The 127,142-nt window shown below is 41.5% G+C and overlaps 1 protein-coding gene and 1 long non-coding RNA gene across 4 annotated transcripts in view; one reads left to right on the top strand and one right to left on the bottom strand.

The window, feature by feature from the left end:
• Nucleotides 1-5,716: 5,716 nt before the first annotated feature.
• Larp4b (La ribonucleoprotein 4B) lies at nt 5,717-78,990 on the bottom strand. 3 transcript variants are annotated; one of them, XM_040755576.1, is made up of 18 exons: nt 78,874-78,990; nt 52,393-52,511; nt 51,086-51,145; nt 40,729-40,876; nt 40,183-40,329; nt 32,383-32,461; nt 30,701-30,837; nt 28,807-28,910; nt 25,976-26,086; nt 25,054-25,107; nt 24,758-24,967; nt 19,946-20,052; nt 19,474-19,725; nt 14,917-14,962; nt 14,182-14,346; nt 11,828-11,952; nt 11,621-11,732; nt 5,717-9,433 (listed from the first exon to the last, which is right to left on the bottom strand). In XM_040755576.1, the coding sequence occupies exons 2-18, from the start codon at nt 52,471-52,473 to the stop codon at nt 9,146-9,148; spliced, it is 2,226 nt and encodes a 741-aa protein (XP_040611510.1). In that variant the 5' UTR covers nt 52,474-52,511; nt 78,874-78,990; the 3' UTR covers nt 5,717-9,145. The 3 variants fall into 3 exon arrangements, with proteins under 3 accessions (XP_040611510.1, XP_040611512.1, XP_040611511.1); XM_040755578.1 differs by lacking the exon at nt 19,474-19,725; XM_040755577.1 differs by lacking the exons at nt 51,086-51,145; nt 52,393-52,511; nt 78,874-78,990 and adding an exon at nt 40,987-41,177.
• A 40,337-nt stretch (nt 78,991-119,327) lies between these two features.
• The window catches only part of LOC121143457, an 11,544-nt gene continuing 3,729 nt past the window's right edge, over nt 119,328-127,142 (top strand). Inside the window, exon 1 of the long non-coding RNA XR_005880639.1 lies at nt 119,328-119,428. This is a non-coding gene — a long non-coding RNA (uncharacterized LOC121143457). The remainder of the gene's footprint in view (nt 119,429-127,142) is intronic.

The following is a 127,142-nucleotide window of genomic DNA, read 5'->3' as shown; positions in this document are numbered from 1 at the left end:
ATAAAGGGCTGGGCCCTCCCCCATCAATCACTAATTAAGAAAGTGCCCTACAGAATTGCATACAGCTTGATCTTATGGAAGTATTTTCTCAATAGAGGTTCCCTTTCAGATAATTCTAGTTTGTGTGTCAAGTTGACAACACCAGCCAGCACAGTTCTTTTTTAATGGGTCTGATTATGTTCAAAATGGTCCGAAAGTCCATTTTCCTTGACAGCAGGGATCAGTCCTGACTCTGACTGATGAACAAGATGTACAGTTTGCTGGAAACTCTTCCTTAGTTCAAAAAAAATTGTAAAAAGCTGTTCTCCCTCTAGTGTGTACCCAGCATACCTCAAGCTGCTGCAGGTCTTTGCTGACCTGATGTGGAAGGGCAGGGTTATGGAGAGAGCATGGGTCCTCGAGGCATCACTGGCTTCGGCAGTTAGAAGACACAGTGTATTGCTGCCCACACAGGTGCAGGCTGAGATTTTTCAGGGTGGGGCATCCATGATTGTGGAATTATAAGGCCTATGATTAAGTGTAATCACTAGGAAGATTACCCAGTAAGACAGTGCAGACAGAGGGCTAGATTTGGGGGATGGGGAGGACCCAGCAGTAGATCCTGGAGGAAGGGAGGTGAATGTTAAGCTGAGAAAGTCTGATGACTGGAGGCACCAAGATGTTTCCAACCTTGGTCCTTGGGTGTGACCCACAATCCTTACCGTGTTTACCTGCTCTATGGAAAACTTGGGAGAGTAGGACGTTACAAACCAGTCTCCATCAAACAGGTGCTGAGTGAGAACAGTTTCAGTAAGAAAATCCCTTGGGAGTGCCGTACAGAGGCAGACAAGTAAAATGCATTCAGCCTCTGGCTGTAGACAGTCTCAGGGGACCTGTTAACATGTATACACGAAGACCCTAAAGACAGTTAATGTCTTCTGCACCTGCTTGGCTCGAGGATTTGTGACCTCAGAGTCAGTCCTCTTCTGTGGTTCTTCAAGTTCTGGTAAATACTATGCCTGTCTTCAAGATGGCTGTTTGTAGTCTCTGGCAGTCTAGCCTTAAACTTACAGTAGGAGACAGATCCTTCACAAGCTCCTGCACACCTTGTTACCTCACTGGCATGTGGTTACAGACTCATCCTAAAGCAACCAGAGGAGCCAGGGGAATGCGGTGTGTGCCTGTGATGTGATCAAGCGCGCTGAATAGGTAGGGTGAACAGACAGTTCCTCAAACAACCTGAGTGCTGATGCCTGGGGTGGGAGGTAAGGAACTGGTTGTTGGGGGGGAGGGACATCTAAATGCTTACCATGACTTCTGAACAGCCCGAGGTAAGCAGTGAAAGTCTTGTTTTAAAAAATAATGTAGCTGGTGTAGAGGAATCACACTGACGAATCAGAGACAACCCTGGTAAAGGTAGTTTAATGAGCACAGAGCTGGTGTATTCTTGAATTTAGAATTGGTAAATTATAACATCCAGGAATGCAAGAAAAAACAAACAAAAAATGGACTTGGCCTGGGGAGATGCCCTGATGCCAAGTTCAGTCTCTGAGACTCAATTGATGGAAAGAGAGACTTGACTCCTAAAAGTTGTCCTCTACCTTCTGTGTCCTCTTCCCAAATAAATAAATGTATAATAATAATAATAATAATAAATGAAAAAACCCAAACCGACAACAGAAAGCCAATGTGAGACAAAAAATGACCACCACTGTAATTACAAATGTGCTGTGTACAGTAGGTGAAAGGCAGAAAGTGGCAAAATGAAATGAACACAATCCAACTGTATCCTATCCACAAGCAACTTGCTTCAAACATGATGGTACAGAGGGTTGACAATAAAGCAGGCAATAGTTATCATATGAACTGAGAAAAAAAGAAATTGGTGCATTAGCATCAAATAAAGCAAGTTCAGAGCAAAGGAAATTAGTTCAAGAGGGAGTATCAAAACACAGGAACAGGCATATCGGTTATAGAGCTGTTATTCCACCTACAGTGAGACAGAACTAGAAAAGCTCATAAAGGACAAAGAACCAGCAACCCCCTTATCCCAGGGGACACAATCTTTACCAGGGTAACCATACACAGAACAGCACTCACACAATTTCAAGAAGCCTGGAAGCATAGTGTGCTCTGGCCACAATGGAATCACTTTAACAACCTGAAACAGGAAGACAACAGGACATTCCCTGGCTAGTTGGAAGTTGAATAACACACCTCTAAGTAATCCACAGTATGAAGAGGACACTGAAGGAAACCAAACACATGCAGAAAGAACTAGAGTAACACTGGAAGGAAGTTACAGCTTACATTAGAAAACAAGCTCTTGAGCCAATAGCCCAAACCTTAAGCTAGGAAAAGGAGCAAGATGAGCCCAAGGCAAACAAGAGGAAATGAAGGCTAGCTTCCTCATTGCAGGGGTTTCCATGGGGCTGCTTGCTTCTTTCCTGGAGATTCCATGGCCAAAGCCATATCTTCTAGACTCATTTTTTGTTTTTGTTTTATTCAAGATAGGGTTTCTTTGTAGCTTTGGAACCTGTCCTGGAACTCACTTTGTAGACCATGCTGGCCTTGAACTCAAAAGAGATCTGCTTGTCTCTACCTTCCCAGTGCTGGGATTCAAGGCTTGCGCCACCACCGCCAGCTCTTGTTAACTCTTAAGAGCTGCCTGTGTGCTGGGTGAGCATGCCAACAGCACCTCGTCTCACGTTTATGGCAGGCCAGCAGGCTATGTCCTTTAATGTTGCAAATTCAGCTCTGGTATTTCTCTGCACGTGGACTCCAGTGGTCCTGGGAGCACTGGCCACAGAGCTCGTTCGTGCAGGAGGGTACTGAATTCTGCACTGTTTTCCAGTTCTATCACCAAGAAAAAGTCTGTCCCTCTTCTGTCCCCATAGTCATTGATAAGTTGGGCAGGCCTAGAGAGAGAGAGCTGACAACTAAATAGAAGCCCTCCTTGCACACCTTGGGACAGTGACTTCAAGGAAACTAGGTCTTCCCACCAGTGTAGGCCTCAACAGACAATCTCAAACAGCCCAAAATCTGTTTGGAAGGAACAAGTGTGGGGCGAGTTGAAGGTTATGTTTAGAATGGAAGGTAACCCCAGAGCTGGCTTTCCCTGCTTCTGTTACGTTCCCTCTGCTGCCTATTGGTTTTTCTCAAGACTTCACAGCTCAACCCTTAGAATCAGATGTGTGAACCTAACGCTTCTGTGTCAGGACACACTAGAGGTCTGAAGAACTACAAATGGGTCAAACACCAAATACCAACTCACAGTATAAGACCTGGAGTGCTCCAGAACACATATATCTACTGTAGTCCTTCATCCCTCAGGCCACCATCCAAACTGGTCCAATCATAGCAGGTCACAAGATTACTAGGCCTCTTCAGTGAGCCTGGGAGGGAGCCAAAACACAGATTTTGCCAGCTTTCTTCCAGTGGCCATGCTGAGGACACACTTAAAAAGTATGACTGAGTACTCTGAACTCAAGAAAGCCAGTAACAGAGAGGGAGGACTGATGATCAAAGGGATTAAGACTGGGCTGGTTTAACCCCCAGAAACAGCTGACCAGACAAAGGTTAACTCTTGAATCCCAGGCATTAGCCTGGGAAGCCAGCATGGGACTGATCAAGACCCCCTGAATCTGGGTGTCAGCGAAGAGGCCTAGGGAATCTACTGAGCCTTGGGCAGCAGATCAGTACCCATCCCAAGTATACACACGGACTTTGGACTCCCATAGAACAATGTGAGGTGCACTCTCACCCTGAACTCTTGGGGAAGGGTCTAGGCCCTGCCCTATATGAAATGACACATTATGTACACCCCCATGGAGGGCCTCACCCTCCCTGGAGAAATGAGGGAATAACGGGGGGGGGGAGGGCACAGGAGGAAGGGAGGGAACGGGAGAGGGACCTGGAACTGACTTGTGAAGCAACCTTGTTTCTTATCTAAATTTAAACTGGAAAATAAAATTAAAAAAAAAAAGTATGACTGAACTGGCAGGAGGCAAGTGGATCTTTGTGAGTTCAAGGCCAGCCTGGTCTACAGAGCAAGTTCTAGGACAGCCAGTGATACAAAGAGAAGCCCTGTGGCCTGAGGACAAGTAACCACCATAGTCACATTTTACTTGTAATGCTCCCACTGGATTTTTTTTTTTTTGCTCAGTGCCATCTGATAGTGCTTCCTGTACTGAACACAGAATACTGTATTTATACAGCACACACAGCACTCGACATAGTTTTCAGTTACTCAACAGAAACCTGGCTCTGGAGAACCTGGGGGCCGCTGTCCTGCCACCTCCACCACAAACATGCCAAGGGGACACTTACTTGGGAGGCTGCAACTCCCCCTGGAGGATATGCTTCCTTAGCTTGGGATACACTCTCCAGCCATCATGCCCTTGATCAAGCTGACCAGTCTGCGCATGCATTGTTGTTCAGCTCCAATAGGACTACCCCAGAACCCCAATTGTAACAGCCTTCCACCACCACCCGTGACCTGACCACCTACAGCGCCATGAAGGTAGGGCTCATCTTTTTTGGCCAAGTAACCTAGGCACGTGCTGTCTCACATTCATTCCTGAGAACCCCATAGGGGACTTTTCTTCTGAGTTCCCTTCCTACAGTCCCCAGTGAAGCAGAAAAAGCCCAGTTCATAGCTTACCTGGCTCAGGAACTGCTTGGATCCAGTTGGCCGTCTACGTGCCATGTTATCAGCTGTTTTCTCCAGTGATTTGGGAAAGGCTCTTAAAGTTAAGATATGGAGAAAGCAAGGACAAGCTAATAAATTTCAAGCTTCTATGTGTATGTATGCTAAACAAGGTTAGGTCCTTGCCTATCGCCTTGAGCCATGAAGAAAGTATCTTGCTCTCCAGTTGGCATAACCAGCAGATCACCAGAAACACCTAGCCAAGCCTAGCAGACAATCCACAGGGCTGTGATTACCACTGCAAATTACTGACCTTTGTTGAGGGTAAAGCTTTGTTACAAGGCACAGCAAACCAAGTCAGTCTCTTCCTAAATTTGAGGCCAGTGCTGTGCATGGAGAACATATAATCAGCAAATACTACCGTGAGTACTCTCCTACTATGCTACCCTCAGCATACAGAGAATAGAAGTAGGAAGAAATTCTCATGGACAGAAACCCTGCTGTGGGGGGGGGGGCGCATAACTACCTGAACCTGGGATGAGTTGCACAAGAGAAACTCTTAGGAATAATGGAAGACAGGTCAATTAAAGGGAATGGTGTCATAGAAAAAGAAAGCCTAGATAGACCTAGGTATATGTAGGTGGTTAGCATGGGATAATGGGGGCATCACAAGTCTGGGGAAAAAATTCACTACTGGGAACCCCTGGAAGCTGTGTGGTAGGGCACACTGAATCCCAGTACTCTGAAGGAAGATCTGAGTCCCAGACCAACCTGATCTTCACAGGTAGTTTCAGGCCAGTCTTAAAACAAACAAAAAGATATACTGAGGGGCTAGAGAGATGGCTCAGTGGTTACGAGCACTTTTGCTCTTCCAGAGGACCTGGGTTCTATTCCTTGAACCAATAGCCTGTGTATTTCAATCTTACGCTGTGGGTGGCCAATTTATATAAGGGGGCTAGAAAACTTTAAAGCGTGAACTATTTGGGCCCCTATTTATCATCCTCACACAGAGTGATGGGAATAGAGTGAAACCATAAAAAAAATGTGTTTTTGAAGAAAATTTTAATTTAAAAGAATCAAAAGAAAAACTGAACAGTGCCTAAATCTTTTATTTTCATAACCTACATTTTTTTCAAATTAGACAGTTTTACACTGAATGACACAAAAGGAAACTTAAATTACCAATAGTTTACATGTAAGCTTGATTCCAGTCTTAATGAAAAGTAGAACAGAAACAGAAACCCTCAGGCAAGCTTCCACGTTACACTCCCGTTCTGTGACTCCAGCTGTTAGCGCTCCTGGAATCTTCGATTGTCTGTTGCTTTCCGTATAACAGGCTACAAAGCACACAACCCCACAACCACAGCTCACTGAAGGGGACACAAAGACAGGTATGCACCATCAGTCGCCTGCTGTGACAACACTGGACCAGTTTTTCAATATCAACTGCAGAAACCCTAATACAGCAATGTAAGACTTTTTTTTCCTCTTTTTTTAATTTTTTTAATTTTTTATTTTGCCACCCACCAGTGGCAACCAGTGATGCAATGACAAGAAGGATTCACAGAGACATCATGACACTGACTACTGAGAGAGGAATCACTTGAAATTCATGTCTGGTGAAATGGGGCCAGATTCCTATTCCATATTTCCATATGATAATTAAGCATCATCACACAATTTTACAAGTTAAAAAATGTCATTTGTGACTGTGGTATCTCTGATTCTATACCTTGAGATACTGAAAGGAATGAGTAAACTTAAAAGTAGATTATGAAAACCACATATCATACTTGCTGTACGTGACATAGCAAGAGTCTGCATGCACCCTCAACAGCTTCCTACTGTGATAACTCCACTGTTTGCTGAGTGGAAAACCTCGGCGATCAGGAATTCTCTGTTTTGACATTACACAGCTATTTGGCATATCACCTTTGCTTCCTGAAAAAGAGTGCTATTAAAAAAAATCACATCTGAGCAAGGCTTTAGTTTCTGGTGCCAGGCTGTCACTGGCTAAGCAGTGATTACAGTGTCCCAACCTAGTGCACGTGCCTACCTGCCCTTGCTTGTGGCCACTGAGCCTTACACTTCCAGCCAGCAGACAGCAAGCACCTACAGCTGTCTCTGCCACACACGCTTCGTGCTGCAATGCTCAGGTTTGGGGAAAGGACTTCTCATTAAAAATCAAGGATCCTCTTCGAAAGTGCCCTTGGATAAGGGATGCTGGCCATAATCCGGCCCCTCTTCCAGAAAAGATGTGATGTGAAGGGTCTGAGGCCTCAGGCTCACCTTTCCAGATAGACAGTATCTGCTAGTGTGGGTTCAAGAGGCTGGTTGTTTCTTCTTCTTTATTTTTTGTCAATGATCTGACATCTACGAAGAAAGTCATCCTATGTTCCTTTCACAGGCATTGAAACAGCACTGCGTATACTCCTATGTAACTGAATGACAGGTGCTCTGAAGGAAATGGTCACAGGCATCAGGCATCTTTGCCTCTGGCAGGATAAATCACTTAGCAAAGTATGATTTTAATTAGTATATTTCTGTTTTTTACTTTCATTGGAAGATCCTGCCAGTCTCTGCTCTCTATAATCTCCTCCTTCAAAACCCTTAAACATCAGATATGATTAGCATGTACTTACATACTTTAAGAGCATGAAAACATCCAAAGGCTTTTAATAAGACTTTCCATTTCCCTTTTGCAGCAAAGAGGCAAAATCAGTTCAACACACCAGAATAAGGGGGAAAAGAAAACCTTAACAAATTAAAATAATACTCAAACCACAACATTTAGTTTATCTACATCCAGCTCAACAGTAACATTTATAATATATCAATAATTTTTTATCAGATTCTTCTCTGTAGGGTACCTTTCTCATATGTTCTGATTATTTACACTGTACAGGCAGAGCACACTCCCAAGTGCACAGATTTAACACAGTAGCGACTATTTGCATTTACAGGATTTTTCAACAATCTGAAAAAAGATCAACTGTTGAAGATCTGTAAGGTATGTCACAAACACCACTGGAGTTCTTGTACAATAGTAAGCGTACTCAGCAAACCACCACCAGGAGATCCGCACGGTGACTGAGTAACCAATCCACTCCCACCAACCCAGGGGCCGGTCTCCGTGAGCTCTAAGCTGTCTTATACAAAAGTTAAGGCAAAGTCATTTTCAAGTTTAAATAAAATTCAAGTCTTTAAATATTGGATGGAAATAATTTTTCTCCTTAAAAAAAAAAAACAACCAAAACAACCTTCAGTCTTATTAAATAGCATTTTGTGGAATAAGCTCTATGGTTACACTTAGCAGGAAATATTTTTAAAGTCTGCTGCTCAGAATACTTAAAGAAAAATTTTAGGCATTTTAAAACAAAATAATTTATCTGTAACTTTATTATAAACTTGCTAACTTGACTGCACCCTTGTTCTTCAGAAGTGCAGCACTTCTTAGACAGAATCAATGAGACCCTCGTCTTGGAGGTAAAAAAAGCAAGGATTTTGTCCTCCACCAACCAGAGGGGGGACCACAAACACCACTCTCTCACGGCTAGGTACTTCTAAATCCATGTGCCGATGCAGAGGTACAGGAAGACATCCACACAGAGCTGGTTAAGACATGACTCTCCAGCGAGGATGTGTGGGGGACAAGGACAGAGCAAGCACTCCAGGCTGGGAGCCAGGTAGCTTGCTCACAGGGACCAAAACATCATGGTACAACTTCATGGTATGATGTCAGTGGGCAACAGAGTTCCTATTTTCATCTAGGTTCTATTCACAATGTGCTTTGAATTTATTTTACATAATAGCCACTTGGAACTGGAGTGAGAAGCTGGTTACTTGCTCGCAGGACATCAAAACGCAAAGTTTCAGGTCTTTCTAGGGTGCTCTTTGCAGGTTCATTCTGCCCACTAGGTCAAAAAGAACTGTATATATACATATGTATCTTTTTAAAGCTAGAATTTCCTGTTAACTAACGGTGTAGATGAAAACACAGCTCCTGTGCCAGTATGCCAGTGCCCTGACATTGCCAGTCCCTTGCTCTGTGAGGCCAAGGCTGCCACTGCTTGCACCATCAGCCCTCATCCATCTGTTGGGGACACCCTATCCATATGCACTTGCAGACCAGTTGTTTAAAAAAAAAAGAAGTAGCATAGTTCCCTTAATTTAGAAAAAACTCATATAGCTTGCATTCAGAGCCACGTGGAGGCTTAATAAAAAATATCCATTTGTTAGGATAAATACATTTTCTATCCTGAAAAACAGACTTCTGCATCACCTCCAGTTAAGCACCAACCTAAAATAAGGTTTATATTATATAATTAAATCCTGAAAAATAGATTTTTTTTTCCAAGAGGGGGAAAATCCGACTCACAGAAGGAAAATAACTTGCAGGCATCCCATGGGCCTCACAGACACTGCAAGCTCCTAACCAGCGGCTCATTCTGTACTGAGTGGGAGAGCTTCGTTTGTGGTGAATACAGCTCTTCCAGACCCCTCCCAGGCATCCGGCTTTCACTGAGGAGACTTGGGAGGAGTGTTCTGTTCCCTGTTCAGACGCTTCCCGGCAGCAGGAGGTGAGGGTCGGCGCCCAGGCTGCCTCCTCTGATCTTTGGGGACCCCAGGAGTGGACTTGAGGGCAGCGGGCTCTCTGTATCTCTCCACAGGTTCAGCAAGCTTCTTCTCCTCCTTCCCACAGGCGACAATGTTTGTCTTTTGTTCTTTTGGGGGTTGCAATGGGGAGGAAGGAGGCTCTCTACTCGTTCTCTGACAAATCTCTGCATAACTGGGCTTTCGTAATTCCTAGAAACACAAAATGTGAAGTTATGAGTACAAAATGGCAGGGATGGTAGTTCCTTCAAGGATGAAGTTACATAAGATAAAGTTTTAATTGTATGCAAAATTCCATCTTCATGGGTATTTTTACTTTTAAAAAGGTCACAAAATCCAATAGCAACTTCTGGCATGTCCATGGCAGCTAAAGTGACCATCATCAAAGCTCCTACCATGAGAGCTATGGACAAGTGAATCAAGAATGATCACTATGATAAAGCAATGTATAGTAGTTTGAATGTAATTGGCCCCATAGGCTCATAGGGAGTGGCATTATCAGGAGGTGTGGCCTTGTGGGAGGAGGTGTGGCCTTGTTGGAGAAAGTGTGTTACTGTGAGGACCGGTTCTGAGGTCTCCTATGTTCAAGCTTCACCTAGATCAGTGCACTTCCTGTTACCTCTCAGCTCCTTCTCCAGCACCATGTCTGCCTGCACACTGCCCTGTCCCACCATAATGATAACAGATAATTGCAAGACATCCAATTAAATGTTTTCTTTATAAGAGTTGCTATTGTCATGGTGTCTCTTCACAGCAATAGAAACCCTAACTAGGACACAAACTGTCAGTACATTTCTAGGATTTGATGACTTTGTTGGAATATGTCACAGGGTTTGAAATTACATCAGAAGGAAGAAGGATTACTAAATAGGAATAATATAACAATGCTGGTTCCTGAAGGAGGAGCCTGAAACATTAATAGATTTATTTGACTATAAAGCTAAGCTTTTGGTAAAAGAAAATACTTTGAAAATATACATTCACTTTTCTAAGCTAATCATATTTTTTTGGAAGAGTTTGTTTTTTGTAAGATTATAAAAATATGTATGTAGTTAGGTGGTGGTGGCACACACTTTTAATTCCTGCACTCAGGTGGCAGAGGCAGGCTCTGTTAGTTTGAGACCAGCCTGGTCTACAAGAGCTAGTTCTGGGACAGCCTCCAAAGCTACACAGAAAAATCCTGTCTCAAAAAACTTAAAAGATGTTTTTGGTTAAAACACAACAAACACACTCTCTTTACTTGCAGTACACTTTTCCCCCCAAGATACTATAGAGCTATTCCTCTAAAAATGGCTAACAACCATAAAGGCACAGTGATAAAATGGTGACCAAACTCTGTCCAGCATGAAGCCTTTAAGCATTCTTGAGAAACATGAAAGCCTAAGAGGCTCAAAGGAAAGGCACAAACTCTGCTTACACAGGGAATGAGCTATGATGGTGTGACACAGTGGTCCTGTGAGTCTTATTCTTTCATTCATTTGTTTACATACTGAGATAGTACCTTATGTGGTGTAGGCTAGCCTCAGTGTGTGAGATGGGTTTCAACTCCTGATCCTCCTGCTTCCATTTCCTGAGTCTGAGATGGAGTCTTCTTTTTTTTTTTTTTTAACATTTATTTATTTATTATGTATAGTGTTCTGCTGCATGTATGCCTGCAGGTCAGAAGAGGGCACCAGATCTCATTATAGATGGTTGTGAGCCACCATGTAGTTGCTGGGAATTGAATTCAGGACTTCTGGAAGAGCAGCCAGTGTTCTTGACCTCTAAACCATCTCTCCAGATGGAGTCTTAGTGTGTAGTCTTGGCTGCTCTGACACATGGAACTTGTGGAAATTCGATCTTCCTGCCTCTGCCTCCCAAGTCTTGGGATTACAGGTGCTTGTCTCCATATCTAATGTAATTCTAACTTACACCAAGCCGAGGAAGATGAAAATCCCTAAGAGATGTTAGATCATCAGGGACAGAAACTACTAGACCTGAGGACTCACTGCCTCACTATGTATTCCTGGCTGGCTACGACTTGCTATGTAAACCAGGGGGCCTCACACTTGCAGTCATTATCCTGCTCTGTCTCCTAATTGCTGAAACTAAAGGCCTGAGCCACCACACCTGGCAGAAACACTTGGAATTTAAACAAGACAAAAGGACACTATCTTGTTCTTTTTAGTCATTCTGCTTAATTCTTTTTCATATATATGATCTACATAGTTAAGTAAATGTAGAAATGATCAAACTCCATATAGGACAGAGTTGGGACCTTGTTACTATCTGAGTGTGGTACAGACAAATGAAGGCACACACAAATGAAAACCAATCAAGTTGGAGTGACTAAAAGTAGGCTGAGACAGGCCATACATAGATGCCTGACAAAGCACTTACTGTTGCTGCTCCTCCATTCACCTGCACTGATTTACATGCAGTTGTAGTAGGGATAGAAGGGAGTCTGTCCACACTGTGGGTTTCTCTCTGCTTTTCTGCCACCTTGAGATCCCTGTGAAAATGCCATCTGGTTTAGGAATCACATGTAACATTACAGGTCATCCCCACTTGTACACAGTAGAGGGCTGGTAGAGTACTGATACTTACTCGGGTAAATGGGCTGGGGAAGGGGAACGTTCAAACGCTGCTGACACAGCACAAGGCGCTGGCATGGAAGGCTCTCTGGGGACCACTACAGGAACAGTGTTTGTGCTTGCATCTGTATTAAGGTTCTGAAAATCATTAAAGTAGCAATTTAAGAGTTGTCAGATATTTGGCCAATCTAACCCATCTGTAGAGCCTGTTTCCTGACCCTCTGCCTAATTTATGCTGAATGGTCCTCCAAGCCAACAGAACCAGTGGTATCCTACCAACAAACTGCCAAGTCCTAGCACAGAGACAGGAGAAGAAGCCTCTAACAAACCCAACCATTACACTTTGAGTTTGTTTTCTGCTGCATAGCACTCAGTCTTCTTGCTCTCAGCAAATGCACTGTAATTACCTGTAAGCTAGTCTGCGTAAGTGAATAGCTTCCATACACACCTTACTTATCTGACATGTCAGGGCTCCCAGAGCAGGGACGGAATTACTAAGACAGTACACCATGATTCACTCTTCTCACTAATACAAAACAAAGACTGGCATATCCACACCTACATAAATTTGAGTGCCTGGGGCAGGTGGGAGATACTCACAGGAGCTCTCACCTGAATCCACAAACCACCCGTGGAAGCAGGTGTACAAACCTGCTTTACCCAATTTAACCGCAAGGTCACTAAACTAAGACCTGAGTGAATGAGAAATCACTCCATCAACAACTTCCTCAGGGCAGTTGTAATTCATGCAAGTATACTCATGGTATGTAATTAACCCAGTATATGATTTTAAGCAAGTAAATAATTGGCTATAAACTTAAATATAAAAGGGCAAAATTTCCTAACTGCCTTTCTTTTCAAACAGGTAAAAGTTCAAAAGTAAAATAAAGTAGCTGGAAGTGAAGCTTCAGGAGAATGGCACAATTTACACTCTGGGGGTTAGGTGAGAGCTAGCCAGAGCCTCAGGTTCTGCTGCTTTGAGAACCAGAGTTTCTTATGACTGCTAAGTTAAATGAACCTAGCTTGCTCAAACACAGGGTAACACAAATAGCAAATTCCTATTTGTAGAAGCGGCTCAGATTCAACATATGTTCAACTCAGACTCTGTTTAAACACAGCCACATATGCACTTTGCAAAGAGTCACAAATTCAATGTCAAGCAGGGAGGGGTTATACAGCCTAATGTCCCAAGTCCTCTGTAGTTCTTGCAGACGGATCATCCCTGGCAGCAGTGCAGGCTGTAACTTGGCCACAGAATCAGGCCCAGCCTTTCAGAAAACAGTAATTCTTTCTTCAAGACAGGCTTTGCACAGAAACTCAAGGGTATTCAAAGCAGCAAATGTCTGTGAAGCTGGAGAGGCCTGCCAATATTCTTTCCCCTATCACTCAAGGGAGACCTTAACTTGAAAACAAGACTTCATAACCACTGAAATGCACAATTCTCTATTTACCGTTTTATAAAGCAGTTGGAAATTATTAATGTGGATGTTAAGATGTATAATTTCTAAGACATCCCAATTCTAACATGTGACTTTTACGAGATAATATAGAATCTTGGAAAGCACAGTTTCCAAGGCTAAAAACAGCAGCAATTACCACCTTTAACATGAAAATAACTAAAATTTTATCTTGACCTTAGTCTTAAGACACTGTATGTAGCAAAGTCATCCATTCTAACTATTGCAGCCACCACTGTGGCTCTAAACCTGGCTGTGGAATGGTGCCTCCATCTCCCAAAACAGATGTATCATCTGATGTACAGCCACAGATGACAGCTGGAACCAGGACTACTTCTATAAGCCTGCCTCCACCCTAGCACTTAGCCATACTTTAGTAGCTGGGCAGAAAGTTCTCTGCATGTCCTATAGCCTTTAGACACTGGTGCTGACAGGAGGACAAATCTCACTTTTAACCTGTTAGCTAACTGTATTGCAGGAACCCTGTCTTTGGACTTAGGTAGCGTAGCTGAGATTAGCAGTGATGACCACTGCAGTCAAGGACCTTGTGGCAGCCTAGAGTTTGTCTGAAATCACCAGACTACAACAAAGTAACTCTAAGCTTCTGTTACTTTCACTATGTAGATTACCAAAAACTGTCTTATTTCTGGTGTAATTCAGATTCTTGTGTCTCATTCTGTGTTTTGTGAAACAAAAGAGCTTGAAACAAAAATTAATCTAAACATCAGTACAGCACAGGTTCCAAAGGAACCTCAGCAGACAGAGAGAAGGGCGGCCTGACCCTGGTCCCAACACCAAAGGACCAATGAAAATCACCCAAATCTCAAACCTCTCTCAATTTATTTTCTCCTGCACAAAACCAGTGCTTAGAAAACATCAAAAGACATCACAGCTGTAATACATAGCTTACTCTTTCTTTTGAAGATCCTATGATCAAGCTAGAAAGCCTGTTTTCAAATAAGTCCTCTGCCTTCAAGTTGCCTGCAGCTCCAGGTAAGGGGGGGAAGTTGGACAGCCCCAGTTCGAAGCTCGGTGATGGAGGTTTTGGTGGTGTTGGAGACTGAGTCTGACTGCTCTGAAACACAATGACACCCCAGAAGGTCACACAAGTGTGGAGAGACAAGGGTAGCACAAAAGCAAGACAAAGAATCTTCCAGCTTTCACATCTGTCTGAAAAAGTCTACAAATGTTGCATGAGTAATTTCTAGGGTTCACCTAACTTCAAATTTAGCCCGAGTCCAAGGGGGAAAAAAAGCCAGAGCTCAGTCAAATGCAAGTAGCGGGCATGGAAGAGGATTCAGCGGGTAAAGACGCCTGTGCCAGGTCTGAGGACCTAAGTTGGTTTAATGCCCTGGGACCCACGTGGTAGAAAGAAAAATCCCACTCCCTCAAGTTGTCCTCTGACCTTCATATATGTGCCACGCATGTGAACTCTGCTCCCCCCATGTTAGAAAATTCAAATGTAACCAGGTTAAAGGATGAATTTTATCTAGATAACAAATTCAGGCTATCCTAGAAATCTTTTTTTTAGTTGGAGACTCATGAGACACTTGAAGTCTCCTTCTGACTCTTATGTATCCAAGTGCAGGGTTCCCATGAGTGCATACACGCACACACATACACATGTACCACTTTATGTACTCACTGTAAACTTCTCTTCTCGTTTCTTCCGATAGCCAAAGGAATTTTTTCTAGGAGTAGAAAGCAAAAGGACCATTATTTTTCCCCTTACTGGGAAAAATTGCCAAGCTTATATTTGCTCACATATGCAAAGCAGTACACATCATCCACTCAGTCTTTAATATTCTTAATCTTGCATGAATATACTGATTCTAAAGGGCAACTTTAAAAGGACAATCAAAACCCAGGCACTGTAGCACATGCCTGTACTTCTAGCATTGGAGCGGTTTTGCTGGGTGTTGGTGGCGCACACCTTTAATCCCAGCACTCGGGAAGCAGAGGCAGGCGGATCTCTGTGAGTTCAAGACCAGCCTGGCCTACAGAGTGAGTTCCAGGACAGCTTCCAAAACAATACAGAGAAACCCTGTCTTGAAAAACAAACAAACAAAAGAATAAGAGGTTTGAGGGAGGCTTTAAAGGCTGTCTCTGGATAGCCTCTAGGCTACAAACCTTCTTGGTTTTGGAGTAGGGCCTGGCTGTCTCTAGTAGAAAACTGACTCCAGAAGGAAATCGAGCCTGGCTTTCTGCTGATCTAACCTAGTAGGGGCCAAAGCCCTGAGCACAGATGAGGTATTATACCATAAAGGTGGATATGAACAGCAACTTTCAACTTGTTGGAAAAGCTCCCTCAGTCCCATAAAGATTAGGCCTCTGGGCATGTGGATGAGAGAGGTGACAAGTTCTGGTATGGCATGGGTACTGTGAGCATTTGTACTACAGTTGTTGCCTTAAGACGCCATGTAGGCTCCACAGTGAGCTGGCTTCACTACAGATACCTGTGCACCAACACCATCTGACAACAGGGTCTCCCTGTCAGCGTAGCCCACAGAACACACGTTTGCCCTTAGAGCACCTCAGCTGCCTACTAGGAACCTACAGGTGCAGCAATGCTAGGTAGTGATGGGCCATCCTGGGACATGCTATCAGTGCCCATCTCTTGAAAAGTAACTGCAGAATGAAGACATAGGCAAAAGCATGGTCCCAGCACCATGCCGTTTGCACTTGGGATACTGGGAGCTCACATGTTTTGGACCCCACATGAGGATGCTTCTGCTCTGTGATCTAAGATAGTTCCACTGACACAAAGTTAAGATCACCACCTGGCATCTGGGATTTTCACTATACTGATCTTGATACACAGATGCAAAATGGAAGCCCTGAAGATTCTATAGCGACCTCTTAGTGCTTGAGACCAGCAGAAAGTTAATGGGAAACAAACCCTCAAGGAAAAGCAGTGGAAGAGGAAATATGACCTTTGTGGAAGATGAGGTCCTTCAGAAAGGAGGAACTAGTCACCCCTCCTGTTTCTCAACAGGTGCTCTGGACACAGGGCACATGCTCCAAAGAGAGGAAGCTACACCTAATGTTGGTTTCATTAGTCTGTGTTCAGAAAAAAGGACTGAAAGCTTGACATGCTGCTGTGTGTTACTACGCAAGGTGCTTCAAGTCCTTACTTAGGTTATAGATTAAGTGGAACCATGACTCCTTTGTTGAGAAGACAGTGAGAGTCTCCATTAAGACAAAGCCTGGTCTCTTTGGTAAGGGCATAAACCTGTGCCAGTGAATTCTTTGAAACTCAAATACTGCTTGCTGGGGGACTGACAGTGACTGTGTCACCAAAGTGGTAGAGTATACTGGTTATCAAGACACTATCTAGTCTCAGCCTTACTTTTTATTTCACTTTTTAAGGTGGCTGGGATTCTGCAAACACTGCTTTTGCGGTGACAGAAAGTTTTGTTAAGTTTTTATTAACAAGGGCCGGAAGGACACAGGAATTTACCCTTCAGCTTACACTCTGTTTACACTGTGCCTGTTGAACCCAGGAGGTCTGTGGTCCAGGCTCCCTTCTCTTAAGATATAGCCTCTTAGGTTTGTAGTTGACATCTGATGTCACTGTTATTCAATGTTCCCCCTTTGAGCTCTCAGGCTCTAATAACTGATTTGTTATAAAAATGGCTGGTGTAGCTTTTGTCCTCGACTCCCAGGCCGGTGTTAGCTCTACTAAGCCATGGTGCCTGTGGCCTATCTCACAACCTACCACAACTCCACAGATGTTGGCGTCTGTGGCCTGTCTCACAACATACTACAGCTCTGCAGATACTGATATCATCACTGAAAACAGGAAATGCAGCTTCCAAATTCTTCAGATTAAACTCTAACTGCACTAAAAGCAAAGAGATACTTTCCCTCCTCTTTCACTGTTGTCCTTCATGGTTACTAGCTTTTACAAGTGGCAGCCCCAGGCAAGCAAACACTTCTACAATACTGAAACGGCTTACAAATATTTACATGAAAAGAAAATCTTTCTCTTTAAGATCTAGACATGATTAAGCTGGTGGAGAAATCATATCACAGCATACAGAACACCTGTCACACCATCGGGGAGTGAATACGTGAATGACAAGAGAGTCAGGTGACCTTCCTGCTGGTAGAGAGGACATTCCAAGTGACCCACACAGAAGACCAAACCAGGCACAACATTCCCAGAGACTGAGTCAAATGGAAAGCAGGTTCCCTCTTTTTAATCCTGTAAGGGTTAGAGAGGCAAGGAAGCTGTAGATGTTGGCACTCGACATGCGGGAATGACGTATTCTCTTACAACAAAGCACGAATGAAGTAGCAGGCACTGAGGCTGCCTCAGTGAGGTAAACAGAAGACCCAGCTACCATTACTTAGGAGAATGATTTACCTAAATCAAACAGTTTCCCATTGAAAGAAGACACAGTCTAGGACTTAACAGCTGCAGAGAAGTCAATGCCTAGCACTGAAGCTTTAATGGACTGGCTGACTCTACCAGGGACTACTATAGCTGGTAACTACTACAACATGGCTACTGAATGGTTTAACAATGTATTGAAAATGTGTTGATCCAAAGTTGATAAATGTGATACATGTAGCCTGTTTATCCCACAAAAGAAAACTACATTTCATGGACAACATCGATCCTTCTGAAAGGCAAAGCCAAATGAGGTCTTCTGGAAAGGGTCCACCATTTCAGGCACTGATAAAACACCTGTGGTCAAGGGGAAGAGGTCAAGACAGCAACATTTACAGAAGTTTGGGCTTCAATGAGCCTCAAGAGCTTGCTGACTGGTGAAGGAGCTGTTTCATACAGACAGTGAAAAAATGGTTTCTTGAGATAGATCTACTGATGACCCAGGTCTTATCAGTGGTGTGGATGGACGGACAACAAAAGGCTGAGACTATAATTGGGTGATCAGGCCGCAGCAGGGGGTGAGAGTTCTGGCTCCCAATATGCAGATTCTGAGTAAAATAGACAGCAGCATATACTTTGTAAAACAAAGAAAAAGATACTAGTGTCTTACTCTTGGGCATTATACACTCATCCCAACCTTTAGCATCCCAAGTCACTCAGCACACTGAAACAAAAACCTGTTTTATAGTGTGACACCAGCTTTATGGTGGTGGTCTAGACCCAAACCTGCTGTAGCCTTTGTTTTGTATGTACCAAGAAAGAGGAATCAGTATTTTAAGTTTCAATTAGTCATTAATCATACTGTATACTTATGCATGTAAAATTTATGACCCCCCAATTTAAACTTTTCAAAGTAGGTTAAAAGAAGAAACTGAGATAGGCTGAGGTTCTTGCTCAGCATTTGTCAGAGGAAAATCCTGGCAGGCACCTTCATCACACAGCAACTGGCCTAGTTGCTAGTCAACACTGGGAAGGGCACAAACTCAGAGACCATCCTGTATGATTTCTAATCTCACCACTTTAGAGGAATTATGCATGGCAGAAGACAAGACAGCAAGCATGAAAGAAACTGCATTAGAGGTCCCAGGGAGAAGGAAATGGAACTATAGTAGTTTACATTCACAATGTATGGAAAGAACCCTAGGCAATGACAAGAAACACCAAGACTCTAAGAACTATCTGCTCAAGAATGGAAATAATATGGCCAAAGGCACTGCTTCACAACAGCAGCTTATAGTTTATAAATAAAATTTAAATGCCAGTTTGCCTAGTTACCAAACTCTTGTATCTGCCGACTATATCCTGTTGCCAGCTCAATCCCACTTCATTTTATCTTTGTGGTGCACTAGGCATTGAACCAGGACCTTGAGTAACCCAGGCATGCACTCTACAGATGAGCTACACGCTCAGCCTTTCTCACTACCAGCTGTAAAGAGAGCAAGGCTAGGAACCTATGGGACACACCTTGGAGGCCACCTCTGTCAAGGGCAGCCACCTAGAGGGCCAGGGATAACTATGAAGGTGAGCCTGCAGACAGAACGAGCAGAGGTTAGACAGTGTACTGCTCCTACATGGCAGTTGTAGTGTTACAAAAGAAAATGCCATGCTTTAAAGAAAAACAAAAACACTGAAGTCTCTGCTGTAAAACTGAATATCCTGAGGAATTAAGGGAAACCTTTGATGTTTACAGCTTCTATTTGATTTTCCTGAAGTGTATTAGGATGATTATAAGATATCTAAATTAAAATGTTAGTAGTTCACGATAGGTATATAATATCTGCTTGACAAAATATGCAAGTGACTTACCTTCCTCTCCCTAAACCAGGAGAGGATTCAAGACTACTTGGCTCCACACGCCCAGTTCCAATCTCTCTCTTGGCATAAGCTGAAGGGTTTTGTATTCGTGTTCTAGTTTGCCCTGCTTGCCTCGTTTGTGGGCTCCGGACACCATTAATTAATCGATCTGCAGTGAAGTTAAATATTGAAGGACTCTCTAGCAGCCCAGGCCCTCTCTCTGTACTAGGAATCGCATGGCGCAGATGAGACTTACTAGGGTTCCTGCAAATGAGATGTTTGTATATGCTGAGTTATAAAGCAATCACGGAGTATAGTATGAGCATGCTAATATGTATGTCAAGATCTGCTTCCTACTTAATATACACATGGTAAAAGTTACCTCTGATGAACATGACTAGTGGTTACACAGATCTCTTATTACCGATAACCGGGAATAGAGTAAAATACAGCTGTGAGCACTGGAAACACCATTGGAACTTGCCTGCTTCTAGGAGGATATTGTCTGATTGATGTCAGAGGAGACGCTGCAGGTTTGAAGGTCGGAGATGTAAACCCATTTATAAATCCAGTACTTGGAAATGGAGTTACCTGGATTCATTAACAAAAAACAAGTATGTAAAACATGAGACATGAGACACTTTAATTGAATTTACAATTGAATCATCTTGGGTAAACCAGATCAGGTCTTCCTCTTGCCAGGTGTGAATTCCATGTTATACTTAAAAATAACTACACAGTAAAGAAAAACTTCCAAGAGTATCACTAAAGGTAATGTCTACTGAGCATTCAAGCCATGGCTAGTGCTTAGAACTTTCTCCATATCATCTTAGCTAATCCTTATAATAAGCAAAGAGGACACGACCTTATCCAAAATCACATGGCCCAGAGGCAGATAAATCTCTGATTTCAAGGTCAACCTGCTCTACATGTCAAAACAATTCTAAAAAAAAGATGACTAGGGGTAAAGGTACTTGTTGCACAAGTCTAGTGACCAGAGTTCAATCCCTGGAACCCACGTAAATGTAGGAGAGAACCAACTCCACACTCTACAAGATGGAAGGATGAGATCACTAACTTTCTTGCCTCTGTATTCTTCAAGTAAATGATATTACTTCCAAGGCACTTAGTTGACTGGGGCCTACCAGTCCCTACCTTGAACTGTCACTAAAGGGAAAAGACTGGGACAACCAAGGAGTTCTCTTCAGCGCTAACTGGGAAGCAGGAGCTCTAAATTAAAGTGGCATTAGAGCTAGTGCATCACTCCCCCACTACAAAAGTAAAATGACAAAAAGAAAACATTTAACACTTGTCAAGGAAGACCTATTCCTTGACAAACACCACAGTGCATAAAAATTACACTGCTTAAAAATCTTTCCCAGTAAAACAAAAGACGGGATTACTATCTCAAATATTTGAAGAAATCTAAAATTAAACCCCAAATCATACAGCTAATAAATGGGCTAATGAACTGATGGCAAGTAAATAATTAAAAAAAACACCCAGCAGCCTCAGCCACCAGGGAAATGCAAAAACCGAGATTTATTCTTACCCTGGTCAGGACTACCACCAAGATATGAATGAAGACAAATGCTGGTGAGAACAGGAGGAAAGTGGGGCTCTAAACTACTAGAGGGAACACAGATGGAAATCAGTCTGCAGGCCTTCAAAAACTTAAAATAGAAGTATCACATGACCCCTCTGTATCACTCTTGAATATTCTGTTGCTCTATTCATAATAGCCAGGAAATGGAACTATCCTATTAAGTGAAGCAAGACAAACTTAGAAAGATAAAAACTGTTTTCTTTGATACTGGAAACCCAGATTTGGGGGTGGGGTAGTAGGTGGGTGCAGGGAAGAAACCATTAGAAGGGAGCTCACGGAGAGGAGAAAGGACTTTAACAGGGAAAAGGAAACATAACATACCAACACAAAGCAGGTAAGGCAATCTGAGGGAAGGAAGGGAACCAGCCAGACGGAAGAAAGTGGTGGTGGTGGTGGGGAGGGGGTGGAGAAGAGGTATTAAGGAGACCACAATATAATACGCATGCACCAAATCCCATTACACTTTGTTGGTTAACTTAAAAATTAAGGGGGGGAAAATACAACATACCAGAAAAGCCACTTAATTCAGACCAAAGTTTTGGAGACTAACTCTCTAGTACAATCAGCCAGGTGGTGGTTGCCCACACCTTTAATCCCAGCAGAGGCAGGTGGATCTCTGAGTTCAAGACCAGCCTGGTCTACAGAGTGAGTGCCAAGGCCATATCGAGAAACCCTGCCAAAAACAAACAAAAAACCCAATACAAAACAAAACTGGCAAGACCAAAAGATTAGTTTAAATTAGTAATTTTACTTAATACATATCTTGGAAAGGGCTTGGATGGGAGGACCTGAATGTAAAAGCATATAATGGCTGACCAAGGATCCCAAGAGAGGCATCTAGATAGACCAGGAGTATGACAGAGGGTGACAGAGTAACCTAACCCACTGCAGTTCCACGTAGGGAAGAGCACTAACAGCAAGCGGTTATGGACAGAGTTCTTCTCCAGATCCCTTCTGATGTTTCTGGGAAAGGGAACACCAAGGCCAAGGGCACATGTTCATAGAAAGTATACTACTTTTAAAGGCATATTTCTTTCCCATTAGAATTCACTTAAAAGTGACAGGTATATCTTTTCTTTCTTCTATCAGCCTATATATCTGTGCAACAGAAAGGGCTGTGCACTCTCTCATCCATGTATACAATGTACTCAATCATATCCACCCTGCTTCCCTTCACCTTATTTCCCTGCTTCCCACGCTGGCCTCTCCCTTCAAACTACAATTTCTTCTACTTTCATGTCTTTAAAGAAAAAAAAGACCTTTATATCCCACATGTATGAGAGAAAACACATGGTATTTGTCTAGCATTATTTCGCTTAATGTGATAGCCCATCCATTTTCCTGCAAATAATGTGATTTTGTTGTTCTTTATGTCTGAATAATATTCCATTGTGTGTGTGTGAGTGTGTTTACACACACACCCTTTACCTACTCACTCACTGATAGGCACCTAAAGTGATTCCCAAACCCCGTCACTGGATATAGTGCCACAACGGAAGTTAAATGTACAGTTATCTCTTGCCTGTAGATTTTTATTCCACTGGATGTATGCCAGTGATATAAGTAGATTCTATGACAGTTCAACATCTATTTTTTTTTTTTCAGAATCTGCATACTGATTTCTATAGTGGCTAAACTAATTTACATTCCCAGCAACCATGTATAAGAAATCCCTTTTCCCTGCATCCTCACCAGTATGTCAGCATGCCATTCATCTCCTTCATGATACATGGAATCTCAATGTAGTTTTTAATTGCATTCATTTCATGGCTAAGAAAGTTGAGCAATTTTTCATTTATTATATAAATAGGTCATGTGTTGTATTTTTTCTTAAAAATTTTAAATAGTTTACTAGTATGAGAGATATAATCTATACTTGGGAGCATATGTGCCACATCACACAAATAAAGGTCATAGGAAACCATAAAGTCAATTATCTCCTAAATGGCATGCATTTTGAGCCTTAAACTAGTGCTACTCACCTGGCTAGTCCAAGTGCTGAGACATGTCACTGGCCCATTGGCTTTGCTTTTAGAGCTGTCTGACTGACTTGCCATTTACTTATTTGTTCTTCTGGTCTTTAACTGTTGAGTTCTTCATGTATTTGGGAATTAAGCCTTTATTGGATGAATATGATAAAGGTTTTCTCCAAGTACAAGCTGTCTCTATCATGCTAATTGCCTCTTTACTGTGCAGAAGCTTTAAATGTGACAGAATCTTGTTTGCCTACTCTTGCTATTGTGTCCTGAGTCACCAGAGTCCTACTTAGACAGTCTTACCTATGCCCCCATGTATTTGTCTCTGGCCATTTCAAAGTTTTGGAGATAGACATAACTTTTTACTACAGTGGTTCTAGAACTGGGGGGAGAGGAGTTATGGGCCTCATTGAGGACTCCTTTCTAACTCTGCCTATCCTGCAGTGTGCTCTCATTTCTCAAACGTTCTAGATTACTTCCTACAAGATCCAAGCCAAAATCAATGTGTCTCGGGACTCTGACAAGGGCAAGTTTCCAACCCTGTCCCCAGCCATCTGCTCTACTCAGAAACTGAAGTTGATCTGTGACAACCTTGGTGCTTTTGCACACAATCTATCCTCAGAGCTTCCTTTCTTTGTTCCTTCTCATAAGTTCCCATGAAAAACAAAAACCTAATTAAGAGATAACACAGTGGCTCATCAATCCTTGCTGTAAGTTTAATGCTACTTTCTATTTGTATCTATTTTTGGAGTAACAGCTCCTGGCCATACTCATTTTTTCAGATATTATCTTCATAGTTCAGTACCTAACAGGACCTGCATTTTCAAGCCTGAACCTGTCTCAAGTTCCCTCTTTTCCATACCTCCACTGCTTGCCTGCCAGTGAGCAGTATTGTCTCTAGGTGACAGGTGGCTGGCACCAGACACCTGATCCTGAGCACCCACCTTTCCACTTGTTCTCTGACCTGGTCCAGTCACATCCTGGACATGAACGCTTCCAAAGTTAACTTCATTTTCTGCATTCTGACCATTACCTTCTATGCATCCTATTTTTTTTTTACCTTTTATTACATCAAAATCTGTTATACAAACCTATAGATATGAATTCACCCTCCCTTTGTAACCTGGACATCACTTTCAAGGAATTTACCATACAAGGTAAATTGTTGATTTTCTTTTATTCTACTTCACTAAATCATCGATTCCAAACTAGAACCTAAATTTCCCAGCATCTGTAGAGGGAAGCTGGAGAAAAATGGTTGCACTCAATACAAACTTAAGAATTCCAAACACAAACCTTAACAAAGGTCAAAGATTAAGCATGTTACCTAACCCTAAGGTGGGTGTGAGAACAAATACGGTTTTGTGAGACAGACAGCATGCATCCTACTTTCCTAGACTGTTAGGAATCTATTGAAATACCTCTTCCACCATGACAGAACTCCTCATGTCATGGTCATGCTACTCTGTTCATCAGGACACCAGTTAGACTCTAACTGGCAGTCTTTATAGCATTGTGTCTCAGAGAAAGGAAATGCCAGGAGGGAGGAAGGCAAGGATCACAGCATTAAAATTCTGCATTACATAGGACTCTTATCTTTATCGCATAATTTAAATTAACTAAGCAAACTATAGTACTATAATAGTACAATATCTAAAACGTGAATCTCTGTTATATAAATTTAAAAAAGGAAGAAAGAAAGAAAAAGGCTTACCAAGGGTGGATCAAGATAACTATGTGTTGTTGACCATGTCTGGGGGGTGATCAGGCTGTACAGAGGGAACTGCTGCTGGGGACTATACACTGGAGGTAAGTAAAACGATGTAGCATAACGCTGCTGTGTGTAAAGGTTCATGTCCAGAGGTCTAAATCCATTCTTTGGCAAAAATGTGTTTATCGCTATTGCCTTTGCTTTAATTCGTGCCTGTTTGGGGACATTTAAGTTACAATTAGAACATTTAAGAATGCTGATCAGATAATAAAGAAGCTATAAGCAATGGTCTTGCTTACCTTAATTGGCTTTCCTTGAAAAGTTCTGACTTCTTCTCGAAGGTATTTGTAAGCCTAGGAATAAAATCATTCAAAATACCAATTTGTTAACTTTGTAAGTTAACTCTACAGCTCAAAAAGTCATGTATGGTTGACTATAGTTGACAGGATCCAAAAGAATGATTGATTCCTGACCCTCTTCCAGACACAGATCCCTAAAAATACCCTTATTATGGTATCTGCACCCCAAATTATTGTAAAATATTTACATATAATTTTATAAGTACTAATGAATACCACATACACATTCCCAAGCCAAACAAAAAAAGAATATTGCCTTCCTCATGTTAATCCCAACTTGAAACTGGGATTGTGTAGTATAGGAAAGGAAGTGCTTGAAAGGAAAAGATTGAAATATTTGAGCCCCATGTTTATCTACAGATGTAATCTTTATCAGGCCCCCACTTCATTCAGAGGCTCCTCAGTTGCACTTATGCTCACCTATACAATTCACCCATTGGCACGGTGCTTCTTCCCTTCTGGCCTTTCAGGCTTCTATATTCTTTCTCTAACCCTCTGATCACACCACAACATTTCATACTTGTTGGTATGTTTCACCTAAACCAGACTCCTCTCTAAGAGCACAAAACTTCTCAATAACTTTGAAAGCACCTTGCCACACAATGGGTGTCCCTCACAAGTCAGGGATAGATTCAAATTTCCCCACTTTGCAAACAAAATTTGTCTCTTCTCAGATATGAGACCAGATCTGATTTCCTGAGAGTGCTTACTCACAATACACTCAAGAAGCAATGTGACATGCTTTCAGTAGTGCTAGAAGTCAGTTTTCTCTGCACTTAGCCCTTGACCTCGATGTCCTGACCTCTGCCCCACTCTGATGGTAAACTATGTCCTTCATAGGCGGGGAGAGGAAAGCTCTTACCTGCTGTGCATCCGCTTCTGTTTCAAAGGTAATAAACCAGTTGTCGTTATAGGCAAATTCACAGTTTATAAATTTTGGTAAATTATCTCCTTTAAATAGTGCTTCTACTTCCTACAGGAAACAAAGAAGTTAGAAATTAGTCCCCACTTATGCTATTTTTTGTCCTCACAAATTAGGAGGAAAACTTACTTGCATGCTATGATGCAGTTATGATGCACGTCTAACCCTCTTTCAGAAACACTGCAGGGAGCACCTACAGGATCACATGCCAGAGAAAGAAATCACTACTGACAGCTTTCCCTACTGACAAGGAACTGGAATCATGAACAGTGGGGGCTGGGGATGGAACTGGTTTGGAAGCATCTCTTGCCTAGCACACAAAAAGGCTTGGGTCTTCTCTCCAATACCATATCAAGTGAGCACTGTGGTACTTGTCTGTAATATTAGCTCTAAGGTGGAAGCAGAACAGTCAAGTTCGGGATTATCCTCAGCTACATAAAGAGTTCAAGGCCATCTGGGGTACATGAATGCTTGACAGAAAAGGCTAGAAGAGGGGGAGGGAGCGTACAGGGGAAGGGGAAGAAGAAAACTGTTAAATCAGTAAGCTGATAAATATACAATTAAAAAATAGCTTGAAAAACAAAAACATTAGCTGAACTTTTTTTCTGGCCAAGTTGAACTAGATTTACAGTTCCAAGCAACACAAAAAGCAGAAAGATAAAACATGTGCCATCAGCAGGGTAGGTGAGCCTTCCCTGAAAGAACATGAACAGAATAGAATGGGCCAACAGTGCTCAGTCTATGGTTTCTGGGTCATAGAATGGGCAAGTCTCCAGAGCTTTGTGGAGGGTTCTCTCTAGGCCACTGGCCAGAAACAAACCATCTAGAATGGTCAGGTAAAATAACCCTACAGCCAGTTCACTGGGCAGTCAGAATATCAAACTTAAAGAACAGAGGGCAAGTAAGTAAATAAGAGTGTGCCCTATATGAAGGTTGTTCTGAGCCACTTCACAAATGTGCAGAAACCAAACTGACGCCAAGTTATTTCTTGCCTGTGTTTTGGAGTGGGCACCTTGCTATTTGGGTCAGAATAGCCTTGAACTCCTGGGTTTAAATAACCCTTCCTGCCTTAGTCTTGAGTAGCTGGGACTACATGTGCACACCACTAAGGATCTTAAGTGCATCTTAGAATATTTATTAGAATTCAAAACTATTCAGCAACTAGTGAAGTAATAATCACATAGATAAATAGAAAAGGCTGGGCTATAATGAGAAAGATCAATCAGATTAACCTTAAAATAAAACAAATGACAATGTCAGCAGACAAAGACCAGAATAGTTACTGAATGTCCATTTCAAATGCTCAGAAAGGGGAAGCTTGAGAATGACAAATAGAAACACAGAATGATAAAACTTCAAAGCTTGGCCATAGCCAGCCTATAACCAAACTGTTTTAAACCAATGATACAATAGCCCAGAAGCCAGAGAAAAAGACATGTCATATAGAGAGGACAAAGGCAAAAACTGGTCTATTTTTTTTCCCAGCAGAAACAATGCAGATTAGAAGAGAACAATGTGTTTAAAATACAGGAAGAGACAAACTCCAATCCAGAAACTTTAACCAAGTCAAAACAAAACAAAAACCAAAAACCCCTTTTAATGAGCTCCAAATCAGGATTCTCCCAAACACACTAAAACGGAAAAAGTGTTTTTCAGTACAAATGTGTATACTAAAGTATGTATCACAAGAGATCTCACAGGAATAAGGCAAAAGGATAAACAGAACCTGACAGAAAGGCTAGAAGAGACAGACTTGTTCAACCTTTAGACATGGCAACAAAGTGACTTCAACAAAGTTCACAAAACAAACACTAATCCTGTTTTAAGTAAGTTTACAATTTTGTGTTAGATGGCATTCCTAGTTAACCCATGCTGCATGCGGATGGCGGGTTGCAGACCGGACATTACTGACAGCACTAAAAATGGTAAATATTAGGGCCAGTCATGGTGGCACGTACCTATAATGTTAGCATTCAGGAGACTGATCTGAGGCAGGAGGATTATGAGTTAAAGGCCAGCCTGGTCTACATGGTGAGAACTTGTCTCTATAGAACCAACCATCCAACCAAAAAAGTTATACCTAAGGAGACAAAAAACAAACAAACAAACAAAAAAACCCCCAAGCCCCAACAAAGAAGAACAGAAGCAAACAAAACAAACTGTAAAAAGATAGCGCCCCATCATATTCCCTCCCCACTCATTATTCTTATTTCTTAATTAATACATATCTAAACCCATTTCTCTTCGTAATTTGTAACTACTGTAATATACAGACCCTATTATCTTTTTAAATTTAAATATACACAGGAATCCTGAGACCAAAAGACACGACAGTCATTCTTCACACTGTAATTATTATTGTGTACATTCTGTAAAAAGTTGTTTCTGTGAGTATTTCTCCAATAAGCCTATCACAAACATATGAAATACATATATATAAATAGATACTGCTATGATAAAGCGTTAGGGGAATCTTGGTGGATACCATGGCAGGGGAGGATGACCCAGGGGAAGGGACACACATGCCAGGCAGACAGAGCTTAAGTGAGAAGTCATATTAGAAAGGGGAGGGGAGAGGGACGTAAAGAGAAGACAGGAACAGTGAGAAAAAAAGTGGGCAAAGGTCTTTCTTGTAAAGGGGTACTGTCTGAGTGCATTCTGCCAGGTGACAGGGGCAGGCCAACATACTGCCTGAATCCTTACAGATGCCAAAAAAGGAAAAAAAAAACCCTCAGGAAAATGTCAAGTACCACAGTAGAGGAATAACTTACTTCCACAGGGGTAGATTCAGATATTTCACGCAGTATTACTATGCACCGGTTTTGATTTGGCCTTACTTTCTCTCCCTTCTCGTCCACTTGGACTAAAGGTAAAGCTGTGAAGAGAAAAAACCAAACAAATGGTAAAACACACATTATATGATAGTCCAACGGGATGTGGACACGCATTACCAAGCATACTCACATGATGCTCCAACAGAATGTGAGCACTCATTACTAAACACACCAGAAAAACTCGTACACATGGTAAACTATTGACATGTTCAAAGCCAACACAAACTACCAAATCATGTACACCCATCTTGTATGTTAAATTTTCAAAATGAAGGAACATGTAAATCTAAAAGGTCCTGCTAAAAGCACTAGACATAGGGTTAATGGCTTTCTCCTTCCTACAGTAAAATTTGACAGCTTTGGTCAATGACATTGGGGTATGATACCTAAGAATAATCCAACAGACTTGGTGTATTAGAGTATAGATACAGCCAAATTGCTGGTCTTTTAAATAGATCAGATGGAATCAAACCCAGCTACACTCCAAGTCTGTATTCTAAATGGCAATACTGGAAAGTAAAGAATTGCTTCAAGTTCCTACTGATAATTATGCTTACCAGGTCTTTAGTTTTTTGTATAAGGATAGAAAAATGAAAATTTTTAGTTGTAACTAGAAAATCCAATTAAGGTGCTCCACTTTTAAGGTGCTCAAACCCATTGGCCAGCTCATGGAAAATCAATGCAAATGTGGTCCTGACCTCCATGTGGGACATACATGCTGGGGGGTGGGGGATGGCCTCCCAATATATTTTTTAAAATGTCTTTTAAATTCAACTAAGTTCTAAAAGAAGACATTAATCTTTTAATATTACTGTTAAGTCCAATGTACACAAGAAAAGTTTTGAGATGCATAGGGACAGGACAACATAAGACCACACACACACACACACTCACGCTGATTGGTGAGAGAAATAAGACTTTCAGACACAGCAATGTCTAATCGTCCAAACGTTTGTAAGCAATCTGGATGTGCTAGTCTGGCACCCTGTGTACCATGTTCTCTGTGAAGAAGCCACTACAGCTGTACCACATATGGTTCAATTCCAAGGGAGGGAACAGGGAAAAACCACTCACCTGAAATTTGTAGGTTAAGTACAGAAAATGAATTTTTATAATGAAGAAGTCTGATTTAAAAGAAAATCAACACATATAGTACAGAAACCATCACAAGGGCGGAGCAGAACTATTCTTAGCCTTATTGTTGCGATGTTTCACGCATGTACACATGTCAAAACTAACTGGCTACAACCTTTACACCAATCACATCTAGGGTAAAGTAAATTTTTCTCTTTTTAGAAAAGGTGCTTAAGTCCCCAAAATCAAGTGGGATACAATTTTCATACAAAAAATAACACTTTAGAGACCTATACTCCTGAAGTGCCTGTGGGCTTACTATTGACTATTTAAACATTAACATTATGTGTCAAATTTCCAAGAAACAGCTTCATTTACAATAGCTAAGGAAAAAAAAAATCACAACAATCTTCCATCAAAACTTAAGCTACTAGTTGGAAAGAAATCCCTTTAGTAGCTAAACAAATATAGTTTACTTCATAAAAGTCATTATTTATTTTGGCTTTCATTAATTTAGCAGCTGTCTTTAAAATAAAATCTCTAATGAAAAGGTTCCTCTTCTCTTTAAATTAGCCCATAATCTGCTTGAAGTTTCAATCACAGGTTAAGTCAGTGTTCTTGTTACAGAGAGCTGGTCAGAAAAGAAAGGAGGCCAGAAGTATTTAATTTACCCCTAAGGCTTCTAGTGAAAAGGTAGTTCATAAGACAAACAGTGTGAGGACAACAATCTTTTCACCTTAAATCGTCATCTACTTACATCTTAGCACTTCAACAATCAAATCCACATCAGTACTGAGTTTCTTGATATGGTCAAGGTTAGCTACCGTTGTAATTGGCACATACTGATCACTATCCATCTGGGATATAAGATACATGTCACTAGCAAGATTCTCCCTGTTGAAAGAAAACAAACTCTTTTTAACTGATATTTCTTTAGAAGTTTTACCAGAGGCATGAATGTAGTGTGGGACAGTCTAAACAATCTGATATTTGCTCACTTGATGCAATCAAAATTAGCCAATGGATTAATTCTTTTAAAATGCAGGTATAGCCTTCAATCCCAGCACTTGGGAGGCAGATCTTTGTAAGTAAGAGGCCAAAGTGATTGATCTACAGTTTCAGGACAGGCTCCAAAGCTACAGATAAACCTTGTCTCGAAAAACAAAACAACTAAAAAGCAGTTATAGCCAGGCGTGGCCTTTAATCCCAGCACTCAGGAAGTGGGTAAAGGTGGATCTCTCTCTTAGTTGAAGGCTAGCCTGGTCTACAGAGCAAATTTCAGGGCAGCCAGAGCTACAGGGAAATAAACAAACAAAATGAGACACAGTTATAGCTCATTTTTGTTCTGGACAGTATTTGAGTAATTAAAAATGCATTTTTCAACAATAAGGAAATCCAGCTAAATGAATTAAAAAGCTACAAGAAATATAAAAGGTTAGGAGAAAGTCAGCACCCCAAATACACCATAAAATGTGGACACACGTTAGATGCACTGCAGATTGGCTGGGGTATCTAGGCAGTCAGAGCCAACAAGGCAGAAGGTACATCACACCATCAGCAATCAGGACAAATTCTCAAAAAAGACCGTGTGTAATATAACACACAAAGTCTCAAAAACACCACAAAACTAAAATCCAGTAATGGGTTTCACAGGCCCTTTTACATACGGTGTCTCTCAGTGAAGGTCAGTCAAGTCAAGAGTTCAGTCAAAAAGACTAACTCACTGAGAGGAAACTGCTTATCCCTTATCTCACATGCTACAGCAGGTTTTGTGAATGGCAGAGAACTAGGCTTCGCAACCTTGGCCCAAGACCTTTCGTTTTTACACCATACCAACTGCTAAAATTCAGTACTGTGCTAAGATGTGATGAGAGGAAGGAGAAAGGAGGCCTGGGCATTGTTCCATCTTCTTAAATATGCTTTCTTGTCATTTTGGGACCTTCATGAGATATGGTGGTGTCCTCAGAGCTACAAGGGACTTCATTTGCGGCCAGTTACTTCATACTCAACCCCATCCACATGTCTGCTAACTTAAACGTTCATCACTAACTTAAAAGGTTCGACTGTTCGACTAGAGTTTTTAACAACAACAAAATGTCGTCTAAGGGAAAAAAAGCCAAACATGTACCTAAATGTGAGCACTATAGAAGTAAAACGGCTATTTATCTGGCAGACTGATTCATGACATATTGTATATATACAGGAATCCATAGTGAAACAGAAGTCCAGACAATCATCAAAAATAGATCTAAGGGCAAACTCTTTCTTGGGGATTCCTGGCCTAAGGAATCCAGTTCTCTACAGCACTTCTGAAGACTAGACAGGCATGAAATTAGTCATTTATAAACATGAAATACTATGAAAACTCACATTTGTAGCCAATAAACTATGTACAATGCAAGAAATATTAGGCATTAGAAAATTTACTAACAGCCTTACCTAGATAAGCAGAACTCCAACGTTTTTTTAAGTACTTCCCGGGGGTCTTCCTGGCTTTCTGGTTGAGACTCATTTCCTCCTATATAGAAATAATGAACAACTCAGAAAAAAATAGCTTTAAAATTTACCAAGCAAGCAATTCAATACAGCACTCCAATGTTTTTGTCTGCATATAAGCACAATAATATGAAAAGTGCTATTTTACCTGCTAGAAAAAAATTAAACCATGAAAAACAAAACAAACAGTTGAGAAAACAATGATTAAATTTCACTGACAAAGTTTAACAGTTCACAAAAGGGTTTTTCAGGTAACAGACAAGAACACTGACTGACTCTAAGTAACTGTAAAATCTGAAGGAAAGAATCAGAACAAAGAAAGGCTAAAAACAGGCAAAACCAGATGGAAACAAAGAAAAGCAAAGGCTGGAGATGTTGACACACGGGCCATTTGGATGAAGTTCTATGGGAGAACTTTAAATCTGCCTTCCAATTTCCAGCTAAAGGGACAAGTTAGAAACCATCTTATTACAGAGTCCTCATGAGAAGACATTAAATCAGATTCTCAAACACAAAAGCTCTTTTTACATTCAAAGGAAACAGCTCAGGAAAGATGTTTGCTGGCAGTGTAGGTTATTTGTGTGTATGGGGTCACAGACATCAGCAGGAGACACAGTGGCCTCTGGGCTGAAGGGCCCTGCCACCCTTATCACTCAGGACACCTTATGAACTAGCCTTTAATATCACAGAGATGAAAGGCATTGGAGTACTAAAGAGTGTTTCCTACATAAGTCAGCCAAGCAAACACAAAGACACTTGTAGTCTAAAAGTCAAGGTTAAAGACCATGAAAAAGCAATGACAAAAGTAGAATTTAGAATAGACAGTTCACAACAGTGTTATATATACTACTTTCACAAAATCCACCTTAGTAGCAAAAAGAAACTAAACAGCTAAAATAACCAAACAAGTGAAAACCTGGCCTGTTAACTCCTGATCTGGAGACTTGCCCTGGTCATCTCATTTAAACTCACATTCCACCCCCATATTGAAGAGATATTTACTTGTTACAGGAACTGCAAATTCAGTCTAAATGAAGTAAGGCCCCTTCTCTCAAGAGGCCAACATTCCATTGAGAGAGCTAAAGGAGCCACTGCCAGCATTGAAACTGAAGTGACCCAGAGGAAAATAGCATGGGCAAGGGGCCAGAGCAGCTTGTTACGACCCCACATCGAAGGAGCCATCTGAAGCAATGGAGGAAAGAGGAAGTGAAGTTCCAGGCAGAGGCCCTGACAGGCAGAGTCAACAGACAGTAAGGAGGCTGGTAAAACTGAGGAGGCTATTTGAAATTTAATTTGAATGTGACTGGGAACCAATTTGGGGGTGACATTTTGGAAAGACCACCATGGTTCCATGGCACAGACAGTCACAGTAGTATAATTAGGAGGCTAACACACTCACTGAGGGCAGACCACCATTCAGGACTCAAACCACTGAGCACAAGTCAAGTAAGGAAGACAAAAACCCCTGCCACTTAGCCCAGGGGCATTTCAACATTCCACTCTGAAGCAATAGGAAAGCCAGTGGCTGCAGAGATGTATCTGCTGGCCCATAACAACTATTATGGAAATGTGAAGTAGATTGTGGGAGGCGGGGAGGGGGGCAAGAGAAGAAAATTGTTTAGCGGTGTGAAGGAATCACCAACTAAAAATGATACAGGGTACTGGGGAGATAGTTTAGTTGGTATGTGCTTGTTGTGCAGACACAGGAGGACTTGGGTTCAATCTCTTACACCCATGTAACTAAGCTGTGTGTGATGGTATACATTTGTAAACTGAATACTGGCTGGGAATGGGGGTAGGACAGAGACAGGCAGCTCCTTGGAGCTTACTCCAGCCTAATTAGTGAGCCCCAGATCCCACTGAGAGACCTGGTATGCCTCCTGAGGAACTACACCGATGGTTGACTTCTAGCCATATGCATATACATGTGCAAGACATGCACACTCACGTACACATTCATAAATATAGGTATTTAAAAACCAGGGTGAGATATAACTCATAGGTAGGTAGAGTGCTGCCAAGCTGTTAGAGGCCTAAGGTTCAATCATGAGGGGGAAAACAAAAACAAAAACAAAAACAGACCTGTCCAGAATAAGGCTTTTAAAGAGCTGGGTAAATGCAATTATCGAACTGTAAGGACAACTATGAGCCTTGAACAGATTCAGGGGGGACTGATCAGGAGGCTGGGACACTGCTCTGAAAGACCTAGATGAAGGGACATAGGTATGCTGAAGGATAAAAGAAGATACTGTGTAAGTATGAGGGAAACTGATCTAGTAGTTAGTGCAGGACATTCATGACTATTCGGCAGTCAGGCAAGAGACAGAAGTGCTCACATGAGGACAGGTGGGACTGAGTGACAACAGTGAGACTCTGGATGACTTAACACCAGCAAGATGTATCTACAGGACTGAGGCCATTTTCTTTTTAAAAATAACATAAAGAAAAATAAAATAAATGAAACAGTGGTCTCCTAGGCATGTCTAAGCCACTCCTCAACCCTAACTACAGAACTGTTATATCAATGTGACTTCAGGAGGTGATCTAGGTCAGCAACCACAATATTAAGTTTCTTTGTGGCCACGTGTGTACTCTTGTCACATGATGAAAATGCACTTTATGGACTTCTCTCTACTCCATAATATAAACATGGCAATAGTAATTACATCAGAAGACTTTCAAACAGGAGGCTATATCAATCACAGAATACGTGGCTGCACCTCCTCAAAGCTGTTAAGATTACCAAAAACAAAAAAGTCTAAGAACGGTTAAGAGTGAGTGGCCCAAAGTAACATAATGACTAAATGTAATGTGGTGTTGGAGGCAAGATCCTGCACAGGAAAAAAGACATGGGTAGAATGTACCACTATTCATTTAGATTTGTGGTAAACACATCACACAAGATGGGAAGAGAAAAGGTTAGTTGTGGGGTGTGGCTGCTTTTGGGGGCAACTGCTGTCAAGGTGGACAGTGCTGTCACATACTTACAATGGTTATTTCCCACTTCCTTCTGCCAGACGCATAAGAACTGTCTCTAATAGTCACCATTAGGCCCTGTGGAAGCTCTAGGTAGCAGTGCCCACCCTCTGACTGGGCTTCCAGGATTTTCAAACTCTTGTCCTGACCACCCTGAGCTTCTAGAATTTACCAACTATAGTTCAGGTTTCTAACTGAGGCTCTGGCTCCTAAAGACAGAGCGATCTGCTCTGTGCTATGTTTCTATTCACCTCTCTGTTGACCTCTGTAGTTATCCTGAGTTTGCTCTTCTTCCTGGAGCTGAGAACATTTCAGATGTTAGTTCTGGAGCCGTCGGGTGTGAACTGGAAGCTCCAGCAGCCTCATGTACATAGACATCCTCAGTGCTGCTGTGTCTGTTTGCTCAGGTTCTTACTGGATGGTTTCACTGAGTTTTATTGGGTACAAGTCCTTACCATGTGATTACAGACAGATACTACCTCTGTTTGAAATGACAAATTAAAATATTTATAAAATTGGATTTATTATGTTTATCTCTTACTGGTCTTCCTCTAGAGATTGTACACAAGAAATGTTACTATAAGATCAAGCACGTTGTATTTATTTTATTGCTTAAGGTTTTATGTTTTTTGTTTCACCTATGATCAGTTAAAATTAATTTTTTAACGTATGGTATCAAACATGAATGAGGTTGTTTTAGTTTATGGCATATGGCTATGCTACTCTTCCAGCAAAAGTTGTTGAAATGCTATTCTCTCTTCTGTCTCTCCAATTCTGTCAAGGTAATACTGACATAATGACACAGCAATACACAAAAATGTGTGTGGTCAAATGATCTCTAACAAGGATGCTTAGGCTGGTGAAAGAAAGAAGAAAGGTAGTCTCTTCACAGTGCTGGGAAGCTCAGCATCTATGTGCACAAAGAATGAAACGATGTGGAGATGGCTGGAGTGATGACTCAGGTTAAAAGTACATGTAACACTTGCAGAGAACGAACGAACACACACACACACACACACAGAGTTAAGATGGTAAATTTCATGCTGTATGTTTCATCATGCAGGATAAAAGAAAAGAACGAAAGAAATCAATAGGAAAAGTTGGGCATGGTAGTACACTTCTGAAGTCTAGCACTTGGGAGATGAAGTCTGGAAGACTGAGTTCCAGGCCAGCATGACAATACCTTACCTCAAAATAAGAGGTGGACAAAAAAAAGACATGGCATGTTAACAATAACCAAAAGGAAACACAGATAGTTGTATTTGTTTCAGAAGAACAGACTTTAAAGCAGGGAAAGCTGCTTTAATGATAGAGAGTCAAATCTCCATGAAGAATAACAAAGCCTAATATAACATGCCTAAAACAGCATGAGCACCATGCAGACAGGTGGTGGCTTCTTATACACTAAACATACTTTACCATGTAATATAGTAATCATATTCCTTAATGTTTAGCCAAAGGATTCAAAAAATCTCACATCTACACAAAAACCTGCATATTAATATCCATCATCACCTTATTAATTACTGTCAAACCATCTTTCAACAAATGACTGGATAAACTGGGCTGTACTAGAATAAATAATTCAGGCTAAAACAGCAATGTGAGGACATAGAAGGACCACCAATAAATATTACTAAGAAGAAGAGGTCAAACTGAAAAGGCTACTCAGTGAATGATTCCTCTATGGTACCCTGAAAAGGTTACAAAGACAAAGCAAAAACAGTGATTGTCCAGGGCTGGGGAAGAAGGGTTGATATAGAAAACACAGCTGACTGCTTTGGCAGTGGGACTATCCACAATATTACACAGTGACAACAAATGTTATGTGCGTGAGATGTACAATACCAAGAAGTATGCCTAATCTAACCTATAAACCATGGGCTTTGGATGATAATGGTGTTTCTATACAGGCTCATCAGCTGTAAAACAACACTCTGGGGAGTGTTACTGACAGTGGGGGAGGCTACACGGTGTATGGCCAAGCACATATGGAAACTGTACTGGATTTTCTGTTCCACTTTGCTGTGAATTGAAAGCTATTCTTCTAAAAAAGTAATGTCTTTCCTGAAAATCGATTAAAGTGTGACAAGTAAGTGACTATGGAGTGCCTTCTCTAGATGGGACATCTATGTCACCTCTTCCAAGGCTCAGGTAATCTAGGAGACAATGGAGAGTAAGAATATAATCGTTGGAGGCTGGAGAAGAGTACTGCCAGCGTCTTCTGCACATGACATGGCACTATACTGACCTCACTGCACCTATTATCATTTCATTCACTATTAGTGGGGGAGGGAAACTCACAAAGCTACCCCTACTGTTAATGGGTGCTGGGAAAGGGGCTACTTGCTTCAGTGATCCAGGAACCGATAAGCTACCAATGTCCCAGAGACAAGCCTCAACTCATGTTCAGGAAGTGACCATAATTAAACACTACAGAGGACTGGCAGGGAAGAGCTTTGGGGTGGGGGAGGTAATGGAGGAAATGACCCACATTTCAGCATATACGTGGATTAGACTGTCAAAAGAATAATAAAGAATAACTTGTTTTTCCCGGTTTTTCAAGATCGGGTTTCTCTGTGTAACAGCATTGGCTGTCCTGGAACTCACTTTGTAGATCTGTCTGCCTCTGCTGTGATTAAAGGCATGTGTCACCACTGCCAGGCTAAGAATAACATCTTAAAAGAATAAAGATGCTTGAGACCATTAGTCATTATAGAAATTCAAGCTTAATCAGTGGACCCTGCTAGCTACACCTCAGAGAGTGGCTGACTGCTCCTGGGAAATGCTGATCCACTGCAGTGGAGAGCGGCTTCACGGTTCCTCCCTCTTAACTCTTCCCTTCATTTGGTTTCGCTCCACAGTGCTGGGGGTTGAATCTAGTGCCTATGTTAACATTTTACAGACTATCTAGGTTTTGTAGATTAGACCAGAAACAAAAGTGCAGACAAGGAATCACTTTCCTATTACCTATAAATATTTCACATTGGGACAAATCCTGGTTTCTAAAAATTGAAATATTTTTGCTTTTTTCTTCCAAAAATAGCTTTAAACACCCCTTTTACAAAGAACCAACTTTTTGAATTTAGACTTTCCAAGCATATTTTAACACGTTGTTTTTTGATACTATCTATTTTGTATTTTTTGCATAATTTCTGTTCCCAGTTTGAGATTTAGATAGTCTAAACTTTAAACTACTTTTGATCCGTTTGATTTTACTATTAGGAGCCCCACCTGTTACTTTCTTTTTTGAAATGCACTTTAAATGTCCAGCATTCCCTTGTTTTGCAATAAAAAAGTGAACCTCACCATCACTCCAGTTTGTCCCAATGTTTTGTCACTTCGGAGTCATTAACCAGTTAGTGGTGGGTTAACAAGGAGAAGCTGATCAAATCAACTTGCTACATGCTGGTGACCCCTTGGTTTAAATCACTTGAATTTAAGATGGCTAATTCATACTTACCAGAAAGCAATGTGGGTTAAATTTTTAAAAGTTCTTACCATTCTCATTTGACCACAGATTTTTTTCACATTAAAAAATATTTTTATTTTGTTATTATGTTTTAATTGTATAGGAATTTTATATCATGCACCCCAGTCCCACTCATTTCCCAGTCCCTCTGTATCCCTCCCAACTGCAGTGTCCCCCAAAGAAAGCCAAAGAAGAATAAAATAATAGTGATAATAAAAAAAAAAAACCCATTTTACTCTGGCCTTGGCAGACCATCAATATTGGATCCTCACCGACACGCCTCTCAGATATTTTGCTGTTCTGGGAGTAATGGAGATCCTGCGGCTATAGTTCCGCAGGATCAGTCCCTTCACATACTCCAGCATGCCATAGATGGGGTAGAGGTTGGGGTGTGTGCTTGGGTGGCAGCTGAGTTGGCTAGTCCCCGCCCGCTGGGATCACTCCTCTCAGGCGAGGGGCGGAGCCAGCTCTCAAGGTGAGAGGTGGGGCGGAGCTTGTCCAAGGGTGTGCTGGCCAGTTCTCCTTTTAGGGGCGGGGCCAGACTTCCCTGTGCTAGTTGACCACAGATTTAAAGCAGTAGGCTCTACCATAGTAAAAACAGACCTGGTATTTATAAAACACCATTTCCCACTTAAGTAACAATGCTTAATTTTGTCATATCTGAGAGTCTTAACTAAATGTGTTTTCTGTGGATCATGATGTCTCACACAGCAGGGGCCTGGCATCTTCAGGTCTGACAACGCCTGTTGTGTGCACTAACATGATTCCCTATACTTCCAAATGCTGACAGTGAGTAAAATGCAGACTGGGGAAACAGGACTTGATTTAAAACCCCAGGCAATTACACACTGCAACAAAAGAAATGAAAATAAAAAGGGGGAAAATGTATTCAACAGGCTTACTTTCCCAAGTTTCTTACTTTCTTCCTGGTACTCACTGCACTGACAAAGAGTTGAAACCCTCTGGTTTCCAAGACTCTGCAGTGAAGCTTCGATTGCCTCCCTCCACCACTATATTCTCTCTCCAACACTCAGCCCATCCAACCTGTTTCACCCTCAGTCCAACACTAACTCTCCACTTCACCCTGCCAATAACCTTATGCTTCTTCTCATAACTCGATGCCATTTGTCTCAGAAGCTAACTGATAATCTCCAGTTCTCACTTCTGAATCTAGGAACATTAAAAGGAGGCAATGATAAGCACAAAGCAAAGTACAATGGAAAAAAAAAAACACAGCAAGAAACTAAATTTTAAAAACCAAAGCAAGTGAAAACAAATCCATAAAGTAGGCTTACCTGTATCATTACTTTCCGGCAGAGGTTCGTATTCTGAGTGATCCAGAGTCAGAGTGCTCATGTCTGTCTGGTCCGCCTCTTGTAAGTCTGACAGTCCTGCATTCTCATGACTTTTGTCACCATCGCCATTGGCATCCAAACCTATAACTGCAATTGTATCCCAAAATGCTGTGTTAGAATAGCTTTCCCTGAAAATAAAGCTTACGTTGGTGGTTACTCAAATTGGATTGTAAAAGCTCCCAAGGCTCTAAGTCAGTGGATCTCAACCTTTCTAATGCTGGGGCCCTTTCATACAGTTCTTCATGTTGTGCTGACCACCAACCATAAAATTATTTCATTGCTACCTCAAATTATTTCAGAGCTACTGTTATCAATCATAATGTAAATCTCCGTTTTCTGGTGGTCTTAGGCCCACCCCTGTGAAAAGGTTGAGAGCTGCTGCTCTAAATACTATCACAAACCAGAACACAAATGTGAATGGGGAAGACGATTAAAATCTTAAGGAAAGCAAGGTTTAAAAGCAGGCTGCTCCAGGCTCTTACTCACCCTGCTGATCGCAGTCTGCAGGATGGCCAGGAGCCTCCTCCCATGCAGCATTCACACCAACAGCAGCACTACTTGCTTCCAAACGTAACATATGAGTCCCCCATACTTTCGCATTAGGGTTTAGCTCCGAAACCTTAGTTGTTGGGACCTAGAAAAAATTTTCACACACATATATATATATATACTAAGTTCAACCAAATGCTGTTAATGTTAAGAGAATGTAGGCTTAAAAGGCTAAGTCTAGCTATTCACACACACCTTTGGGATGAAATGAGGCTCAAAAGAAGCAGAGCTGATGTAGTCAGAACTCCACCTAAGTCATGCTTAAGTTTCTTCTAACCACAAGGCTGCTAAGCATTGTAAATAACAGATGCCTGCATTTCATCACACAATTGAATAACCAGTGATGTCCTATATGACCTAACACAGATCCCAATTCATAGATCTACAAATTCAATACAATGCAGATGGAAACATTTTAGTTATACAGTTCCAAGCACATAAGCAAGAGATAAAGAAAAAAAAAATCAAAGATCCTCCTAGCAGCCAGGGCTCCTGAAGCACAAGAGAGAGAAAGCCAGGAAAACACCTTACACTCTCAGCAGAGCTATTCGCCCCCATTCCTAAGAGAGCCTCCCTATCACCTCGGCCAGCCACTGCAGAACAACTCCCCTGAGCTACCATAGGGGTTGCAGGTGATGCTGACACTTCTAGACTAAGACGCTCACCTGTGCTAACACCACTGGGGCTTGAATCCAACATCCTACTGACAGCTGTGCAGTTATTTACTCTATAAACATCACCTGGAAAGGACTTTTGCCGGGCTTACTTTTTAAAGTGAGTAGGGATTTGTTCTTTCTTTTTTCTTTTTTGGTTTCTCTCTGTGTTGTCCAGGCTGTCCCAGAACTTGATCTGTGGACCAGGCTGTCTTTGAGTTCACAGAGTTTCCTTCCTCTGTCTCCCAAGTGCTGGGATTAAAGGTGTGCTTCACCATCACTTGGTGGAATTTTTCAATTTTTGGTAATGACAAACTAACAGTATATTTGGTAGTAAAAGTGTAAAATCCAATGTGAGGCTCCACAGATTCAGAATGGCTATTCTTTTTTTTTTTTTTTTTTTTTTTTTTGGTTTTTCGAGACAGGGTTTCTCTGTATTGTTTTGGAGGCTGTCCTAGAACTCACTCTGTAGACCAGGCTGGCCTCGAACTCACAGTCTGCCTCCCGAGTGCTGGGATTAAAGGAGTGCACCACCAACGCCCGGTCCCAGAATGGCTATTCTAACTGTACATAAGCTCACTGAGGTTTAAAGACATAGGTTCTGGTTAAAGGTGCATGATGTTATTTTTTTTTAATTTGCAGGCACTTTAATTTTAAAAGGAAAGAAATGAAAATATTCATAATAAAAAAATAAAGTGATGGCTTAAGGCACGCAGCATGAACCTGGTACTCATTGAGTGCTCATTAAATCATTAGCTCACTGGTTACAATGACCATAGAATCCCATGCTTAGATGCTGGAGACCTCATCCAAAGGTTTCCAGCTCAGAGTATCAGAGCACTACCACTTCCTGGGTCTTGTTCAATTCCAGACACATCAGCTGCTTGCTGTTTCTAACACAACAGCACTTCTGTACCTCAGTTCAGTTTATCTAGATATCCTTTGATTTCTTTCAGGGATTATGGTCTTTGCTCATGCACTTTATAATTTACAAACCTAAATGTTTCCCCAACCCAGTGAAAAATAAAACATCCCAGTGTCAGTTATTACCCAAATACTAACTCCAATTTGCCACTGAACTTCAAAAAACCACTCGCTTTTTCGATTACACTACCAGCCATGGTACAATGAAGTAGAGCCCCCTCAAGAAGGGACAAGAGATCCCAGTCCTGGGTGGTACCTCAAACTTAGCGTTCTATGCTGGGAACAGCCAGGCTGCATTGCTCCTGGGTTTAGCATATAGACACTACTCATTTCTGCACTCCATAACACATGAAGCATCGTAAATGAGCTGTATCAAGGAAGCATGTAGATTTGTAATTACAAACAGGTAGATTAAATCCACAGTCTCAGGTAAGGGAAGCCACCAGAGAAAAGTAGAAGGCTTCCGGGTCAAACAGTATTTATGTTCATCCTCTGGAAGCAACTCTGACCTTCTGCTACCTCCACTCACTGGGAAATAACTGAAACACCACACCACAAAACAGATGCCTAGTTAGCACCCATCTGGACCAGAATTTGATTCCCAGCACCCATGTGGTAGCTCACAACCTGTTACTCCAGTCCCAGGGAGTAACAGCACCAGGTATGCACATGATACACAGATACATGCAGGCAAAACATTCATGCACATAAAATAAATAAATCTTTAAATAAGAAATCTGCTGGGAGACGGTGGTGTTGTCTATAATTCCAGTCCTTGGGAGGCAGAGGCAAGCAAATCTGAGTTCAAGGCCAGCCTTATTTACAGAGAAAGTTCTAGGATGGCCAGGGCAATGCACAGAAACAAAAACAAAGAGAAATTTTAAAAAAATAAAAAAGACACCATTATTCCTTCGTGTAGTTATGTCCAAGCCAGACATGAGGAAGGCTACACAATTCTAAGCAGTTAATTAGGATTCAGTAATATCCTGCACTCCTACTACAATCAGAACAAGTCTAATAGGTAGGTATTACCACCCACCCCCATTTCACAAGAAAACTAAGGTTGAATAATCTGCCAATGATAACAGTGGTAGTGAGAAAATTGCACTCCAGTATTAGCAAACACAAAACATTCAAGAACTGACTTCTCAAAATTCACATGAAAAATAATCTTACTAGAGACAAACCTGCTACTATTTAAACCATGGTTTTCTTGTGGGTGTATGAAACTTGTAAAGGATTTTAAATAAGAACCCTAGTTTCATCTGCCTAGTTCTATGAGCCAGTTTTTCCCCCCTGAAAATCTGTGGGTTGGCAACAAGCTGACCTTAGCTGCCACATTCTGAAGTGACTACATAAAAAGTCAACACTGCTTCTCTTTGAAGGATGAGGCATCCCACTCACAGGTTCTGATCCTCTGTATATTCAAATCATTCTGCTCTATTTAAAAAAGGGGGTACTGACTCAGAAGTTTGTAAGATAGAATGGTCGTGCCAACAAGTTGCTGAATAGGAACTAGAGGCATGTCAGAGAGGGGAAAGTAGATGGGGAAACTAAAATATGGAGATATGAGATAATGGAACAAAGAACAGGACACCTTAGGAAGCCTGTACTCCTGGAGTTGCCCTGACTTCTGAGTCACACCGATGTTGTCTCTGGCCCTTTAACTACAAAGCTGAGATACAACAGCCCAATATAAAGTTAGTTTTAAAATATCTGTAACAAGACTTTGAAAATATTTAAAAATTTTGAAAATATTTCAAAAATTAAGGCAACACGTTAAACAGTAATGCCAGATATCTGTATATTGCTTGGACATAATCTCACAATTTAAGAGCCAATTAAAACGGAAAGGATATATTGCATAAAGTCGTAAGACAAAGACAGCACTCAGTCTGCTCTTTGCATAAACATACCAAGCATAGGTTCTGATGTTCTGTATATTCAAATCATTACTAACTGTGCACACTTAAAAAATTCTTTGTATATTATCTTAAAAGTTCAATTGTTTAGAGGTTTGTCCTCTACAACTATTTAAGGAGAAAAACCAACGAATGTGGGTACAAAAACAATGTGGCATGGAGAAAAGAAGGGCGGCAAGACAAGATCAATGAGCAATCCCTTTAATTATATGACATGTTTATTCTCCTCTTAAAGCCTTCTCCTTAATATTTGAGTGAAATCTATCTCTTTCCTATTACAGAGAGCTTTTCTTAATGATTCCATAAATATCACTACAAATAAACTGGCTGAATAAAGAAAAACATCTTCTATTTTAGGTCAGTCTCATTGGGTTTCATATCCTCAGATTCAACAAGTCACAGAAAACCCCATATTCCCTACTAAATATATACAAATTTTTCTTGCTATTTCCCTAAACAACATAGTGCTACCAATATTTCCACAGCTCCTACATGGTGTTCGATATTTTAAGTATGCAAGAGAATGCATATATATGTAGTGATATATATTTAAGATTTAATAAAACTTGCCTGAGGATTCAGAAAGCAAAGTCAATCAATCACAAACCACAGAAGCCAGGCACACAACTTTATTCCCAGCAGCCAGAAGTTAGGAGGTGCTGGTATATACCTTTAATCCTAGGACTCAAGGCCACCCAGGATTACAAGAGACAAAATAACTATAAAAGAGTAAAAAAGTTCACCCCTTTAATGCCAGCATTATGGAGGTATGTAAGACAGGAGCAAGGTCTCAGTATCAGGCATTCATTCTTCAGTCACATTGAGAATAAGATCACCCCAGCCCTTTTAGAGGTAAGAGCTCTCTGGTAGCTTGGCTGCTTTGCTTCCCTGACTTTCAGGTTGAACCCCAATATCTGTCTCTGGGTCATTTACTTTCATGAGAAAAAAAATATATATATACATACAGATACACACACACACACACACACACACACACACACATACACACACACACACACACAAGTTAGCTACCCAACATCAGCAGCAAACCATTTTCCAAACCACTGAGGTCCGGACACAAGTGATTCTGACTGAAACTGAAGATTTTGGGGTCAGTTTCAAGTAGCAAATTTTTCTGCCTTAGACACAATACAAAACAAAACATACTTGATGTATTTGTGTTCTATAAATGTGACACGTTACCAGTGACTTCCAATAGTTGCTGAAACTCCTCACACTGTCCATGTGACAAGAACCCCTTTCAGAAGGGAAAGGGACACTGAGTACAACAGTATCCATACAGAAAGGTCTGCACAATGCTGCTGGGTAACTAATAGGCATGCTTCAGCACCAACACTTTACATACAAACTCTGGCTTAAATAAACCAATTAATAGTTCACATTTCTCATTTGAAAAAGGTTAAATTGATGCTTCATGCATTCAGTCTTACAAAAGCATCTAGGCTGCCTACAACCTAGAATTAACTAATTTCCATAAACACAATCAAAGGTAAAGTCTATCAGAGCACAACACAACAAAACACTGATACAGTATACTTACTAACAGTCCACCTCTAGTCTGCCATCCCCAAACAACACCATCCTCTGACACTGGCAGCTGATAAGGGGTCTGTTCCAATGAAAACGAAGGACTTCCTAAGTACGGAGGCTTACTGTATAGATTCTCACTAAAAATTTGTGCATCTTCTGTCATGTTTTCTTGATATCTACCACACCCACCTGCCAGTCCTTCTGAAAATTCCTGGCTTGCTAATCCTGCCATTGGGTAATAGGAAAATTTATTTAAACAATGAGCACAGAACTCTTCTGGGATCCTGTGCCAATCCATTTCTGAGCGATTTTCAGATACATTTAAGATGTCCTCTGTGGGTGATGCAACACAGTCACCACTTGGCACTGCACATTCTTTACTGTCTGTTGGGATGGCAGGAATTGCCTGGGGAGCATTACTGGGAATAGCTGCAGGCATATCCACTTGTACAGAGTCAACATCAATAAAAGAGGAACACCCTTCAGCAGTGTCGCTTAATACTATTTTTTTTAAAGTCACCTCACAGTTTCCTGAAAAATGCACCTCTCCATTTAAAGTGGATTCTTTAACTGTGGGCTTCTCATTTCTTCTTTTTGTCCAATGTGGGCCTAAGCAGTCAATGCTGTAATGATCAATACTGTCTTTATCCAAACAAAGATTGTCTTTCTCTTCTTTGCAAGTCAGTTTTTGTTTGCTCAGTTCTGATGCACTGTTACTAAAGGCATTAGAAACTTTTTTAATTGATTCAGAATTAATGAAAGGCAATTCTCGGCTTTTGTCACTATTAACCCATTCCTCTTCACGTGACACTGGACTCTGGTTTAATGGTGGTACAACAGTGAGGTCTGGGTATTCATTCACTCCATCAGTTTTGTACCTGTTTTTAATTTGATTAGTTTCACAATCAGGATCTGCTGCTATGTCAGAACCAATACAAGTTACCGTGTTCTCACTGGGCAGGACTTTACATTTAAGAACATTTGTTTCCCACTGAAAGATTGTTTTAGCATCTGACTTGGCATTTTCTATGTCGTCCTCACCAATGTCCCTATAATTAGCCTCCTGTGGTTCCTTTTCAGCCTTTTCTAGTACATAGGGCCCACTAGATTGGTTGTGTACTGCACCACCTAAGCTCTTCACATGTACTTTATCTCCTGTGTTACCATGTAGGACTGCTTCCCTTGCTTCAGTATCAGCACAGGTGAAAATAAATGCAGGAGGTGTTTCTGGGTCCTGAAGAGATCTGGAGTGATCATGAGACTTGTCACTTGGCATTCTTTGTGAAAGTCCAAGCTTTAGCAGATCTATCTTCTGGACTACCCCTTCTGTATCTGGTTTATTTTCCACTTGAGTTAAATCACAAGTCTCTGTCTGAGCCTTGTCTGTCCTACTACCTACACAGAGGTTTGCTTGATACCAATATTTCAACTCCCTCTTGTCATGGCTCTCCATCTCTACAATGCTCGTTCTATCTTCATCTTGATAAGTAAAACAATTTTCAGAATACAAGAACATCTCACTTCTCTTTGCCATATGAATACTTTCAGTTTTCAGACTGCTATCCCCCAAGTGCTGCTTCTTCATTAGCACTGGCTCCTCGTGGGGTTCAGGATTAGCGACGTCAGGTTTGCTCAAGGCACCTTCTCTGAGATTAGCATGAACTGGGAGACACTCATTGCCTAAACTCTCTGAAACAAACCTTTCAGGGCTTAAATTAATTTTATCTAGACCAAAGGAAAGGATCCTACTTGGCCTGCTAACACTGATGTAAAAATAATCATTGCCTTCTAGTAGTTTTTCAGAGTTATGTTCTCTTTCCATGTTAGAGCTTAAACTTTGGCCAGCACCAACTGTTATAGCCTCAGGCTCACCATTCCCATCAACATATGAAATATTAAGTAAATCAACAAGTGAATCATCCACCTGACTTCCTATTCCTGAAGCACTGTTCTCTCTTTCTTCAGATACAGCACACGAACACTTTAATGAGTCACTGCCTATGTTAATATTTAATTCAGGGAGTAGGCCAGCATTATGCAATGTACTATGTTCTGTGTGATCTTTAAGGAATTTGGTATAAACTTTTTCCCTTAGAGACTCAGCTTGCAGGTCACTGACGTGTGCTTCTTCAGATGGACTACATTCACTTTTCTCACTAAATGCTTCTTTTGCTTCACAGGGGTGTATGACATCCTGGGGTAACAGATCTTCATGCTGCAGCTTTAACTCTCCTGCCCTCTGTACAGCATTCGAGGTGGCACATTCTTCCCTGTTATCTAAGGGCCAATCTACTTGGAAAACTTCATAAGTAACAGCTGAATGACATTCTTCTGCAGCTGCTCCATACATGGGAGTGTACAGTTCCTCTTCCGTGTTCAAGCACTCCAGATCTACAGCACAAATACTGTAAAATTTGCTCTCCCTTGAATTCTCACAGTGTTTGTCACCAAGACAAATACGACTTTTATTTTGCCACTCTCCAGCAGAAACATCTACAGAGTTACTCTCATTAAAACTACTGATTCGAACATTTAGTACTTTTTCTTTCTCTATTGAAGAGTTTTTACAAGTGGCCAGGCAACACTGCAGATGGTCACTTACAAAAGTTTCCTCCTGTGGGTCAGAGGGCATGGGTTCATGTGAGAAAGGCTGGTCATCTTCAGGACAAGCCTGTCCGTCACTACTCCTATGCCATGGGTCACTGACAATCTCAGAATTCTCTTCAATAACAACAGTATCTAAATTCTTGTCACCCTCATCTACATTTTCAGACCCATGAAAGAACTCATATGTTGAAGAATTAGAATTCAGTGACTGATTTGATCTATGATCCAGTTCGTGCCCAGACCTTGTAAAAACTCTAGTCCACACAGTGACACCAGCTGTAGCTAGGCTGGGTCCATTTTCAACATTGTGAAGCTCCTCACCTTCAAGGCTATCAAATAATGAAGATAAAGTTTTACTTATCTTGTTCTCCGGTTTCTTCTCTTCCACAGATTTTTGTAGCAGGCCAATTTTCTCATTGTCACTGTCACTATTTAATTCCTTGCTGAAGCAACAGCCCATATCGAAAGTTTAAAAGCTCACATCACAATGCCTGCCCTTTTCTGAGCTTCTACAAACGTCTCACACTAACTTTCTATCATGTCTGAAAAGAAGCCAACACATGGTACCAAAAATAACTCCTTGCACAGCAGTCACATGTTACTGCCACTCAAATCTAAATCCTAATGACAACAGAGCCCTGCCTGGCATTCATCAGACTCCTTGTGCCGAAATCCAAATGGCACATGGAATGTAAAGGTGCAGAACAGCGGGGGGGAGGGAGGGAGACAGAAACATATATGTGGCTTTTTCCTTATTTTCATAAACTTAATTCTAAAAACAACTCAAAGTTATTAGCCCAACCAGAATTTCAAACTTCTGGTCTTTTGTTTCAGTGTTCCAATATCTCCCTTTAACGAAAACAATACCAGAAACTTTTAACATTTACAACTACTAGGCTGCAAAGGGGCACCATGGGTAAGGGTGCTTGCTGTGCAAACCTGGGATGGAATGTCTGACCTGCACATATTTGCTTACACAGACACAGACACACACGCTGGTGGTGCACGCCTTTAATCCCAGCACTCATGAGACAGAGGCAGGTGGACCTCTGTGAGTTCGAGGCCAGCCTGGTCTACAAAGTGAGTTCCAGGACATGCTCCAAAGCTACAGAGAAACCCTGTCTCAAAAAACAAAAACAAAAAAAGTTTAATTTTACCAGGAGTAGTAGCACACACCTTTAATCCCAGTACTCTGGAGGCAGAGGCAGGCAGACCTCGGTGAGTCTGAATCCAGCCTGGTCTACAAAGTGAGTTCTAGTCAGGACTGTTACAGAGAAACCCTGTCTCAAAAAAAAAAAAAACAAAAAAAAAAAAAAGAGAATTCTCCTAAAAGCACTATATGCTGCTAAAAATATTTAACCTGTAAGATACTGTGCTAAAAACAGACAGTTGTTAAACCAAATGCAAGTATTGGCTATTTTCAGACCATCAAGCTTTCTGTGAGCCTACTTATTCAATATACAGACATGTAGTAATTAATCTAACCATTCACTCAGAAACAATGTCATTAAAAAGCATAATTTGTTGATGGGTGGGGTGGGGTGCAGGAGAGTAAAACCTAGCCTTGCATAAGTCAAGCAAACACTATTCTACCACAGAGCTATATCCCAAGACAGTTCCTTTGGTTAAGTTCTCTTATCATGCTATCTTTAAGTAGTTTTAAAGGATTATTTCTAACTGGGACAGTAAGATGGGCTTAGTGAGTAAAGGCAGTAGCCACCAAGCCTGACAGTCCAAGTTTGATCCCTGGGACCAACACTGTGAAAGGAGAGAACTGACTCCCCCAATTTGTCCTCTGACCTCTACACACATGCTATGACATGTGTTTACATATGTGTGTGCACACATATATATATACACAGAATAATTAGATGTAATGAAATGCTTCAGATCATTCTGACATAGTTTAGGCTTTATTGAGTTGTCTATAGTTTAGTGCAGAAGAAGAATCATGATTATAAGACATGGCACTTCCCAGAAAACAAGCACTTCCACTAACACTGCTCATCCTTACACCTCTCTCTCAAACAGCATCTCTGCTCATTTATGCTGAAATGCAATAGAATCAGTACAACACAAAATGGCCCCGAGGCCAAAGTAGTTACACTAAGTAAGAATACTGAGGTTGCTTGGCTGAAGAGAAGGCAGTAGGATGTAGACCCTGAACCCTTACCTTACTTCCTATCTCTCATGCTAGGATGACAATCACTGGTCACTATACAGTTTATACAGCATGGAGGATCTTTCCCTACATGTGAGGCAAATCATCTATCAACAGAGCTATATATTCAGACTATTTCCTTATTCTTTTACTTGGGATTTGACTTGCACACTCTTAAAAACAACCATCAAAATGTAAAGCTAGGCATATACACACATACAATTAACTGAATGCAGATAAACTGAAAATACTGTAATGAATACTAGAGAATAAAGTAATATATCTGACACTCCCATTGTGAAAAAGAGACAATATCAACACTTAACACACTCGAGGACACAGTGTTAAATGGGCCCTCCTTTTGAGAAACATCTACATTTTTCTAAATGTTTTACAATACATATTTGGGATATTGCCATATCTGGCCATCTTGGCTGTGGCTAGACAACATGTGATAAATCTAAAAAATGAATTACCTGAGTCAAAGCAGGAATGGAACTTGTTTGAGAAGTGGTTTGCGATATAGGACCATTCATCTGTAAAATTGAAAACATCAAAAACTTCATCATTCTAACATAAAGAAAACAAATTTCAAACCATAGTAATTAAGCAAAACCAAACCCACTAGAAAAAAAGCATGTTTTTACAATAGCAAAGGAATTTATGAATAAGTATATTCAGAAGAAGAGAGGAGCCTAAAATATATAATTTTTGGAAGTTCCAAGTAAAATTTCTGGTAGCTTCAACTGGGGTGATTTTAAAAAGCTACTTTTCCAAACACTACTTAGAAACTTTAATATTACTACTTCACAAGATTAAATCTTTTTTGTTTTAGTTTTGATTTCTCTGTGTAGCCCTGGGTGTCCTAGAACAGAGATCCACCTGTCTCTACCTCCTGAGTGCTGGGATTAAAGGTGTGCACCATGGCCACCCAGCTAGGATTAAAGTTTTAAAATATTTATTATTTATGTGTACATTGCATGTATGTACTTCCATTTGTGTGCAAGTGCCCTCAGGGGGACTGAATGGCCTGAAGCTGCACTTACAAGAGGGTATAAGCTGCCTAGGGTGGGTGCTAGGGGCTCTTAAACACTGAGCCATCTTTCTAATTAGTCCAGAATTAAAATTCAAAGGTAGCCAAAACAACAAAAAGTACAATAAAATCCCAATGAACTCTTCTAATATACTTTACTACAGCAGCTGTGATATTAGTAAGGTGTTCAGCTCTTAAAGCTATTTTATGTGCATCTGAGTGTTTTGCATGCATGAATGTCTGTATACCACATGTATGCCCGGTACCCACGGAGGTCAGAAGAGGATTCAGGAGGTCCCCTGGAAGTGGAGTTATATATAGATGGTTTTAAGACATGATGTAGAAGGGTGGTGGTGGCAGACAATTTTCTTTAATCCCAGCACTTGGGAGGCAGAGGCAGGAGGATCTCTTTGAGTTAAGAGTTACTAGAGATTGATGTTACACAGAGATGCCAAGACAACCTAAGTAGGCCTACACCATTCTTGTACAAGTGCACTTCTGTTAGCAGATTTAGCACAGCTTGGCCTGTAGGTCTTTACTTCTAACTCACTGCTAAATATGTTTCTCTTGCTGTAGGGATCTCAGCCAGGAACACTGGATGAGTAAGAAGTCCTTTTGCCTCTTTAAGACTGTTATTACTTGATACACTTGTTCTAAGACTCTTAAGTCCAACTTTAAAGATAGAGTTCTTTATTAGAAAAAGAAATGGATGCCTGTGGCCTGTGCATCTCCCCTCCCTCCAATACCTACCAGATGAGAGCTGTCCTTGCCCTCCTGGACTCGCTGTGCCTGCGGTTCAGCCACAACTTTAGTGTCCTGATCAGAAGTCATGGGCTCCACTGGAGGAGTATAATGCTAACCTCACGATGCTGGAAAAGGACAGAGAGTGAAAGGGTCACTTGAGAAGCACCAGTTTTTGTAGTTTTATATTTGAGATGGTCTATGGTCTAACTCTGTAACCCAAGCTCGCCTAGAACTCATTATATAGTCCAGGTTGCCTCCAACTCACTGGAATCCTCTTGCTTTAGCTTCCCCAGTGCTGGAATCCCAATGGATTCTAAGTAGTTTAGAAATATCTGCCTAGAACATTCATGTTATTCACTAAGGTCTTGGCAAGTTTCTCTTTTAGACAACCACATTGTGTGCTAATACAGAAAAACCCAGGAACTCATCTTCAAACATAAAACCGAGGGGTTAATAGTCAAGAGACATGAGGAATATTCATAGCTCAAGAATAAAAACCCCAAGGACTAGAAAGTTGGCTAAGTGGTTAAGAGCACTGGCTGTTCTTCCAAGGACCCAGGTTCAATTCCCAGCATCCACATGGCAGCTCACAGCTGTCTGTAACTCCGATTCCAGGGAATCTGATACCCTCACACAGATGTACATGCAGGCAAAGCATCATGCAAATGAAATAAATAAATCTTTAAAAAAAAGCTAATTTCAAAAATAGCCAAAGAATGTAAACACCTCCCACCCCCAATCAATGGAAAATTACAAACACACATACTTAGATGTTCAAATACCTCACTAATCATCAGGGAAAAGCTAATTAAAACCACAAAAAGCTATAAAAAAGACAAGTGACAACAAGTATTGACATGGGTGTGAAGAACAAAGAATGCTGCTGGAAGGACCTGTGAGGCCATTACTGAAAATGGAGGTTTCTCAAAAACTTAAAAATAAAACTACTACAGTATATGATCCAGCAATTCCACTTTTTGGGGGGAATGCAATAAGGTCCTTGTGAAGACAGCCCATGCTCACTACAATTCACTTACAATCTAATCAAACACACGGAGGGAAACAAACAGAATGGTAGGGAATGGGAAGGAGAGAGAAGATAGGAAGCCACAGGTCAAAGGGCACACAGTTCAGTGATTTAAGATGATGAGATCTCCTGATCTAGTATAACTCAGGGCTAGCATTATTATGCACAAAAGTCTACTATGAAAGTAGATTTCACATGCCCTTGATGTACACTTAAAGTAACAATGTGAGATGACTGATTACAAGAACCATTTCACCATGTATACCTCAGGCAAGCATATACAAAGAAACTTTAAAACTACAGTTGTTATAAAAAAAAAAAAAGAAATAAAGAAAACTATAGTTGTGACTCAGGGATGGTAGAATATAGCATTTAAAAAGCTAAGGCAGCAGAACTGTGAGTCTGACCAGTCTGGTCTATATAGCAAGTTCCAGGTCAGCCAGAGTTACATTAAAGAATAATCGCAAAGGAGTGATTTCACTAGAAAGAAACTGAAAATACTTGAGTACAGTTGTACAAACACTGGAGGATTCAGGGAAACACACTCTCAACACTAGACAATAAACTTCACATGTAATACCTCATCTTACTTTCAGAAATGACTTAGGAAGAGATAACTTTCATTACTTTTACTTTGAGGATTCCTAAGCATTCAGTTGTGAATTGAAGGCATTTCTTCTTTAGTACTTCACAAATAAGATAAAGAGATCAATGTAGGCCAGGTACCTTTTCAGTCACTTCTGAAAACAATTACCAGAAGGCCAAAAATGGGGGGGGCAGGGAGATATATAAGCAACTTGTTTTTGTTTCATTAAATACCCACACAGGTTTTTTCACTTATTACTATTTTAAGTTAGCATACAAAGTAATGAGTTTCATCACAGCACCTTCATATACATGCTACTTTGTTTTCATTATTTTCCTCTTCCACTGTCCTCTCCCATGTCCAGTACTCTCCAGGTGGGTCCGTTCTCTTCTCCTAGTGAGTCCCAATTTATGCTGTATCACCCGTATTCCATTTTTCTGTTTCCCATCTCCCTAAGATCTCTTCATCTCTTCTCATGATTCTCTTTCTAGTTTGGTGACCACCATACACACATATAAATAGATGTATACAAACAGAAAGGGGGGAGGGAAGGAGGGAAGGAGGAATGAAGGAAGAGAGGATTTTGAATGTAGGTTCCATAGAAGAGAAAACATGGATGTTTTTTAATTTGGTTTATTACAATTAACATGATTTTCAGATGCATTACTTTTACTGAAAATCTTGATTTTATGAATAAAATTCTGTGTGCCACATTTTCTAGGCTGGTTATCTGTTAATAGCCATCTAGGCTGCCTCCATTTCCTGACTATTGTGAACAGTGCAGCAATGAACATGGATGAGGAAGTTCACAGATGCATTCTTAGCTCTTTGAAGAATTTCCATAATGGATGCACAAGTTCACATTTCCACTAATCCTTTCCCCATATCCTTGCCAGCATTTGCTACTTGCTGTTTATTTTTTAATTTGAATAAAATTAATTTGATTTTATGTGTATGAGAGTTCTGCCTGTATGTATGTCTGTGCATAGTGCCCATGGAGGACAGAAGGTGTCAGAATCCTCCAGAACTGGAGTTACAGTTGTGAGCTGCCATGTGGAGGCTGGGAATTGAACCTGAATCCTCAGGAAGAGCACTATTAGTGCTCATAAATCCCTGAGCAATCTCTCCAGTTCCACCATTTGCTTCCTTGACAATAGCCATTCTGACTGGGAGGAGATGGAATCTCAAAGTGCATTTTCCCAAAAGCTAAGGTTGTTGAAGGTTTTTTCATCTCATAATGCTGTTTCTCCCTATCCTCAAAAACAACAACAACAACAACAACAAAAACTGGTTCTAATTTTTTTTTTTTGATTTTTCAAGACAGGGTTTCTCTGTAGCTTTGGAGGCTGTCCTGGAACTCACTTTGTAGACCAGGCTGGCCTCGAACTCACAGAGATCCGCCTGTCTCTGCCTCCCGAGTGTTGGTTTTAAAGGCGTGCGCCACCAACGCCCAGCCCTAATTTCTTTTTTTTTTAATATATTTTATTTATTTAAATTAGAAACAAGCTTGCTTCACATGTCAATCCCAGGGAGGGTGAGGCTCTCCATGGGGGATCTCCAGAGTCTGTCATTTCTTTCAGGACAGGGCCTAGGCCCTCTGGTTCTAATTTCTAATACTCTTATTGATGAAATTATTTAATGATCAAAAGCAATTTCAGCCAGGTATGGTAGCAAAGATCTTTAATCCCAAAACTTGGAGGTAAGAGACAGGCAGATCTACAAAACAAGTTCCAGACCAGTTAGGGCTGCATAAGGAGATCCTGCCTCAAAAGATAAATGAAATTTAAAAATAAATACCAAGCTATCTCAGAAGGATGGTATTAAAACACATGTGCTTTGAGGCTGGCAGGGGAACACTAGCGAATAGATGGTTTTAAGAAGGAAATAAGTAGATAGAGGAGAAGGTTTGGGGGAGGTGAGTCAAAACTAAGGATCTAGGAAAAAGCCTTAAGGAAACCTGGTACCAGGTAAACTAATTAAAAATAAAGACTTGAACTGAGGTATCCTGAACAAGTAGATAATCAGACTCTCAGAAGCCATAGATTATTAAATGAAGAGCCCAGTGACTCTGCCCTCCCCCTACTGCAGGCCAAGTTGTCAGGAAGACCTGAGAACACCAAATAATACAGGTGATTGCTACAGTGGCTAACTGCTCACCAGGACTAGATAGCCTTATTACTTAAAACACCACATAATCTGGTTGTAGATAGAGAAATCAAACTGCAACTGAGATTAAAACGCTTCCCCCTTGAGGGCTAACCTTCATAGTGCCAGGACAAGCTACGAAGGCTGCTGGGAGTCATACTCTGAACAGTATGTTATCAACATGATCCACAAGTACATTAGAGGTACATCTGTTATGGGGGTAACCAAGCTCATTCTGGCTGATATTGAGACACACTCCACTGGTCTCATTAATTAAATCTGGTTAAAAGCTGGGACTATGGAGACCACAGACCCTGGTGAGGGAGCTACTGCCATTGTTTTGCTAAACAGACATGATATGCCCATTAATTTGCCTTCTAAATAATTAGGCTTGTGTCCACAAGCTGTCAACTTTGGCCTAGGAAACTTCTGCTGCAGTGGGCAGCAGTAAGTGCAGAGATTCACAGCTGGTCAAAGTGACAAGAGTAACTGCTGCACGATTAGCCATAATGGGACATCTACAACTGCCTACCCCAAGGCTCAAGGAGTAAAGAGCGTAAGGACCAAAATAAGAAAATATTTTGGAATGTTCTCTGCTGGGCATGACACGGCCACTCTACTCGAGCCCACAGCAGCCATGTTTACGGTACAAGATTGGGGTTATCAACCCGCCATTGTGGGGGAGCTCATGAGGCCCCATGACTCCCTAAGGATTGTATCTCAGGTTGGCTTTGACCTCGCCATGTAGTCAAATGACTTTGGACTTCTACCTCTATTGCCTCCATTTTCTTCTTTGTGTTTCTGAGACAGAATTTCTCTGTGGCTTTGGAGGCTGTCTCTGTGGCCTCTTGTAGACCAGGCTGGTCTCGAACTCACAGAGATTTGCCTGCCTCTGCCTCCAGAGTGCTGGGATTAAAGGCATGCGCCACCAATGCATTTTCTACATGCTAGGATTACCGGCATGTCTCATCATACCCACTTTATGCTGTGGGAGTTGAATCCAGGACCATATACATGCTAGACAAGTACACAACCACCTCAGCTTATTCTGAAACATCTGAGCAAGAAAAAACTACTTAGCACTCCCCCACACCACCACCAAAACCAAACCAAAACAGTGAGAAGCTGGGTGGAGGGCACCTCTCTGTTTTCAGTGTATGGGTATGTATGCACATGTGTGGGTAAGTACACATATAGAAGCCAGAGGAGAATATCAAGTGTCCTGCTGTATCACTGTCTTACGTCCTTGAGACAGAATCTCTCATGAATCTGGAAGCACAGAGGCAGCCAACCCTAGTGATCCTCCTGTCTCTAGCACCCTCAGTGCTGGGGTTACAAATGTGAATGACAATGTCCAGCTTTTTATGTGAGTGCCTAAGATTTACTCATGCCCTCCTGTGTGTGCAGCATGTGTGCTTACCAAGACATCTCCCCAAACCAATGAGGTCAATTTTGAAGGGCAAAATTTAGCTATGTAAAAAAAAAAACCTACAGGTTTGACCGGGTGTTGGGTGGTGAATGCCTTTAATGCTAGCACTTGGGAGGCAGAGGCAGGAGGATCTCTGAGTTCGAGGCCAGCCTGGTCTACAAGTTACACAGCGAAAACCTGTCTTGAAAAAAACAACAACAAAAACCCTACAGGTCTGATAGAGAATATGGTGGAATAGAAACTATGTCTTGAGTCTAGTGAATGACAAGAGTCAGAACAAGGAACACTTTCAAAGACTTAGAGTAAAAATGGAAGCACAAAGGGAGTACAGGAGAGCTGAAAAGTGTACACAGACGGGATGCAAAGGGAAGCAGTACAGAGCTCCAGTGTGCAGTCAGGGAGTGGGCAGGGTAGTCCCATCTAAACCTGCTAGCCTCAAGTGCAAGGAATGGAAGGACCTCTGGAGACCTCTATCTACTACAGGCTCTGCTGCTACAGAAGCTGAACCCTGAAGCTCCAGAGAACCATGGCTGTATCTCATAAAGCACAAGTCCACATGTATAGGTCTCAGTGCTGCTTGCTTCCCTGATTTCCAAAGCACTACAGTGAGCCCCAGAGTGTACAATTTGGGGAGTCTGGGGAGGAGGGAGGAACCTGCCCAGCTCACAGGCTACAAAGTTAAGTGTGGCCATCAGATGCTCCTGGCACACAAAGGACAGAAGCTACTAAAATGCAGTGACAGACACTTGACACTTGTCTAGCATGTGCTGGGTACCAACAAAAATTGTAAAAGTCTCTAAGTTAACTGATACCGCCCACCTACCATGAAGAACCCAATTCTGGAAAACCCAGAGAAAAACTACTCCTACAAGGACATTTTTGGCCTTTCCCTTTTACTATACTTAGGATAGTGTTTTAAGTTTAGGAGCTATTATGTCCTTTTCCCCCCTATTTTCTCATATTCATCTAACCCTTTATTATTTTCATTGCTGGGCTAACTTTTAAAAACTCTCCTTCTTTCCTCTTTCATTTAACTATGCTTCTCCAGCCCCTTCTCTAATTATTTAATTTCCTCACCTTATTTAAACTGAAGCTACTTCCAATTTCACAGCACACGCCACATGATTTTTGCCACTTTCTGTTCCACAAACATTATGGACTTAACTTGATTTTGACTGTTTCTGCACCCTGTTCAGTACTGCATTTTCTTCTGACTGCTACTGAGGACTGAGTAAGCTGTTTGGAGTTGGGGGATAGTTCAGTTAACATTGAACACAAGTATGAATTCAGATCCCCAGCATCCACTCAAAAAGTTAGGTTCAGGGGTACATGCCAATAATCCCAGCACTGGGGAGGCCTGAGGCGTGCTGTCTAGCTACTCTAGCCTAACCATTGAGCTTCAGGTTCAGTGAGAGTCTGTCTCAAAAAAAGAAAAGTTGATTAAGCCACTCAATATTGATCTTTGGTGTGCGTGGGTCCTCCACCCCAAACGTTCCTCATTTGAGAGGAACCTGGAACATCTTACTACAAAAACAAAGAATCTATCCAAGTCAAGTGAGGTCACACTGCAAAAACACTAAAGCCACACAGAAGTGGAAATAGTCTTGACTGTATATATGAATTATACTATCTAAAAATCCCTGAAGGCTAAAAACATCACCTCTATAGCACTTGCTCCTGGAGTCTGTTAGGATACCAATTCACTATCCTATAGATTATTAAGGGGAAGTCATGCACTCCACATTGTGAATCACATTTCATAATGCCAAAACAGTTATCAAAGAAAAGCCTCAGTACATGGAGAACAAATGATTTTACAAAATCAAAGCATTCAAAACTTAGTGTTGGGCATAGTAGCATAAGGACTATAATTTTAGCATTCAGAAGTCTGAGGTCAGAAGACAGAATTCCAAATCAGCCTGAACTACATTAGTGAGACTAGAAACAAACAAAACCCAATGACAATGGCAACATCTCACAAAAGAAAGAATATGATCAATGTCAGATAAAAATGTTGACTGCATAGTTTATGGCAACTTTATAAATGGCAACTAAGACACTGACAGGGGCCCTATCACTGAAATAGTAACTCTAGATATCTTCTTCATGTGATATAATACTATCATCTGTGAGGCACTTTTTTTGCAAAAATAAAACAAAACCATGATATTGAATCAAACCTCTACATCTGACACCCAATTTAAAGATAAATCTAAAATGTGGAGTGATAAAATGACCTCATTACTATACTAAATACAACACATTTTAAAAGGAGAGAAAATATACAACCTACATCCAAAAGCTTTCACCAAAACAACCTAGTATAATGTGACATTGTTCAGATTTTGAGTCAAATTGAATTAAAAATTTCATCTTGGATACAGGAAAAACACTTAACATTACATGGATAAAAAGGGTATTACAGAATGATAGTGATTTTATTGAATTCAGTCAAGGTGTTCCAGTTCTGTCCATTTGAAATGACCTTGTCTATAAGAGAGAAACCAAAATCCTTTATTCACAGGATATGTTAACACTACTCTAACAGACATAGCTATTTAGGAGGTCAAATTGGGTGTGTGTGGGGGGGGTCACCTGAGGGCATGAGCTCAAGATCAATCTTGACTACAGGAAGGAGTCACCCTATAAATAAATAAAAAATAGCTTGTGGGATGAAATACACACATACAACCTATGCTGTGGTTTGCATGTGAAATGTCCCCCATAGGCTCATGTGTTTGTAAACACTTGCCCTCCAGATGGTGGCATTGTTTTAAAAGGTTATGGAATCCTCAGGAGGCGGAGCCTTGCTGGAGGAAATAAGTCACCGGGGACAGGTCTTGGGATTTTATAGTTGAATTCACTTACCCCTCTCTGCTTCCTAACTTTGAATCAATCTGAGTACTCCACCTCCTGATACTACTATTGTACCTTTCCTACCAAGAAGGAAGGCCTCAAACGGTAAGCCAGAAAACCCTCCCCTCCTTTAATTACTTCCTGTTAGGCAGTTTGTCACAGGAATGGGAAAAGTAATACAATCTGGATTTTGTTTTTTAAATGTGCTAATAAAGTTTAAAGGGGGGAAAAAGGAAACAAAACCACAGGATGGCAAGAGGTCAGTGTGCTGAAGTCAGCCAGCACAGGTTAGCTGAGTGTGTGAGGGTCCCATTACTGTCCTCTTTCTGTATTTAAATCTAATAGAAAAAATAAGCACACACATATAACTTGGATATATTACTGATACTCACTTAAAACAGAATGTTTATTTATACTTAAAATGTGTCCTGATGAACAATGATTGTGTTAGCTTTAGCCTTAAAACACATTTAACTACAGAAAAGCAGAAACTAATACAATCAATCATAACTTTTAAAAAATTGACAAAATTGAAAAACAGCATGATATAAAATGATACAGAAAAGTTGTAATTAGATTTTTTAAATTCACATAACTTTGCAAGTATTTTAAAAACAAAAGAAATAAACCAAGAGATTAACAATGTATGATTAAAGTTATACTTCTTATACACTGCACAGAAATGAATACTGAAGCAAGGGTACAACAGTACAACTTAGCCCACCGACGCTTCCTTCAGGATCACTCAAAAACAAATGGCTGACTACAGTGCTGGCCAAATTCTCTACTCCATCAGTATTTATACAATGACTTAAGTATAAAGTTTAAGGTCTCTACTGGAACAAGGGTTGGAACACAAAGGTAAGTACAAGATGCTACTATACAGGCACATACTACAAGAACTCCAACTTTTAGAATTAAAAAAAAAATGTAAACAAAACAGAGGTCAATGAGACAGCTCAGAGGAGGTGCTTGAGCACAGGCCCAGAAGTCTTGCACTTGATCCTGGGATTTCACAAGGGGAAAGAAAAGAATGGACACCAGAGAGCTGTCCTCACTTCTCCACATGCACCCTGGCAGTGGGAGTGTATGGGGGGGGGGGGGCAGGCCTGTGGGCTCATACAAACACATGCATGTATGTATGTATGAACACAAAATTAAAATTTGCAAGTTAAAAAAAACAGTAAATGAATACTGAATTAGGTAAGTAAACGTTCCCCTGAATAAGAAAAACAGGGTATTCACAACTTTAGACCTGCCCTATGTACTGCATGGATCCATGGGGAATTGATTTTAGAAGTCAAATTGTTCTTACGTTTAATGTCCAAATGTATTTACAAGTGAGACAGTTTACTTACTAGACTTTGACTTCTTTGAAACTAAGTAAGTCCACAGGGGAAAAATTGCCAAAGCAGCTATGAGTTATTAAAACACAACTGCAGCATTTTAGGGCTGGAAATGGTATTTCTTAGTGACATTCATTTTCTGTTTCTAGAGAGTTGTAAGGAAGTAAGACAGGATAGGAACTGGAGTGTCTCACTCATTTTGTTCCATGTTGCTAGATCCTATTTTCTTATGGCTGTCAGCATCACTCTGACATCCTGAAAATGTGTCTTTTGGCTTCATGTACACAAAAATAATTGGAGTTCCCAAGGAGGCAACTCTGCTTTCATTGACCTCATACAAATTACACATTGAATTCATCTTCAATAGTAAAAATATTTACAGAGCAAAAGACTGCTATCTCCAGGAAGCCTGCTGCTCTAGTTGTTTTTTTCTGACTTAGTATCTCTATAATAGCTTCTTCAATGAGTATTCTTATAGTAAATGTGTCACTCAAAGATGCTGGCAGATGAAATCCAATCTCAGTAAACCCCTGTGCTTCTACTTTAAAGGCCAATGGTGGAAAAATTGTGATTTATTTATTTTTGCCTGCATGTATGTCTATGTGAGGATGCCAGATTCCCAGGAACTGGAGTTAGACAGTTGTGAGCTGCCATATGGGTGCTGGAAATTGATCCCAGGTCCTCTGGAAGAGCAGCCAGTGCTCTTAACCACTGAGCCATCTTTTCAGCCCAGATGGTGTGACCTCCCAGCCCCCAAAGTAAGGGTTTCTCTGTGTAGCCCTGCCTGTTATGGAACTTGTTCTGTAGATAAGGCTGACTTCGAACTCAGAGATTCACCTGTCTTTGCCTCCCAAGTGCTCCATCTTTAAGACAGGGTTGATAAAATCAGACACAAGATATAACAATTTATTAGCAAAATCTGACTGGAAAGGTATCCACAAAAAATGTATCAAATAAAATTGTATTTTTAAATGTTACAGTAATAAAATCTAATTTACAACTTAAGTACTGATCACACATACACACATTCTAATAGTTATGGATGACTGCTTTTATGACATATTAACTGTCAGATCCTAAAGAAAGAAAGTCTCACTCAGTACCAGCGGCTCCTTCCAGCACTTACACTCCCTATCTAAAACATCTCCAGACCAGAGGCTGGGTTTCCATTTCCCCCAACTTCTAAATGCTATATGCTCAACCATTTTGGCATTTTGGTTACATACCCTCTGGGCCTCTTGGTCCACTTGGTCACTCTTCTCTTCCGCTCTCACCCCTCCCCCCCACCTCAGTTCAGTCTGGACCCTTCCAGATGCCTCTGGCTATTCTCTCCCTCATATCTACAATAAACCCTTCTCCTCAAACTATACCTTGGAAGATGCATGTCCCCATTTTCATTCACTAACTTCTACAGAGGACACACTTGTATGGAAACATTTTTAGCTGGCATTCTTATTAAAATAAAACAAAGCAAACAAACAAAACAGAGTTTGGACCATCTCATTAGGTAAGACTGTTAGGGAAAATGTTATTTTACCCATTAATATTCTGATAAACTCCAAATCATCATTTTAGTATTTGTTTATAAGGAAACCTAAAACATGAAGTAATTAGGAGTAGGAGTGAGTCCTAGCTTTCATTTTGCATGCGGCTGTAATGGAATTTAAATAGCCCTGGAATTTTACTTCCAAAGCTTCAGCATGCAGTCAATCACAGCTTTGCAAGATGCAGACCTTCTGCCCTCCGACAACTTCTTGCTTTTATCCTGTATTGTGTCTTCTTCCAATAAACATGAGAAGCTGTTTCTACAAAGTCTTCACACCATTTCACAAGAGGAAAAGCCAGACAGAAAAGGAGACAACCACATTAGGATTATGGTTCTAAAATGCAGGCTTGGCTGATTCACATATCTTCTTTTGTCACTAAGGAAACACTATCAGGAAATGCTATAGTAGGCACTTGGCATCTCTGCAGGGTTCAAGACAACATAGTTATTTTATCTAACCTAAATTGGGTGAGCATGTAAGAGGGAAAAGGGTTTTAAGTAAAACATTAAGGAAATCCCATATGAAAAGTTAGCCATCTCTCAAACCCAGTCTGTTTAGAATATATTCTGGCAGGGTTCTTTTTAAGAACGTTTTGTAGCATGATAAATAAAAGAACCAGAGATTGGTATTGGGGTTCAAGCTTCAAGCTGAAGATCAGAAAAGCAAAGCAACTGGCCACTAGCTCTTACCTCTACCTCAGCTCAGACCAAAGGGGGGGTCTCAAACTGCTCCCAACTTCACTGTTCCTCAGATTCACTCAAACTGCTATGCTCTCTTCAATGTGGCTAGAGAATGATGAGACTGACTCCTGAAATCCCTCCTATCTTTTATAGTTCTCTGGTGCTGGGATTAAAGGCATGAGTTATTATTCTTTTAGATTTATTCAATCTTGTGTATCCCTGGGTGGCCTTGAATTCAGGGAGAATCACCTGCCTTTGTCTCCTGCGTCCTGGGATTAAAGGTGTGTACCACCACTGCCTGCTCTCTATAGCTTGAGGCTGAACTCTCAGGCAAGCTTTAATAAATCATAAATATCACCAAACTGTTTCCAGGTTTAATGTCCCCGGGCTTGCAATGTCCCCCCCTAGAAGTCAGCATGCAACCATTTCCTTTACTAATTCAACTGTGCCTGGCTTATCTGTGCCTTCTTCCATCCCTGCGTAGACAGTTTGTTGTTTGGTCCTGCTCATTTGTTGTCAAAGCTATTGAGATTCAATTTGTGTGCATCTGCTTACTAAAGTCATCTCTTTACAGAAGAGGCACATAAAGTGGTATATACCTGTAATCTAATTCGTGGGAGATGGAGGTAGGAATATCCCAAGTTAGAGGCTAGTCTGGACTACATGGCTAGACTATGTCACAAGCAAAACAATGTACATACAGAATCCAAAAACAGAAGAATAACTTGTCAGCAATTCACATGGACTGCAACTACTGTCCTGGCAAAAAGCAAGGCTGCCTGTTTTCTATGGTTTGCGCCCTACAAACTGCATACCTGTACTTCCTCATTTAGCAGCTTTATTAACTACCTTGTGAGTAGAGGATAATTTTCTTGAGATCACTGACATTCCCCAGAAAAATCTTCACCCATTTACATTTGGAAACAAATCTTATTTCAAGGAATTCAGAATCAGTGGCCCAACACAGATGACCTTCAAGACCCAGATATCCTCTTAAGAAATCTATCATGGAGAACTCATCATTTAGTTGTTGAATGGGAAAAATTTACCTCACCCTTGGACTTCAAGACCACAGATCATATTGTTGCCCATTCAAATGTATATTTACAATTAAGTAAAAACATACAAAAACATGGAAGATAGGTTCTAGGCAAACTTAAAAGTGAGCATTTAAAGAAGGGAAATGGCTGGAGATACCATAATCTGCTCTCCTCAGACCACACTTTAAAGCAGAGGTTTCTAACTACTCAAAGCTGGTTTAGAAGTTCTAGCTAGTCACACCCCCCACCAAGGAGCAGTATTCTATTGCAAAAGTCAACTTCTTCAGCTGAACATACAGCTTTTAGAGGAAGACACACAGAACAGTAAGGGACATACACCTGGCCAGGTAGATTGACCAATCAGTCCTGGAAACAATGGAGGCCAATGTCAGTCAGACTGCTCTTATATACAGATTTCTGAATCTTATGGAGGGAATATAATTCCTAAAATGTTTGTCTGCACTCTTTGTATAACACATTAAGTGATTAGTTACAAAAGAAACCACAACAACAACAAAAACCAGCCAAGCAGTGTTGGCACACATCTTTAATTTCAGCAGAGTCAGATGGTCCTCTGAGTTCAAGACCAGCCTGGTCTACAGAGCAAGTTCCAGGACAGTCAAAAAGGCTACAGAAAGAAGCCCTGGCTGAAGAAAAATGAAACAAGCAAATAAGCAAGCAAGCAAGAAAACAACTTTACTTGCTTATTTTTACTTTTTTATCCTAAGGAAGATTAATTTCTACAAAAACTAAAATGATCCAGTTTTCTAGAATGTTCAATCAAAACTTCATTTTGGGGGGAAAAAAGATAACTTCTAATCTGTATTAATCAGTCAATAAACCCAAACAAAGCAAGAGTATCTTTAATGTATAATGAAGAACAGTGAAACCCAGCAGGCAATATATCTCTAGAAAGGGGAACAGTTATTTGCTGATGACAAAGCAGGTGGTAGTTACAGAGACAGCAACTTGTCTTGTTCAAAGCCCTAAACTACAGCCCTTACTATATTTCCTCAAGTCTTGCTACATGAACTCACAAATAACCTTCCTTAAAAACTAAAGCCAATGAATGAGCTGAGGATGACAGAGGGTATACCTGCAGTTCCAGCTCCTTGGGAGGTTGGGGCAGAAAGATTACTTTGAGACCTAGGTTGAAGGTCAGCCTGGGTAACAACATAAGACTGCACCTCACAGCAAACAAATGAGTAGATAGCCTATTTAGCAGCATTATAAATGGTGATAAAACAATTTATTGATATATAAAGATGTGGTCCTCTTTCTCAAATTTATTATTTTTGTGTACATATCAAAGTATGTAGCCAGACAGTGATGGGACATGCCTTAAATCCCAGGAGGCAGAGGCAGACTGATCTCTGCGAGTTTGAGCCAGCCTGGTCAACAAAGTGAGCTACAGGACAACAGAAATCCTATCTTGAAAAACCAAAAATAAATACAAATAAAAGTATGTCTATGTTTAATACTTCCAGTAAAAGGAAACTAATTCCCAGCAATTCTAATCTGTATAGCTCCTGGAAAAAAAATAAAACTCAAACCTCATAAGTGAAGACAAGGTGTGTAAATATAGCCTGGATATAATGGTTTAAAAAAAAAAGAAAAACATGAAAATGAATGTTTTTTTTTTTGTTCCCAGAAGTTTCTACATTAAAAAGGTTTTGAGGAAAAGCCTAACAATCAACTGGAGGTTTGATGCCCTACCTGTGATCTGGATCTCATTTCCTGTCTTTCCTCATCTTCAACATTTCCCATACACTGTTTCAAAAAGCCCGGGGCTAGAGAGATGGCATGCTGAGGACCTGAGTTTAGTTTTCCCGCACCCACAAGTAGCTCATAAGTTCCCAGGAGATCTGATGACACCTTCTAGCCTCCAAGGGCACCAGGCACACATTCAGTGCACCTGAAAAAAACACTCATACATATAAAAATAAGTCACTTTCCATAAAGTAACCCAATCTTGACTCAAAAGACAGAAAAGGTGTGACATGAGAAGAGCAGGAGAGGCCAACCCTGACTGGATGACCTCATGACCTTGCTCGGGGGAGCCAGGCTAGAGAATATGCTTTTCACAGACTGCTCCAGTCTACAGCCTCACCAGCCATTAACAGTCTCCTCTCAGCTGTACCACTAGATGGATCTCTCAGCAGCAGAACACAGCCCAACATGAGGCTGCTCTGCCTTCTTCCCTCTGGCCTGTTGCTTCAGCTTCTATAGCTACTCTTTCTCAACCACCCTAAAATGTTCTTCCGCTGTGCTAAGCAGAATAAGAAGCTCTGTATCCCATGCAATTGAAAGCAACTGCAGCCAGGCGTTGGTGGCGCAAGCCTTTAATCCCAGCACTCGGGAGGCAGAGGCAGGCGGATCTCTGTGAGTTCGAGGCCAGCCTGGTCTACAGAGCGAGTTCCAGGACAGCCTCCAAAACAATACAGAGAAACCCTGTCTTGAAAAAACAAACAAAAGAAAAGAAAGGAACTACAAAAAGCTAACAGGTAATTTCAAAAATTAACGTATGCATACTTAACTTGAACTTGCATGTATTCCATCTTCTGACACTCATCCTAGACCCAATTTATCTATCCATGCTCTTTCTCACATAAGCCATAATGTATCATCTAATGTTGTCGCTGTTTCTTTAAAGCATGTCTCCCCTGATCCATGACAAACATTAATCGTTTCTTAGTGAATGGAAACACTCAAAATTCTCTCTTGGTTATTTTGATTTCCAAGATACAGTATTCCTTAACAGTAATTAAATTATGTAATTGCACTAACATAAGGATAAGTGTGAACAAGTTATAAGGTTTTGGTAAGTACACAGAACGGGAGAAAATCACCTGCCAAGGAGGAGCCCACCAGCCAGCCACAGCCCAGAGCACTCCACAGGTGCCGAAGGCTTCATGGAAAGAGCGCTGAATCTGCTGGGTGCAAGCAGGAACTATGCGGCTCTGGAGCTCTGTCTCTTCTCCGTGAGTCATACCCTTGTGCTCACTTTTCACAAGGCCAGTTCACAACTGCATGCTAAATTTCAAGACAGCTATTTAATCAAGATACCTTGAATGGTCTGACATTCCTGTATTTCACTGTTTAAAATAAAGACATTAGTCCCACTGCTCTTAAAACATAAAAATAACCTCTATTTCAAGGATATGTAAACCACTCCCAATAAAACCCTGCAAATAAATTGTTCTAGCCTCTTCTCAAATAAGGCTGATTGCTACATTCCAGGCCACTAAATTCTTCAGAAAGCCAGTATCTCTGAAACAAATTACTACCCTAACTTCTTAGTGTCTTTATACCTTCTAGGATTGTCACCAGGCAAGCTAGCTTTCCTAAAACATGGGCCTCCTAAGTTCATCTTTAGCCTGGCCTCAGAATGAAACAGAAGTAAACATGGTTTTTTGGGCATTACTTTTCTTCCTGGCATATGGCACATCAAATATGATCATCCTGCCAATCCAAAACTTTGTCACTGGGAAAGGACGCCTATGTCTTGCTCACCACTATGCTCCTAACTCAGTACCTACTACAGCAGAGTCCCATTAAGTATGTATCTAATAATTCTTTTTTGTGGCAATAAATGTGGGAAGAATTCCCTAGCAATTAAAATACAAAGCACGGAAAATGAGATGATTCCAAGTAAAACCTTCATTCCAAATGAAGTGTGTGTATGTGTGCATACAAGAATGCACTTGAGAGCCAAGAGTTTGCATATAAAATTAAAGAGGGACATTAAAAATAATTTAATATTAAAACAAATTACTAAAGTCTGAATAGCAAACACATACTAAGTAAGTAAACATTTGTATGGGAGAGGCAGGTAAAAATAGTGTTTTTAAAATCTGCTCAAAGCTTTATATTCCCTCACTGGAAAAACATTTAACATAAATGTCTAATACTTAAGCCAGAAACATGCAAATTCATTTTAGCCTTTTCTCAAATAAGCTTCATTTCTACATTCCAATGTTACTAAATTCTTCAGAAAATCACCATCTCTGAACCAAATTACTAATCCAAATTCTAAGGACCCCTTCAGAATGAACACAGGCTAAAAAGTCCAACTAGGCGGTATGCTCCAAGGTCTGAGGAGCACCTGCTGGGAACTGGACTTCATCCCTACTAGGCACAAGAACCTCACTCAGTTAGCTTTTCTCATCAATAGCATTGTGAGGACATCTTAGAACATGGAAACAACATAGTACCTAGTACACAATGTGCTTAAGACACCTAGTCATGACTATTCCTGGATAGACAATAGATAGACTCAAAAATTCTAAAATACCAAATGATTCACAAAGGCACAGTAACAAACTACAATTTTCAAGTATTACACATTATAATTGCAGACACTTTATAAAGTTTCCAAAAACAGTGTAAATGGTACTATTAAAACATAATGAGTATTCTCTAACATGTATAGAAGTGATACAACATTTTAAAAAGAGTTCCAAAATAAACTCAGAATCAAATCTCACTTTGGCTTAGTACTCTAAAAGATCTGCTCCCTAGCTATCTCTAGTTCATAAAATAGGTTATAATTCAGGCCATGTAGGATTACACTCCCTTTACAGGAGATAATAGATTTCATATAGTAAATTTTGAGCAAGCAGAGAATTTGTAATTCCAATTAGTTGCATGGGGTGTGGCTTAGTGGCAGAGTACTTGCCTACAACATGAGAGGACCTGAGCTCAACCTTAAGGAACATAAGTCTGTTTGCTTTTTAAAAAGAAGCCCATCAACACTACTGACTTTTCGGTGGTATACCTCCAGCCTCAATACCATTAAAACATTCTCATCCTCTTTGAGATGGTCTTGTTCTGTAGAACACACTGGCTTTGAAGGTGGAATCCTTCTGACTGCTCTTCCTGAGTGCTATGAATACAGAGGTGGGTACTACCACACCTGGCTAGAGCCTGCATGTCTAATGTAAGCCCCCAGATACACATTATTGTGTCTTTGGGATCCAAGTACTGGACACTAGCAGCTTTGTGCAAGAGGCTAAGCATTGCCATGATGGGCTGAAGTATGAAACTAGAAAATGGGATCAATTTCTGGCCTTCCTGTACTGAATAGTGCAAAGCAAACTGTCTTCTGGCCTCAGAGTCCCAAACTGTAAAATAGGCGATCTGAAGCGTGAAAACCATATCAATGGCTCAGTTTTCTGAATTATAAGACAAGCACATTGTTGTGTGAGCTGTTGCAAAGTATTCAACTCTTTAGTTTTTGTGGGAAAACTATTGTTAAACTGAGATCCTGATACACATCAGTTGTTTTTACTGAACACAGCAAACCAAACCACAGCAAAAATTCACTTTTCCTCTACTTTGAGTCTCTTTTTAAAAGGTCATAGATGCTGAGCATAGTGGCATTCATCTTTAATCCCAGCACTAGAGAGGCAGAAGCAGAAGGATCTCTGTGAGTTCAAGGCCAGCCTAGAGATAAAGAGTGAAACTCTCATTAAGAACAAAGCAGGTGGATCTCTAAGATCAAGGCCAGCCTGGTATACATAGTGAGTTCCACAACAACCAGGGACACACAGAGATATCCTGTCTCGAAAAACCAAAACCAATCAAACAAGCAAAACAATAAAAGCCACGTATACAAATGCAAAATGAATGGATCTTTTGAGACATGGGCTCCTGATACTAAAATGAACTGTATAAATTCTTTAGTAAGAAAATCATATAAGTTATATGAATTTCTCTTTAATCACAACACGTATTACTATCTCCCTATCTGAATCGAGGTCCCTAGATATTAAAAAATGACAAAATCCTTAATTTTCTTTGAATACAGTCTTGTACTATATAACATTTAGGTCAAGGATAACACAAACATAATGATGGCCCTATACATTACAATGAAGCTAAAAATTCAGGGCAAGGGGTGGGGGCTGGAGAAATACCTCAAAGAGTAAGAGCACTTGACGCTTGTGGTAGTTCGAATGTAATTGGCCCCCATAATTTCATAGAGAATGGTACTATTAGGAGATGTTGACTTGTTGGAGGAGTATGGCTTTGCTGGAGGAAGTGTGTCACTGTGGGGACTGACTCTGAGGTTTCCTATGGTCAGGATACCACCCAGCGTTTCATCTGACTTCCTACTGCCTGCAAGTTGTAGGACTCTCAGCTATTACTCCAGCACCACATCTGCCTGCATACTGCCATGCTCCCCACCGTGATAATGAGCAACCCCAAATTAAAAAATTTAATAAGAGTTGCTGTGAACTGGGCGTTGGTGGGGCACACATGTCTTCTCAGCACTTGGAGAGGCAGAGGCAGCTGGATTTCAGTGAGTTCAAGGCCAGCCTGGTCTACAAAACCAGTTCCAGGCCAGCCAGGACTGTTACACAGAGAAACCCTGTCTTGAAAAACAAGTTGCCAGTGGTCATGGTGTCTTCAGAGCAATAAAAACCCTAAGACAACAACAATACTCTTGAAGTGGACTGGAGTTTGATTTCCAGCACCCATAAACAGGTTCACAACTGTCTATAACTCCTGCTCCAAGGGATAGGACACCTTGTTTCCAGCCTCTGGGCACCTACACTCACATGCACATATTCTCCACCAGCCCACCACACACACAATAAGTAAATAAAAAAGTAAGAATTCCAATTACCTACTGTTGCAACATATCTAATATCTAGTTACAACGTATTATTCACCATTATAGCAATGTTGACATAAACAAACCTACTCCACTGCCAGGTGTGTAAAAACACACACAATAATGTACAGATAATACACAATAATGATCATAAATGATCTTCATTGGTTTATTACTATGTCATACTTTTATTGTTTGGGTATACCATTTATTAAGAAAATTATTACTATAAAACAGCATGTCAGCCGGGCTTTGGTGGCGCATGCCTTTAATCCCAGCACTCAGGAGGCAGAGGCAGGCGGATCTCTTTGAGTTCGAAACCAGCCTGGTCTCCAAAAGCTAGTTCCAGGACAACCTCCAAAGCCACAGAGAAATCCTATCTCGGAAAAACCAAACCAAACAAAACCAAACAAAAAAACCCAGCATGTCATGTTGTGTGGGCAGCATTAGTACAGATCTCTCAGTGTAAGCCTTGACTACATCAAAAGGCTATGTGAAGTGCCTAGCCTGGCTGTTTGTGCTAAGCATTCTAAGGTACTCAATATATTTACAATAATTAAATAGCCTAACTGCATTTGAGAACCTAGCTCCATCATAAGCAACAAATAACATTACTTAAATCTTTTTTAAAGTGTCTTTAAGAATCTGCTTTAGGGCAGGAAGGAAAGATTGTGCTTAAGATTAAGAACATGTACTGGTCTTCCAGAGAACCCGATTTCCACTCCCAGTACCCACATGAGGCAACTCACAATTGCCTGTAGCCTATAGTTTCAACTCCAAATAGATCCAATGCCTCTGGCCTCCCTAGGCACCTGCCCAGCAAATCCCCCCCCCCCCCGGTAAAGATAATGCAAATAAATAAATCTTTAAAAGAAGAAGCTGCTTTTTAAATTAAAATGTTCCTTTAGACAGAAAACAAAGTTAATGTTCTCATTGTCAAGGCTGGCTTTACAGGCAACCAAGTACAATGAGCCTGGGATGGGTCCCCACTGGGGAAGATGCACAAGACCATGAGTTGGAGGTCAGTTCCAGCTCCACATCTAGACACTGAAATGCAGTAAATTACAGTCCTGACTCTGCCACTAAGCAGTCAATTGTACTTCTAACCAAGTACAACTTCGGTGCAACTTCAGAGTTCTAAAATCCTATGATGAGATACAAATCTCAACTGACAAGAGTGTAGACAAAAACTCAAAACCTCAGAAAACAATTGTACTACCCCAAAGTGGTATTAATTTTTATCTAAAACTATAGGGAGCATCTAGTAATTCCAGACAGTTAACAATGACATTAATACAAACACAATACTTCATGAACCTGGACTAAAGCTTACTAAGTACTGTTAATATTAAAAACTTGGTAATTATTCTTTACAATAAACTTACCTAATCTTACCTCCACTCACTCAAATTGTAAACTGTAAGTTAAATTATCCAGCATTTTTTGTCTCCCCTACATAAAACTGATATAATTTTGGAGTGTATAACAGATCTGCAAAAATATCTGTATAGTGTTTTATCTCGAGTTGTAACCTCATGTGTTTCATGAAGAACATACAAGTACTTTCAATATTCTGAACTTGAAAGACACAGTATGCTAAGAGTCTCCCTGAGTTCAAGTAAAACCTAAAATATAATCATTCTGAATTGCAAAGCACTTCATAGAAACAGTTTAAATTTCCCATGTCATGGAGATTTAAATTCTATTATCCTAAGTGTTTCTGACATTTTGTTTTGGCAATTCTAATTTCTACCTCTAATCTTTTTTTTTTTAGGTTTAACTACCCTAAATTAGCTAGCCCTAAAAGATAGTTCCAGTAGAAGTTTAAGTTCATTATACAGAAAAGCCTAAGAACTATGAAAAAATGAAGAATACACAACAATCATTGGAGACATAGCTTCCTATGTATTATCTTTGTTCCTCCTCATGATTCTCTCCCTCCCTGAAGGAATAAAAGAAGTAAATATTGCTGATTCACCAATTACTCATATGCATGGCTGTTTGGTCTGTACTCCAATTGACCTGTTAAAGAGCAACACTAATTTGTATTCTGGCAATGATAACAATAACTGAGGAAGTATGGGTATCAGCCACTAAGGTTAGCAAGACTTAATGGTCATGCTAGTGAGGTTTAGCTGAGAATAAAACCAAGCACCTACATAAGCTGAATTCATATGACACACTAACAGAAAATTAAAATATCATAGATTGTGTTTTACATGTTTTTACTTCCTAAAAGCATGAAAGAAAATGATTTTACCTTTCTAAATTTAAAAGCAAACTTTTCCCACAAGACTTTAAATCTACTTTTAAAAGGTTTTGGTCACACATCACAGTTAAGTGGTTAAGGAAATGGACTTACACCCCCTGCAAGTGTCATGTAGGAAGGAGGGAGATCTTTCTGATCCCTTGTAAGGAAGAAAGTACCACCACCATTCTCCAACTAGACAAAAAATGTCCTTCTTTGCAAACCCTGGTTACCAAATAACTGGGAATACTTTTACAGGTTACTGCTATTGACTAAAGCAGAGCTATACAATTAAAGTAAGGTGCTTAAAGGGGATATAAATCTCAACAATGAAACATAAGGATACCATGTAATCAACAAAGAAAGGAGGGATAGACAGACAGAGCCTCATATAGCCCAAGACTTGAACTCCTGCTAATGTGTGTGTGTCACCACATTCAGCTTATAGAAAGGTTGTACAAACTGGGTGGTGGTAGTGCACAACTTTAATCCGAGCACTCAGGAGGCAGAGGCAGGTGGATCTCTGTGAGTTAGAGACCAGCCTGGTCTATAAGAACTAGTTCCAGAGCAACCTCCAAAAGCCAGAGAAACCCTGTCTCAAAACCCCTCCCCCACAAAAAAGGGAAAAATATATTTATATGTTCATAAATCATACAACAGCAAACTGCAATGTTTTCAGGTATCCACTTTTGCTAACAGACACAGGCAAATACATGATAAGCAATTTCTTTCACACAAATGGGAGATGTCCCTAGACCTAAGTCCATCCCTCATCACGCCAGGCCTTGAAGTGGATAAAAAGGTTTTTAAGTGTAAAAGAGCAGGCGCTCCCCACAAAAAGTGTCCCTGAGTTAACTGTACTCAAATAGGGTGAAGGTACTGTCAGGTTGAACAAGAGAGAAGTACTCAGTCTAAACTCAGAAACTAAGGCAATGATTCCTGAAGAGCTGTCTTACCAGTATTAAATAACTGGGCAAAACTTTAAAAACATCTTAGGGAGGGGCATCCAATTTCAAGAAACTACCAAGAGCCCAGGCAGCAACACTGTGGGGGAAAGGAAACTCAGAAGACAGGAAGGCCTAGAAGGTCTTAGAGCAGGGAATGAAGACACAGTGGGTTCACAGTGGGCCAGTCATGGAGCTTGGGACAGTCCTGATAAATTTCTAGGAAGTGTCAAGCAGCTGGGATGCACCTGAAAGGCAATATGTGGATAGAGATGACAAAAACAGATTGGGCAAATAAATACAGGAGTATTTTACTCAAGAACCATCCTGATTAACAAGCTTTAAGAAACTTCAAAAGGATATTTTCAGAGATAACTGAGTCTTCTATCAGCAAATATTAAGCTCCCTCTAAAACATAATGAGGCAGTATGTTTCCCATTTGTGTCAAGTATGAAATATTTTCAATACCACAATGCCTAGGCCTCAAAAGCTAAGGTGAGAGAAGAAAAAAAGTTCATGAATCAGCATCACTCCACTGCAAACCCTTCATTATCAAAATAGGGGTCACACTAGCTTTAACAAAAGTGATGCAACGACACTTTATAAAGGCAGAGAGGCAAGAGGTGGGGGGAGGGGAGCAAGGAATGGAAAGGAAGGAAGCATAGCTAAGCTAATAATTTCCCCGTTCCTAAAGAAGACATTTATACATGGGAAAAATAAAGCAGTTTGTTTGCAAGGCACAACATTAAGGGGAAACATTTCCAAGTTGGAATTTATCTTCTTTTGTTTCTGTTTTCACACTTATTTATTGCGTGTTCAGACCAGAAAATAACCTGCAGAAGTTGGTTCTCTCCTACCATATGTGTTCTAGGGACTGAACTCAGGTCTATGGGCTTGGTGGCAAGAGTCCTTAGTGTCTGAGCTATCTCACAAGGTCCCTTTCTTTTCTTAAGGGAATCTAGAGGCTTACTATTCCAATTCCATGCCCTAATAAGAATATTCATTTCTAATTAAGGTAACTGCAGAGAACAGCAGCTCCAAAATTATTAACAAGTCTAACAATTAAGAGAAAACTAACTGGTCTGGTGATACAGACTTGTAATCACAGTTACTGTAAGACTGAGACAGGAGGATAGGAAGCTCAAGACCTATGGGCGACTTAGTGAGACTCTTGCCTTAAAATTATATACATATAATTTTTTAGACATGGGATGGAGATATATATCAAGGATAGAGTGTTGTCTAACATAGCCAAGTACCAAGATTCAATCCTTTGCACTGCCAAATAAATCAGAGCAAAACATTTAAAAACTTAACTGAGGTCTCATGAATTTAACCCTCAGAAAGTAGTGAATTCACTGTGTACTCTAAAATTAACTCACAAAGAAAAAGCACATGAAAAAATATAAATACATTGCAGCAGTAACCCTTTTTAACATCTCCATTTTCTTCCTCCCGTTAGAAAAAAAAGTTAAAATGGTTCAATGACGGAAATTACAAAAAGACACTGCAATTTTCCTGCTTCTACTAATCTGAAATTAAGGAAGGACCATCCCTTAAACCTGAGTATCTACAAGAGCACTGCATGTGTAGGAAAAGTACACAGGGTAAGAGCAAAAGGGATTTACAGCAATTAACCTATGCTGCACTTTCCCAACCCCAAAGACCATCACACCTCACCAGAAGTGGAAGACCTAAATTATAATCCTAGTTCATATTTTGATACAAGTATGAATGACCCATGACACAAAAACAATGACAGTGTGTCAGCCATTTCTTGGTTGGTAACATCAACCAAGTCTAAAAAGTTTGTGAATCTTGTTGCAAATCTTCAGCTACCTGAAGGCATTGTTTATTGTAAGTACTATTAATAACCTAATGTCCAAATCTGACTGAGCATTTTAGAATTATGCTTTAGGTAACTTTGTGAAGACTTCTTCAGGAAAACAGGTAGCTAAGTGAAATATTTGTTTCCAGAGTTCAAATGTATCTTTGTGATATTTTGTGTATATTTAGGAAAGCCAGTAAGTTCAATTCTTTGAATCTTGGGTACTGTTTTTTTTTTTTAAAGCAAAATGAGCAAGACCCCAGAACATTAAATGTAAAATTGCTGCTACTTAATTTCAGCTATTTTTCTACAGAATGTAGTAATGAATGCTAGCAAACTTGTATACCCATTAATCATCTATTTTTCTCTCTGAAACCTATTCAAAGTACAGCCCCTTTCTCCAAATTTACATTCTGCTTCAGAACCTGTCTTCTATGCCAGATACATGTGATCAAGGAGGAAAAAAACTAACAATAAATTAAAGTCGACAGCTAGAAGGCAATATATTAAAAACAGCAATTCAGTAATAAAAAATAGCAAAACAGCCAACAAACACATGCTTGTGTTACATCAGTTTTATGAGGCTTTTACAGATGAGAAACTCATCCACCAAGAAGATAACTTCTAATGATTAAGAAGCCAAGCCATTGTTATTCATGTAAATAAGTCAACTCGGGAGTCACAACAGTCCAAAATGCAAGATGAAGTACATTTCTAATTAGTGCAAGTTTCAAGGAGAAATGTACAACTAAAAAATAAACCTTTAGAAAGCATTTCACTTTAGCAACTCCGACAAACTTGAAGCTCTCTTGTATAGTTTGATTACAAAACTGCCTTTTGGTATATTAAGCACGGAGGAAAAGCCACAACCATTTCAACTTCTGTAAATTAACCCTGACTATACATAAGGGGAGCCAGGGGAGTATGGAAATTGCACACTGAATATATTATCAGACCACACAAAAAAGTGAACATTATTCTTTTTTCCTCTTGTGGTCTTGCAAACGTCAACTCAAAACAAATCGCAAGTGCATTTGAAATACTCAACTCAATTTAAAAAGGAGAATAGCTAAATACCCTAAAAGAAACACTTGTAGTTTCTACAGCCTCTATTAAAAACAAAAAACCTCCCTTGGTTAACTTAACTGTGTACTACAAACTAATTCCACAGTCATGGGAAGCCCTCCTGTTTTTTCAGTTACGGAAAACTTCAAAGTTTCAGTTTATGATTAAGACAAAGTATTCCGCGCCCAGAGAGGTGGTCTCAAATGGGTTAGATATCATTTTCTACGGGTAATTTTCTCACATTTCGAGTCAGTCCAAATTCAAGGCCACTTCACACCAAAAAATAGGGGGAAACAGGATTACATTCACTTAAAAGTCGCAACACGCAATGACCTCAACTCTGAAACAAACTTAATGTTCTACTATACACCACTGAGAAGCAGGTGGTAAGAGGTTCCTGGCCTGTTCCCATGAGTCTTCACACTTGATTTTTATGTTTTAACTCTTTCAAAGTCGGCCTTGCTCAAGTCTATCAAGTGGAAAGGGGAAAGGTAGCAGCATTCCACACACACACTCGAGCAACAGGATCCTAACTTCCTGGTTCTAAAGGAATGTGATTCCCTAACGATCCATCTCTCCCCGCAGTAGCAAGCGCGGCTGTCTGGCCGGTCTCCGGCGGGACCCAGGGGGGCGAGGCCACGGCGCCGCACTGCGGGTCCCCGGCGCCCGCCCGCTCGACCTCGGGGCGCTGGTGGCCTGCGACCCCAGACCATTCTCCTCGAGCTGCATGGGCAAACCCACGAGGGCCATGGGGACGCGGCCTCGGGGACGACTCAGCACACGTCTCACTCCGTTCCAGTCCTCTCCAACCAGGGCCGTGTCAGTCAGGCCGGATCCCGGCCCGCAGGTCCTCCCAAGGCCAGCCTAACCTGGGCCTCCCGGGCCACAGTCCGGCCTGCCCTGCCGGTCCCTCCATGGCCCTGCCCCTCTCTCGGTCCTCCCCAGCGCCGGCCCCCGCCGGGCCCCGGGCCTGTGCCGTCCCTCCTCGGTCGGGCCCAGCCCTGCCCGCCACTGGCCCAGTCCCTCCGGGAAGATGGCGGCCCAGTGACAGGCTGATGCAGGCGCGGGTCCGAGCACGGGGCGCGGAGGGAGGCCGCCCCGTCGGTGGCCGAGGTCGGCCCGCTCACCTGTCAGCCGCCCGCCCCGCCCGACCGGCCGCCCGCGGGCTCGTCGCCGCAGCCCCGGTGCCCGGCGACCGCGCAAAACACGCGGGGACGGCCGAGGAGGGAGACGGCAAGAAGAGGCGGCACGGCCGGGCCGGGCCGGAGACAGCAAAGAAGAGCGGGCGCGGGTTTGGCAGCGGCGGCAGCTGATCCTTCCCCTTTCGGGCCCGAAAATGTCTCAACCTCGAGACTCCAGATCCCCAACGCTCCTTCCCGTTCGCATGAGAACACACAGATCCCACTTCCGGGGCCCTGCGGAAGTCCCACCCCCGCGCGGCCCCGCGCCCTACCCCGGCGCCCTCACCCACCCGGCCCGCCGACTGGAGTTTGGCGCCCGGGAGAGCCTCGCGTCATGGAGGTGCTGCGTGGTGATTGGCTGAGCGGACGCGAGTCCTCCTTTCTACTTCCCCCAGCCTCTCCGCAAGCACCCATCTCGCGGCATCTGTGATTGGCGCGTGCGCGCACGACGGCGACCCCGCCCCGCCCCTCCCCGCCTTGCCCGGAGCTGCTGCGCGCGCCGCACGTCCGGTTTCTCCGCCCATTCTGCAAGCCCCGCCCTGTAGCTCCCTGAGCACCCGGGGTTGTTCTTGGTCTACATAGTTAAGTGTCCATCTCTTAAGCGAGCCTGTCCTGTGGGGTCTCCCTGGCTGGCTGAGTCCTGAAAGCGAAAACTCCTCGCTCCGGACCCGGTCGGGCAATCCTCTACAGCTTCCGGGAACTCAGTGTGGGACAAGGGTGATTCGGATGAGCAAAAAACCTGTTCTTGTGGCTAAAAGAAACACTTTGAGAATAGTGATACCTTGGTCTTGTCCGTTTTCTGAAAAAATAAAAACCCAGCCCAGCCCGGTGGTGGTGGCGCACGCCTTTAATCCCAGCTCGCGGGAGGCAGAGGCAGGTGAATCTGTGAGTTGGAGAACAGCTTGGTCTACAAGAGCTAGTTCCAGAACAGTCTCCAAAGCTACAGAGAAACCCTGACTCGAAAAACCCAACTTTTCCCTTTCCTTGTAGTTCTGCCTGTTGTCACAGCAATGCAATTAGAACACTATCCAGAGTACCAATAGTCATTTTGAAATATGTCTTCTCCATCTTTTCAATAAAGATCACTATGGCACCCTGTTGTCTTTACTACAGAATAATAGTCAAATACTATTTCATAGAAAGAAAGCCTTTCACAAGCTAGTGAAAATAGCCTATTTCAGCCCCATGTCTTACCTTTTTACCCTGTAGGGTAAGACACCTTAACTTTCCAGTTACATTAGTGTACGAAGTCTTTTTTGTTTTGTTTTGTTTTTTACGAGACAGGGTTTCTCTGTATTGTTTTGGAGGCTGTCGATCCAGCCCGGCCTCAAACTCACAGAGATCTGCCTGCCTCTGCCTCCCGAGTGCTGGGATTAAAGGCGTGCGCCACCACCGCCCGGCTAATGTACGAAGTCTTAAGACATTGGGTGAGGAACTGAATCTACACTGGAATAAAGCACAGCCTGTACACTCTACACAGGCAGTTTACTGAAAGTCAAAGCAGTATTTAACATGTGACTTTTCCTATAAAGCCACACCACCTGCCATGTGGCTCAGTGACAGAGTGCTCGCCTGACATGTGGAAGGTCCTAGCTTCCGTTCCTAGCATGGAGGGAAAAAGATAGAGTCAGAGAAAGAAACAGACAGACAGAGACTGTTACATGAAAAACAAATGACCCAGAGGCTGATATTGGGGTTCAGACTTCAAAGTGATGGTCAGAAAAGCAAAGCAGCCAGCCACTAGCTCTTACCTCTAACTCAGGCTGAAAGGGCTGATCCACACACAAGCTCTTCACCAAGCCTCGAACTGCTGCCTCTTCTCAGTGTGGCTGGCAAATGACTACTGAAGACCCTTGCTCCTATCTTTTATAGTGCCCTAGTGCTGGGATTAAAGGTGTGTAATGCAGGTGCTGAGATCATCTTTGTGGTGAGCTATTTCTCTTTAGGACTGGATCAATCTTGTGTAGACCTGGGTGGCCTTGGACTCACAGAGATGCATCTATCTCTTAAACCTGAGTCCTAGGATTAAAGGTATGTATCGCCACCTACTAGCTCTATAGTTGCTGGGATTAAAGGTGCCTAACCTCTATAGCTTGTGGCTCTTTGCTTTCTGAATCCTCAGGCAAGCTTTACTAAATCATAAATAATATATCACCATAAGAGACAAACAGATGAACAGAAAAAAATCCAGGTCTATAGGTATAAGCATAAATATTCAGAAGTTAACTTGACAGTATGATCATTTAGCAAAATAATAATTGTGACTATGATCTCCCCAGCCACGGGAGATCTCCAGCAGCATTATAGTACAGGCATGAAGTCTCTCAGCAGGAATAGGGCTCAAATCCTGCCAGAAAGTTTTTTTTTGTTGTTTTGTTTTTTTTTTTGTTTTTTTTTTGTTTTTTTGAGACAGGGTTTCTCTGTGGCTTTGGAGGCTGTCCTGGAACTCACTTTGTAGACCAGGCTGGTCTCGAACTCACAGAGATCCACCTGCCTCTGCCTCCCAAATGCTGGGATTAAAGGCGTGCGCCACCAACACCCGGCTCAGAAAGTTTTAAGTTACTCCCTAATAGCTATGCCACTACTATACCAGTGAGAATATCTTGTTTGGTAAATTATTACTGCAGCAGTCAATATCCAGTGCTAAGTAAGATCCTTGATGTTTTTCTTCCCCCAGAAGCCTGCGTAGCACCCTGGCTAAGAAGAAGCTTCCTTATTGGTTTATGTCCTGCAGGCAAACTGTGTTGTCTTCAGCAATAGGGTCTTACAATTGGGTAACCAAGGACAATGACAGTTACCTCTGGGGCCTCCCTAACTAATAACTCATAAGGAGACATCCCATGCCTTGTAATGAGATTTTCATTTAATAACCCATGTCTTTTAGACACAACTCTGTTCACCTATGCAGTGTAATATTGTTTGTTTTTCTAGACAAGAGTTTCTTTGTGTAGCCCTGGCTGTCCTAGAACTCACTCTGTAGACCAGGCTGGCCTCAGAGATTTGCCAGCCTGTGCCTCCCAAGTGCTGGGAGGCCAAAAGCTAACTCACTCTCTCTCTCTCTCTCTCTCTCTCTCTCTCTCTCTCTCTCTCTCTCTCTCTCTCTCTCTCTCTCTCTGTGTGTGTGTATTTTGAAGTTATCTTACTAACTAGTGAGTTTTCATAAGACTTTTTTTTTTTTTTGGTTTTTTGAGACAGGATTTCTCTTGTAGCTTTGGTGGCTGTCCTGGAACTCACAGAGATCCGCCTGCCTATGCCTCCCGAGTGCTGGGATTAAAGGCGTGCACGACCAACGCTCGGCTCATAAGACTTTTAATTTTTCTTTTCTTTTTGTTTTTTGAGACAGGGTTTCTCTGTATATCCCAGGCTGTTCTGGAACTCTCATTGTAGACTAGGCTGACCTGAAACTTGGGGATCCATTTGCCTCTGCCTCCAGAATGTTGGGATTAAAGGTTCAGGCTACCAGACCCAGTCCAAGGCTTTTAATTTCTAATCATGGCATGGTGGCCCATTTCTTAATTACAGCACTCAAAAGACTGAGAGAGGAGGATCTCTATCTAGAGTTCTAGGCCAGGCTAGATTTTGCCGTTAATTCAAGGATAACCTGGGCTACAGAATGAGGCCCTACCTGAAAACAAAACATAAATTCTAATTATGTGTGCTACTTACTGCCCATCAATTAAACAAATATCTACTAAGAACTTCTTCCTCTGCCTAGAGAGACTGTTGAGTTCTGGGGACAGGAGAACAATATTGAAGAGAAAGTAACAATGAGTAGGAAAGGGGGGCGTAGGAGTTACGAGAGCAGGATCTCAGACAACTTGGGAAGGAACCCAGAGTGATAGGTAATCCACGACTGGAGACAAAGAGTGGAGGTTCTGCTCACAAGCCTTCCTTACATAGCGAGCACTAGTTGGGAAGTTAGAGACAGGCCAGTCCTGTTCGGTGACTCAAAACAAAAACAAAAACAAAACACTACAGTCAAAAAATGAAGGAGTGCATTTCCTAGGATTTCCCTCATTCACTTGCTGAAGGAACAAAGGGGCCCACGCAAGGTCTCCAAGTCTCGCATCCTAGGAAGCTGAAGAGACACAGTGGAGCTGAATGGGCGAGCACAAAACCAGGAAGAACAGTGTCCCTGCAGGAACAGTAGGATGACCTGGGAGGGAGCAGCAACAACAGACTAAGGAACCTGTGGATGAGGGCCTGCAGTGGGGACTTTGTACAGTCACAGAATTCCTGGAAAGAGGGGCCATGTATAGGGAGAATCAAGCCCCCCTCCTTGTGTCTCTGAATGTGTCTGTATGTCTGTGTCTGTCTATGTGAGTGCACTGTAGTGTATGAACTTGTATAGGTACACACTCCCATGCATGCACACGCAGACGCCATCAGGGTCCTGTTCTGCCACTCTTCACTGTATTTCTCTGAGACAGGGTCTCTCACTGAACCTGGAGCTAGCCTGGTAGTGGGCAAGCCCCAGAAACCCTTCTGTCTCTGCCTCCCACAGCGCTGCCAATACACCTGTGCCTGCAGTCACACTCAGCTTTTTATGTGGCTTCGGAGATTTCAAATTCAAATCCTCATGCTTGCGTATCAAGTACTCTTACCACTGAACCATCTTTCCAGCCCCTCTAGAGACATAAGAAACCCTGCTGTGCTGTATGCTTTGGAATACCTGGGGGGGGGGCTGATATATTTACAGAAACCCATGGGGAAGACCTAAGCTGCTCTACCATTGTTTCAGATTGGGTTTGTGGCTTCTTTGAATGTAACACTATTTTGTCTTATATTGGCTGTGACTGAAGCTTGAATTTGTGGTATTTCTTGTGAATTTCCCCCAGGGAACATTTGACCTGCTTACTTTCAGTAATTTTTTTAGTTACTTTTGCATTACCATAGCCCAAATACCTGACAGAGACACTGAAGAGCGCTATTTTGGCTTGTTTTTAGGGTGTTTTGGTCCACCATAGTGATGGCACCAGGGAACAGCCCTGAAACGCAGTGGGAGTTTGGGGTAGAGACTACTGGTGGCACTAGATCAGGAAGCAGAGAGAACTGGGGGCAGAACCAGGAGTGGGTAAAACATTCAAACTCCCACCCCGAGTGACCTACTAGAATCTTCCAGCCAGTCCCAGCGTCCTTAAAACTCCTCCCCCTTCCAAACAGCACTACTAGCTGGGAAACAGGTACTGAAAACATGAACCCAGAAGGGTTCGAACTCTATTCCCTTCATAGCATCGGTCTATACCTAGACATGAAATGGTTACTAGGCCCAAGGAAACACCCGTTTTCACTTTGCTTGTCTGCTTGTCTGAGGCTCTCACAAAGAAAAGAGTGAACTGATAAGATACAAGAGATTTTGGAAGGATTCCGTAGTTGGGGATTGGATTCTTCAGTCAGAGAACGGACTTCATATGTGTATTAGTTACCTTTTTGTGGCTGAGATAAAACACAACAACCAAAAACAACTTATGGAAGAACAGATTTATTTTGGTGTACTGTTTCCAAGGGAGAGTGGCAGGAAGAATGGCAGCAGACAGGTGGGACAGGAAGGTAAGAGACCATATATTCAAGCGTGCAAATGGGGTGAGACTGTAAACTCTCACACTCTGCTCCAGTGATGCTCTTCCTCCAGAAAGGCTACACCCACTAAAGGTCCCATAACCTCCCAGACAAGTCATCAGGAGCCCAAGAATTAAATTACATGAACCTGTGGAAGACGTTTTTTTCCCCTAGAGATCTGACAACGTGGTCACAGTTTTTAACCCAACAACCACAGAGATCCGAGGAGAATTCTACAGGGAAAGGGCCAATGTCCAGCGCTCATCATCTGTCTTCACAGCGCTGAACTCCCCCTAGGCAAACACTGGCTCTTCTTCTGGCTTTCTTTCCATTGCTCCCAGCCCTCACTTTCCACTGAACCTGCCCTTCCACCAAACTCTCCTAAGAGTTGCTTCAGAAAATGGACACACGTACCCACTCACAGACTGGATGGCTCTTTTTACTGTATAAAAATGATTCCTAGGAGGTCTGTGAAGGTAAAGCCAAACTACAGGAGGCCCCATTAGTCTTAGGTTTTCTGTTTTTGTTTTTCATGTGTGTGCATGCTGGTGTTTGCGAAGGCAAACACAGGCATGGGGTCAGACACCAAACTTTGGTGTCATAAACTGGGCGGTGGTGGCGCACACCTTTAATCCCAGCACTTGGGAGGCAGAGGCAGGCGGATCTCTGTGAGTTCGAGGCCAGGCTGGACCGACAGCCTCCAAAACAATGCAAAGAAACTCTGTCTTGTAAAAAACCAAAAAAAAAAAAAAAAAAAAAAACAACTTTGGTGTCATAACTAGCTCATCTGCCATCCATCCTCTCATGGGTTTTTGCAGATTCTTAGTGAGGGTCTTCTATTTTTATCATTACTCAGTAATGAATCCAGTTGACCTGGAACTTTAATTATTTTCTTCTCTTTTCTAAATTCCATGGAGATACCTATTTTTGTGTCTTTGTTTTGTCCACATTATAACCTTAGATACCATATAATATAGTTGAGTGGAATAATCTTCCATACATCACATACACTACAATTGTATCTTCCTCTAGGCATATCTTAGTCACTTTGACTAGACCCAAAGACAGTGTCCTAGATCCCCTTTGTGAACCCTTTGAAGCTCATCAGTCACATGCTGCCTGCCAGTCAATAACAGAAATCCCTGAGGGAGACTGGGAATCCAGGCCACCTTATGTTCATTCTCTCCTTCAGTTTCTTTCTTCAATTCTTTTGTACTTTTACATACTTGTTTGTGTGTATGTTTGTACATGTGTGTGTGTGTGCGTGTGCAGATGCATGTGTGTGAATACCTAGGTGTACTACAGCGTGCAAGTGGAGGTCAGAGGACAACTTGCAGGAATAAGTCTCTCCTTCTAGGGCCGGGCGTTGGTGGCGCACGCCTTTAATCCCAGCACTCGGGAGGCAGAGGCAGGCGGATCTCTGTGAGTTTGAGACCAGCCTGGACTACCAAGCGAGTTCCAGGACAACCTCCAAAGCCACAGAGAAACCCTGTCTCGAAAAAACAAAAACAAAAACTGTATGAATTCCAGGGATCAAATTCAGGTTGTCCAGTTTGGTAACAAGCGCTTTTACCCGCTGAAGCCTCTCAGCGGCCCGTCACTTTCAATTGCAAAGGACCACACTTTCTGACTTCTTCACCTATCTGCATGTGCTGTGCTTTTACCACTCACAATTTCTCTGCTCTGGTTACCTGAGCAAATATGTAACAGGCATGAAGAGAAATACACAGGTTAGATTTTTCTTTGAGAGGCTCATGTTCCTAGATGAGCCTCGAGCTCCCTATTTAGCAGAGGATGACCTTGAACTTCTGATCGTGCCTCTGCCTCCTGAACGCTAGGATTACAGGTGCATGTCACCATGACCAGTTTATATAGTATTGGAGCTCAAACCTAGAGCGTCAGGCATGTTACACAAAGCATTCTGCTAACTGAGTCACACCCCGTGTCCTGATTCATATTTTTTTTATTATTGTTTTCTTTAGAAGTATCCCTATCTTAAGAACTGCTTGGGGGGTCTTAATCTTAAAGTACCTGAATGCTCAAGTTTCAGTAAAGTCAGATGGTTACTAAATTGTCAATTATTTTACATATGGCAGAATTCTGGTAAGTGCAGTTTTCATAGTTTTTAAAAAATGATCTTAGGTGACTGTTGACTACTCGGCCATAAATGGAATATGATTACCCCCTCCAAGGCTCAAGGAACAGGGGCAGAGAAGATATGACAGTAGGAGCGAGGGAAGAGTGATGGGAACCCTGCCTTCTGGGCCGGACATGGCTGTTGCGCCTCAAACTCACAGCAGCTGTGATTTCAGCATTCCATCATGGAGAAGAGGAAGGCTACACTCCTCTTAGGATCTATAGGCAGTTAATGGTTGCTGGAGCAGGGAGGATTGTCTACAGTGAGGTAGCCACAGGTAAGATGCCACAGCTTTTAAATAATCCCTAACATGTACTCCTATAAGCAATCCTAACAGAATTCATGGGTGATTAAAAAAAAAAAAAGACATGGAAGTAGGAGAAGCGATTGAGAACAATCAGGAGGGAGACAAGGTAAACATGCTCAAAAAACATTATATACATGTGTCCAAATGCCATCATGAAATCACTATTGTGCATAATTAACACATGCTAATAAAAACGTAATAAAACATGATCATACATATATACATATATCACTTTACAGTCCACTCCACACACACACAACTGACACAGACACAAACTGAAACACACCTGGTGTCCTACATCACACATTTACTCAGTAGCACTCAACCTTGCATTTACACTGGCAAATTGTGTGCTGTAAAATACTTAATCTCCATCTTAACAAGCCTTATGAAATATTACTTTTGCTTTGCGTCATTTGGGCTCTGTTTTTCTGTCCCTTCCAGTTGCAAGCATGTAAGTTGCTCTGTGCTTTGCTAACGTTGAAGTGGCTGAGGCTGGTGAAATGCTGACCTGACTGATGAGCCCGCTGAAACTCAGCTCCTCATTTCCACACAGTTCACTGGGCTCCGCTTTCCCCCAAAGAGTTCTGACCTGCGATAATTAAAATGTGTGAGTGAAACCAAGCTGATAATTCCCTCTATGTGCACATTCTGCTGCTTTTGAAGGTCAGCTTTGAAACTCTGCTTAGAAACGAGGGCTTAATTGTCTGGTAGTAAATTATATTTCCTTCATTAACTTGAAATTTGTATCTGATTAAGTTCATTAATATTTCTGTCTTTAATGATAAGAATTGCAAACACAAACGCTTTTAGGACCTGATAATGAATGTCGGTGTGGGAACTGGCTAGAGTGAGGTAATAGTGAGGGGTGAGCCCGCGGCTAACAAAGGAAGGAATGTGTGCCCAAGGAGGAGGTACTCTTGTTCACTTTAACAAATACTGATGCTGACTTAGTGATGTGTGCCTGTAATCCCAGCAAGCTCTTAGGAGGTGGAACCACGAGGGGCAGGGCTTCAAGGCCCACTGAGGCTATACAGTAAGATTCTGTCTCTAGGAACAAAAACAAAACAAACAAAAGCACAGCACAAACTCACAAACTTCCATGTTGACAAAGGGAGTTAAGTGCTCTTGAACCCAGAGTTCAAGATCTTGGTTAAAGACCGTGTTTTCAGAGGCCCAGAAAGAAAAAGAATTGATGATATCAAGGGATGAGCATGGGCTCATAGAAGACTTTAAGGACTCGAAAGACATGAATACAAAGAGTATGGAAAATGCTACAACAGAATGCAAAATGATGACTGTGCCTTTTTACTTTGATTGTCCCACTTAATATTGTTGAAGAAGTCATTTGCAATTTCTACCAACACAGGATTTTACCAGCGATCTAAAGTGCTTCTATATAATTCCATTAGTAATTATGAATGCTGTGGACCAAGAACCTGAAAAATCAAAAGGATTTTGTGTATAACATCTCCTGTACTCAAAATGGCACTGGGATGTAATTCACGACCATATTATAAGTAAGGAAAGTGAAACTCAAACACCAAAACTGTCTATTGGAGATTCCCTTATAGGGAAATGGAAAGTTAAACCGGAACACCAGAGTCTGAGCATTTTCCACTGCCCTCTCCCTGTGTGCTCTGTGCTACGCCTGCAGAATGGAATCCCCAGTAAAATGTGGCATTCTCACATTTCCTTCAGTGGAAATTTCTTTTTTTCCTCTTTTTTTTCTTTTCTTTGGCTGTATACTTTGCTTAACACAGCAAAGTGGAAGACAAATAGCTTTCTGTTCACATAGAAATTTGTATAGAATTTCTATAAAGTAGAAATCAGACTTATTATATTGTTCTCTGGTAGTTTGGTCATATTGTGCTATCTCAGCCCAAAGAAGAATAGTGTCTTCTTCCACTGAAGAGAGAAATGCATGTTGTGGGTTCAGCTCTGGTTACACAACTTGGGCTAAATGAAGATGAGAGTCATTTGAAATCTAGTGGAAATCAGAATTCTTTCAGTCATGAGAGCTTGAACCTCTCACCACATCTTAGTGACTTTGGTTAAAACCAAGCAAATGTCCCTCTCTGTCTTGTTAAACCCCTGACTCATCTCGAACCAGGGTTATTCAGTGCCTATAATTCAGTGCCCTCATTCTTAGCTTGAGCACTGTGTTGTTAAGGAACTCACAGCAGGGGCTGGAGAGATGAGAGTACTTGCTGCCCATGAAGAGCACCCCCAGCCCCACCCCGACGTGGCTTCTCACACCACTCTGCACCTCCAGCTTCAGGGGATCTGACATCCTCCTTCCAGTCTTCTCAAGCAGCAAGGCGCACGTGATACATGTACACATATGCAAGCAAAACATTCATACACATCAAATAAGAAGAAACAAATCTTTTTGAAAAAAGAAGCTCACAAGAGACTTTTTAATTTTTTTAATGACAGGGCCCTTGCTTAGCAGACATTCTAACTACATTCCTCCACTGTTTCAAATTCTCTATGCTGTCTATTTTTGCTTTAATTTATCTTCTCTGGGTTAAGTGTATTTGAAAACACTTCCAAATGTTTGTTAATCTTTTCTACTTCCCTTCCCAGCTTAAATGCTTTTATTGTTTTAGAGCTTCATACATGAGCACTGCAACTCAGTTACTCCTGCTCCTCCCTCGCCCCATTTCCTCCCTTATTTCCCCTCAAAAATCAATGACCTCTTCTTCTTCTTCTTTTTTTTTTTTTGATTTTTCGAGACAGGGTTTCTCTGTATTGTTTTGGAGGCTGTCCTAGAACTTGCTCTGTAGATCAGGCTGGCCTCAAACCCACAGAGATCCGCCTGCCTCTGCCTCCCGGTGCTGGGATTAAAGGCATGCGCCACCAACGCCCGGCTCAATGACCTCTTCTTAATTATTGCTGCTACATATGTATATATAGTATGCATACATGTCTATACAATCCACTAAGGTCATTTAGGCTTACTCATATGTACATGTATCCAGGGCTGACCACTTGGGATTGAACAATCTACTCAAAAGCTTGTCCCTGAAGAAAACTGATTCTCCTTCTGTTAAGCCATTGATCACTTACAGCTCTACATTTAAGGGTAGGAGATTGTGGAGTTTCCCAAATCCACATTGGCATGTCCATTGATGTTGTTACGCTGGTCTTGTTGAGTGCTCATGGGTACATTTTCTTTGGCATGTCTAGGGGATGCTAGCAGCAGGCACCTGGTCTTCTGACAGTCCTTTGGATGTTCCCTGAGCTTCAGTGGTGGGAGTTACACTGCTCATATAGCAATCAGGGTTGGACATCCTTCTTGAACACTTGTTCTTTGCATGTTTACCTATTGTGGATCTCTACAGTAGGCTTCATCTGCTGCATAAGGAAGCTTCAGGCCCAGTTTCTTCTCTCTGTGTCTCTGTCTCTGTCTCTCTCTCTCTCTTTCTCTCTGTCTCTCTCTGTCTCTCTGTCTCTCTGTCTCTCTGTCTCTGTCTGTCTGTCTGTCTGTCTGTCTGTCTGTCTGTCTGTCTCTCTCTCTCTCTCTCTCTCTCTCTCTCTCTCTCTGTTTGTCTGCCTGTCTGTCTCTCTCTGTCTGTAAACAAGCCCTGAACAGAAACAGAAATGAAAGAGGTGGGGGACAGTTTTGCGAATGGAAATGGAAGGTACTAGGTACTAGTGGAGAAAACAAGGAGATAGTTATAGAGAAGGTGGAGTAAGTCTCCCAGATAGCTAGAATATTTACTTGCTGGCCAGAAAAAAACCCATTCTGAAAGAATAGAGAAAGAATAGAAAAAGTCTCTATGGGTATTATGTTATTCCCCAAATTTATTGATTTTTTTAAACATAGTTTTTTATTGATTCTTTGGGAACTTCACATCATGCTCCCCAATCTTGCTCATTTCCCAGTCCCCCTAGATCTACCCACTACCCCCTTAGAGTCCCACCAAAGTATATTTAAAAACCATTAATTAAAAACAAAACAAAACAAAATCCCCACTTTGCTCCTCCATCTTTCCCGCCTCTCCAACACCTCTTTACTCATCTTAGTGGCACTGGGAACTGTGGTGTGTCATGCAGTGTATCCTTTTGTCCACTCAGTTTTACTTGCAAATGTTCATTGTAATGAGTTGTTGGTCTGGTTCAAGTATACCATCTGGCTTCTGGTACACCACCAATACTGGACTGTCACCAAAACTCCTCCAAGATATCCTGTAGTTGCCCCAGTCATGGAGACCCCACAGTCATGGTTCCTCAGGACCAGTCCCTTCACACATTCCAGCAGGTCATGGATCTGGCAGATGCTGGGGTGGGCCACTCAAAGTCCTGGATATGGGTCTGGGTGATAGCTGATTTGGTCAGTCTGAGATGCTGGGACCAACTCCCTCAGGTGTGCCATGGGGGCCAGCTCTGTGGTGAAGAGTGTACATATGTGTGGAAGCCAGAGTCAGTGCTTGTCGTCTCCAGCTTATTTTGAGACGTAGTTTCTCATTGAATCCGGAGTTCACTGATTCAGCCGGACTAGTTGGCCAGCAAGCCTCCATGATCTTTGTTTCTGCCTCTCAAATGCTGGGATTGTACAGGGATTTTACAATGCCGTGCCCAGCACTGGGTGTGGAAAAATTCAAACTCAGGTCCTTGGGCTTGTGTGCCAAGCACTTTACCATCTGAGCCAACTTCCAAGCCCCTATATTCCTCCTTTTGCTTGCAATGTTCTTAATCACAAAGGCTTGCTTTAAAAGAAAAACATGTATTTTTGAGTTGTCAGAGAAGGGAATAAATGTTACTTTGACAAGTAAATACACAATTATCCAAAAGGACAGGCAGGTTTGAAAGTCTGGTGTCTCCATAGAGACAAAACTGATATGTGTGTAAACATACCAGATGGGGATTTATTAGGGGATTTATCATAGCAGCTAAGGAGTTCCATGACAGGCACAACAGGTCAAGCTGGATACTCCTAGGATGCGTGTTTGAGGACCAAACCCTGAGAATCTGGGGAGGAGACTGCTAGCGAGAGTCATGAAGTCCAAAGGTCAGGGTGTCTATACTTCTGATGCACTCACTATGCCAGGTCAATTTGCTTTGTGTATCTGTTCTGTTTGGTCCTCTGGCTGGCTGGCTGGCTAGCTGGTACCTACCCACACTGAGGACAGGTTTTCCCTACCTACACAGTCTCCTGTTTATCTCCTCTTAAAATACACTATAGCCGGGTGTTGGTGGCACACGCCTTTAATTACAGCACTTGGGAAGCAGAGGCAGGTGGATCTCTGTGAGTTCCAGGCCAGCCTGGTCTACCGAGCGACTTCCAAGACAGCCTCCAAAACAATACAGAGAAACCCTGTCTCGAAAAAACAAAACAAAACAAAATTATAGACACACCTAAATAGTGCTGAGTCAGGTAGTACTCCATCCAGTCAAGTGCACAACAAAATTGGTCATCACAGAAGGGGAGCAAATGACTTTGCTGCTTATTTTCAAGGCAATTAGTGTGGTGGTTGCTACAGTTAGCTAAACAATCATAGGAAGAGCACCCTTCCTTTGAAGTCTCTCCTCTAATCTACTGTGGTGACATGAACGAAGCATTTCAAATGCAGAACCTAGGGCTTCGGGGTCCCCATTTCTGCCCATACATTTTTATAGATTTTTGTTTTGCTTTTTCAAGACAGGGAACTTGCTCTGTAGACCAGGCTGGCCTGGAACTAAGAGATCTCTGCCTGAGCCTCTGCTTTCTACGAGTGCTTGGATTACAAGTATGTACCACCACTGCCAGGCCACATTTTTGGTTTTACTATTGTTATTTTTATGTGTGCTTGCAGTTGCATGATAAGTATGCTTACCACGGTGTGAGTCAGTATGTGTGTGTGTGTGTGTGTGTGTGTGTGTGTGTGTGTGTGTGTGTAAAGCTTTGTGGAGTCAGTTATATCCTGGGTTCTGGGGATCAAACTCAGGTTGTCAGGCAGAAAGTGCCTTATCCACTAAGCCATCCCACTGTCCCCTATAGCTACCTTTTGTCTACTTATTTAACCTTCTTACATCTTGCTTTTCCATTTGTTGAACAAAATTAGAAACTGTACTATGGCTAAGCAAGCTAATATAATCAGCTGTCTTTTTTTTTAACTTCAAAAACAATTTTTTCTTTAAGGAAAAAAAAACATTGAACAATGAGGAGTTAGGTTCAAGGTGACTAGAAAAGAGAAAGACCCAATGCTGATACTGAACCTTTTTTATTTGCTACGCTCCAGAGCAAACCTAGCACAGACTGAAAAGGAAACAAGAACCAGCAGCCCATCATCAACCCCAGCAGGTCCTGCCAAGTCTTCGCAGCAAACAAATCAGTGCAGACCTTGTTTTCTTTCTCTCAGGCATAGAGAAATCGTGCCCGTACTGTTTGAGTCATGCAAAAAGTCAAATCAAGCGCTTCCCAGGTGCAGGAGGGACAAGTGGCTCACACACTCTAAGGAAGGCATCGGACACTGTCCAGCTAACACGGCTATGGTTCTAGGAATTAAGGAAGACTTAACATAACCTGGAAAAGAACAATGTGTTCTCTGGCCCCAAAAAGCAGAGGTGAAGAAATACCGGAGTTTCTTATGTGTGATAAGTGGGGCCTTCTTTAAATATTAAAAAAAAGTTCTCTAAATCATGAAGTTAATCGAACTTTAAAAAAATTAATAAAGCCAACAAAACTTGCTTCACAGGCGCTCTAGTGAGACAGCTGGCAATGTGATCAATGGCTTGGAACCTCATGGGGCTGCACAGAAGATACCAGAAACAAGGCCTTTCTGTTCCTGAGGGGGCATGCTCCTGGGACATGCTTCATGCAGTCTTTACCCCAAACTCCAATTACAAGGGCACACTACTTTTTTTTTTTAAATAAAAATACTGATTCTGAGATGGCTAGAATTTATAAACATTTGTGACAATGTAGAGAGATCCTCTGTACCTCTAAGCCACCAAGTTAACAGTTGGCACCACTGGAGTTCAATGTCGTAACCAGGCTAAGGCAGAAAACATCTCACAGTTCCCCTACTGCCTTACAGTCGGCCACCTCTAATGTTCTAGAAGTGGACTCTTACATAAACTTAGGCATCGGTATCATGCATCCAGTGCAATATTCTGAAGATTAATCCATACCATGGAGTGAATAAGTAGGATTTTTTTCCTTTTCCACTGTAGAATAGTGTTATGTAATATGGACTTAATACTGTTTGATTAATCAGCCACTTGTTGAAGTACAACTGGGTGTACTTCCAGAGTGGGGCTATGACAAATAAAACTACTATCAATGTTTGTGTATAGGTTTTGGTGTGAACATAAGCCTTCATTTCTCTGGGATAAATGCCAAGGTATAAATTAATTATATTTTAATTATATATAATTAATTTTATATTTAACTTATTTAAAATGGTCAGACTGTTTTCCATATCATTTTATGTTCCCACCAGCAATATATGTGTGAACTATCTGGTTTCTTTCCACCGTCATTCAACATGTGGGGGTGTAACTATGTTATTTTAGCTATTCCCTTATAGTTTCAGTTCTGGAAATCAAACCTAGGACCTGGAATATGCTAGGCACATGTACAGCTGAGCTGAATCCTGGGTTCTACGGTAGCCATCCTGATAGTGATGCAGTGAATTGTGGTTTTAATTTGCATTCCCTGGAGTACTCTCTGCATTTAGTATTAGTATATTGAGCATCTTCTCATGCACTTACTTGTCAATGGATAACATCATCATTGAAACATTTCCTCATTAATTTTGCCTATTTTCTAATTGAACAGTCCTCAGAAGACATTGAATTTTCTGAATTCTTCATACATTTTTGATACTAGTTGGTGGGTGTCCATGGTTTGTATTTTCTTTTAGTTTGGAGCATGTATTTTCTTTTTCTTAACAGGTCCATAAAATATTTTCTTATTTATTAAGACGAGGTAGCATTAACTCGCCTGGAATCTGCTCTTTAAACCAGGCTGTCTTTGAACTCACAGTAAAACATAGCTGCCTCTACCTCCTGGATGCTAGGATTAAAGGTGTTCATCACTTTGTCTAGCCGAATGTTTTTGTTTTTGATTAAGTAATCTCACCAGTTTTCCTTTGGATGCACTGCAGGGCTGTGTGAAGTCTGAATTCTTTGCTTTGCCCCAGATCCTAAGATGGTTTTCTGTGTGGTTTGATAATAGGCTCGTATTTGGGCATTTTATATTGGAGTCTGCAATCCATCTTGGTATGAATAGACTATTTAGCTTTCTTTCAAAAAAATTGTTGTAGCTATTCTAGTTTATTTGTTTTTAATATAAAATTTAGAAGACTTTTTTTTGTATCTACAAGAGACATTTTTAAAAGAATTAAGCTAAACCTTTATATTTGAGTATACTGGCATTTTCCTATGGTAAATAGTCCAATCCATGGATATTGCATGCATCTTTGTTTATTTTGCAATACACAGATCCTGTACATGTTTTGAGAGAGGTACACCTACATTATTTTTTCAAGTGATTACAAATGTTGTATCATTAATTTTGTTTTTTTATATCATTAATACTATTGATTTTCCTGATTACCATGTATCATGGTACAAACTAACTTACTAGTGACAGAAATTTGAGGATGACTCCTTGGAATTTTTCTGTGTAGACAATCATATAATCTGAAAATAGGAATCAGTCACAATCTATCTATCTCTATCTCCACTTCTCCCAAACTCCCCTTCTTTTCCTTTTTGGATGATTTTATTTGTTTCTCTTGCTTTACTGCAATGGGTAGGACTCCCAACACTATATTGAATAAGCATGATTTCAGCAGTCCTGATGTCCTGATCTTGTAGGAAAAGCATTATGAAACAAACATTTTGCTAACTGTAGGTGTCTATGATGTTTCCATTTGCTTTTATTTTTTGGAAAGTCTTTTTGTGTTTCTTTTCTTTTTTGTTTTTTGTTTTTTTGAGACAGGGTTTCTCTGTGTAGCTTTGGAGCCTGTCCTGGAACTCACTCTGTAGACCAGACAGGCCTTTGTTGGGATTAAAGGCATGTGCCACCACTGCATGGCTATTTTTACTTTTTGACCATGAAGTTCTATTAATTTTTTAAATTTTTTTTCTGCATCAATTGATGTGATCCTTTGATTTTTGTTTTTTACCTTTTCTTGCCTCTTAATGTGGTAGATTACATTGCTTCACAAATCCCACTGTTGAGTCAACCTTACAATCTTAGAGCAAATTTATCATATATATATATATATATTGGGGGGTTCGAGACAGGGTTTTTCTATATTGCTTTGGAGCCTGCCCTGGAACTCTCTCTGTAGACCAGAGATCTCACAATGATCTGGAACTCAAAGAGATCCACCTTCCTCTGCCTCTAGAGTGCTGGGATTAAATGCGTGCACCACCAATGCCAAGCTTTGATATAAATTTTTGTACCTAAATTCATCAGCAACATTGATCTACAAGTCTTCATCAGATTTTGCACTGCTATCGTCTGGTTTTGATATTAGGGTAACACTGACTTCATGAACTATCCCCTTATATGTCCAGGAAAACATTAAATAGAATCAGGATCAATCATCTAAATGTTTGATAGAATGCTGGTGTGAAACCTCTGGACCTAGAGAGTTTTCTGTCTAGATTTAATGATTTCTATTATGAATTTTTAATAACTTGCATTTCTTTGATTTCATGGGCCCCATTCCTTTTCAATTAAAAAAGGTGATATAAAGAAACAACTCACATAAAGACAATTCATGCTTCCTTACCCAGCTGGCACCCTTAGGGCAGCTGGGCGCAGCTCTGAGCATGTGTGTCTCTCTGGCTTACGGACAGCTCCCAGCACAGGTGTGTTGACTCAGCTTTAGGACTAGGCTTCAGCCTCAGCTTCGCACTGAACTCAGCCTGGCCCAGAACCTGGGTGGTTGCCAGTCTCTCCCCCACTCTGGTCCTCCTCCTTACTTCTTCCTGGAACTTCAGGGTTGCCAGGAGGACCTCCTACACTTTTGAGAGTCTTCCACTGTTTGCTCTTGCTGCCACTGACCCATTCTTGTTGTTTTCCTCCAGGAAGTAAATTTCTTTGTAATCCAAGTCTGAACACTATCCTCTAACAGACTGTGGAGCGCCCTGGAGAGATAACTCTATTACTCAGGTCAACAGCTTCTTTTGGGGAGCCTGGCTTCCTCTTCTTCACATCTCACAGCCAAGGCTCTGTGGCTTCAGGTATATAAACCAAGTCAGCACGGATTTCAAACAATATATCTGACCAAGTTGCTGTGAATATCAGTAATACAACTCCTATTCTCTTTGAATAGCAGTTATCTAAAAATGTCCTCATTTCTTTTTTTGTTTTGTTTTGTTTTTTCGAGACAGTGTTTCTCTGTATTGTTTTGGAGGCTGTCCTGGAACTCACTCTGTAGACCAGGCTGGCCTTGAACTCACAGAAATCCACCTGCCTGTGTCTCCCAAGTGCTGGGATTAAAGGCATGACCCTTTACTACACACACATATCTAAATGGCATAGACAATTTCTTACATGTTTTCTCTTTTGTCTTGCTTTGTCTTGTTTTGTTGAGGCAAAGTTTCCTGTAGTACGGGTTGGTTTCAACTCAATGTGTAGCCCAAGATAACTTCTCATCCTCCTGCCTCTACCTCATGAGTGCTGAGGTTACAGGAGTATGTCACCATGCCTCGGTTTATGCATTTCTAGGGACTGAACCCTGGGCCTTCTGCATACTAGAGAAGAGTTTTACCAACTAAACTATATTCTAGCCCTTTCACATGTTTAAATACCACCCATAGGGGTTTTAATCACAAAAAGTATATCAGATGCATTTACTAGTATGAATAAAGAAAGGAAAATGAATAATTGTTCTAGAGGAAAAGGATGGGCCTAAAGTTGAAGGTAGAGGTTCCGAAAGCAGAACACTCAATTCTCCTTCCTGCACAGGTGGCATTCACATACAGATATATTTAGTTATAGATGTATACAGATACTTGGAGATGTGGTCAACAAGAGTGTCACTGGTCCTAGTGGTCCAAGAGTTCCTTGATCTTATCAAGAAAGAGTTAAAGAACTGACAAACAGGAAAACTTATGAAGAAATAGGCTTACTAAAGCCAAAGGAAAGGTTCCCTCAAAAAGACCAACTGAGTGCTGAGAGACCCAACCTCTTAAATGTGGGGGTCTTGTGGGATAACTGCAAGTAAGTGTTATGCTAACTCTAAGCACAAAACTGGGAGTTTGGAGGAGGGGTTTGAGCAGATATGCATCTTTCACAACTAGAATGGTGATTTGGAAGGAGGTGCATATATACAAAGTCAACTATATAGGAAGGTTCCTAAATCCTCTGCCTGATCATTCAGATTCCTGCCACGCGCAGCTAACTTCCCCTCAGAGTGCAGTGAGTACAGTGTCGTGATGCCCTGCAGTGTGGACCCAGGTGAGGCCACGGGTATCAGCTAAGTGTTTAACTTACTGTTCCTGTCTGCTGCTTTCCTATTCACACCAAAAGCATTGGGGCTCTTCTGGGAAGACTGATAATTCCCTCGAACTGCAGTTTCATCGATTGTGAGGCCAGCGAACAGACACATTAGCACAAATGGCATCACAGTTGGGAAAAAAAATAAAGTTTTATATTTTAATGGGTTTTGCCTTAAAACATCTCAACATATCGATGAGGTCACATACTTCTTCCAAAACTGGAGCAAAGCAATGGGCACTTTCTCTAGAGAAATGATCAATATTGACCCCCAAGTTACAATTATAGAATCCTGCCATACAGCTTGGACTTTATCTTTTCTTAACCTACACCCCAAAATGTCATCATGACAAACTAGAATTAGACATTTCCTCAGTGATGACTGACTAATGTGATCCACCATCAAGTGGTGTTTATAGAACATTGCAAACGCCAGAGCCAGAGATGATAGTGGCTTAGGAGACTGAAGCAAGAGGATCCAGAGCTCAAGACCAGCCGGGGGGGATGCCAAAAATAATAAATAAATAAACTGAAAATCCCAGGAATGTTTTTCATGGTGCATGTTTTTAGTTATTTGTCATATTTTCCTTTTGGTTCAAGAAAAGCAACTCTGTCCTGGCTTGTGGTCCATGCTGCTTTATCAGAGGAAAGCGGTTCTACGAGGGCCTCAGAGTTGTACGCACTGTACAGTCTTACAGGACCCTGTATGATCTGTCTGTCTCCTCTTCATCTTCGCTTGCTCCACATACTACAGGGAACTTCCTCTTTTCAAAGAGCTTAGGGGCACTCCTGCCTCTGCCTGAGACACACCTTCTGTCTGGATTTACTCAATGCTTGTCATTGCATGATGATCTTGCAGATAAACAATGGCTAAGGTAGAGTTTCGGGGCAAAGGTAGGGAAGGTGAGGGTTGCTGGTTAGGAAAGGAAATCTCTGAGATAAAGACATTTATGCCTAGACATGCAATCTAGAGAGAAAACCTTTCGGCAGAGGGTACAGCATGTTAAAAGTCCTGAGCCAGAAAGAACCTCTAACTAGTAAGAGAAGGATAGACCAGGTGAAGGTGTGTGGGAAGGAATAAGTTAGACAGTGAGCAAATGTCTGGTTATGTAAGGTCTAACATTTCATAGGAAAGTATTTGGAGCTCATTCTATGTCCATTCTGTACTCACTAATTCATCAACTGAGAGAATCAAATGATATGAATAGGACTTTAGAGTCCCCTAACCTGCTTATTTCTTCAAGACAGAAGATGAATTGAAATAAAGCAGTTGTTTTTAAAACCCAAATGATTTTTTTTTACTACAGTGGATACCTGTTGGTATCTGCAGATGTTTGAAGTATTGTGGGCAGAGTGGAGGTCAGGAATACCCAGTTAAGCTCAGGATATTTATTCTCTCTCAGTGTCATTCCTACAAGTATCAACAGAAGTGCTGCTGAGAAACCTGTAGGTCAGGAAGGAAGTGGCCTGGGCTGTAAAGACTTGCTGCAGTGTCCTGTAGATGGGACATGTTGTGGCTGCAGGCAGCTCCAGAATGTATCACAAAGAGGAAAGCAGGATGTGGCTGTGGGAAATGGAGACAGAACTCAAGTCCCAGATTTCTGAGCACCCATGTCTGCAAGGACTTTACTCATCCACATGTAAATACTTTGGAGAGATATGTGCTGGAGGTGGGGAGGTAAGAGGTTGCAACTTCTTCTTTTTTTTTTTTTTTTTTTTTTTTTTTGGTTTTTTGAGACAGGGTTTCTCCGTATTGTTTTGGAGACTGTCCTGGAACTCGCTCGGTAGACCAGGCTGGCCTCGAACTCACAGAGATCCGCCTGCCTCTGCCTCCCAAGTGCTGGGATTAAAGGCGTGCGCCACCAACGCCCGGCCGAGGTAGCAACTTCTATTTTGGGCATGTTTGGTTTGAGATAACCACAAGACACCCAAGTGCAGAGTGATGCTTGAAGGCTATGTCAGGACTGAAGCTGGAAACATTGGGGTCTTCAATTCGTGAATGATTTTGTATTCATCAAAACTGATGGGTCTGTGTCTTAGTCAGGGTGACTATTGGTGTGATGAAACACTGTAACCAAAGCAGCATAGGGAGGAAAGGGTTTTTTGGCTCACAGTCCACTGAGGGAAGTCAAGGCAAGATCTCAAGCTGAGCAGGAACCTGAAGGCAGAAGTTGACGGAGGTGTGCATCTTACCTGTTTTCTCATCATGACTTGCTCTGCCTGCTTACCTTCAGAACCCCATCCATCAGCCTAGGGATGGCACCACCCACAATGGGCTGGGCCTTCCCGCGTCAATCACTTCTCTCTCTCTCTCTCTCTCTCTCTCTCTCTCTCTCTCTCTCTCTCTCTCTCTCTCTCTCTCTCTCTCTCTCTCTCTCTCTCTCTCTCTCTCTCTTCTCTCTCTGTGTAAACCATAACATTTGAGTATCATTCCTCAGTTTCCATCCATCTTTTTCTTTTGAGACAGGGTTTTTTACTGACCTGGAATTTGGCAGGTAAGCAGGACTGATTGGCCGGGGAGCTCCAACAACCTGCCTGCCTCTACTTCCCCAATGCTAGGAACGGTAGGTCCTGGGGATACAGGTCCTTCAGTTTGTAAGACAATACATTCATGACAGAACCATCTCCCCATCCCTAAATGTTGTTCTTTTATGGATATATAATATAGTGAGGAAAAACTCTTTGACTGAATCATCGAAACTGATGAAAAATGATCCATTAGAGAGAGCATAGTTGTTATTGATGCTAAAATATACTGCTTCTTTCGCACTGCACTGTGGTCCTCTTCAGCAGGTATGCAACTCAGGAAATGTGCTGCTTCTTATCAGAGTAATCCAGGGTCTTCAGTGGCCTGCTGGATTCTTTTGTTTGTTTGTTTGTTTTTGTTTTGTTTTCGAGACAGGATTTCTCTGTGTAGTATTGTAGACCAGGCTGGCCTCAAACTCACAGAGATCTGCCTGTCTCTGCCTCCCAAGTGCTGGGATTAAAGTGGATTCTTGACTAGTAGAAATTGGGTCTGGTTGGGTGGAAGGGACCATTGTGGAGATCAAAATATCGGAACCAATACCTTCACCTATCATTGACCCTGAGCTTAGTCAGGACAGGGTTCTTCTGTTGCTGAGGTTCTTTGTGACATGCTGAGTATGACACTCAGCAGAAGTCTGGCTTATGGCTAGCATTTGCCAATAGTTCATATATTTGGTTAACTCACAGAACATTAGTTCTGAATAAGTGTATACATAAATATCTGACATGGATCTCTACTTAGCCAAACTTCGGTTAGCCTTCTGAATTGGACTCCAAGTTCAACCATGAACTTGTTTGTGAAGGCCATTTTGAGCAAAGTGTGCTGTTGAATCAGTTTGGCAACAGCTCAGAATTCTGTATATCTGTATATCTATGACAACATGATCAGAGTCATCAGCCTCCACGCCACCCCACCTCCCCAGGTGATAGCTACTTCCTTTGACCTGTCAGGAATCCCCTTCAGCAAGATCTGGTCAGGCCAGTTAGTCAGAACTCCCCCTGACCCTGATCCTAGTACTTTTCATCCGCTGGCTCCCTTCCTGGCCATGTATCTCCACTGCCCATGCTGTGTTCAGAACTAAGCTCTGTGTCTCTCTCCACCACAAGGTTCTGTTTGCAGTGGTCCTGACATAAATGGTACTAGGCTTTAGCAGGTAAACATTTTTTCTTTAATACAATACATACTACATGAACATGCAGTTTTACTTTGTCAACTTTTGTATCCAACTTTGAATTATTCACACTTTTTTTGTAGTTTTTTTGAGACAGGGTTTCTCTGTAGCTTTGGATCCTGCCTGGAACTCGCTCTTGTAAACCAGGCTGGCCTCGAACTCACAGAGATCCACCTGCCTCTGCCTCCTGAGTGCTGTGATTAAAGACATGCACCACCATCGCCTGGTTTATTCACTCTTTTTTGTTATGGCAAATTCGACTGGAAGACAAACAAGAGATTCTGCTATATCATGAAGTATCTGCTAGAAGACAGAGAGGGTGCTAAACAGAGCAACGTACATTATCATTGAGAATAATGAAAGCAGAGCTCTGTCACGCTCTGAAAAGGTGAAAGAGGCCACTCGGGGTGAAGTGGAAACTGTGCTCTCTAATCAGAACATAACAAACAGCTCAATTTAGAACTGTAGGGTTTCTACCAACAACAACAAAAAAGTCTCACTGGACTTAGTTGGAGATCAACACTGCCTCCAAGGTGGTCCTAGTGCTGTGTTCAGAGAGAAAGTCAACCCCTCATTCTTTTTATAGTAATTCATAGGCAGGCCTCAGCTCATGATCAAATGAAAGAGTAGCACCTTGGCCCCCTTGGATCTTGTTGTTGTGGCAAAAATACATGGTACATCAAGAGAATCTATAGTCGCAAGAAAAACAGTTGCTGAGTATCTTGAAGTGCCTTTTTCTTCTCCCACACTCTTCCCCAATTTATGCTGTCTGAAATTTTCCCCCTTACTTAGGTGTATTGGCAGCCAGGAAAAGGAGGACCTCACCAGGTAGCTCAGTCACAATTGCAGGAAAAGACTTGTTTATTCACCCCAAACAACATCGTTATCGTTGAATTCAACAGTCATAATTGATGGTTGCCCTATGGTTGATACTTGATATGAATTACACATTCAAAGATACTTTTTAAAAGCCATAGGATTAACCCTCAGTTGTATTCAGTAATTCAGCTGGGAATGGAAACACCATTTGCACTTATTGTGAATACTATTCAGGGATTAGCTTTGAGGGAGGACTTCTTTGTAATATGAGGACCCTGAGCAGTGTGTCTGAACAGATGTCTCTGAAATACCTCCCCCTTCAGAGACAGAAACCAACAGCAGCAAACTCCTGAGAAAGCCTCAATTCACAATTGAGGTCCTTCCATTTATAGCAGGCTGCATTCAGGACCACTGAAAGAGTTCTATAGAAGGCTGTCTTGTGAAATCTTCTGCCTTGAGCCATTTATTACTGGAGATAGTGACTCACCAGCTGCTGAAAATAGTGCTACCTCAGATTTTTGTGACAGCTACACCAGGTTTTTCTTCCTTCGGGGACATTTCATTTAACTATAGCATAGTAGTAAGCCATAGCATTGCACATATTGTTTTGGAGCAGATGCATTTGTATTTTTGCTGTCAATGCAAACTGCTTGAAGGAAATGTGTGGTGCTTGCTTACAGAGTTTTGCAGCTATAGACCCACAACACCGCTATTTAAAGTCTTCAAACATAGCTCTATTGTACACCATCTTCTACTTTCTCTTAGCTATGGATGCAGCTCTCTATCCAGAACAAAAAAGGAGTCCAGAGAAGACTTTGCAACACCAGCAGGCTATGAAAACAAAGCATGATGTAAATTGCTGGCCATGGAATTCCACCTGGAGACAGTTATTTACACCAAAGAGAAAGAATAGGGAACTGAAATGGCTTTTGACTCAGTCTCCATCCAGAAACACTCTCCTGCTGATACTCTAAGCCCTAGCACTATCTTTGTTTCTGCTTCGTCTATTTATAGTTCCATCTTGACCTGCAGTTGCTGTATGTGCCCAATGGCAAGTCATTCTCAAAACAGACCAGAATGAAGAAAAATAAATGGAGCTGGTGCAACAGAGCCACACACAACTGAGCAGGAACTGCACGTCAGCCATGCAGCCAAGAGCCTCATTTTTCTCGTGTAAAACCAGATAGATTTCCAAGGATGTCTAAGTAAGGAAAAATAAAAGCATGAAGCAGAAGCACAGGAAGAAGTAGGATATCAAGCCTAGATACAGTGGTGCTAACTTTAAAAGAGACGAGAACTTTTAACAGTTAAGGACAATAGTGTAATCTGAGATACTCAGACAGTGTTGAATTTGACTACCAGAAGGAACTGCCAGAGTGGGAGAGGTAGTTTCTAGTTTCCAGGTAATTGTTATTTGTATATGTACACACAAGGAGGCAGATACACATGGAAGCCAGAGTTCAACCTCACTGTCCCTCCTTAGCGTGTCTCACTGGCCTAGAACTCACCAAGTACGCTAGGAGGGCTGGCCAGCAAGCTCTAGGAATTCACCTGCCTCCACCTTCTCAGCACTGGGTTTATAAGTAACTGCTTGCCACCATGTCCAGCTTTCTAAACCTTAGTTCTGGGGATCAATTTAAAGCCCTCGTGCTTTTTAGGGCAAGCAGTTTACACCAGCTGACCTATCTCCCCAGCTTAAACCATTGCCTTTCCTTCCTTCCTTCCTTCCTTCCTTCCTTCCTTCCTTCCTTCCTTCCTTTCTCCCTCCCTTCTTCCCTCCCTCCCCCCTCTCTTTCTTTCTCTTTATATTTCTAACTTCATTTTCAAGACAGGCTTTCTCTGTGTAACAGCCCTGGCTGTCCTGGAACTCTCTTTGTAGACCAGGCTGGCCTTGAACTCACAGAAATCCACCTGTCTCTACCTCCCAAGCTCTGGGATTAAAGGTATGTGCCATCACACTCAGCTTGGCCATTTCATTTTTAATAAAACATTTTGCTGCCCAAGCAGGATTTATTTTCTAATTCCATGGCTCCTAGAGAGCTTTTCCTTTAAGTTGTAATAGGAAATAAAGAAAATATTACCTTGACACTGAAGGAACCGCAGTGATATATATTTATACACACACACACACACACACATTCCTTTGAAACCCCTGGCAAAATGGAAATGCATGAAGCTGCTTGGAAGCTTAGGCCTCTGTTTCTCCCTTCTAATCCCACTTGACTGCATTGGCTGGCTGAGAATTCTCTCCCCATGCTGGTCCTTGAAATATGCATCCCTTAGGTTTGTATACACTGGTGCCTGCCAAGCAGCCCTTGGAGGAAAGGGGAAAGTACACACCACTCTGCAGGAGAGAAGGCTCTGAGCCAGGTTTCTGGTCTACCCACCAAACTGGCGCCTTCTTTATACAGCTGCCCCAGGAGCTGACTCAGACAGCCTTTCTACTCCCAAACTGTTAATGACCCCGTGAACTCTGATGGATTAAATCAAATTATACAGGCACCAAACCCTCCAGCTAGGTATAATGGCAGCTTGGAGCTTGCCATGTACCACAAACTACAAGCTACATAGTTATGTTAGAGAGTACTTATCGGGCTTCCATCTGTGCGCCCAAGGCTACACCTACATCCAAGAGACTCAAGCAGCAGCGTCAAATTCAGAACATCTTTAACTTATAATTTTGTTCAGTCTAAACTCAGCATGTTCCAACCAGAACGTTCGTTCCTTCCTTGAACTGAGAAGCACAGGACAGTGGGCTACATCCCTCTTTGGCTAAAATCAAAGCCCCACTAGCTAACAGGCATGAATAGAGGGTGGCATTGAGGGCAAGGAAAAGGAGAAGAAAGCTTTCTAGGTGATTGGCATTTGGGAAGGAAGCAAGGAGAGTACTAGAACACAGCCACAAGGCACACACACAGAAAAGCTAATGTTTTCAGGTTCCTGCTACTACATTTTGGTCTGGTGTGAAGCCTGAAATACTGTCTATGTTTTGTTTCTTTGTCTTCTGTCATTTTTAAAAATAATGAAATCAACTCCAAATTAGAATCCAACTATGCCTAAAATCCTAAACCTGACAACTCTCCCCCTATCGTAAACATTTTTGACAATGGGAGAATGATTGCCAGTCCTTCCAGGGAGTCTGAAACAATGGTTGGCCCTTCTCCTGGCCATCATCTAATCTTACCCATTTCACTCCTCTGTTCTGATCCTTTTGGGTTCTGGAATCAACCACAGCTAGTGTTTCTTCCTCCTGCGTCTCTGCTCGGTCTCACTATAAAGCCTAAGCTGGCCTTAAGTAGCTATCCTACTGCCTCAGTTTTCTGAATACTGAGACTGTGCCTGGCTTGGATCTTCACTTTTCCCCCTTTGTTTCCTTTCTATTTCCCCCTTCTTTCCTCTTCCTTTCTGCCTTCCATTCCCTCATCTGCTCTCCAGTGTTTCATGTTGCCTAGAGTGGCCTTGAACTCATAATCCTCATGTTGTAGTACCTTAAATACCTTGATTACAGGCTCACACCATCATACCTGGCTCAGTTCTGGATTTTTTTCTGCTTATAAAAGCCATGCTTGCTGGGTGGTGGTGGCACACACCTTTAATCCCAGCACTCAGGAGGCAAGGCAAGCAGATCTCTGTGAGTTCCAGGCCAGCATAGTCTACAAAGCTACACAGAGAAACCCTATCTCAAAAAACAAAGCAAAACAAAAGAAAAAGTCATGCATACATGGTCTTTAGCCACTAATATGGAAACTGTACACAAGGCCAGCATATACCATAGTCCCATCACTAAGAAATAACAACTTAATTGTCTGTATATGCCCTTCTAATATTGCATATGTAGTTATAAAGTGGCATTATGATGCATAGGTAAGGTTTTGTACAATAGTTTTCCCCTTCTGTATTATAAAATTCACCATTGCGTGTCCCTAAATATACCGAGTGGGCAAGGGTCTACATGAACTATAATTCAGTAAACAATTCTTCATTATAAGATGCTAGCATTTTTTTCCAACCATTGGAATTGATGCTTTGATGAGTGTCCTTGTAAATACACCTTCATGCACTCCATGTTTTACAAGGAACATTCCAAGGAGTCAAATTACTAGGTTGTAAGTTATGCAGCCAATGAAATTGGTGTGTCTCCACTGGTATACTTTAGGATACTAAAGCTGCACTAATTAAGAGCTCACCAGTCTTGAAAGTAGCTGTTTCCTTGAAGCTCCTACTCCTGCCCCAAAAACACAGTGCAATCACGCTGTTGATTTTCCATACATTGAAAAGGGAAGTATCTTGCTGAAAATTTCATAATTGCGATAGATGATGACAAATGTTTCTTGAGACTTAACTGCCTATTTTCCTGCTGGAGTTGATATTTTTATTTTGTTATGAGTTCTTGGAATATGAAAAATATTTTAAAAATGGAAATGGTATATGATGGAGTCATTACTCAAAATGCAGGAATAGTTGTGAAGGGTTGAAATGGGATGGGGAGATAGCTATGGTGCCTGTGCTCTTGCTCTTAGGAAGTTGTCTTTTCAGTCCTAAAATTATACGTTATTCATATGCAGATGATACCCACAACAAGCATGAGGTGAGAATTAACAGCTGAAGACAGGCTTCCAGAAGCATCCATATTTTAAAAGGTACAGGTATCAAATACAGATTGACTGGGGCTGGAGAGATAGTTCAGTGGTTAAGGGCACTGGCTGCTCTTCCAAAGGAGTGCAGCTCACACCTGTCTGTAACTCCAGCTCCAGGGGATTCACACAGACACACATGCAGGCAGAATGCCAATGAATATAGCATATAAATAAATAAATCATTAAAAAAAGGAATATCTGAGAATACAGATTGACAATCCTAGACACCACCAGAGATTTCCCTGGAACCAGCGTAGGGTGCTGTCATGGAAGAAGACAGATTTGTTAGATGTGACAACAGCACTAAATGCAAAATAAATACTAAGTGAGATCAGGACTTGCAGGAAGCCCCTGGGATTTGGTAAACAGGATGTCCTGGTATATTTGCTCACAGCTGTTTCAGTGGTGCAGAGGAATGGAATGCAGAGGAGGAGTGTTTGATAATGATCACTGAGAATCCCAGACACTAGCCTGTGTGTTGATGGAAGATTACAACAGTCCTCTTTTCTTTGCTCAGTTAGAGCTAACTTGTGGCCAGAATTTGGCTGGCTCTTTAGTTTTATGGTTTCTGCATGCCGAAAGGCTGGTCAGACTATGGTATGTAGCAAAGAGCATCCCATCTGCTGGAACTCAGGCTGTTGTCTGCCTTTTTATGTCATGATTTCTGATGTTTACTCAGACTCGCTGTTCAGCCTCCAGTTTCCATTCAGCAGGCTAAGCTGCTTCCTGGAGTTTTCCTAGACAGCTATAGTATACTGTGTTACATTCAAGTGTTCTCTCTTGGACTGGAATACAGCTTAGTTAGTAGAATGCTTGCCTAGCATATACAAAGCCCCAGCACTACATAAAGCAGCTGTGGTGGCATGTGCCTGTCATCATTGTACATGGGAACTGGAGACTGGGGCATTAGAAGTTCAGCTACAGAGTGGATTTGAGGTGAGCCCTGAGTTAAAACAAACAAACAAGCAAACAAGAAAACAAAATAAACAAAAAATCTTTCTGAGGGATTAATACATCAAATTGTCTTGAAAGAACTAGGCTGGGATAGGGCCTGGGTTTGGAAATATTCTTGGGAGGTCACCTTTCACACAGTTTTATAGTAAATACCCCACTTCAGGTGATGGTAGATGATGGTGGATGATGGTAGATTAGGCATCAAACACTAAAGAAAGGTAAACCGAAGAGCAATGGAGACCAAGGATTTTAATAACTTTAAATCATTGTGGTACCTTTGGGGAGCTATAGAAGAAAGGCTGGTACGTGGGGTTAAACTGTGTAAAGACAAGTGTGGAAGAGAAGGGAACTCAGAAAAGAAGAGATGTGACAAGAGTTTTATGAAGAACACCATCAAAGGAAGACTGATACTGTATAAGAAATAGCTTGAGGTAGGCAAAGTATGCTCTGTTTTTGAGACTGATGATGAGTTTGGCAGTAACCGGCAATTTGTTTATACAGCTAGCAAGCAGACCTATTCAAATGAATCCCATGACATGAGGATAACAGGCTTGAAGGAACCACAGGTCTCAGAAGAGCTGCCTGAGGCTCTGGCTCTTAGGAAATGTCTGCTTGTTTCTGGTGACCTAGTCAGCCCCTGAGGTTCATACCACACACAGCCTTTGGAAGGCAGGAAAAAAAAACTTAGTTTCTGAAGATATTAAATGATTATTGGAAGATGTATCAATTAGTAAGGCTCGTTTATTCAAGGCCATCCCTAACTGCTGAGAGTAAATGACAAGGGCCTTCACCCTGGGTGGAGGAAAGTCAGAAAGGAAATGAAGCAGAATCTAGCAGAGTAGCCAGACTCACCCCAAGTTCATGAAGTGAAGAGTCTGTTTAGAACAAAGCGATGGAAACGGCACAGTGCTTTCTGTCTTCTGTTTGTGTCTGAGCACATCATTCCACAACATTGCAAAATGCACCCTGGATGATGGGGTAAAGGATGGGGAGGGAGAAACTCAGGTGACACTCTGACCTGGAGTGCCTAAACACACTGGTGGCAGATGCAAGGTTAGACCCCAGGTTACTTCTCTTCTAATTGCATGCGATATACTTTAGTGACATAATTAACTTAATGTCCGATTGTGTTTTCTATTGGCATTATTATTATTTCCCTTTGCATATGTGTGTTGTGTCTATGCAATCATACATGGGTGTTAATATGTGTATGGGCTCTTGTGTGTGTTCAGGAGTCAGACATCAATGTCAGGAGTCTTCGTTGAGCTGAAGACTTGAGATCTTGATTTGAAATTCAGTTTTCATGTTTCCCATGAAACTGTGGCCGGTGAACGTCTCCCTAGACCCACTCTTTCTTTTTTCTTGGCAGTCTTTTTCTGCTTTATTTGAGCTTTTATTTTATTTTATTTTCCATGACTAGGGATTGAATTTATGGCTTCACTCACACTAGGCTATTAAAATTTTTGTAAAATTAAATTTTTCTTCTCTTTTAATATGTCAGTACAATTTTTAAAAGTTCTTTATATTTTTTGGTTGTTACTTGTAAGTTTATGAAAGACATTCACAGCTAATCTAAGCCTGTTCACAAGTAGTACTGTGCCATCTCACTGCTGATATTGGTGCTACAAGAGAGGTCTTCGAATTCCTTCTTCTCATCCAGTCTAAAGTGCTGACCTTCGCTCACCTATGAGCTGCATTTTCTATCACATCATTACCGTAAGGATTGTGAATGGTATTTAACTCCCTTCTCCATCTTCTTCTTGGCAAAGCAAATATGTTGGCAACATATTCTCTCCAGTTTTGTTTGATGAGGGAAGTCTTTATCCTTCACTCTCAAATGGTAATTTTATTGGACAAGAATTTCTACTTTGGTGATTTTGTCTGATGTCTGTCTTCTTTCTGCTCTGCAATTATCATATAAACTTCATCTTCCTACCGGCACTGCTCCAGAGCAGACTGTTCTGCTCTGGCCAGCTACATTTCTTGAAGTTTTCCTGGTTTTTCAGTTTGGGGTTTTCATTTGCTCTGTGATCTCCTGTCCTTCGGTGGGCCCCAGAAGAATTACTGAGTTTCTGTTTATTCAGCCTTTTTCTTGTTGTAAAGATCAGTGACAACCTCCAGGATTTTTCCAGGTCAGACTGGACCACTGATATTATTCTTTATTTGCCCATTAGTTAATCATATCTACTAAATAATGTGTTAATTAACTTACTCAACAATGGTACTCGTTTCTGTTTATTAGTCCCTGTCATTTAAAGGTCTTCTTCAGAAATAATCAATAGAAAATTTGCAGTAACTGAAGCAATCATTGGTCCATGTTCAGTGCCTGGGGCATAGATTCCTCACTCTCAGCCCAATATTAATTTCCACTTAAAAACCTTCCTTTGGCTGTGTTACTGAACACTAAGGGGAAAAGGCTACATTTCCCAACCTCTCACATAGCCAGGGGTGGCAATGTATCTGAACTTGGACCAATGGTATCTTAAGTGGGATGGACTGAACTTGGGCCATGATCTCTGTCAGTTCCTCCATCTCTGCATTCCATTTGAGCACAGGCCATGCTCCTCTCCTCCATGCCATTCATTCTATCACTGTGTACTCAGTAAGTCCAGACTTTTATTATCAACTTGAATCATCAACATTACCTTCTGTTTACTAGTGTGAGTCAAATGCTAAATGGGAAGAGAGAGAAAAGTAAGTCAAATCCACACAGCTTGGTTACTAGAAAGATTCCTCCCTCCCTCCCTCCCTCCCTCTTTCCCTTCCTCCCTTCCTCTCTCCCTCTCCCTCTCCTTCTCTAATTGCTCTGACTCTGGATCAAACCCTGGGGTTTTGTTCATGCCACAGAAATACTCTTCCACCAATCACCTTTCCCAGACTGACTTTCCTTCTTATCTCACTTTTTTTTTTTTTGTTTTGGTTTTTCGAGACAGGATTTGTTTGTTTGTTTGTTTTCCAAGACAGGGTTTCTCTGTGTTCTCTGTGGCTTTGGAGGCTGTTCTGGAACTAGTTCTTGTAGACCAGGCTGATCTTGAACTCACAGAGATCTGCCTGCCTCTGCCTCCAGAGTGCTGGGATTAAAGGTAGGTGCCATCACCACCTGGCCACGAGTCAACAGTTTTTAAGTATTCATTAATTATATTAATTTTTAAAGAGAATTTCAGGAATAGTAATTTAATTTCTTTCTTTAAAAATGGGTTATAGGTTAAAGCACAAGTCCCAGAAATTTGTGGATTAGGGACAGGATAGATTAAAAAAAAAAACACTGAAGCCAGGATGCTAAATATTTTTGCAGCAAATATTCACTTTGTGGTAATGAGAACTGGAACTCAATGGTTGAAACAGAGGCCTGGTTAATAGATAAGGTAGAGGTTAAAAGCTAAGTCAAGGTTAAAGGGCATAGGCCACAGAAAACAGTGCTCAAGGTCCAAATCCAGAGTGACTCCTATTTCCAGGTGCCAGTGAGGACAGCACTATAAAGAACAAAGGTGTTTCTGAAGAGAAGATAACAGCTGCCAAGCTGTGTTGACAGTGGCAGAGGCTGAGTCTGCAGGGGAGAGGGAGCGGTAGGGAGGTAATGGCTGTGGCTGTGGTGGGGGAGTGAGGATTGGCCGGAGCAGACAGTTCTTAAAAGGGAATGGAAAGTATAAGTCACCACCATGGGAGAGAGGGCTTTTTGGACATCTGGAAAGGAGCGTTACAAAATACTAACTCACATCTAGTGTAGACACAGACACATTGACAAAGAAAAGTGACACCGAGTCAGTGTATCCACTCTACTTCCTCGGCCTCCCATGCCACGCCTCCGAGATAGGGGCTCTTATCTAGGCAAGAAGTGGAAGTAGGGGCTGGAGAGATGGCTCAGTGGTTAAGAGCACTGCCTGTTCTACCAGAGGTCTTAAGTTCAATTCCCAGCAACCACATGGTGGCTCACAGCCATCTACACTGCATCCCGTTGCCCTCTTCTGGCCTGCCTGTATATGTAATAAGTAAATCATAAAAAGAAAAGAAAAGAAAAGAAGTGGAAGTAACTGGATCAGGCTGAGTGGAAATTTGGTGTATGACTTTCTGGGAGACTCTCTGTGTCCACTCTGAATAATGAGAAAAAAGACAGTCATAGAAATGACTCCACACAAATCCAGCTTGGGTGGGTGACATCACTGCAGCCCTTTGTGAAACTTGCAGGCTGCTGTAATACTAAGAGTCCCTCCCCCACCATTGTACTACTGCTGTAACCTTGGGAGGGGACCTCATGAGTCTTGTTTCTTATGAGTCTCGGGAGCCTCCTTGATGCAACCAAAGGGAATATTTTAGTCCAGAAGTGGAGATACGACACTTACTATTAGTGCTCCATGTCCACTTGTCTTCTTTCCCACAGAGTTCCCTTCCTTTATAGAACGTGTCCTCCCCTTCATGCCTTCTTGTGGTAGGCATGCCCAGAAGACTCTGACATAGGGCCAAGCCAAGAAGTCCAACCTTGGCTGTGAGTTTCTCCAGTTGTTACATCGCTTCAGTGGTGTCTCCCATAGACTAAGACAGTGGCACTCATTCACTTTTGTGGCAGAGTGAAAAACCGAGTTCTCCTCTTGACTCTGTTTTCTCTCTGACCTCACATCCTGCTGCTCTGTCTTCCTGCCCCATGAAGCTTCTGAGGACCTTAAACAGGCTACACACACTTTTCCTCTTTCATGATCCTCTAAGATACTCCATATAGTCTCTTCCTCCTCTTCCTCCTCCTCCTCCTCTTGTTTCTTCTCCATTTTAGATTTTTAAGAGGCAGGATTTTACCATGTAGCCAAGGTTGGCTTGAACTCACAGTCTTCCTGCCTCAATCCCCTAATTACTGGGATTATAAACGTGTGCCATTATGCCCCCTACCATCCAAAATTATTACTTAGCCAAATTACCTAATAAGGTTGAGCAGTCTCAAAGCGTTGACCTGTTATGTACCATTTCATGGGAAGTTTGCCAAGGATATGTCCTTAGTGAATAAGTGGATAAAGGACATTGGGTTCAGGAATGAGTGACTCAATCTAACATGAGGAAAGGAGAGAACAATGCTCAGGATTATTAGGATGAACCTAGAACCCAGTTCAGATTAGAACCAGAATACAGAGGTTCAGGAAACCAACACCAAGGAGATGATCTAGGCAGAGAGTCCCTGAGGTATCGGTATATGTTAAAAGGAAACTGATGTTCTTTGTAGAATGTAGTCATCAATTCCTAATAGGCTTACAGAAAGGCAATCAATGGCTAGAAATGGTATCTTTCTTTCAGGAAGAAAAGATAGAAGAAAGAAATAATAATCTACTACATAATGTTTGATTCAGTACAACCTGAACAACCAAATGCTTATAACACATGGTGGTGACTGGGATGTATGTGCCTGTGAGGGTGTCTGTGTGTATGTATATGTGTATTTGGTTCAGAGAAGCAGCCAGCAGTGAACAACTAACACTCCATGATATGAAATGGATGCTATCCGAAATAAAAAGAACAAAAGTATTTATTCAGAGCTGGTCACATTGCGCCCATCACTTCTTGTCCTGTGTCTATACCCTGCTGTGTTTTTCCATGTCCCTTTCACTTTTCCTTCTCCTGGTCCCTGTAATATTTAGGGATGGCTTCCATGTGCTAGCTTGGGCCCACTGGTAGACAGGCACACTAGTGTGTTCATGTACCTGGGCCCTCCCTAAGGACAAGATCAGTCAGATGCTGCCTCTGACAGGAATATGGTAACCTTCTTTTGGGATGCTTCTAGAAAACTCTATGTAACTGCTTTTGCCGTGTGTGTGTGTGTGTGTGTGTGTGTGTGTGTGTGTGTGTGTGTGTATGTGTACGTAATGCTGTGTGTCAAGACAGTACTCTTTCCTTCACTTTTTGTGGTGAAACTATCCAGTTTGTAAGCTGGAGTTAACCTGGTTTCTGTTATAGATGGTGCAAGTCATGGGCAGGTCCCTGGGAGTAAGAAACAACAGTTCTTAGATAACTTTCTTCATATATGAGGGGTCTATCAACACAAACACTAGGCAAACACTTGTTTTTAACAGTTTTACCAAATGAAACACTTACTTTTATTCATTTAAAAATCATGTATATTCAGAGTATGGAGTTTATAGAGTTTATAATATGAACTTTTTCCCCTTTGATATGCATTTTTCTGGAGCAAGTTTTAAATGTACAATGTTGTGCCTTCATATACATATTTCTGGCTCAGAAAAATTCAAACAAAGACTTCTCAAAGTAGACAGAAAATTGAATCAGTGCCCACTGAGATTCCTTCTGTTTCTGAGACCCTATAATCCTAGTAGCACAAAAAGCTCATTAACTTGAAACCTTGTAATTTGTAGTTTGTAATAATCACACCGGGCTCAATTTGTGGTGTTCTTTTGAGCTAATAAAAAGGCTTCTAGGCAAGAAATTCTCCTGAAGATCAAATTGAGGTCAAAGATTACTTATGTAACATGCAAATAATTTATACAACAATTAAGTAGTTTCTTAGTGATCATTTTCAAGATGTCCTTCTACTTAGCAACTCTGGCTTAGCATAATTTCGAAACTAAATCTGCTTGACTTCACTAATTCCATTAGCCTTTCCTCCAATTAGTCTAAATTGGTAGGGTTCTATCATATGCAACTGTGGTAGTTTGAATGTAATTGGCCCCATAATCTCATAGGGAGTGGCACTATTAGGAAGTGTGGCTTTATTAGAGTAGGTATGGCCCTGATGGAGAAAGTCATTGTGGGGTAGGGCTTTGAATTTTCTATGCCCAAGTGTCTAAGTTAACTTCCTGTTACCTACATGACGTAGGACTCTCAGCTATTTATTCCAGCACCACATCTGCCTGCATACTGTCATACTTCCCATCATGATGATAATAGATTGTATCTCTAAAACTGTAAGAGAGCTAATGTCTGGAGAGGAAATGGATACCATCTTCAACCTAAGTCCTTCACAGAACAATGAACTATACCCTAACTCCAATCTGCTACCTGTCTTTATCTAGATATGACTATATTTTTATCTTAGTACCAGCTGAGACATCTGGCCTCATTGACTAAAGAACAACTGGATTATTTGTTTTAATTTTATTTATTTGTTTGTTTATTATTTACAAAGTTGTTGGGGGAAGTCCTGTGCATTTGTCAATAAAGTACTGTTGAGCCTATAGGAAACCAAGATAGGAGGGACTAGGAGTCCAGGAGAACTCTGGGAAGGAGAAACACAGGAGAGTCGAGATGTAACGCCATTGGGGTAGGAAGCCCGGAAACCTCTCCGGTAAGAGACATACTTAGATTAACAATTATGGGGTAATTACTTAAGTCAGAGCTAGCCAGTAAGAAACAAGCAAGACCAACAGCTTCATAATTAATATAGCCTCCTGTGTGTTTATTTGGGACTGATGCAGATCTAGAACCAGGCGGGCGGGAAGGCTCATCTCAAAGGAAAAGCTTCTCTTAACACAAAGTGTTCTGTCCGCATGTTTGCTAGCATGTTGATAGAGCACCAGATCTCATTATAGATGTTTGTGAGCCACCATGTGATTGTTGGAACCTGAACTCAGGACCTCTAGAAGAGCAGTAGTAGGTGCTGTTAACCTCTGAACCATCTCTCCAGCCCCCAACAACTGGATTCTTGAGCCTTCTATACATGGACAGCCATTGTTGGATTAGCTGAATCTCAGTCTGTAAGCCATTCTAATAAATCCCACTCTGTGTGTGTGTGTGTTCATTATTATATATATTAATTCTACAAGTTTTGTACCTCTAGAGAACCACGACTAACACAAGACAGGAAATGAGGCCAGGGCATAACGCTTAAGGGTGTCGCTGGACATTGGTGGTGCACTCCTTTAATCCCAGTACTTAGGAGGCAGAGGCTAGCCTGGTCTACAGAGCGAGTTCCAGGACAGGCTCCAAAGCAATACAGAGAAACCCTGTCTCGAAAAACCAAAACCAACCAACCAAACAAACAAACAAAAAACCTCATAGGGGTCTCACCACCAATGACCCACCTCCACCACCTGAGGGACTAACAAAAGAGCTCCATCAACTGGAGACCAGGGATGCAAACTCATTGACCTGTGAGATCCAAATCAGGACAATTAGGTGTGGTGGCTACTACTTGGTCTTCCTGAATTCCCCTTTCTTGTCTTCCCTTCTACCCAAGGCCATTTCAGTCCATTAATATCAGACACTGAATCCAATTGCTGGGGTGGGTTTGGAGAAGTGTGGTGACAAAGGTTTCTTCTGCCTTTAAAAAAGGTTTAGAGGAAACGGTTTCAAGTAGTGGGCTAGAGAGAAAAGTGCTGCTTTCATTTTTTAAAGTGTGTGTGTGTGTGTGTGTGTGTGTGTGTGTGTGTGTGTGTGTGTGTGTGTAGGGTCATGGACTATTTGCAAAAGTCAGATCTCTTCTACCACTCTGTCAGTCCAAGGGACTAAACTTAGGTTGCCAGGCTTGGTAGCATTTACTTTATCCACTGGTGTATCTCCTGGTCTGAAGCGTGCTGCTTTTTAGAATAAAGGGAAAACAGTACCCTAGGAGGGACCTCAGGGTTCCATGACTGTGGCATCAGCAGCTTGCACTCTCACAGTATTCCCAGAGGGATCTAGAAGGGCAGGAAGCCACGAACATTTCAGTGTAATAAGCATCACTGATTGACAAAGGATTTGTGAACATGCTGAATATCTGGCTCTGCATGGGCTTCTGGGACTTTCTCATTGACATGAGGCAACAGGGAAGTGGCTGGGACTCCAGTAATGACCCAGATGAACTCCAGTAATGACCCAGATGGAGACATGGCCTAGCTAGTCAGATCAGTACCTGGAAGAGGCTTTAATTTGAATGTAAGATGATTGCATGACATGATAATTTCTGGAATAGTACATCTCTATAGCTTAATAGAGAAGATCAATACATAAACGGTTATAGAAAGAATATTTTAATGCAAGAAATAACTTTTTGTTGAACCCGCCCAGCAATTGCTTCAGATGGTTTGAGAGGAATGAGCTCCTGTCACAGAGCAGAAATCTGATATGCAAGCCCCTCAGAAATGTGTTAAGGAAAAATCTGGTGATTTCTGGCACAAATGAAATTGGATGTTTTCCACTCCTTCAATGCTGGGTTCTCCGATTTTCTGAATAGTTTACTTACAGTGGCAAGGGGATGGCTGATGTAAGTAGCCAGTAAATACTAGCTCAGGGGCCCCCAGGAAACAATCAGTCAGCATTCTGTGTCATCACACTTCTTGCTGAATAACAACTGAAGTGTTTGTTTTTCTGGCTCCTAGAGTAGGCAACACAACTCTTTTCGAAGAGGGGAGAAGGCAGCTGTGTCAGCTTTGATTGTTCTCAGAGCTGCAAGTACAGCTTTTGTTTCCTTCTCTGATGTCTATGGAGTGTGCTTTCTTATGTTTTTGTGGTAACTACAAAACTAAGCGTCAAAAGTGAAGACATTTTTAGCACAGCTGGAGGGATTAGAGGCCAAAGCAAAGGGAAGGTAAGAATTGTACAGAAAGAGTGGAAACATTTCAAACATCACTCCAAAGTCAAACTGAAAGTTTTATGACAGAACATGTTAGTCGCCAAGTATTGGACTTGGCTCAGTAGTCCCAGGCTTGCTCTGCAATTGTCAGTATTTGCAAAAACCAATTAAGGTGGCATTAGCTCACACACCTCAAGCTGCCCTAGCAGTTTTTCTTGCCCAGTAAGTACCTTTGGCAGTTTGTCAAACCCAGGCAGAGCTTTAGAAAAGAGTGATTTGGGCAGACATTTCAGAGCAGAGACTGGCAAGGTGGCTCAGTGGCTAAGTCTTTTGTGGCTAAGTCTGACAGCTTGAATTTCATCTCCAGGATCCACATGGTGGAAGGGGAGGACTGATTGCACCTGGAAAGATGTCCTCTGAGCACCACACATGCACAGTGACACACAGAGTATATGTATATTTGAAATACTGGAAATTTGCAACTACTCTGGATAATATAACATGGAAACTATTCTATCTCCCACCTCCTAAACAAAGGATGGATTATGAAATGAGCCTTTTCACATCCTTAGCTTACTTCCTGGACTCTAGGCTGCAGTTTGACCCTATGTTGAAAGGCTCAGCCCCTGAAAGCCTTGTCTTAGATTCTGGAGCATTGCTGGCTTTAGAGAAGCAGAGGCTCCAATCTTCCATATGTTCAAGTCTTTGCTTGTGAGGCTCAGTAGGATGAAGAGAGAGTTTGTTGATTTATTTGCTTAACCAGCTCTTAAAGTTTAGTTGGTAATTGGTGCCACATTAGAAAGTGCTACAGTGTGTTTGAGTTGAGTGAATTCCTCTGACATGGTTTTACTCTGCATGACCATCTTTTAGTAAAATAACACTTCTCAGCATGTTCCTGGAGTTAACTTTCCTGTGACACAACAAAGGTTCTTTGCTTACCCAAATGTTAATCAGGATTTTGAATCTCCTGTTGGCACCTCTGTGTATTCACATGTAATATCCACCTTTGACAAAAAAAAAAACCCAAAAAACAAAAAAAAACTGTATTATGTCAGTTTAGTAAAAACCTCATATTCTGGATCAGACTATCCATAATACCTGCCAAGGATAATTATGCCACAACCACTCCTAAGCAATGTCTGTGCCCCCTTGCCTGTCTTCAGCAAGAATTCTATAAGGTCAATGTGGTAGTATGAATGTAATTGGCCCCCATAAGCTCATAGGGAGTGGCACTATTAGGAGGTGTGGCTTTGTTGGAGAAAGTATGTCACTGTGGAGGCAGGCTTTGAGGTCTCATATATACTCAAGCCACACCCAGTGTTTCAGTTCACTTCTTGTTGCCTTTGGATCAAGATGTAGAATTCTCCAGCACCATGTCTGCCTGCATGCCACCATACTCCCAGCTTCCATGCTCCCCATCGTGATGATACTGGACTGAAACTGAAACCTCTCAAACTGTAAGCTGCCATCTCAATTCAATGTTTTCCTTTATAAGAGTTGCTGCACAGCAATGGAAACCCCAAATAGGACGGTCAACTTATCTACACCCTCCCTTACCCTGATATCTGGTACTTTTCTATCCACTGACATGTACCCTGCTTTCTGGATTGTTTTGTTTTTGCCTCAAATTCTTTATTTTACTTTTGTGCTGATTTTAAAATATTTTATATATTCCTTACTGTACTGTGGAAATGGAACACTCTAAATATATGTAAATTTAAGAACAAAAATATGCTGATTGGAATAATGGGGACTACCAGTTTCCGTTCTTCTGAATTCTGACTCTTGCATGGGTACTTTCTAAATTCCTCATTTGTGAAGTAGAAACAGGAATAGGGTTGATAGGAGGATTAAATGGAACAAATAGTACTGATATCAACAGAGGACTGATGAACGTAAGAGATAGAGGTCAGATCCTTATATGGTGCCTGGTAGGATAAAGGATTTCACGAGTAGTACACTGTGACTTCGCTATTGCTTATCAATGTGAATATGGACTCATGAGCTTGTTAGGCTGAGATCTCACTGTAACTTCAGCCACTTGCCAAGGTGTCTGTAAAAGTTCCTCAGCCTTGACAAATCCAAGTTTTCTCATTTCTTATGGTGGTTGATATTGTCAACTTGACAGAGCCGAGAATCACTGGGGAGACTGTCTCTTGGTGTGTCTGTGAGGAGCTTCTAGACTCGGTTACTTTAGGTGGGAGGACCTACCCTAAACATGGCATACTGTTCCATGTGTTGGGGGGGGGCTGGACTGAATAAAAAGAAAAAAGTGAGCAGAGCACCAGTTTCATTTTTACCAAATTCAAGACTGCATTTACAATGTGACCAACAGTGTGACCACCTGCCCATGCTCCTGAAGACCCACTTTACCTACCATGACAAAGCAAACCCTTACTTCACGGAATTGGGTTTTTCAAAGGTATTCTGTCACAGCAACAAAAAACTAATACATGTTTTAACTAGGAATAAACTCTTTTATAGGAGTTTTTGGAATGTAATTATATAATATCAAAAAATCATTAGCCAAGAGGTGGTGTTTATGAGATAGTCCACCATATTAATTCTATTCTCTTCTTTCAGCCATGACAATATTTGGATTCATTCTTAGACCTGAAGCCAAAATAAAATATTACACTTGGAGATAGTAAATGACATTGGAATGTGCACAGTTTATGTTGTCGTGGTGACATCAGGTGATTCCTGGGCCCTGAAAACAATCTTTGTGAGCAGAAGTAACTCATGAGAGAGGCACCATCATAAGCCTAGTGAGAAAGGACCACCAGGATCTGGGCTCATCATGTGGTACAGATGCCCAAGATGGATGAAGGCATAAATTGCTTAGCATCAGGCAGACAGCTATCTGCTGGGAGAGGAAGCAGCCAGAAGCAAGAACCCTGTGGGCAAGGATGAGGCAAGACAGTCTTAGGACTCCAGCCAAGCATGTTAGGTGTCAGGCCACATGCCAGCTCTGGAATAGAGTCAGAGAACTTTGGAAATAAGACAGCAGAGGACAGTGGAACAGGGAGAGGTCTAAATATTGAGCCTGGGTCCAGGGTTCACATACCCCATCTCCTTTCTTCTCCTCTTCTCTCCTTTCATACTTTCCACCTCTTCATTCACCTTTGTGGTTATCTTACCTGGCCCACAGCTTTTGTTAACACCACATTTTAATCTAACTTACACACTCAACCTTCTGCTCACTGGGATGTCTCTAAAGCTTTTCAGTCACAGCCAATGCTGAGTTCTATATGCTTGTCATCAATCTCACCATCTAGGGTATCTGTATCACTTTCTTCCAGGTGCTCCAGCACAAACCACAGAGCATCCAGACTACTTGTTTTCTTAGACACCCCAGTCCAGTTTTTAGCTGTATCCAGAGTTCCAGCATCTCCCTCCAAACTGTGGCTGCCATCCTCTTTGAGCTACTTAAACCAAGATCAGAGGTCACATCCTTTTCCAGAGCTCACTGGACAGCCAAGAGAGTGTCCAAGTGTGGAAATGGATCTACTCATATCAATTATCCTCTGTTGGCTAACCAGTTCTGCATTTAATACTATCAATTGGCATGGTCATATTTTCTGGGTTAAATTCTTCTCGTGTTCTTATTTGTTGTTACTGGAATGACAGGTGTTTAAGATACTTTTAATGCTAAGAATAGAATAAAGGCAGGTCTCCAAAGTCATTAAAAGAGCCATTTATGTGCAAAGAAAACACACTTACACATACTCCAAGAAGAAAGCCAAAATTAGTCTATGATGAGATGGCTTATTGGTTAAGGGTACTTGCTACCAAACCCAAGCTCAGTCCTTGAAACCCGTATGATAAAGAAGAGAATCAACTGTTGAAAGTTATTATCCAATCTTCACACTTTTGTACACGAACACACTTGCACACACATGTGTGTGTGCTCATACACACACATAAAGTAAATTGCTGGTGTGGTCATGAGTCTGCTCATGCCAGGAGGCCATGCCATACCTGACTCTGAGTAGATCAGTCATTTGAGAGCAGCTTGATCAAAACAACAGTTCACATCAAGATCCAGGTTGTTTTCTAGGGTATTGTGGTAGTTTGAATGTAATTGGCCCCTTATGGGAGTGATACTATTAGGAAGTGATTTTGTTGGAGTAGGTGTGGCCTTGAAAGAAGTGTGTCATTGTGGGGACAGGCTTTGGGATCTCCTAGCTCAAGCTATGCTCATTATGGCAAACTCCCTGTTGCCTGTAGTTCAAGATGCAGAATTCTCAGCTCCTTTTCCAGCAACTTGTCTGCCTGCACACTACTATGTCTTACCATGACAATAATGTACTAAACCTCTGAAAATGTAAGCCACCCAACTAAATGTTCTCCTTTACAAGAGATGCTGTGGCCATGGTGTCTCCTCACAGCAATAGAAACCCTAACTAAGACAGGTACCAAAGCTTTGGTCCAGTACCACCTAGTCAGCTACCAGAGTGGTAGAGAGTCCACGAAAAGCTTCTGAGACATTTTGTAGACAGTCTGTTTCCAGCACTATTCATTCATCTGTAGTCCTCAGACTTTGAAATCAGATGGATCATTTCAATCCAGTTTTAGTTTCTGATGGTGTTAGCCAAGTTTTCCAGCACCTCTGTACCTCAGCTTTCTCATTTGTAAAATTGAGCTGATAATCACACCTATATATAAGGTTGTTGTGAGAAATTAATTTTTAGTGACTTGTGAAGCAATTAAAACAGTGACTGGTATATAAGAATTTTTATGTAAATGTAGTTAAAATATTAATTCATTCCACTGGTACCAATCAATCTTGGATGCTGGGCCAGGTCACGTGCTAGATATTGCTGCCTAATAACCAAATTAACAGTTACAGTAACTGTCAAATGAGCAACACTTTCAGACTGCTTTCTTTGGACAAAGAACTCCAAGATGGCCCGTTCATTCTTCCTTCCCAAGTGCTGGGAAGCTGGGTGCCTACTGTTAGTGAACTTTAGTCTTAAATTCTCCTTGAGCCATGGATCTCCTAAATGTAAGCCAAGAGACTGGGGCCTAGAGACTGAGGCAACCAATTATCATTCTATCAATTGTGAGTGTTTCATCTTTAAAGTTTATCTTAAATGTTATAAAATATATTAGATACATATAAGTACACATTCTTTTGCTTCCCATGAGACACTGTATATCAGGTCACCCTGCAATAAATCAATTCAAAGAAAGGCCTTTGAACTTGAATCAGATCCATGAACTAAAGTAATCTTCCTTTCTTTATAATAATAATAATAACCCATATCTATTTCAACTTTGAATAAACAAATTCATATTAATGGTTTTAAAAGTTATTTGTATATTTTTTGAAAACTGAGGCAAGATGATTGTGATTTCAGGGTCAGCACTGGTAATATAATGTGTCACAAAAACTTGTTCACTTAAAGTCAATAATCTGATTAGATTACCCCTGGGTGCAAGGCACCACGTGCAATGAAAACAAAAGATGGCAATAATGAAGCTAACACCAGCATCAGACTTTGTTTACTTCAGTAGTAATATAGTGATATGAATACCAGACTTTCTCTCTCTCCTCCCTCCTCCCACCTCTCTCTTTCTCTCCCTCCCACCTTTCTCTGAGACAGAGTCTTATGTAGCCCAGGCTAGCCTCAAGCTCACTATATAACTGAGAATGACTTTGAACTCTGAGTCTTGTGCCTCTTCCTTCAAAGTGTCAGCGTGAGCCACTGTGTCTTATTTTATGAGGTTCTGGGGATTGAACCCAGGGCTTCCTGCATGATAGGAAAGTACTCTGCCAACTGTATTAGATGCCCCAGCCTCATAATTTATTTTCTCTTTCTCCCCACTGGCCCCCTCCACTCACTGACTGTTTTGAGACAGGGTCTCATGGGGTACAGGCAGGTCTTGAAGTTTCTATGCTACTGTAGATGACCTTGAACTGTTGATCCTCCTGGTTCTACCTATCAAGTGCTGGGATTACAGGTGCCTGGTTGGTATGCAATACATAGTTTAATTGTAGAGATTAAGAAAGTAAAGTCAGTCAGGCAGTGGTGGTTCGTGCAGGTGGATCTCTGTGAGTTTGAGGCCAGCCTGGTATACAGAGTGACTTCCAAGACAGACACACAGAAAAACCCTGTCTCAAAGAATAAATAAACAAAAAAAATGAAGTAATGTTGCTGGATTTTCTTTCCTGCCGGGGTAGTCCCACAGCTGCTTTAGCCCCAAATTAAACACACAGAGATACTCTGTGGGGGGTGTGTATATAGGGTTTCTCTGTAGTGCTTTGGAGGTTGTCCTGGAACTGAACTTTCAGGGATACAGCTGCCTTTGAGATGTTTCTGCTTCTGTATGCAACCCCTCATCTATACTCCTGTAAGTAACCCCAGTAAATTAATGGGTTCACCAGGTTGGACTTTGGTAGTATCCTTACTTTGGACTGTTGTCAGTTGCCTATCTGGAGTGGGAAGGCTTTGTTCATATCTCAGGAATAGTCACACAAAACTTGTCCAGCGTATATAATCTCATGAACCAATCAATAAATTACTCAAACAACAAACATCCTATTTATGTCTTTCTATCTGCCTCCCTTTCTGATACACATACATTATACATATCTTATGTGGTCTGTCTATCTGAAGAACCCTGAATAATTATAGATTTTGATACCAAAAGGTGGGGTACTGGTTTAACAAGTTCTCTGAGGTATAAAAGTGGCTTTGGATCTAGATCATGGGTAGAGGCTAGAAAAGTTTTGAGTTCCTTGTTAAGAAAGTTCTAGAGCAGTGATTCTCAACTTTCCCCCTAATACAGTTCCTCGTGTTGCAGTGACCCCAACCATAAAATTATTTTTGTTACTACTTCATAACTGTAACTTTGCTACTGTTGTGAACTGTAATATAAACATTTGATAAGTAGGATTTCTATATGTGACCCCTGTGAAAGGACCAGTCAGCCCCAAAGGGGTTGTGACCCACAGGTTGAGAAACATTGCTCTAGAGTGTCTTGAAGAAACTGATGGTAGGAATATGGGTGTTACAGGTGACTCTGATGAGGACTCAAAAATAAACATCACCGTTGGAAAATTGAGAATAATGTACAAGGAACTTGACTAAATTATATTCTAGTGTCTTTGCTGCTTATTTGTTTTTGTTTTGTTTTGTTTTGTTTTGTTTTTTTGGAGACAGGTTCCCACTATAATTCTCATGTCTTGTGGAAGGTAAATGTTAGAGTGATCAACTAGGACACTTAGCAAAAGGTTGAAGGTATGGCTTTGTTTCTCCTTGATGATTGTTGCAAAATGTAAGAGAAGATACATTATAGAATTAACTGTTAAGGAACCAGGATTTGAAGATTTGGAAATTCTTCATCTATTCCTAGACTGGTTAAACTTTCATCACTGTGACAAAGTATCTCACACATATGACTTAAGGGAAAGAGGATTGATTTTGTTCACAGTTCCAGAGGTTTCAGCTCAAATTGTGGTGGCCAGGAAGCATAGAGAAAAAGGCTGTGCTGATGATATTTTTCCTCACTTTCCACTTATTCTTCTAGCACCCCCCCAGGCTATCACGTTGCCTATGTTAGGGGGTAAATTGTAACCATCACAGATATACCCAAGGTGTGCCTTATTAATTCCAAAGAGACTCTCAATCCAGTTAAGCTGGTGACCAAAATCAACCATCACACCATACTCTTCCCAAATTAGAAAGTTCGTTGTCAAAGTCACATACACTTTGATCTTTTATTTCCAGAGAAATTGATTGCTATTATGCCAAGTTCATGGCTATTTTGTTATGACAGTTTATGTAGCTTCATATAGTGAATGGCACTTGATAGAGATACAGAATCTTCCATGCCATGAATAGGTTGGAGCAGGGCAGACATTTAATAAAGTGGTCCTAGAAGTCATCATGGGATTAGGAATATAGGATATCCTTGAGACCATGGAATAGGATATTGTCAAGCACTGTCAATAGTCAGACGCTTGCCAAGCAGAGTTGGGGGATGGGTAATTTAAAGTTAGAAACTAAACTATGAAGCACGGATTTATTCTTTGTCCTCGTTGTTCAATGAAGCAGGAAATGTGGGGACAAGACAGAAGTAAGTGTATACGGCCAGGTGGTGGTGGCATATGCCTTTAATCCCAGCTCTCGGGAGGCAGAGGCAGGTGGATCTCTGTAAATCCGAGGCCAGCCTGGTCTACAGAGTGAATTCCAGGGCAGCCACAACTGTTTCACAGAGAAACCCTGTCTCAAAAAAAAACAAAAAAGTAAGTGTGTGTGTGTGTGTGTGTGTGTGTGTGTATGCATGAATACATGGGTAAAGAGGTCAGAGGAGGGCATCAAGTGATGTCCTCTGTCACTCTTCATATTGTTCCTCTGAAGTAAGGTCTCTTTCTACACCTGGAACTCATGATTTTCAGTGAGGCAGGCAGCTGAGGAACCCCAGAAATCCTCCTGTCTCTTCCCCTCTCGGTGCTTGGGTTACAGGCATATATAGGACCACACCCAGCTTTTTACATAGGTGCTTGGAGTAAGCACTCAACGTCTGAGCTATCTCATCAGGCCAATTCTTATTTAATAAATGAGTTTATTAGTTGATGAAAGTGATATGGGACAAGCAACCATGGACCACATTTGAAAATCACTGCTCTTGTCCAACTTCACAACCAAATCTTTCAGTGCCCTAGAAATGCTGAAATCTGGAGACTTCCAGGCATAGTGATTTAGTTCCTTGATTTGGGAGGAGAGCAAACTCAAAATGTATGGAAACAGTAGGCAGTTCCTCTAGGAGCTGATTATAGCAACAATAGAGGAAGCAGTCATCATTATCACCATCCTCCTTCATGGCTTACAGACTTCTGTAGTGAAGAGCAAGCCAAGTGGTCCACGCATAAAACAACACCATCAAATGTGCCTGGAGTTGATGCTTTTGAGTAAAAAAGTGAAAGATTGGGAAGTATCTGTATCATGCTTACCCTATTGAAACAGAAGTCAATCTTCAGGTGACACTGCATACCACTTAGTTAATGGCTATATGCAAGTCACATTTTAAGGAGAGTAACTGAATCTATTTTCTGAGACTGGATTCAGCCTTGCTATGAACCCTGCAATTCCTTATAATGCTGTGTGAGCAAAGGTGACATGGGGCTAAAGTTACCAGAATTCTTGGTGAATATCCTAAATT

Source organism: Mesocricetus auratus, unplaced genomic scaffold (assembly GCF_017639785.1).
Source record: "Mesocricetus auratus isolate SY011 unplaced genomic scaffold, BCM_Maur_2.0 Super-Scaffold_100013, whole genome shotgun sequence".
NCBI lineage: Eukaryota > Metazoa > Chordata > Mammalia > Rodentia > Cricetidae > Mesocricetus > Mesocricetus auratus.
Note: the sequence above shows the minus strand (reverse complement) of the source record. Positions and strands in the feature narration are given on the sequence as shown.

What these genes read in the sequence shown, in the direction of transcription:
- Larp4b (XM_040755576.1), bottom strand. Translation starts at nt 52,473, where the DNA reads ATGACTTCTGATCAGGACACTAAAGTTGTGGCTGAACCGCAGGCACAG. An exon ending in GCAAGGACAGCTCTCATCTG is followed by an intron (nt 51,146 to 52,392) that starts GTAGGTATTGGA and finishes TCAATTTTACAG; the next exon opens with ATGAATGGTCCTATATCGCA. An exon ending in TTCAAGGAAAGCCAATTAAG is followed by an intron (nt 24,968 to 25,053) that starts GTAAGCAAGACC and finishes GTCCCCAAACAG; the next exon opens with GCACGAATTAAAGCAAAGGC.